This window comes from Salvia hispanica, chromosome 1 (assembly GCF_029641045.1).
Source record: "Salvia hispanica isolate PSC_SH4W2 chromosome 1, Shi_PSC_v1, whole genome shotgun sequence".
Lineage (NCBI taxonomy): Eukaryota > Viridiplantae > Streptophyta > Magnoliopsida > Lamiales > Lamiaceae > Salvia > Salvia hispanica.
This window is the reverse complement of record NC_142692.1, coordinates 34,369,562-34,491,457: the sequence shown is the minus strand read 5'-3', so window position 1 is coordinate 34,491,457 and position 121,896 is coordinate 34,369,562. Positions and strand designations below refer to the sequence as shown.

Genomic DNA, 121,896 nt, shown 5'->3' with positions numbered 1-121,896 from the left:
ATTGACATTCATATATGCCGGCGAGGACACATTCATAGTTCATTTCTCTGATGACAATGGCATTAGGAAGAAGGTTAAAATCCATGAAGGTACGTTTAATTTTAATTATTGTTCAATTTTGTATTTCATTATCAAGTTAATTAAAAAAATTAATTATAATAATATAACATGACTTAACTTTTTGCTGCAGATTGTACACCGGCATCCAAGAAAACAACTAAAAATTTGGCAGATCCAGCAATGCCACCACAACAAAGAAAAAGAAGAACGTTGCTACATCCACAAAATCAAGAATGCCTCGAAAAACTTCACATCCTAAATATCTTGCAGATTACGTATGAATAGTATTGTAATATTCACTCCTTCAGCTTGCATCAAATGATTGTAATTGAATTATGGATTTATATCTAAGTAGTTGCACTGACTATTTTCTTAATTATATTAGTAACACTATATGATCTATTCGTTAATTATATTAGTAACACTATATGATCTATTCAACGAAATATGAAAACAAAGAAACAAAATGTAAAAAACTGAAATTAAAATCTAATATAAATACTAAGTATTAGTTTTCTACAAACTCAATTAAAACTTATAAATACATATCCCTGCAACAACAACATTGAAAACTCAGCATATCTAAACTAAATCCACAAAAATAATGACAACTACTATTCATTGCATCATTACTCTGTAGCAAAAAATTTTTTATAAGAACTCTGCAGCAGACAAACATACAGTACATAATACTGACAAAATCCAAATTTTAATTCATACCTCCAAGGTGCTAACTGCTAACATGGTACTCCAATATCAATAAAAATACAACTTCCGAAACACATACAATATCCAATTTCGGAAATTCTTCAGAAACAATAAATTGATAATAAATTAAAAATGTAAATCTACGAAACAAAATAAATAATGACTCAAATTAAATAATAAAACTAAAATAAAATGATTGCATGTTTTGTTATTTTGGAAATAACTCAAAAATGTCTGAACACCACATAAATTGTTTGCTACTTATAGGACAACACAAAATTTTAGGAAATTTTATTGTGTGTAAATAAAGGAAAAATTAAAACTTCAATTAATGTGAGACACAACTTATTTTTAAAAAAAAATCTAACATCTTATGCGGGACAAATTAAAAGAGAAACTATGTCATCTATTATGAGACAAATGAAATACTCCTACTCAACATAGATACAACAAAGAGCATAAAATATAATAAGTATAGCATCTTTTGTGCATCAAAATTCAAAACCATGAGAAAATATAAAATTAAATTTTCAAAAAAATACAAATTATATAATATACTCAGCCACATTCTTGAATGGCACAGAATTTTAGGAGGAGTTGTTAACCGGAATAAAATAGAGAGAAAAAAAGGTAGTTCAATATTTTATTAAAAGACAGAAGAGATAGAGGTGATTATTTCCAAAATTAGAAAGTGAACATCTTCATTGGGACAAACAAAAAAGAAAAGTAGACATCTTCAATAGACAAGGAGAATACTACTCGTAATAGATATTTTGCACATAATTTCGAATATTTACATGAATATCAATTCATTTCTTTCAAATTGAAACAAAAAAACAATAATTATAGCAACAAACTAATTCAATATGTCAACATAACAACTATATACATATAGTAAACTATAAAATCAATCTTCCCTGTATAAAAAATATACTACTATGTATATATCCTAAAAAAATATAGGGAACATGATTTTTGGACCACGAACTTTGCCAAATGATATTTATGGACTTCAAATAATATTATCACATAATTGATGGACCTCAAATGATATTTTCAAAGTTCACGGACCTAAAATGATACTTTGGCAAAGTTCGTAGACCTCAATATAATTGCTGTCTAACGTTTATACTATTGCAGTCTAACATATATAATATTGCAATATAGCATGTCGTCACAATGTCATTTTGAGAGTGTTATTATTTTAACACACCCCTATATATATATTACAAAAAAATAATCTTTAAAAATATATAAGATATTTACCAATAGTACATGAATCAATGTAAAAAATATAATTATACTCTAATACTACATTAAATAAAATTAGAAACAAATAATCATAAACATCACACTATCCCAATCCAATCACTTGAAAAATATGACTATTCTCATTCCATTCCCTTCCAATCGTTACCAAAACAGCCGCATTCCCATTCCCTTTTTAACTTTTCTTTTACAGAAAACAACTACAATGACAACAACCAAATTAATTAAAAACAACAATAAAGAAAAGTAATCTTGATTATACTTTAACAACGTATTTTATTAACAAACATAAACATATTTTTTATAAGTTAAATAAGATAATTTTCTTTAACAAAATAAATATACATTTTCTTGAAATTCAAGTCGATAAATGACAATATAAAAATTATCTAAATAAATAATTATGTAAAACCATATTCAAAGCTTAAAAACCACTGTACACTACATTATATAATTTTATAGTTATTCTAAGTACTAAAGATAAAAAAATAATACCGTAATAAAAAATAAAAAATCAAAGAAAACAACATATACAAATGACTATGTATTACTAATTCACACTTACTAATCATTCTTAAATACAGTAGTACAAAATAACATTGAAAGTGAATTCTATTAATATACACATACTTGCTAATATATAGGTAAAATATCAAATTTAAATAAACCACTGATAATAATACATCAACTGCCAATATTACATATTACAGCAGCAAAACTAACTACACGCTTGCTCATCTTTCTTGACTCTGAATACAAACAAAGTCGACAACAAAACGAAATTAAAAAGATGAGAAAAGCCACAAACTAACTACTATTAATAATAATTACATAAACGACAAAAGACATCATAATAAATCGCTGATATAATCAACAAAATCATCAATCACAACCAGTTTCAATCTTTCGGTTTCTTAACAGATACCAACTTACTCTTCTTCTTGGAATACTTAACAGAACCATCAAAGTCGTCACCAAACTTCCTCTTCAAACCATGTGTAACATCAACACCTTCATCTTTCAAAACACTACTCTTCTTGCGCTCAACTAATGGAAAAACATCAACTGCAGCATCTATGTCGATAACAAAATCATCCTTCAGCAGTTCAGGAACTTTACAAATACCATCAACACTAGCAACATCATCAACCAACTGTAGATCCACAAAAATTTTCACATCACTCGAACCAGAAGAGAACAACTTATCACCACACACCTAATAATAAGGAACATTACTTAAAGATAATAAAATATAAAAATAATCATTAATTACTATAAAGAATAAATAACAACTAATGAAAAATACCTGGAGAGAATCATTATCATGTCCCAAGTTTACAATTGGAGAAAGCCTATCACATTCTTCCAAGAAGAGATCATCTAACGACTGTGAAGGATTCCCTTTGTCCAAATTAGAAAGAATATTGGCAGAATATTTGCGAATCACAGCATCATCAGAAACAACTTTTTTGACATTATAGGGTTTCAGCCTTAGGAAATCATCCTCTTTACTAAGACTTATCTTAAAGAGGTACACTTTGCCAATAATAAAATTTTCAATTTCCCTCGGCACACAGTTCAGAGAAACAACCTGATATAAATAAAAAAAAAAGCTTTCAAAACTAATTAAGCTAAAATAAAAAAAGCTTTCAAAACCATTTTTTTTACCACATTTCTTGCAAGATATATAATACCAATCACCGTAACAACTCACAGCCTCAACTCTTGCACAAATCCAGTAATTTCCATCCTGTTCATTCAATAACTGCAGAATATTTTAATGAACACAAATAAAACATAACAAAAGGTACACAAATAATTAAAACGTTACATACTACTTGGCAAAATAAACTCTCGATAGACTTCAAATTTCATTCAATATCATCAACCACATAAGGCTTGACAGACTTTAAGCACAAGGGTAAATCAACACAAAAAGATTCATCATCCTTTACCCTATAAAATAATCAAAATTTGTTAATCATTCAATAAAAATAATCTATAAAATACAAAAATCAATTTCACAAAAGAACACCTTTCTTTAAGTCGATTGATCTCATCAATATCCTTATTCAAAGACACTTTCGATGCATTATAAATGGTCCCGCAACTAATTTGACCTAAATGAACAATAAAAATTATAACATTCATAACGCAAACATATACTAAAATAATAATCATAAAAAAACCTACCATTGAAAATAGTAGCCTTACAAAATTGTACCAAAACAATTGGTACAACTTTAATGTCAAACTCACGTTGACTCAAGAAGGAATCAACATATTCTCCCCATAAAGTGCAATGTATAGACACATGGTTGCAAAAAATATACAAATTTCATAAAATTTGTATATACTTTGATAATAAGCAACAAAACAATAATTTATATAATAAATTAAAACAATAAAATTATACTACTCATCCTCCAGAACCAATTCCAGTAATTTAGAGGACCTTTCATCAACCACCCTCACACAATCTCGAACTACTCCTACCACATCTGCAATTTAAAATTAAAATATATATATATATATATATATATATATAGGGGAGCACTAGGGTGCCCCCTTATTTAGAGTCACAACGTACATCCAATCTGGTGCTGCCATGTGACACAAAACATGCAATATTTTAAACACAAAAATGCAATCTAGTTGTATATGCATTTTTGCAGATTGCATTTTTGTTGTATGTAAATTGCATTTTATAGTGTTGAGTTTTGCATTTTCACATAAATTGCATTTTTTATTGTTAAGTTTTGCATTTTCACATATAAAAATGCAATCCATCTATATATAAAATGCAATTTAAACAGTCAATTTCTAAAATGCAAAACTTAACAATAAAAAATGCAATCTACATATAACAAAAATGCAATCTGCCGAAATTCATTTATAGCTTCTACAAATGCGTATTGCATTTTTCTGTATACAATATTGCATTTTTCGTGCCATGTGGCAGCACGTGGTTGGATGTACGTTGTAACTTTAAAATTTGTTGTTATACTAATATACCCCTATATATATATATATATATATATATATATATATATATAGGGGTGTGATCATATCATAACTCATATTTATGTGATAACCTAATAACCCTATCATTTTATGGGTCAAAAGTATCATTTTTACTAAAAATGATATCATTTTTACTAAAATGATATTATACACGATAAAATGATATTTTTTTAAAATGATATTTTTCGCCCATAAAATGAGGGTTATTAGGTTATCACCATAAATATGGGTTATGATATGATCACATCCTTATATATATATATATATATATATAAAATCATAAAATATATGATTGGAAACTAAAAAAAAAAAAAAAATTAAAACATACCAAACAAACCACATTCACCGACATCATTAATGCTGAGAATCTCATCGATTTTCATAGTATTATACATACAAATAAAAAATCCAGGGACTTCAACTTTTATGATAGAAGATTTTTCATAAATCTGAATTTTGAATTCATGCGCAGCAGTTTTGTATTTTTTCGGACGGTCTTTAATGAAAAAATTCTTGATACAATAGATATCTCATTCTTTGATGACACGACCCTTTCTCTCGATCATAGCCTTTGGAAACAACACATGTATTTTAACTCCCTGTAATTAAAGATATTTATAATATAATCTTGACAATAAAATGCTACGCAAGTATATACAAAAAAAATTCATTATAATAATACCTCCTCATCATGCATTATACACTCAAGAGATGAAATAACTTCTTCTCTCCCAGACCAATAAGTATTATATTTATAGACACATCTAACTTTAATAGTATGTGTAACACTTGCCCTCGTTAAATTTGCTAGCAACGTAACACCTTGCGCCATATCAACTACAAAATACAATAATTAAAATAAAAAACAATTAGAATTACATATAACAAATGCAAACTACAATCAAAACAACAAAAAAAAACACAACAATTAAAAAAAATTAAACCTGAGATCAGTGGTAGCGATTAACAAAGTCACAAATGAGTCTATTTATAGAGCAAAATATAAGCAAAATTTTGAATCGAAAAAATGGCTCCAAACTATTACAAACTGGTTATAACCCAAATCTAGCCTAATATACCTAAAACAATTATATAAACTCACCGAATGATATCTCGATTTAGACATGTATTCAGATATTGAGATATATGAATAAAATTACAAAACTCAGAAACACGTGTAACAATAATAAAATATTTACTCCAACGTCAGAATTGAGTTTCCCTTTATTAAATAGTATAACATACATAAAATAACAATTTAAAACACGTGTAACACTATAATATATTATAATCCAAGTTCTGATACTCACTTTATTATATACTCCAACTATACCGCAACAAAACCAAAACACAATCTGTTGAACCATAAATACTAATCATTGCCCATTCTCAGAACTAAAGTTATATCACATTTAATACCTTGTGTGTTAACCCTAACACATGAACTATAAATCAAATAGAAGAATAGAAGAATTAGTATAATAGATGATCTAATACTGAAATATGTAATACGAAATATATTAACATTTAATATTAATAATAACAATATATATCAATAAGTTAATACATTAATTAATCCAATAAATAAATTCTCCAAACTCAACTATATATGCTAATCTCAATATAATACACTAAAAACAATAACAAAAACAAATATATGTTGACAACTAAGTGAAGATGATAATTACCTTAAGTTTAGGATAATTAAACTAAAATATAATAAATCAATATATCAAGTAGTACATTATATATCAACATATACAATAAATACAGCCATCACAAAATTTATTAGGTGACGGTTACGAAAAAAAATGATTGCACTATGAATATATCGATAAAGCAAAATAATAACTACACTACATTCGACAAAACAAAAACCCATTCAAATTAGACAGTAAATTTATTGAAACAAAAACAAAATTTATCTACTCCATCTCCAAAAATAGGAAGACATTTATTTTAGCATTCAATTGAGCCTAACATATCTAAACTAAAAACTCAAACAGGAAATAACTACTTTACTTTTTTAACAATCGCTAGCATTTATAACCAAAAAACATCAAAATAAAATGATTAATATTTATACATCTCGATCTGTTTTTGTACAACCGAAAATTAATTTATTTTAGACAAATCAATTTACCTATACATTAAATTAAACTATGATCGCATATATATAGTACATGGATGGTGTAAGATATTGCAAATAATCACCAACTGAATAAAAAATTAACTTATATATGTATATATTAATATGTACTATACATACAAACATCTCAGTAATCCATAATAAATATAAAATTGATTAAAACTTAAAAGACTTGTCAAACAATAATAACCACAACAATAAAAAAATAATAACACAATCTGATTAAAAATACAATACATACAAATAAACTATCAACTATTAACTCAAGTTCATACATACAAACTCACCATCAACAACTTACTACCACTATTTACTTAAAATAATGACTTCTAAAACTATTACTTAAAACAAACAACAACAAAAAATAGTCACAATTTAACTTTTAAAGCTACGTCAATCGGCAATAAATGCACTACAACTCAATACAAATAATTTCTGTTTTGTCTCAATAGCCAGTAGACAATTTTTACAGAAAGAGAATTTAGGGAGAATGCAATAAACATATCACCCTAAGTTTATGAAAAGAATTATCATCTCGATTTTCACACAAAAAGTACATCATCAGCAACAAACACAAATCGTACATCACAAACACCTAAAACATACATACAAACAACTAAAAATCTCAATATTCCACAACCATAAATTAAATTTAATAAAACATTTAAAAAATGTAAATCAATATAGCTGAATATATAATAAAAATAATCAATACATGCAAACATCTACAAAAAATAATACTACTCTATAACAATATATTTAAGTTGAAGTCGATGCAATTCTCTTTGCAATTTTACACTATATATATACAAACAATGTAAACCTTTGTAACAAAATTTAACCTTTCATTTATGTCAATCAGCAATAAATGCAATACAAAATCATTTCAAATGATTTCTGATTTGTGTCAACTGACAATATCAGATTTCTGCAAAATATAATTATTACAAAGATGTAACTATCTAATCAATTTTCAATTTTCAGAAAAACAATAAGCCATCAACAACCAAAATAAAGATCTAACCAATACTTTTAAACTAATACATGCATACACACATATAAATAATCTATCATAAATAACAACTTTACCGTTCTTAACGATAGATAACATTTATAGCCAAACTGCATTAACATCAAATAATTTTTCCTCTTAAATATCGATCTAATAACACATTCAAAAAATTAAATAAAATTATAAAATATATAGAAAATAAGAATTACAAATATTCATTTCCCACAACAATACAACAATCTTTACTTCCACTATTAACTTAAAACAAAGACTTTTAAACATATAAAAACAAGCAATATAAAATTATAATCACAATTCAACTTTTAAAGCAATGTGAATCAGCAATAAATGCACTACAAATCAATGAAAATCATTTCTGTTTTGTATCAATAGCCAGTTGTCAATATACTGTGCATGTAATTAACACAATACCAATTTATGAAATTGATCAATATATATCATCATTAGATAAGCTTACAAGAATAGACATATATTGAGATATATTCATAAAATAACAATATAGACGTATATTGAGATACAATAATAAAATATTAAAAACACATGTAACAATAATAAAATATTATACACTCCAACTTCTAAATTGGAATTCCCTTTATAAATATACAAACATAAAATTTATAGCATTCCAAAAAAACATATAACACTAATAAAATATTCTTCAGATTTAATCATCTACGTAATCATCTAATACAAAAATAGCATTACAGACATTTATTATTTAAACTATAACAAAGAGAGAAAAGAAGAAAATATCTAAGGATTCATTTTAAACATACATTCATAGTTTAACTTTGAAACTATGTCAACCAGCAATAAATCAACAATGTAAACATACATGCATCATTTAACCCTAACAAATATCGATAACACTTCAAACCGTACATGCATCATTTAACTTTTAAATTATGTCAATCCGCAATAAATGAACTACAACTCACTGCAAAACAATTCTATTTTGTACTCATATCAATTCTCAACAAACATGTCTGCAGAAATGAATTTACAAAGAGTAGATTTACATATAAATATACAATTAGAAATAAATAGATGTTACCAAATTTTGTATAACCAAAAAATAAATTATTTGAGACAAATCGTTTACTTATACATTTTTAAAAAAGTGGGATCAAATATATAGAACATGCAACGTGCATCATATTGTAAATCATCATCAAAATATTATAAAAAGATTAACATATATATACAAATTAATATGTACTATACATGCAAACATCTCAGCAATCAATCATAAACTTTGATCAAAACTTAAAATAATTGTCAAACAACAATAACAAAAACAATAAAAAAATAATAACACAATTTGTTTAAGAATACAACTTAAAATATATACAAATCCACTATCAACAACTATCTCAATAGAAAAAAGAAAAATACACTATCAACACCTTACTCAATAGATACATATATAAATAAAAAAATAAGAACACAATTTGTTTAAAAATAGAACCTAAAATATATACAAATCCACTATCAACAACTAACTCAATGGAAAAAGAAAGAATACACTATCAACAACTAAATCAAAAATTTGCATACACTATCAACAACTAATTCAATAAATATATACAAGTACACTATCAACAACCAACTCAATAGATACATACAAATAAACTATCAACAATTCAACAACATACTAACACTATCTACTTAAAAACATGACTTCTGAACCTATTAAAACAAACAACGAAAATCAATACTCACAATCTAAATAACACAATTTACCCAATACTCACAATTAAACTTTTTAATTTATGTCAATCAGCAATAAATGCAATACCCATTATTGCAAATAATGATATCAGTTTTGCATTAATTAGCAATATCAACTTTCTGCGCAAAGATAATTATTACAAATTTAACATATGCATATAAACTAATGTATACATACACACATATAAACATTCTATCATAAATTTTAAATTAAGCAAAATCTTGAACAACATGTCAATCAACAATAAATGAAACCACCTCAAAAACAGTGATTTAGATTATCTATGCAACCTTCAATACATACAAATACGTAGAAGCACTGCCACAACTACTTTGTCAATTATTTAAATTACATAAATGAAGTTAGACAATCAAAGAAAATATCTGTAAACATATTTAATAATCAATGCAAAAATAAAATACTTACAAAATAATAATTCTACAGCATAACAAATTACTAAAGTTTGAAATAATGTAGCGATCACAACTAACTTCTTGATTGACATAATTATTTAACATAAATAAACTTAAATAACCCTAGAGTTTAACGTGTATTAATTTATGCATAAAATTACATAGCAAAAAGTAATGTACGGAGTACAAAATTGTAAACAACATTTGGTGTTTAGGTACTACACCCTAGCCAATTTGAATTACTAAAGCCTTAGGGTTTTTGGATATAACTTGGATAAATTAGAAAACACTATGCAATATCCGATTTCTGCAAAAATATCATTATTACACAGATGTAACTATATAATCAATTTCCAATTTTCAGAAAAACAATACGCAATCAGCAACCAAAACAAAGATTTAACTTATGCTTATAAACTAGTACATGTATACACGTATCTAAATAATCTATCATAAATAACAACTTTACCATTCTTAACAATAGATAGCATTTATAGCCAAAATGCATTAATATCAAATAATTTTTCCTCTTAAACATCGATCTGATAACATATTAAAAAATTAAAATAAAATACCAAAATATGTAGAAAATTGAAATTACACTACGAATATGCAAATTACTACAAATCAATGCAAATCACTTCTCTTTTGTATCAATAACCAGTTGTCAATTTACTACCCATGTAATTAACACGCTACCAATTTATGAAAAGAATAATTAGATATCTTTATTAGATAAACTTATAAGAATAGACATATATCGAAATACATTCATAAAACAACAATATAGACGTATATCGAGATACAATAACAGAATATTAAAAACACATGTAACAATAATAAAATATTATATACTCCAAACATAAAATTGATTAAATATTAAAAACACATCTTGAAATTCCCTTTATTAAATATACAAACATAAAATTTATAGCATTCCAAAAAAACGTATAACACTAATAAAATATTCTACAGATTTAGTCATTTACGTAATCATCTAATACGAGAATAGCATTATAGACATTTATTATTTAAAAAGTAAACAAAATTATTCAATTTAAACTATGACAAAATCATATTTGTTTTATATCAAAAGCCAGTAGACAATTTCAGCACACAAAGAATTTATGAAGAACAAATTTAACAATTTAACAATTTATGAAGAGAATTATCATATCAAGTTTCACACAAAAACTACGTCAACAACACGTGAACCAAATCGATTTAAAAAAGCAAATAATACATGCATAAAAAAACCTAAAATTCTCAATGTTTTCCAACCATAAATAGATATTTAATTAAAACATCTTCAAAATTATCTATAAACATAACTGAATATATAATAAAATAATCAAAGATATATAAAACCCAAAATTAATACGATATAACAATTATTATAAGTTGAAGACGATGCAAATTGATTGCAATTTCACCCTATATATACAAACAATACAAACCTTTGTAACATATACGCCATCAACAACCAAAACGCCAATTTAACCTGCACATATAAACTAATACATACGTACATAACAACATGTAAATAATCTATCATAAATTTTCAATTAACAAAAACTTCAAACAATTGGAGTTACTCTACATAATTAAAATAGGGTTTTTGGCTGTCACGACCGCATTTTTGCTAAGGATAGCGAAAGCGGGTAAATCGCGACTAATAAAAGGATTTAAAGGAATTAGGAAGAAATGGAAATGGAACTTGCACATTGAAAAGTCAAACAATATCATAAGATAGGATCCAAGTATTCAAATACAAGGATTTAAATGACAATAGCATTTCATCAAAATGAATCAGAGTTACGATGTTGAGAGTTTACTATTCTCTCTTAACAAACTGCAGCGGAAAAAGTCCAGAGAACGACTTCGCGTATGAAGACACGAAGCGTCGAGAGAACCACACTTATTTTCTTAAGTAGCATCGACTCTGATCAGCACGCCTCCGCCCTTTTGCTTAAATCTGCACGTTTATAAATACATGCAGGGCTGAGTACAGGAGTACTCAGTGGACACATGCCGAAAACAAAACGTACAGTATATAGTTGTCATCCATCCACAGTATCACACGGGGGTTTTTCTTAAAAGGCCCGAGCATACTAAATTCTTTTGTGAGCTAAAAGTTCGATTGATCAATCTAAGTTCTCCAAATCACTCGCCAAATCTGAGAATCGTGTACCGTGAAGGTGGCCACCTTCAGCGGATACATCGCCGGCCAACAGCTGATGGCTCACGGCTCTCGTGCACATTATTCCGAACAGGATTTGCGGTCCTATTGGGAACCGAATTCGTTAGACTCGGGCTGGCATCGCCAAAACCCGCGGGTTACAACCCCAACAGATAGGCCTCAAAACAAACATTTTATGGCATGACAACAACTTTAAAATAATCACTGCTTCATTTTGAGAAAATGATTTTTCATAACTTCAAAAGTATTTGCTTTATATCCACACTATAGTGCTGGATATTAAAAGAAAGCCCACCTGATACGCTTATCTCCAAATAACAACTCTTGTGTTGGCCTCACTTTGCCCTCGAGCAAAATATCCTTTGAAAATAAATAGCGTAGCACGCTAATTAGTACTTGAAATATTTCTCATGAGAAAACAATGCATGCATCATATTGGATAACACCTATATCTTAGTCTCGGCTTATAGGATTTTATTAATCCTACCTCGGGCTTCACTACTTCATAAGGTTTGATTATTCACTTCACTAATTTCGGGGAAATCTCTATTTTCTCGAAGATAATCACTTGGGTATTTATTTACTAAAGTATGGATTCATGGAAAATCCCTCTCTAAATCCTTTCTTTGAATTTTCTTAAGGCCGCCCATTCGCTTCTCCGATTTCAATATTTTCCATCCTCGGAAACTTAGTAATTTATTCGGAAATTAATTGATTGAGCTCCAACTCAAGTCCTTAAATTAAATCCGATCCAACATAAATAATTCTTGGCCCAATTACTAATCTTGGTCCATGCTCCATTCCCCTTTAAAATATCTCGGCCCACTTCCAATTAGTTGCAACAGTCCAACAAGCAAAACTCTTGGCCCACTATTACTTAAATTCTCTTGAGTCCATTTTATTCCACTCAACTTGTTAAAGCCCAAACCAACAAATTAAGTGGCCCAACATAATTAGTCCACCAAGGACCACATACACCTCCATCGGTCAACTCCCTCTCTTCCACAATCCATTTTCTCCCAAATTAAATCCAATTTCAGAATCCTTAACTCTTGAAGGAAGGAACGACGTCTCCAGCCGCCCTTCTCCCTCTTCTCCGGCGAAATCGCCTCCACCTCGACTGAATTTCGGAGTCCCGTCGGCGGTTACTTCCTTCTCTATCGCATTCTCTTCTTTCGTCGAGCTCGGAGGAGCTCTCGGCTCTCCGTCGCCGCCTCCGGCGGATTCGCCACCGTCGAGCTCTCTCCAAACGAAGTCGCCGACAGAGAAGGTGTCTCCTTTCACTCTCCGTCTCCCTCTCTGTTTTTTTTTCTTTTCTCCGCCGGGAATCTTCCTCCGGAGACCGCAGCGCCGCCGCCGAACAAGTGCCGGGGAGCTCCTTGCCTTCGGAGTTGCTGCGTCGCTGCCCCGTCTGTCGGATACGCGTGAGGCAGCTCCCTCCTCGGTCTCCGCCGTAATCCCGTTATCACTGGACAGCCTTCCCCCTAAGCTAAGTCTTCTAACTTAGCTATTTTACTTAGGCCTCTCAATGGCAGTAGCTAATACTTGGTGTTGGGAGTCTAATTGAGTTTGATGAAGGGGCCTATCCTTTGAGTCCAAATTCTCATCACTTTACTGGAATTTTCATCTTCAAAGCAATTGTGATTTGCTTAAGTTATTGAGGCTAATGGCTTGGTCCTTGTTCCAAAATCCTTGCTACTTATTTCCAAATTTTGTGCATCTAAGGTTCTAAGTTCTCATTTAGAGCTTGCTATGTGAAATCTATATGAATGCTATTTACGTAAAGGATGTTGGGGAGAATTACCTTGCTTTGGTGATTCCTTAATTGTTGGGCAGCTCAAGAGCTTCCTCCCTCTCCTCTCATTCCTTGCTACTCTTTGCCGAAAAGTTTCTAAGTGGTAAAAAGGTGAAGCAAGAGGTGTGGTATGGCTCTTTATATAGCCAACTCTTTTGGCTTGTTGGGGAAGATACAAAATTCCCTTTTTGAGCTAATTGTTCATCTCTCTTTTTGAATCTTGATAAAGGCTTCCTTGCCTTCTTGGTGAAAGTCTTGGGAGGTGTTATACTTGGTGATCAAGTTTCTTAATTGACCATGTGGTAGAAAAGGACTTTTCACTCTTTAGATTAAGGGGATGACTCATCATTCTTTATCCAATTGTCATTACATCCACTTTGGGAAGATTTGAGATATCTTATTCATTGTCTCCTTGCAAACACTCTTGCAAATCTTTAAATGGCTCCTTACCATTTTCTTGAATACCATTTTTCATTGGTTTTTGTTGAAGAAAGAATCTAACTATTTTGGGAATTTCCTTGGCAGGTTAAGAGACAACGCATGCTATCTCTAGGAGACTACTAATTGACCTCTTGGCATGGAGTGGGGATCAAGAATCGAGATGTGTGTAGAGAGGATCCTCAATGAAGACTTAGCAAATCCCTACTTTTGTTTCTTTACTTCATTTAGCTTTCTTAGGAAATTTCTTTTGTAACGTAGATATATCTTCTCTACTTGTTCCAGCACCAATATCCATGTAATCTTTTTCATGAAAGGTAGTTCTCCTATATTGTATGGTATACCTCCAACCTTTCTTCTTTTGAATAAATTCCAATAACACTTGCACACCTATTTATGTGAAATTCTTGGCATTCTCCTTTCTCTTCCTCCAACCATTGTAGTTTATAAACTTGAAATTCCTTACACTTTAATTCCACATGGTATAAGAACCAAACATAACTTAATTCCTTTACTCATGATAAAATCAACTTAACATAGATTCAATCATCTCTTCGTCCAATTTTTTTTTTATACTCCAAAAATCTATGCAAGAAAACTCGGGGTGTTACATTGGCTTTTTAAACCAAAACCTTTCCCCGAATTCTGATTTTTCCCATGAACTATGAGATTTGTTATTAAAACCACGAACTTTCACTTCGTTAGGATTTTCCTCCGACGGGTCAACAACGAAACCCGGGTTGTCTACATATCAATTTTAATCTTATTTGTCGCTAAATTGATTACTGGGATCTGAAGGGTCGGGTTTTTGCACGTGTGTCGTGTGCACGTGTCCCTCCTTTCAACAAGATTTATAATTTTCCCACTAATGCAACAAATATTACTAAGTATAAGCGGCAAGAGCGGGGTCGAACCACAGGGACCATAGTTCTACTCGAGATCGTTTCTATAACACAAGCGGAAAAGGGGTCGGCTGCTGCCACCCATTCATTGAGTGAGTTAAAAATCTAATCTACTTGACCTGGCGGAATTAAACCGGACTCTATTTACCTGACCTAGGAGACGGGAGAAGTACGGAAGGAAAATAAAACACGAAAATATTTTTCATCATTTTAATAAATCATGAAAGCAACTAAAGAAAACAATTGAAACTTACTAACCAAGCTAAAGGCTTTCCTAAAATAGGCAGACAAAGTGTAAAAGTAAAGTGGGGACCATTTTTCTCAAACTAGTTGGGCTGACAGAAAAGCTGGAAAACCAAAAAGCAAAAGCAAAAAGCAGATCTGATTCTCTAACTAACTCATACTTCATCTTCTCCAAACAACCAAGTAAAAACAGAGCATAGAACAGAGCTTCAACACCATTGACCAAATAAAACAGAGCATGCTTCAAAACGAGATGTAAACACGAAATTCAAGCTAGAACTACCAGATCTACGCTACTGGGTCAAGCAGAAAACGAAATGAACACAGATTACCTTGCATGCATCACCTAAACTATCGGATCTCAGAAATCGAGCACGTGAACAACTAAATCTCAACCTCTAAACTACTGGAAATCATGTAAACAACATGGATCTAAACATCTAAGCTACCAATTGCGAAAAGCATCCAAGAAACATAAGTAAATAGCATCAATAACATGAAAATAAACACCAAATCTTCATAAAACTGGAAATGAGTCGAGATCCAACGGTGAAGTCGTCAATTCCTCCGATGAAACCATTGAACTAAGCTAAGAAAGCAACAAACTATCTAACTAAACTAAGAGAGCGGTGGCGTTAAGCGCCTATGAGAGCTTCCTACCTAAACTACGATAGCGTTAAGCGCTCCCTCTTCATTGTGGAAAACTTCTATTTATAGAGTGGCTTTAACTTCAACCCTAAGGTAACTTCTTGTCGGTATTTGACCATTTTACCCTTGCAATAATTGAGGATCTTCATGTCAGCACGCCATTCTGTCTCCTTGACCAGGTAGATGACTTTTTCTGCGCTTCACCTCCATTACGCCATTATGTCTCCTTGACCAGGTAGATGACTTTTTCTGCGCTTTTGCTCCATTTTTTGCATCTGTCAGGTCAATTAGCACAAACTCCTGGATCCAGCAGATTTCTGCACACTTAAGCTCAAAATTTGTGCATTATCTCCCCCAAAATCATATAATTTTAACCCAAAACCAATGCATGAAACGAGCCTTATCAGGATCCTATTTGGCACAATAATACATACAATCACAATTATTACATAACAAATGACAACTTTTGAATAAACAAAACACAATTTTAAAATTTTGAATTATGCTATTCGGGTTGGGTTGGGAAAATCCTAACGAAATGAAAGTTTGTGGTTTTAAAAACAAATCTCATAGTTCATGGGAAAAACCGGAATTCGGGGAAAGATTTTGGTTTAAAAAGCCAAAAACCCATTAAAATAATAGAACTCTATATGCGATTATTAAAAGTTGAAGACAAAACATATTGGTTGCAATCTAAACTTACATACACAAACAATGTAAACCAATACTCACAATTAAACTTTTTAATTTATGTCAATCAGCAATAAATGCAATACCCATCACAACAACTTTTTTCATCAGTTTTGCATTAATTGACAATATCAACTTTCTGAGCAAAAATAATTATTACAAATTTAACCTATACATATAAACTAATGGATACATACACACATCTAAACATTCTATCATAAATTTTAAATTAAGCAAAATCTTGAAAAACATGTCATTCAACAATAAATGAAACCACCTCAAAAATAGTGATTTAGATTAACTATGCAACCTCCAATATAACAAATATGTAGAACACATTCACAACTAATATCCGAATTATTTAAATTAAATAAATGAAGTTAGACAATAAAAGAATATAACTGTAAACATATTTAATATGCAATGCAAAAATAAAATCCAAAATAATAATTCTACAGCAAAACAAATTATTAAAGTTTGAAATAATGTAGCGATCATAACTAACTTCTTGATTGATTTAATTATTTAACGTAAATAACCTTAAACAACCCTAGAGTTTAACATGTGTTAAACTTTTAATACATACAAACAATGCTCTTAACATATCATCATTAAAAACTATGAACACATCGATGCAGAAACCCTAGAGATTTGTGTGTAATAAACTTTTAATACATACATTAAAACTATGAAAATATCAATGCAAAAAAACTAATAACAACAAATAGATGTAAATATTGAATTAATACTGTATTAAATTATCAAAAATACTGTATTATAAATCTTGACGAAGCAATATAATCATAATCAAAAGAGTACTGTAATAAATTAAAAAAAATACTACTATCTGCTAACCCTATGCATTACTAAACCCTTTGGATATAGATATATCATGATTACTTAATAAACACCATGATATGGTTACAACTATGAAAAATAGGTACTACACCCTAGACCCATGCAATACTAAATCCTAGAGTTTTGCGTGTATTAACAAACACAAATATAATTCGCACATCTCAATGTTCTATGCATACATACAAACTTGAAAAACACATCGATCAACAATAAATGGAACACTTGAAACTAATTTATCAATTATTTAAATTACATAAATGAACTTATAAAAATAAAAAACACACCTGTAAACATATATCTGTAAACATGTTCAGTGGTACATCATAAAAAATTACAAAAATTCGACATAACTTAGTATTCACAAATAACTTGATGACTAATTTCATTACATAAATAAGCTCAAAAAACCATACAGTTTTGTGGGAATTAAACTTTAATACATACAAATACCTCTAACTGATCAACATTAAACACTATAAAAACATCGACGCAAAAACCTAATAACTACAATCAAAATAAATTTTCATAACATTTGAATTATAAGTATTAGTTAATGTAGTATTTTATGCATAAAATTACATACAAAAAAATAATATATAAAACTGTAAACAACATTCGCTAATTAGGTGCTAGACCCTAGCCCTATGGATTACTAAACCCTTAGGGAAAGGATTTAACTTCGATCAATTAGTGAACTGTAACATCCCTAACCCGAAACATAAATCTTTTATCATTATTGCATATTATATTATCAATTGTATTATAGAGATGGAAATAAAAGATGATGTTTGATTTATATTGGGGAATTAATATAGTTCAGTGTGTAAATATATTTTAACTAATGACACATAAATATATAGTTAGTTAGCTATTTAAGTTAGCTTAATTATATGTATTATACGTATAGTTTAGTTGATCAAGTAATTATAAAAATGTGTGCCTAATGTGTGTGTGCATGCATGGGATACATATATATAAGTAGACTACTGTGTGCATGAAATATATACATATGTAGTTAATCTTATAATTGTATCGCACACGCTAATACACACTATCCTATATTATAAAAGAAATAAGGAAAGGGATAGTGTTGTATTAATTTAATATTGCATACTATACTTCTACGTGTCAAACTATAAGATTGCATGCAACACATTTATACGAGTCATGCAACTAATAATAATAATTAAACAAACTGGATCGGTTTTGATGATATAACATATACGTGGCCATATTTGAACTATTATGCTTAAAAATCTAGGAAAAGTTGCTTATATAAATTTAGTTCTTTTATCAAGGGGAAGGGGAAGCAAAAACCGACCCATGTACTAAAATATATACCCACAAATATTGTGTTACGAGGGGAATTTTATTTGGAAAAACGAAAAGGAGGAAGGAGGTTCGGAGAGTAAGATTAAGAATAATGCATTTGGAGGGAAGGTGGAGAACAAAAAAAACAAGGAAAGAAATGGTCAGAGGGTCGTAGATGATTATCTTCACAATGAGGTATGTATAAATCACACTTTTAATTTTACATATTTTATGTGATTGATTACTATGTGTTAAATTGAAGTGAATAATTGAATTATATGATGTGAGATTGAAGTGGTTATGTGTTATTTGATACTGAGGGTGGAATATGATATGGATATGTAATTTGTGTAATAGATATGTTTATATATGATATTGGAGTTAATTGATGGAATACATGGATATGTAATTGATGCAATTGATATGTTTTGCATAAGGCATTTAAATTAACTGAATCATTGGATTAAAGAGGATCTGTGATAGTCTTGTCCTGGATCTGAAATCACAGTGGACATAATGGGACCTTCGTGTCAATCATATTGGGACCTTCGGGTCAATTCACAGTGGGACCTACGGGTCAAATCATAGTGGGACCTTCGGGTCAAATCATACTGGCATATTGGAAATCCCGGGCAGATACCAGTCTTGAACTATCACAGAATAATAAACTGAACAGAGTGGCATATCCATATCTATATGGAATCATTTTTTTATTTTGTTGATTATTAGGTATATATATTGGTTAAAGAATATAATTGATTGTTTGGGTTGTGGAATTAAAGGTAAAATTTATATACACTGAGTTGTGGCTCATATAAACCACTAATATTTTTTCAGGAATAAGATATCAGTGACGTTTTTGATTGACGTGGGTCATAGGAACTCAACATGTTATCAGGGTCGGCGACTGACGCGTTTTGACAACCTTCTCCTCCTCCTCATTTTTTTGCATACAGATAAATATATAGTATATAGAGTGGTGAGAGGGTCCCACTATGGTTTAGAATGTTTTGAAATATGTACTTGACAAAGGTTGAGTTTTGAAATTATTTATAGTAAGTGCATAAGTCATAAGGGTTGGGGTGTGACATGAACACTATCCTAAGGTTATAACTCATACCAATAAGTAGGTGCTACACCCTACCCTCATAGACTACTAAACCCAGAGTTTTGTGTGTATTAACAAATACAAATATGCATAACAAATTCAATGTTATTCGAATATTATTATTTGAACGTCCACTCATTATTCAACATTCCACATATTATACAACTGCTTTATTACACAAAGATACAGATACTAATCACTCAATAATAAAATAAAATAATATGCATGACAAAAACATTGTTATTTTATTATTTGAACTTCAAATCATTATTCAACATTCCAAAAACTGTACAACTGATACTCACTATTCCACTATTTATTTGCCCTATATACACAGGGTAACAACTTTACACAGTTAATCAACTGTCAGAGCCATCTTCCAAACTTAAACTACGTTTTCGCCTGTTCAACCATCTCCACCTTCACTCTTCAAACTGTCTCTCCGTCAAATCGTTATCAGCTCTTCCTGCAAAAACCACACTGGACAATGGCGAACAACTGCCTAAAACTTAAAGACGATTACTGCAAAAGAAACGAAGATATTATTAAAATAATAAAATAATTTTTTTTTAAAAAAACGAAGAGGAAACAATAGTAAAATACAAAGAATGGAACAACAAAGATCTCACCTTTATAATCTGCAAAATAAAATATCATCAGCGTAAAATCAACTAATCAAAATACTAAAACACACACAATGAAACAACAAATATTTCACCTTTACAATCTGCAAAATAAGAAACCATCAGAAATTAATGAACTAATGAAAAAAAACAAAAACAAAACAATACTAAAACAGAAATAATGAAACAACAGAGATTTCACCTTTATAATTTGCAAAACAAAAAATCATCAGCGTTTAACGAAGGATTAAAAGAAAATAAGAAAACACTAAAACAAAAACGTGAAAACACACATATATTACCTTTATTATATGCAAAATAAGAAATGGTTAAATGAACAACGTTATTCGGATTAAAAGAAAATAAGAAGAATAAAAGAGATATAAAAGCAACAATAAGAGAGTAGAGAGAGAAATAAGAACCTGCGGCAAGAGCATTGTTTGCAATGGCAACTGGTATTTATAGAGAAGTTTCTATTATGAAGGTGGGAAAACCGCGCTTTTCTTTGGGGGGGAAAACCCTCCCTTTTTTGGGGGGAAACCCGATTGTAACGCTTAAAAAAATTGGCAGATGACAATATTAACTTTCCCCCGAATCGGAAATTTGAAAACAGGAGGGAATTCCCTTTGATTTTCCTCCAATAAAACCGAGCTTTTAAATATAGTATAGATTGGCGGATGACATTATTAACTTTCCCCCCAAATCAGAAATTTGAAAATAGGGAGGAATTCCTTTTGATTTTCCCCCAAAAAAACCGAGCTTTTAAGTATAGTATAGATGGGGAACGGACGGAGTATTAGTTAGTCGTCTTAAAAACATTACTTATATAAATTATTAACCATGAAAGAAAAAAATAAAGATGGCATGTATATTATATTATATAATTGTGAAAATGGCTGCAATAGTGTGCTTGTGCTTTTCAGTAATAATAAAAAAAAAGGAATATTAACATCTAATATCATAAAATTTCAAGAAGTTGGGTTTTTTCCACGAACTTTGAAATTGCCAAATAATATCACGAACTTTATCCAGGGTTTGTTTTTTTCCACGAATGAAAAAATTCCCCAAATAATATTATGATACAGATTTTTTTTTCGTACTTTCTCGACAACAATTTTGAGAGCTTCAAGTTTTTCAATCTTTGAAGATAGATTTTCTTGAAGCACTCTCTCCAAAATTGTTCTTCAATCTATTAAAATAACATTAATTTTTTCATTCGTGGAAAAAAACAAAACCGAGGTAAAGTTCGTGATATTATTTGCCAATTTTAAGATTCGTGGGAAAAACTCAACTTTTTGAAAGTTTCATAATATTAAATGTCAATATCCCTAAAAAAACATAAGAAAACAAGTAACCCATATGAAATCAATGACATGCGTTTTATATTCAAAATTCTGTGTTTTATACACACCAGCCCCTTTCCCATGAAATAATAGTAGTATAGTTTTTATATGCTATAAAGTCATAGTACTATATTACTCCTACTAGGATATAAGCAGAATTTTTTTTTTTGTTTTGAAATTATTTTGTTGGTGACACACTCGTAATTGTAGTAATTTGGAGCCTATAATATAATCTCAATCAATAAATAATTAATTAAAAAATCATCCCTCCCCAAAAAGACACATTTTTCTTTCGACCATTTTATTTAATTACTTTTAAGGACGAATAGCTTAGTACTAAATAATTTTCACCAAGTTAGACAAGTATGCATTGCTAAGCCATCAAAGCTTGAGCATGAAGTTTAGGTGCATCGACCCCATTTGATTTTAGAAATAAGGTATATTTTGGTATATATTTTATTCTATTCATTTATTTGGTATGACAAAGTGAATAAAATAAAAATACAAAAAAATACTCATAAAAATTGTATTTTCCTTCCTATAATCTTTCTTTTATTCCCTCAATTTATTTCAGCATAACACGATAGTCCTAATAGTTTGGTGACTAATACTAGGATTACTATGTTAGAGCCAAAAGCATCTTGTAAATGCTATGAAAATTAACAAAATATTAGAGACAATTAAATGTAACCCCATTATATTACGTTGAAGTAACGCTATGTAAGGCACGTTTAAGCTTATTTGATTCATGTTTTATTTTAATATATTAATAGAACTCACTTTGTTCTTTTTATTTATAACTTTAAAATAACAAATCCAACTTTTTTTTTGTAAAATTTATAAAATAAAACAAACAACACCAATTATGTCTTACATATAATGCTAAATATATATAGCATATCATTTCTTTTATAAATATATTTATTGAAACCATTATAACTAAAATAGAATTTGATCATTAACAATAATAATAATAATTATAACAATAATAATATTTCCACAAAACGCGTAGCAAATTAGCATTGGACAGGTCTATATCGTAATGACTAATGCCCAATTTTTATTGTGCGACAGTTGAAATAATATTAATGTCAAAATATGTCATAATTACTAATTATGTAAGCGTGTTGGCCCTAAATTACTAATATTGGGGCGGTTTTGATATCTTCTCTTTCAACCACTTTTATAAAAGTGACTTCCATAAATTGGCCACATAAAAAATTTGATTACAATCAACACAATATTTAGCACAACAATACCTTTTTCATATTTCAAAGTCACAAAATCTAACTCGTATAATAATATATTGCACTACTAAACATTTGAAAAGGATTGTCCCTATAATGCAGAAACATGACAAAATTTGAAAAAAAAGATGCCATGTTCAAATTTATATAGTATAAGCTGTGGCAGAGGATATATGCGATCTAGCTGTAACACTAATATTACATGATGAAATATTTTAATAATAGTGATATATATTATTATTATTATTATAATAATAGATTTATAAGCTGTAATGTTGGTTGGATTAGAGCTGTATATGTTTTGTTGTTAGCTAATAAAAACAAAGCAGCGTTTCCAAATAGCAACGGCACTCATTTTTCCCACCCAAACCGTGTTTCCCCCTTTGTATAAATACCCTTGTCCACCTTCTTCATTCCTCACCTCCTCACCAATCTCTCTATTCAATCTCAAAACACAAAGCAGTAAAGCTCAAAATTGAAATGGCGTTTTCCACCATTTTCAAATTGTTTGCTGTTATCTCTCTCTTGAATGTCTGCATTGCATCACGAGCAACCCCCAATTCTCTAGTTGAAGATGTTCAAACTCAGCTGCTGAAATACCACAAAGGCGCTCTTCTACAGGGCAGAATCTCCGTTAACCTAATTTGGTACGGCAAATTCACGCCTTCTCAGCGCGCAATCGTCGCCGATTTCATCACCTCCCTCTCCCCTTCCTCTCCGTCGCAATCGCAGCCCTCCGTCGCGGCGTGGTGGAAAACCACAGAGAAGTACTACCATCTCGCTTCAGCGAGAAAGCCGTCACTCTCTCTCTACCTCAACAAGCAAATCCTCGACGATTCATACTCGATCGGAAAATCTCTCACTCAGAACCAGCTCGTAGATCTGGCGTCCAAAGGCGAGAAGATGAACGCGATCAACGTCGTGCTAACGGCGTCGGACGTCGCCGTCGACGGATTCTGCCAAAACCGGTGCGGTACTCACGGATCGAAATCGGTGGCCGTGAAGGGGAAAAATCAGAAATTCGCCTACATTTGGGTGGGGAACTCGGCGACACAGTGCGCCGGCTACTGCGCGTGGCCGTTCCACCAGCCGATCTACGGTCCACAGACCTCGCCGTTGATTGCTCCGAACAACGACGTCGGCGTGGACGGAATGGTGATCAATTTGGCGTCGCTTTTGGCCGGAACCGCGACGAATCCGTTCGGAAACGGATTCTATCAAGGAACAGCCGATGCGCCGCTGGAAGCCGCGACGGCGTGCCCTGGCGTGTACGCTAAGGGTGCGTATCCTGGCTATGCCGGAGATTTGCTGGTGGAGAAGACGAGTGGTGCGAGCTATAATGCGCATGGTGCTAACGGCAGGAAATATGTGCTTCCTGCGATTTATGATCCTTCCACCTCCAAATGCTCTACTCTCGTTTAATAATTTTGGTATTTAGGAATATACAGTTGAAAAATTTAGTAGTGAAATTCATTTATTCATTTTATTTGTTTCATGTAAAGCAAATGGATTTGGTTTGCTTTATTATTATCATATTATGAGAAAAGAGTTATATATTCATTGGTTGAGGTATATTTTCGACTTTTTAATTATTAGTAGGAGTAGTATATTTTAATTGATTACTCCGTATTGATTTTCGAAATTTGATAAGAACATGGGCCCAATTCGTACTGCAGTATGGGTGTTGGAAGGTATTCATGGGCTTTTGTAACAATATGGGCTTTCGTGTACTAACTTTATCTATTACTATTACTAAGACCATTCTTGATATGTTAAAATGGGATAAGGAATAAATTGAATAAATATGAGAATATAATAAAAATGAAATAGTACTCCTCATTCTATTTCATTCTCTTTTTTAGTTTTCGCAATGAACAATAGTCTCATAATTGTGGACGGATGTAGTAATATTTGACGAGGAATTCAAATGATATCTAAGGAATATATATGAGAATATATAATGAAAATGAATTAGTATAATTCCATTCCATTCTCTTACTTAGTAGTGATTGTAGTCTCTGTAACGTTCGCAAAGTTGCCGACGGATGGAGTAAGATTTTTGAATTCAAGTGATATTAAGGAATAAATATGAGAATATAATGAAATGAATTAGTATCATTCCTAATATTTTCTTGCTTACATTGAACAATCAACTCATAATTCAGATGTCAGGTGCGCAGATGAAATTATATTTATAGAGGAATTAAAAAGATACTAAGGAGTAAACAAATTAATCCAAATGCTTAAAACAATACTTTTATCATGTTCAAATGAAATAAGAATAAAATTCTGAGGTATATACCATTAGACTATTATTTTAAATTTGGATCCCAAATTCATAATAATACTTTTATCAAGTTAATCCAATTGAAATCTAATGCATATACCAATGTAACTAAATCAAATTAGATCTTACAAGATTAAAATTGATCTAATGTGGTATTCAAAATTGATAACTGATCAGTTTTGTCAATTTGTCGAAAAAATTGATCAATAATGTCTAGTTTTGATATTTAAAAAAAAAAATGTCAATCATATCAAACATAATTTATACTCCAGAAATTATACAGTAATAAAATTACACAAGACTTTGTGTGTGTGTGTGTGTCGCCTACAGCTCACGAAAATCCTAAATACCCTCTATTCCTCTCATTTCAAAAATCAAAACCACTTCCCCCTCTTTTCCATTTATTCTTTCCTCTCTCTCTCTCTCTCTCTCTCACACACACACACACACACTCTCTCTCTTTCCCCTCACACAACGCGATCCAGATCGAGAACAAGCACACACCAAATCCGAATCCAAATCCAAATCCAAATCCATCCATGGCGCCGCGCGAGGAGAATGTCTACATGGCCAAGCTGGCCGAGCAGGCCGAGCGCTACGAGGAGATGGTGGAGTACATGGAGACGGTCTCCGCCTCGCTCGAGGACAAGGAGGAGCTCTCCGTCGAGGAGCGCAACCTCCTCTCCGTCGCCTATAAGAACGTCATCGGCGCGCGCCGCGCCTCCTGGCGGATCATCTCCTCCATCGAGCAGAAGGAGGAGTCCCGAGGCAATCAGGACCACGTCGCCACCATCAAGGACTACAGATCTAAGATCGAGGCCGAGCTCTCCAAAGTCTGCGAGGGAATCCTCAAGCTGCTCGACGATCGCCTCATTCCTTCCGCCGGAAACGGCGATTCGAAGGTTTTCTACCTGAAGATGAAAGGCGATTACCATAGGTATCTGGCTGAGTTTAAGACTGCTGCTGAGAGGAAAGACGCTGCTGAGAGCACTCTCAACGCTTATAAGGCTGCTCAGGTTTGGTTCTCTATTTACTCCACTTGTATTATTATACAACTACTCCTACGCTTTTTTCAATTTCTTCACCGCTTTTTTGGTCAATGTTTTGTTGCCTAGATCAGGTGCAGATTTGCTATGTATACCACACTGATTTCTACACCTACGCATATCGTTGATTTTCTTGTTCTTCTATGTTAATCGTGGTATAGTCGTTAATTGCCGCAATTTTGATGTCTAATTGGTATAACTCTTTAGTAAGAACGTAACCACCCACTGAAGATGTATGCTTGGCCATTTCTTGTCATTTTGATTAAAAGAAACTAGCATCTTACTTGTGGATAAGGATGGAATGGGCATAGGAAAATCAAAGAGCTATTAGCATCATAGCAGACTAACCTGTATGTGAAACAAACAAGTGCTTATTAGTGGACATGCCAAACCTGTCATAGTTTGGATTGTAAATTTCAATTCATTAAGTTGGAATTGGAGCAGTATTCTCTAATAATACTCTGTGATTAGAGCTTCCAAGACCTTAACTCCTCATTGAGGTGATGGTTCATTGCCCCTAGGTGAATTTCTAAGGATGAAGTGAAGAACGAGACCCAAACAACCGTGGTCACTCCCACTTAACTAGGCCATCACAAAAAGAGACATCAAGTTTGTCTGGTCTGGTGAACGTTATAGTGCATCCGTTAGGCTGATTGTAAATTACAATGCTGGCTATGCTGTTCTTTTCTCTGGCTAGAAATCTAAGCAAGGCTGATTTCTGACATAGAAGTTAGTGAAGAATGGTTGATCACAGTTGGCTCAAATTTGCAAATACTCTATGAATTTAGATAAAATCTCATGATTATAATCTGCGTGGAACTGTGAGATGTCATATTCATTAAGTAAACATATCAGTGATTGAAATATTGATTGCAAAACATGGTTGCTCTGATATTTTATTTGTGGAAGTTCCCCTCCGTCCCACAAAAGATGTCACACTTGTGGGATGGCACGAGATTTTAGGAGGTTTTGTTTTGTGTGTTAAATGGAGAGAAAATATAATTTTTATATTAATGTGAGAGAAAACTTTTTCCAAAAATGGAAATGTGACATCTTTTGTGGGACAAACTAAAAAGGAAAGTATGACATTTTTTGTGGGACGGATGAAATACTAAATAGTGCATTTCATTTCGTACTTCTCAAATGAGACTGTATAATCCCAAACTTCCTGGTAGCTTATGAACTTTTGGGTGTTTTGTGTTTCAATCAGTAAGCTGAACCTGTGATTTTCATCGATCATCTTAAGGCAGTTTCTGCTCTGTTTTTTCTGTATAAAGAGTTTCTAGTAAAATAAAATAGTCTAGACAGGTACACATTTATCCGTAGTGCTTTGAGATGAAAACATTATGCTTTTTACCTTGTTTTGTCTTGGTGTATGTTATAAACGTTTTGTCAAATGTGATGTGGCATTCAGTTCAACTGGATTGACTGTTCATAATAGTTCAGCAGTAGATTGAAATGGTTATGTCGTCTATATAGTAATAGCAATATTTATTTATCTCTTTCCAATTTCTGCAGAGATCCTAAGTTTATTTCTTATGATATGCTCTTCGCAGGACATTGCTAACACAGAGCTTGCTCCTACACATCCAATTCGGTTAGGATTGGCACTGAACTTCTCTGTTTTCTACTATGAGATCTTGAACTCTCCTGACCGTGCTTGTGACCTTGCCAAACAGGTAAATTTTTTGACAATTGACATATAGTATTTCTTTTGTCGGTGTGATACAAGTCTGTGAGTCTGTAGTTATCTTCTGTGATGATCGTATACTTGCATAAATACATACTGTCTACGCATATTAAGTCCCATTGTATGACTCTCAGGCCTTCGACCAGGCCATTGCTGAGTTGGATACCCTTGGCGAGGAGTCCTACAAAGATAGCACTTTGATCATGCAACTTCTTCGAGACAACCTCACCTTGTGGACCTCTGACATGCAGGTATTGTTTCCTCTAAATTCCTCAATCAACAATCATATTCTTATCTTATTTATAGTTCTGATGAGGTATCACACTTTTTACCAGAAATGGTAAACATTTCCAATTCATGCACAATTACCCACACAATTTGAAACTGGCTAATTATCTTTGGTAATTTGCCAATTACCAAGTTGCAATATACATAAAATTGAGTGCAAATCTGTATAGTGATTATTGGAGTTTGATGCAGGACGAAGGAGCCGATGATATTAAGGAAGATCCTAAACCTGAGGAAGCAGCTCCACAATGAGGATGAGAGTCTTCACTTCTATTTCTTTTTTGCCCATTTAATCCTCTGTTTTAAAAGCCTGGCATTTTTTTCCGGGTCTTATATAGGTCTTCATGTTATTGCTACTGAATAGTGCCATTTGTTCGCCTACTATCTAATTATGCCAATGTCTTTGTTTCGACTTTTAAACAAATACTCCACTTGTTAGACATCATATTTTGCAGGAGGCTATATCAAATTGGCTTATTTCTTGCAAAATTATGTTATGTCCTGCGATGTGAAATAAAACGTGAGATCTTAATTGTTCACGTTAGCCCCAGGAGAGCTGTAGCTTTGCCTGATAAATATGGCCAGATTTCAGTCCAATCAATACTCGCATAATCTAACTCTTTTCCATCCAAAAAAAGCGTAACATTGCAAAATCAGAATGAAATATACATGTACATTACTGTGTAGTGAATGAGTTTTTCAAACTCTGCAAGCTAGAATGGATTTAGAAAACAAAAAATAAACAAAACAGAGGCGAAACTAAAGTTTAAACTAGTAACGCAATCAGATTTCATACACATTTGTTCCATCTGACTATCTAAAACAAAGATATTTGTATATACAGATTTCTCACACTACTACATAGGCCATTGCAGATTCTGCATTTACATGAGTTTCCTAGCAAATAGTATGGGCCTGATGAGTTGAGCCCCCCTTTGCTTTGCAACAATTACCCATCCCACAGCCTCCTCAACCGACCGGTACCAAGCCACTTCTCATACTCCATAATCTAATTTACATCACCACTCTTATGCGAAAAGGTGCAAGCCAGAGCTCCCCTTTGGGGCAGCTATTGCCAATCTGAAGACATCCCAACAACAAATGTGGCAGTCTTATAACTAGCTAGAAGTGATTAATCAAAGATTTATTGTAATGCTAAAGACTCCCATGAAAAGACCACCTAGACATGGTCTCTTCAAAATATACATTATAAGTGGTTCAGATCAAAGAATTACGTCAATATTGTTCATCTAAACTAAGTCCCACAACAAAAATTTACACTAGTATCATACTCCAAACCCTTTATATTTATATTACATCAAGCATATAATCACTGAAGCTTGTAACTGTTCTTCTAACAAAAATGGAAGGTCCACTAAACTCTACGCATATACTACTTGAATTTCCTAATAGTTAGGAAACGAGTGGACATGTAACTCATGTAACCATTGAATGAAAGGCTTCTGACTCTCTAGCCTCTACAAGAAATGGTGTTTCATAATGTTCATCAACAAGCATGACTACAAAAAGTTGCAAACTCTTTGAATTACTTGCAACACTTTGACAGCCAAGTCATGAAATTCAGTAAATTCTACATGTTCATTGAACTCTAGCAATGCATTTACAGATATTTTGCAATGTCTGAAGAAATAATTCTGTAAATCCTATACAAACAATAGATAACCATTACTCAATGAAATCACCCCAACCTTATGTATGTTATGTTCCATTATCTACATTCATGAAGTAGCTCATAGTAAAACTAAAAATTCTAGAAAAGAAATCCATAACAAATGAAATGAAGAGAAAAGGGAAATTTTAAAACTGAATTCAATGGATTCTACAAACATGTAAACTGGGAAAGACAAATACACCTTAACTTCCTTTGCCTTCACAGTTCATGTAAAGAACAAACAATAAATCATTTTTCCACTGTAAATACAACGATTCCTTTCTCTATCATACCTCAAAACCATGTACATAAAGTATAATATTACTACCATCAAAATCTAAACAAGAAGAAGCTGTAGAATCCCTAAATCACTTACCTTTTTTGTTACATTTAGAGAATCCTCTCACATCCCCTTGGAAAGGGGCAGAGTCGGTGACAATGGCAGCTGCTGCAATCCCAATTGGGCAGTCGGCGAAAACAGGGTTCCGTATGGAGACTTCGGCGAAGGAATGCACCCAAATGGCAGCGGCGACAAAGGCAGCGAAGGAAACGGAGGCATGGAAGCAAAAGACGCCGCGAAATTCGGCTGCTGTGGTGGTGGAATCGCCGATTGCTGCGGCGGAGCGGTAGAGGAAATGTATGAGCTCTGCAGAAAACGCATGTATGCAGAGACCGGCGACTCGGATTGGGGAATTAGGGCTTCAGGCCGATGAGCAGAAGGCCAATTAGACGAAGAAGCTGAAGCCGAGCTCTGGAAAAACCGCATGTAGGCGGAAATCGGCGACTCCGCCGCCGGGTGAACGGACGGAAGCGGCGGCAGAGGCGTCAACGGCTGCTGGACGCCGCTAATTTGGGGGCGATTGACGATTTGAGCGAGGGGAGGGGGGCGAATCCTCTGCAGGCGCGAGCTCGGCGGCCTGGGCTGCGGCGGCGCAGCCGGCGCCGGTAACCGCTCGTGCGCCGGCGAGCCGGTGAGCTTCTGAACGACGTCGCGGAAATCGTTTTTGTTGATGTTGTAGACCGGCGGCTGCTGCGATTGGGTCGAATTAGGGTCCAGAATCGAAACTGCGGAGACGGAGGGCGGTGGTAGCGCCGCCGCGGGTGGCGGAGGGAGGGGTTTCCGAATAGGTTTAGCAATTTTGTGGGAATTTCTGCTTACATGCTTGAGATAGGCATCTCTGTTGCTGGCTGAGCTGCTGCTTCCACTGTTACTGTAAGATGCGGAAGAAGATGAATCGTCGCCGAGAAATCCTCCTTTTTCCATCTCCTTCTTCGTAGCAGCATAAACACTCGATTTTTCTCTCTCTATTTGAAGAATTTGGGGGAATCTGTGTCGCTAAATGCGAAATTAATATCGCAGAGAATATTAGGTTTTGGTGTTCTTCGGGAAGGGGCGAGTGTGCAGTGAGTGTTGTACTGTGCGCTGCGTGGGAGGTACGTTGTTTTTATCCTTGATTGGCTTTGGATCCACCGACGTATTGTTTTTTCGGTTTTTGACTGAGGTTGCTTTTAAAGGCATAATCCATAGCTATATTCTTTTCCATTTTCGATATAATGGCCTTTTTCTGAATCTATTAAATTGATTTCACCTTTTAAAATGTTAATTTACAAAAGGCGACAAATTATGTTTATGAGTCCTATTTGCTTGTAAATCCAAAATCAAGACTAAATCTCCACCCTTGAATTTTAAAGTGAGTGTAAATCTCTCCATCCTTGGATTTTAAAATGAGTGGATGAGATTAAAACTCACAAATCTCAATAAATATTAGATAAAATATCAACAAAAGGGTAATATCGTCATTATGTTATCATATGATAATTTTCGTGAGTTTTTTTTATATCAACATTGTGTATTACAAATATCAACAATATGACATTAGAATATCAACAGGACAAGAAAATATCAACACATTTTTATTGAGATTGAACATGCATAATATTGAGATTTTGCCTACAATATATTGAGATTTTTTGTTGCATTTGTTGATAAAAGCTGCTTATCAACATGTACGAATATTGAAATATAATTTATCAAATTTCATCACCCGAACATCGTCGGAACATATGCAATTGAGATCTCGTTGGAATCCTTATTAAATTATCTTTAATTTGATATATTTTTTGTGAAAAAATAATTTAAATTGAGAGAGCTACGTAAATTTAAAGATTTGAGATGATTTTGAGGAGAGAGAGTAGTTAGTTATAATTACTATATATATAATTTGACATTAATACTCTTTTAATTTAATTAATAATTATTTAAATTTAAAATATATTACACTTGACATTATATCAACCATAAAATCTTCTAATCTAATGGTTAAAAATTGGTCTCAATTTTAGATGGATAATTAGTTAACAATTGATCCCGTTCCTTACTCTTACTCTTTAAATTTAAAATTAATGGACTCGAATAAGTATTTGTATTCTATATTAGCGACTTTTATATTAGGCTAGACAAGGTAATTTACAACTTTATCGTCATGAGGATCGATAGTAAATTTACACAATTTAAACACTTTCATAATATGTTGTTAAGAAAATGTTAATTATGAATCTATCTTCATCTTTGGTTATTTTATCAAATTTATCTCAACTTCTAATATTTGCAATTTTATGTCCATTTAATATTGTATCAATTTTTATCTTCGGAATTCATTCCGTCGGTGGAAATTGGAATCATGACATAATTGAGTCAAAAGATAATCTATTATTTCTATCTCAAAAATGATATAAGAATATTATTTTTTCTTTTTATAAATGATTATATGAATTTATTAAATTGATATAATTTGTCGGGAGTCACGTAAAAAAATATCCATAAAAATGAGAAGTTTCTAGAAAGCATAGATGAATAGTAAATATACTAAATATCTTTAGTAGGTAACAAAATTAGAGCATACTAGACTTTTTGATATAATGAAATGGAACGGTGGAATGAAATGAACCTACTACTTGCTTAGGGTTTTCATGTTTCTAGAAAGCATAGATTTCTGAGGAATATCACTTAAAAGCAATAGAGTATGATTACAAAATAAGAGTTCTGCCAAACTTATTACAGTTCACATGTTGGGCCAAAATTCATTAGAGGAGCCCAATGAGCCTATATTTTATGAAGGATATAAAACATGATCCGAATCTATGATTTAAAATCTATGCTTTCGGTTTAAAACATGGATTCAAATTAAAACATGGACCCAAATTAATTACAGAAGCTCAATGGGCTGATATTTTACACAAAATATAATCATTCTAAATTTCGGTTTAAAGTTCATATTGTGGATTCAAATATATTTTACACAAAATATAATCATTTTAAATTTCGGTTTAAAGTTCATATTGTGGATTCAAATAATTTGCTTTATTTACATAGGATGAGATCGAAATCCTGACCTTATTTTTTAAAATTATATTTATCAGTAACCATTCAATCTAACTCAATCATCTATTCTTTTAATATTTAATTCATTTTTATCTCTTTCACATCATCTTCCACGTCATCAATATCCATCCAAACCAATCATATTCTTTTATATAGTTTATCAATGATCACCCAACCATACCATTATATATTTATTTTTATATATTTTTTAAAAATATTATTATTATTATTATATAAAATATAAAATATTTATTATTGCGTAGTAAAATTAAAAAAAAAACACAATAAATGGAAAACTAAAAATTATAAAAATAAATAAATAGAAAACATAAGTTACAATATTGGTAGATGAGAAAAGGAGATTTTTTATTTCACCAAAGAAGAAGGATTATATGAGGAGAAAAGATGAGATTTTTTTTGTGTGCAAACTATGGCATATGCGATCTCTATTCGTAAAGGATGAAAAATTATGAATTTTGATAGTATAATTTTTTATAAATTTGTAATACTACTCCCTCTGTCCCGCTTAAGATGACACGTTTTCCTTTTTAGTTTGTCCCAACTAAGATGACACCTTTCCTTTTTGGTAACTTTCTCTCTCCAATTAATACACTCAACCACTTTTTCTCACTCCTATTAAAATATCCATATTTCTTTATCTCTCTACTTTAATACTTACACTCACCTTTTCTCTCTCCAATTAAACACTTTAACCAATAATTCCTAAAACCCCGTGCCGGTTAAGCAATGTGTCATCTTAGCCGGGATGGAGGGAGTAATATATTTAAGATATATAAATTTTAGTTAAAAAAATTTATCAACCAATGAGAATGTGTCATTTGGCATAATCTCATTGGTTGAGTCATTGAATAAGTTGACTAACCAAGCGGTTGATGGTTGCCTTTGAACCGAGCTCAATTAGAGAGATAGACCGTTTAAATCAATTTTTTAATTTTTGTTAAATGCACTTTTTAAAATGCAATGTGAGGTGGCAATTGAACCCCACGACCGATGAGCATGGCCTAAGAACGAGAAGCCGAATCATCATGCCAGCCCTATTGATTCATATGCGAGTATGATTTAGTTCAACGTTAAATTTGAATTAGGCATTTGCTTTTAATCTAAAGAAAAAGTATAGGAAATGTAAAAAATAATATAAAAAACAAAAACTTTCTGAAAATATTCATATCTTTGGCCAGAATCGGAATTAGATAAAAATATAAGGGCATCATTGCAAACCCTCTACCTTGTTTCCAAAGAAAAGCATATTTATTTCAAAACTCTCTTCTCCAGCAAAATTATTTGCAATCGGAAAAGAGGTATTTTCCTCTGAATTGAAAAATGGCGGGCATGGAGAGACTTCACCGAATGTTCGCCGGCGCCGGAGGAGCCCTCGGCCACCCTCCGCCGGACTCCCCGACTCTCGACTCATCCGAACAAGTCTACATTTCGTCTCTAGCCCTTCTCAAAATGCTCAAACACGGTAAATCTAGGGTTTCTATTGGGATCGTAAATTGATTCAATTATCATGCGCTTTCTCTTCCTTCGATGATTTAGTTAAGTTAGGGTTTATGATGTTTGTTGTCAATTGTTGCAGGTAGAGCGGGGGTGCCGATGGAGGTGATGGGGCTGATGCTGGGGGAGTTTGTGGACGAGTACACGGTGCGTGTGGTGGACGTCTTCGCGATGCCGCAGAGTGGAACCGGTGTCAGTGTCGAGGCCGTCGATCACGTTTTCCAGACTAATATGCTTGATATGCTGAAGCAGACCGGCAGGTACCCGAATTACTATTAAATTATTCGTGATCTAGATTCAATGTTAGAAAATAGTTGCAGTTGTGGTTAGTTATTTAGCTGTTGTATGATCTACAGCTTTCTCATTAGTCTTTCTTGAGCTGTGCTTGGATTTACTATGTTTCTGCAATAAGCGTCTCGGTTGTTTATTGCTAAAATTACAGAATATGCAGAATTTTCAGAATATGTGCTGTGAAAACAGGATAATATGGCTGAGATTGAATACTTTTGAAATAGGGTTTCAGATATTAAAGCAATCATTTGCATAGACATTTAGTAGGGAAAAGAAGCTTTATCTTTTCTAATTTGTTCCGAATATAAATTTGACTGCTATGTGCTATCTGTTGAAGTGCTGGGTATTAGTTTATTAATTAATATTCATCAAGAGTAGTATCATTTTGATACTATGTTTCTTTGTGTTGGTTCTGTTGATACTGGAATATCCTTTTTCTGAACTTTACATTGTTGAAAGAAATTTCCTTTTACTTCATAGCTTAGTTTAATGTAATTTGTTGTCCCTTGATAATGAAGCATGTACTGTTTCCTATATTGCAGACCTGAGATGGTGGTTGGTTGGTACCACTCACATCCTGGCTTTGGATGTTGGCTTTCTGGTGTTGACATTAACACTCAGCAGGTTGTCATTTTTCCACATTAGTCTCTGTTGGTCTAAAATATTATTGATTAATTTAAATATGCTATGTATATCTTAGGACTTGGGGGATGGTTATTGCTTACAAATTGTTGTGCTTATGATCTTTATTTTTGCATTTTGATGTATGCAATATTTAACCCTTGATGCACCTTATGTTCTATTTCTGGAAAGTGGAAAGGGGATCATGCATTTAACCATTAGCACAAACATTCTGTATCCTAATTCTCATGTATCATGAGTTGTTTCTACCTCTAGGGTATCATGACTCATTCGGTCAAGTTTTTTTAACTACAAGTGTGCGTTCTCAATCTGACTAACTGATGTAATTATGATGCAGAGCTTTGAAGCTCTGAACCAGAGGGCAGTAGCTGTGGTGGTAGATCCAATTCAGAGTGTTAAAGGAAAGGTGGTCATTGATGCCTTCCGCCTCATTAACCCTCAAACAATGATGCTGGGTCAAGAACCACGACAAACCACATCTAATGTGGGTCACCTCAATAAACCATCTATCCAGGTAAATTTTGAAGCTCAGTGACTTCCATTAAAATTGTCTTACAATCAGTGTCTAATTTTGATTTGATCCCTCGCCAGGCTTTGATTCATGGGTTGAACAGGCATTATTACTCCATAGCCATAAATTACCGGAAGAATGAACTTGAGGAGAAGATGCTCCTTAATCTTCACAAAAAGAAATGGACTGATGGACTGACCCTCCAGCGGTTTGACACCCACTCCAAAACAAATGAGCAGACAGTCCAGGTATACTATTCAATTTCTTCGATTTGGATTATATGTTGTTTGAAGGGATCAATATTACAAGAAATAGAAAATCACACTAATTCCTGCACATCTAAATTGCCATGCATTTTCGCTTTCTTGTTCTAATGTAATTTATGTATCATTTGTCTACAAAAACAGGAGATGCTAAATCTAGCGATCAAGTACAATAAAGCAGTGCAGGAGGAGGATGAGCTGCCACCTGAGAAACTAGCAATTGCTAATGTGGGAAAGCAAGATGCGAAGAAGCATCTCGAGGAGCATGTCTCAAACTTGATGTCTTCAAACATAGTTCAAACTTTGGGTACTATGCTGGACACGGTTGTTTTCTAGATTTTGGAGTTGAGAGCCATACGAAACAGTCGTTTCTTCAGAGAATGTACGCATTTGTTTCTATTCTCCTCGACCTTATATAGACTCTGGTTTCATGCAAGAGAGTAATTACTTCTAAAATAGTTTCTACTTTTACTTTGTTTGTACCTTCGCTCATTTTGTATTCATATCAAATTTCTGGTATTTGTTTCTGCAATTTATTGAATTCAAAGCTCATAACTCAAAAATCAAAGTACAATTTCACTGCTATTTTTTATCATTGAAAAGCCATAGGAGGCAAGTCCATCTTGAAGAACTCAGCAATTTTTTTCAATCTTTGTTTGGCCTTTTCACCTTCCAACTCATCCAGATGAAAGCAATGATCCTCGCCTTGTGTTTCGTGGATCTCGACTGCACCCAACCACCCGCTCCGAGCCAACGCTTGAAAGTAAAGCCACCCTCTATCCTTCAAAAGATCCTTCTCAGCCACAGTAACCAGCACCCTCCAGCATCCAAGCCCAGCCAAGCTCATCCCTCCCGTTGCCATCGGGTTGATCCATGGGTCGTCTAGCGGGCATGATGGGCAAACCACATTCCACAGCCGGTCCACGTATGCCTTCTTTTCCATGTCCAACCCCTCCGACCCGATAGGATCCGAACCCCAAAAATACGGGTCAATCAGCACAGCCCCCCGGATTCCCACATTAAGCCCTCCATTTGGGTGACCTGCAGCCATAGCCAGGTTATGAACTATGTTCCCTCCGGCGCTGTCACCGGCCAGAAAGACGCTCTGGAAGTCGGCATGGTGGTTCAGCATGGGCTCGGGGCCATCACCATTGCAGTGGGAAGCCACCCAGTGTAGTGTGGCCCATGAATCTTCGTATGCGACCGGGAGATGATGCTCGGGAGCCCTTCTGTAGTGCACGGAGACTGTGATGACTCGGGATTCGTGCACAAGGGCGTTTAGGAAATTGTGGTAGAGTGGACTGGACGGGGTGTGCACAAGAAATGCACCACCGTGGTAGTACACTAGAAGAGGGAGTTTCTCATTGGTGCTGCTGAGTTTTGGGAGATAGATTCTTGCATAGACTTCTGTTTCTGGGATAATGTTTGTGACATCTTTTGATAAAACGCCGGTGTCTGGATCAGTGCCTGCCGGAACGACATCTGTTCCCTTCAGCCTCTCGACACGGCCGTTTTTGTAGGCTCTGATATATGGGAGAAACTCGAATTCGAGCTCGGTCTCCATGTCAGCCAAGAGAGAGAGAGAGAGAAACTAGTTGTGGTTTTTTGTAGTGTATTGATAGATAGATAGATAGATAGATATAGTTGATGGAGTGGATATGAATTCTTCCTTGTGTTTTCTCCACACCTTATTTTGTGGGTAAGTGTTGATAGATGTTGTGTGTTTTTGTCCACATTTTACAACTATTGTAGGATAAAACAAAATAAAATAGAAAATTTCAAATTATATTCAAACATACCACTGCTATCAATATATCATCACTGTACTGTGGCTAGGGCTGCTAAACGGGTTCGTGTATCGGTTATTTCACCAATCCGCCCCGATACTGGTGACTCTAGCGCCCTTCCTCCATGACCAAGGATCTGATGGTGACTTCAGCGGAGGAGGCAGCAAAAAGGCTTTCTTCGAGAGGCCAAACGGCCGCCCTTCATTCTGCATGAGCTCTAGAATAACAGCGGATTGCTTTCTCAAATCTCGATAACCCGTCTCGTTCCAGCTCAAGGATCGCGAGAAACGCTTCTTGACTGAGAAAAACGCGTTGTAGCTTGTAGCACTCGAACATCTACAAAGCCGAGTAGCTGCACCAGAAGACGACCTGCGCTTGCATCTGGACTCCATGTATTTGGTCATGACCGCTGACACGAATACCTGCAATGAGTTTCCGAAGAAAATCAAGCTACTTAGAAACACACAGAAACGGAGTAGCAATGGAGGTGATGATGCCGAGTTACTTCGTCTTCTTCATCAAAATCGCAGGCTGAATCTTCTGCTTCGGAGATGAGCTTCCCTGGAAAAAGAGGGCAATTGGAGAACCTATCTTTCAGAGCAGAGGAGAGAAATTTGCAGATGATGCAAGGATACCGATAAAACATAGTCGCAACGAGGAAGAAATGTGTACAAGAATGAATGGATGTGTTGATAGTTTGTAGATGAAGATTTACAGACATATATGTGTGCATTTTTGTGAATTCATTTCTGATTATGAGTATTTTCAACGACCTATAGAAAGGTTGAGTCTTTGGGGTGAAGCCAAAGTTAAAAAAGCAGATAGAATACTTTACCAGAAACCAAATTTTCACTCAAATTCTAAACAAAGACTGTTCAAGCACTTTTTTATTTTCATTTTCAGTATGTGAAATGCTGAATATGTCTATTTACCATAATGACAGAGATCATAATTTGGACAAAATTGAAATCTTGCCATATATGAGCATAAATGTCAAAATTGGGTTATCTTAAAATCAAACTAATAAATTAATTAATGTAAAGAGGATGTATTGACCTCATAATTCAATATGAATAGAGTACTTTTTATGAATGCCAACTAAGTATCGTCAGTTGAGACACGTGGCTCAGCTCGACTCGATCGTTTCAATTCATTTACAGCTCGGCTCGGCTCGTTACAGCCTTAACGTGTCAAGCCGAGCAGTAAATGCATGTAAATGACAAGCAGGGAGAATCTTGTGCCAAAATCAAACCCCTTTTTCAATCCAGCTAGCAATATGTTTCAACTATAAATAAATCGTAACAAATAGAGTAAAAATTACTTTTTTAACTCAAAACTGTGCTTATATGAATGGGTATTGAAAACAAAATCTATCATCCAACTCATTGATAATAATACAATCAACATTGGCCCTCAATCAATAACTAGACGCAGTTTCAGAGAGCACGATCCACACGGAAGAACAATCGATGCTGGCAAAGACGAAGACGAAGGGGAATGCAGCGAAACCTCACCTCCAACTCTTTGAATCCGATATCCCATTTCATCCAATTCACAAGACATAATAGAGAAGAAATCACCACACCTGCATTGATAGGATAATTCGAAGCTGTCTCCATCTTCTTCTTCTTCGTCTTCGACAACCGCCATATCTCCTAAGCGCACGTCTTCTGCAGCTAGAGCTTCCTGCCTCAACGTCCTCAATTCTTGGTCGTAGAGGGCCCGTAACCCTGGATCACAGAGCACTCTCCACGCCCTCTGCAACTCAATAAACTCATTCCCTAGGGAATCCCCGAGTTTGTCTGGATGGAAAGCGATAATGGCAGATCGATAAGTTTTACGGATTTCTTCTTGGCTTGCATCTTCCTTCACACCAATGGTCTCATAGTGGGTTCTGATGCACAAGTTGTGGCTCCTTGTCATGATCTATCAATGTCCAAAAACATCCAAGATTGATCATTGGCAATGAAGATCAACATCAGAATCAAATAAATACCATAAACCTCTAAACCCTAAACTTAACATGTGTATAATTAACCAAGAATTACACCAGATTTTTTTAGCACAGGTTGATCTCTAATGATTAAGTCAATAAAAAGCATCACTGAATCTATAAACGTTTTGATAAGAACATTACCCCAGGTTTTACAAATTAATTTGATCAAACATGAGGAAATGCAAATGTATTTAGTTTCCTTCATTTTAGCAAGCAGAGTGAGCCAATTTTTCTAACCTAAACCCCTCACAAAAAAAGATCATGTTTTACACCCAATTATCATTTGAAAGCATCTGAAACAGCCATATTGTGCAAAAACGAAAAAAAAAAATCGACTATTCGAGCCTAATTTGGAAATTTTGAGCAAAAAAACGGATAATTCTTATTTCAAGGATGCATTAATCACAATTCCTTCAAGTATTTCATCAATCAAGTATCAAATATCAAGCTGTGCGACTTACCTAACGTGATTGTGCCGGCGGCGCAGAGCGGTGCGGCGAATAGAGAGAAATAGCAGAGCCAGAGATGTGGATATTTTCCTCTCCTTTGCTTTTAATTTATTTTATTTAAGTAAATTTACAGGTCAGCACTTAAATTTGTCCTACTAATATAGGAGTAGTAATTTGAAGCTGGTATTGAAATATACTCCAAACTTTTTGAAATTGAAATATACTACCTCTTTTATTTGAGTTATTCCTTTTCATGTGTCTCCTTCAGTATCAGAAAACAATAGAAGTAACTTTCAATTGTATAATTAATTAGTATAATTTTTAATTGTCTCTCAATAGATGGGGTGAAAGTTGCTTCAGCCCTTATTTGAAATATTTGGGATATAGTCTATGTTACAAGTTGATTCGTAGAGGTGAGATATGTGTATCGTTAGACTAATTCGACTACAGATTATTTGAAATATTAGGGCACAAAACTTATTATTGAGCGACAGCTTGGAAACTACACATGTCTGAGCCGGATATGAGACGCAAAGATGCGGATAGAGTAACATTTACACCATAAGTTACACCACTTAAGTTGTCATATTTAACAACTTTAAAATATCCAATAATGGCACATTCAATACTATGATTTAATTGCTTTTTTTTGTCAAATACATTACTCCTATCTTAATACCTATGTGCTGTGTTGAAATGGGTCATACGTTTGATCAGTGCCAACTTCTGGTCTGAATGATAACAGAGCATCACCATCCCTACACCTACCAATTCTCGTGCTTCCACGGTCCGAAAAACGAGAGGCGACCGCGACCGCCACTCGTCATAATAACCCCCACCATTAACCATCAGCCGACCACTCCCGACGCCCACGGCACAACCAGCGGTGCTCGTGGGTGTGCATCTCGATAAGCTTCAGAATACCGGTCCTTGAAGTTCGACTGTGGTGTCTCTGACTGCAGAGAACGATCACGATTAGGATTTCAACTGCGAGATGTGAATTTGATTTCATGATCCAACTTACATATTTGAGCCAGCATTCTCGATATTTGTGGTTGTAGACATCGGGAGAGAAGCATCCGGTCTCGGACGGGCAATAAACCCATATGTTGCATTTCCTCTGCCCAGGTTTGGCTCGTTTTGCTTGATCCAAACACGCCATACAACAGTCATAGGCGGACTCCTTATGGTGGGTGAGGCCCCATCTCACAGCGGCACCACCATAGTCGGTGTGAAGTTCAGTGTGGCATTCGGGTGGTAGCTGTCTCCCTGGCAACATCTCTTTATCTGAAACAAAGGGAATATTTCTCAGTTATAACCGAATCGGAACAGAAAAACCACACTGAAACGGTTTTTTTTGGGTCCGAAAGGGGTGGTTCGGTCCGAAGAAATGAAACCGGTCAGGAATTTGACCAGAAAACCTTCAGATATAGAACTACTCCCTCTGTCCCCGAATAAGAGATACTAATTTCCATTTTGGTCCGTTAGCACTTCATTTTTACCATAAATGGTAAGTTGGTCCCAGATTCCACCATCTCATTTCCCTCACATTTTATTATAAAACTAATATAAAAAAGTGGGTCCCACATTCCACTAACTTTTTCAACCAACTTTTCTTTACATTTCTTTAAACCCGTGCCCGGTCAAAGTGTTACTCCTAATGGGGGACGGAGGGAGTATCTAATAGGTAAAAATCTTAACTATAGAAAGAAAAGTTCTAAATTCATACCAAATTCGTCTTCCCCGTCAGGTTTGTCGTCATGTTCCATGTTCGTTACTGAAATCGGGATCCAGAGACCAATCCCCTCCGTAAACTCAACCCAACCAGAACCCAATGCTCTTACAAGAATATCTGCTAAAGATATCAGAGGATGATGGATGCAATGATGAGAATTGACATTGAAATAATAGTGTTTCGATCTTACTAGCTTCCTCTTGCAAGATTGTCGAATTTATTGTTTCCCCACCACTAATTCTCTGCGCTTCTTCTAGCTTTTCGCGATGCCAGGTTCTAACTGCTTCTGATCACGAGCATCGATATTAAAGCGCGTGTTAGAGAGGCTGACTAACTATATACGAAAAAATGGAATAGTAAAATATAAGATACTATATGAAGAAGTGACAGCTATAGAGAGAACTATATAGCAAACTGACAAGTTATATGAAGAAGTGACAGCTATAGAGAGAACTATATAGCAAACTGACAAGTTATAGCTTCCTATAAAGCCTCTCCAGATCACATATTAGTACGAAAAAAGGATTAAACTTTATACTAAAGAGGGCGAGCGATTGGGGTGTGACATAAGTGTCCTTATAATAAAGTTGACAAGACTATATATTAAGGGGAAAGCCATACTAATATGTAGTCCACACTATTTAATTTTTTGCTAACATGGCTATAAAACTCTGCAAGCATTTAGAGTTTGTTCGAAATCCCATACCTAAGTTAGCGATTGAGGTAAAAAAACAAATGAATATCTGCCTCCAACCAAGAAAAGAAAAAAGGAAGAAACGAAAGCAAATTGCAGCTCATATTGTCCTCTTTGATCATGCCTCAGCTAGTACACTGGACACCCTCACGAAACCACTAGTACTGATCATCCATTCCTCAACAATACGATACAACAAAAAAGACCAAAAATGAAAAAACATGTACTAAATGATCTTCTAAGCCACAAATTGATAGCAATTGTCAAGAGCAAGTGACTAAAAACACCACATCAAGATCAATTTTTAACCCACCATTTTGGCGTGTCGCATTACCAGCAGCATCCGAGCTTCTTAACCTACTATGGATCTCATCTACTAGCCGTTGCCTCAAATGCTTTGGCAGCTCTACCCTTTCTTCCCTCATAATCTTTTCTTCGAGCTGCATCACCTTCAAACACAAACGCCGTTCAAATTCACAGCAAACAAACCAAATTATCTCCAAACCAACATAGGGATGAGCCATCTCACCAGCTCAATAAGCTCAGTAGGTCGTGCTGCTCTTTGTATTCGATTCGACTCTTCCATTCTCCTAATCTGATCTAAGGTGTACTTAGCCGCTACAAGAACACAACACAGTGCCCATTCCAAACCCCAATTCAGCTAATAAACTCAAAAATCAACCAATTGAAGCATAAATAAGCATATAAAACTCCAAAATTTGGGATAAAAATCCAAACTTTTATCTGAAAAACACACATTATAGGATAAACAATCTCAAGCAATTGACCTGCAAAAACAGAACACAGTGTTCATTCCAAACCTCTATTCAGCTAATAAACTCAGAAATCAACCAATTGAAGCATAAGAAGCCTCATACCAACACACCCCCAATTTGGGTTTAAAAACATAAAATACTGTTTAAAATGGCAAGAACACACATTTCAAGAAGCTATCCTAAAATTGATGGAGATTCACAAAAGGGCAAGCGAAATTCTTACTGGTGTGAGAGTCAGCAAGAGGGTAAGTGTAGAGAGAAGCATAGAGAGAGCGAATGACATGGAAAGCAACTACAACGTTGATGCAACACACTATGAGAGTGGCCCTTTTGTAAGAACACCTCCCACTCACACCCCACTCTCCTCTCACCATTTTGCTCTGTACATGGAATTCAGCAGTTTTCTTGGAGGGAGAGAGAGTTTAGGGGAATGTTGTCTGTGTAAGTTTTGTTTATTAATTACTCCTAATGAGTTTTTAAATGAATTTGTGCACTATTTTTTTTTTCTTCTTTTGAAAATTTATCCAAACATTAAAGCTTACTACTTTTACGTTAATCTTGATTGCCAAAATAATGCGTTTATTGTCCAATGTGCTCACGTGCGCCGTTAATGAGTTTTTTTCTTTTTTCATAGTTTATTTATTTGTATTATTTCTATTCAAGTTTTTATTCTTTAAAATAGTTTATTTATTTGTACTATTTCTATTCAAGTTTTTATTCTCTAAAAGATAATGACCAAGTTCAAAGGTGATCTATAAAGTTTTTCAGTCTAGACCATTTCATTCGAATCCTAATACATTTCCTACTTCATCCCCCACAAACATGATAGTGGACTCCACCATTATATTTTATGTTTGTAAGAAATGAAGTAGGAAATGTATCAGGATCCGGATTAGGTGATCCTTTCTGAAAACTTTTGATTGATAAAACACAATCCAAACAAAAATAAAAACAATGATTTATAACCGTATTATGAATTTAATTGAATTTTGAGTGCCAATACTATTATCTTATACCCCTATATTAGTTCTAGTATTTTACATTATCACAAACAAAATTTCTTGTTTTAAATCATCCATATAATATGAAAAATATGTATGTGTAATAAAAAGTAGAAAAAAAAAGGAAATTATAAAATAGGAAGTTGAGTGACTGATCTGCCACGAAGCACAGCGTTCCGTGTAGTACTTAATCCAATATTAATCTAACATTTATAGTTGATAATTAAAATTTGACGAATAAGCACCGCATTTTATATGCTTTATCTTTAAGCATAAAAATTTCCTTAAATAGTTAAAAAAAACAGCTTTATATACGTATAAATAAAGACCTCGATAACAGCAACCCCATCAAATTATCTTAGCCCAGCAAAAACCTCTGCAATTTGCAAAATTCCACTCCCAATTTCCGAGGAAATCTGATCCTGAGTAGTTCAGAGGATGTGGGGATTAGGTGGAAGTCATTATTGGGGAAGAAAGGAGAGGGGAAAAGTGGAAGGAATAGTTGTGGTATTTGCATGGATGTCCAGTCAGGAGAAGCATTTGAAGAATTATGTTGATATGTACTCCTCTCGTGGATGGAATTCCATTGTTTGCCAAGCTCAGTTCCTCAATTTGTAAGTTTCTGTTTCATCCCCTTTGTTGGTGCTTCGCAATTTGGATTTTTTTTTATGATCATGTTTGCTGAATTTTTAGGTTTGATACTTGATTGAAGTTAGAATTTGTGTATTTTTAGGTTTAATTGCTGTTTTAGCTCTGTGTGTGAATTGTTAGCTTCTGTGACTTATCTTTAGCTGGTTGAATTAGGAGAATTAGGATAATTAATTTTACCGTTTTTGGAGTTTGAAGAAGGTGCTTGAGGTTTGGGGACCTTGTTAATCGAATAAATCTGGTTAATTATTTAACTGCTGAGGTTTATCCCTTTGGGTTTGATATTGGTGATCGATTAACATAATTCCTCGATAAAGTTGGAAATTCTAATGGTTGACCAGGTGGAAGCTATTGTCTAAATCGGTTTTCTAATTGAAACCGAACAAAGTTTCTTCGTGTGAAAAATGGGGGACCGTTAAAACTCTGCTGTTAGGTTCAGGTCATTTTATACTCCATCAGAATACTTGTAAAGTTACTTGTCACCGACTCATTATTGAATACTCCATTTGAAATGGAAATGCCTGGTGGAAGCTAGGTTGACTGTTTGATGTTAGGTTGAGCAAGCTTGATCCTTGCATAACTGATACGGAAGCTATTTTTTGAGCCTATGCCCTTTACTCTCTTATTTGATGGACATGTGTGCGCGCGTGCATCTCTTGTTAATTGTAACTTGTCAAAACAATTGCTGATATTCTCTTCGTTAGCAGATTCTTTCCGGATAAGGCTGCATCGTTGGCTCAGGAAATAGTTAATGAGCTCATTCAGGTCAGTTTTTATGAAATTCAGTGCCTGTTAAAGTTTTGTCTTCTGAAATTTCTAACACTCTGATAAGAGATAATAGAGCTTTCTCGTGCAATCTGTTCTAAGTTTGTAAGAATGTCTCGTACAGGAAAACCTTAAAGGAACCGATCTGGACTTATCTGAAAATGCAAAATTGCTTTCATGATAAATTGATAATATAAGAATAAGATAACAATTTAGTTAATACTAATACGCATAAGATAACAATTTAGTTGATGTTGCGTAGTTCATTATCGCTGTTTAACTTGCTTTTGGAGGCCTCTCTCAAGTATGATAGCCAACCTTCCTAATAAGAAGAGAAGTTGACTTTTACTATATTTTATCAATTTATCAATTGCAGACAAGCAATGATAAAACATAGCTTAATTAGGCTTTCCTGTTACTTGAATTTTTGAAAGCATGGTTGTCATAACAGACTCCTTCCTAAGAATAAGTGATGAAATTGACATGTTTGCCAAAACTTAGTACTCCTACTTTGTTTTGTATCAGTACTTGATTTTGGTTTCCATTCCATTTCACCTGCAGGAATTAAAACTAAAGCCATGCCCCATCATATTTGCATCTTTTTCTGGTGGTCCAAAAGCTTGTATGTACAAGGTTCTTCAGGTAAATACTATTTGTGTTGTCTGATGAAAGCCTATATATAGAACGGAGTATTTCTTATATCTAATGACTTAATTTTATCATAGACACTGTGGATAACGAGTTCTTTGTTTAAGCTTGGCAAAATAAAACTACTAGTAAATAATAATCCTCTTCCATTTGGGTGCAGATAATTGAAGGGAAGTGTGAAGAGCAAATCAATCTGGTAACTTCATTGAATACCCTTTTTATATTATGGTATATATAATGTGATGTTTTTTTTATCCTTATACTATGGTCCATATGTCTAAATATAGGGGTAGTTCACACTAAACGAAACATTATGCAGAGTTTCTGCTTGTTTATAATGACAGGACAATCCTTTGCCTTCTTTCGATGTATGTTGCTGAAAATGTAAATTGGTGATTAGGAACCAAATAGATTAAACATATATACCCCTTCAATTTCTGCATCGTACAATAACCTTGTTAAAGAGATTTACTCATATTCTGGTCTATTTTACCATGAAGGATGAATGTCGGCTTGTTAGAGACTCAATTTCTGGTTACATATTCGATTCTTGTCCGGTGGATTTCGTAAGTGACCTAGGGAATCGTTTTTTTCTCCATCAAGCTGGTCTTACAATTTCACGCCCTCCACTCATAGCGTCATGGATAACAAGTGGCATTTCCTCCACCCTGGACGCACTCTTTCTTAGCAGATTCGAATCACAGCGTGCTGAATATTGGCAGACTCTGTACTCAACAGTCGTAAGCATCTGCAGAACTTTATTGAAATTACTTGTCTTACTCTTTGGCTCATAGTGATCAGTTGTTACTTTGATGCTACCAGAGTTTTCGGGCTCCATATCTCATATTATGCTCCGAGGATGACGAGCTTGCTCCGTTTCAAATAATCTTCAATTTCGCTACTAGGCTGATAAACCTTGGAGCTGATGTTAAATTGGTTAAATGGAATAAATCATCACACGTTGGTAAGCTTTTAAACATATCTGCTCTTTTCACTCGTTATCCTCTTGGTCCGTTCTAATCTGACATACGTCTTGTGATTTATTTTTTTAGTCGTGCTGACAAATCTAAATGATGTCTGTAGATTCTATAACAAATTTCACAAAAATCTTGTGTAACACTGTCTTCTGTTAAAGTTAAACTCACAACTTACTGATGAAAACTAAACCCCGTCGGTTTTGTACTTTTCTCTGATCATGATTTCTCTCACACTGTTTGGGCTCGTGGATATGAAATATTATAAACCATGATATAACATTTTCCTATTTGCACAATTCCATAGGTCATTTTCGACATCATCCAGAAGAATACAGCGCAGCCATAACTGAGCTACTGAGCAAAGCTGCAATAACCTATTCCCAACGAATACGACAACTTGAAGGCGAGAAGATGGGAATGGAAGGTGGACATGACGAAATTTCTTATCCATTTAACGGCCTAAGGAAAGCAGCTGCAATGTCAAGAGACAGCCTCCACAGAGTTAACCTCGACTTGAACGATTATTTTCACGTGCCAAGCTCTGTAGAGTATCACGAGGACAGGGATGTCGGGTCTATCCCGGATGAATCCAAAGGACGTTACATACCTCTGTCGAGCCCTCCAAAGATCAGCGCCCATGGCGTTTTAGGTCAGTTCCTCTTCGACGCTTGTGTTCCAAAGAATGTTGAGGACTGGGATCTGAGGTTTTCGCCCTCCATGAGAAGTCCTGCATTTGCTTCGGGGCGGAGGTCTTCTCCTTTCAATCCTATAAAGTGCATCCTTCGATCTAGATTATGATGGCTGTCGGCTTTATTCTCCCGTGCAAAGATGGCATTCGGGGGCAAGAATACGAAGAAATGCCAGATTATAGAGAGTTCTCCACCCGAAAATACTTGGACTGTAAGTGGAATTTTTTAACTTTTGATACATGATGTATAGTAATATCGTTCTCTAACATAAGTTTTAACTGTGTATCACTGTTTTGGAGGGGAATAATGAATTAAATTCTTGAATAATTTGCATATCACTTCTTGTTACCTTCTCTTTTTATGAATGGATCAAAAGCTTCTAATGAGGTATTGTGAAGTACAGGTATAAATGATCTGGATTTGAATCTTAATCCCCTCTTCTTTCTCAGTCACACCAATAAACTAGTGATGCCTCCATCAGGAAACTGCCAGTAACTGGTCCGGCAAGGGTAGTGGTGGTTCTGGGTTTCGGTTCAAAACTGGCATGTCGGAATGTCTAACTAGGTGGCATGCCGGAATGTCCAAAACAAAGTCGTCTTGGTCTTAAGTGGCATGTCGAAATGTCTAACTACATTGTATACATAAAAATCAAATTACATAGTACTACTATATAAAATAATCACTTATTTATTCTTCAAAATGACACTGATGTGTTGGTTTGTCATTCAAAACTAATTTTGTCTTGTTATCTTCACGTCATTTGAAATTGTCACTAATAAAATTTAATTTTGCGAGAATACTCATGGAAGATTGACTACACGTTAAAGTTTATTTATTTTTCGTTACATTCAAAGTTGATAATAAGAGTCTGAAGTAGTATATAATTAACTTTATGTCCTCTTGTTTATGTATGGCTATTAAATCTTGTTGGCGTTATTTATTGTCCTAGAAAAATAGCATGTGTACAACTATAATACCCCTAATTATGACAATTTCTGCCTAATTAATAATTACTTGTATCTCAAAAATCTATAACATTTAATATATAAAGCGAAAACAGTTTTTTGACCAAATACAAAGAACTAATTTTAGATTTTAGTCTAAAATGAAATCGCACAAAATATAATTTTTTAAAATATGCAGTCACGTGTTATGAAATCGTAATAAATCGAGGACCGAGACATAATTTTATAAATAGATACCGAAACATATTGAATTAAAATTGCAAATAAAAATGAAGAAAGTAGCATTGGTTACCGGCGCTTCCGGTTACCTTGGCGGGAGGCTTTGCCACGCGCTTCTCCACCAAGGCTACTCCGTTAAGGCCTTCGTCCGCAAAACCAGCGACGTCTCCTCCTTGCCGCCGCCCTCCGATGGATCCCTCCAACTTGTCTACGGCGACGTCACCGACTATCCATCGCTCCTCAAAGCTTTCTCCGGCTGCCACTTCGTCTTCCACACTGCCGCACTTGTCGAACCCTGGCTTCCTGATCCCGCCAGATTCACTTCGGTGAGCTCAGCTTCATTTATTGATTTATTGAACTGAAATTAATATTCTGTTGAATGTTAATTGATGATTAGTTGACTAATCAGTTGCTTCTCTGATGCTATTGGTTTCTGATTAGATGCGAAGAGGATTAATTGCTAGTCGTTAATCGGAAATTAACATGCTGTGGAATGTAAGTTGATGATTAGTTGACTGAGCAGTAGGTTCTCTGATGTTATTGGTTTCTGATCAGATGCGAAGAGGATTAATTGCTAGTCGTTAAATTGATAGCTGGATTTTTTATGTGGTGATTGGTTTGTAGTGGAAATGAAACATAGATTTTGTATTGACTTAGAGTTTATTAGGTTAATGTTGGAGGATTGAGGAATGTGCTGAAGGCTTATAAGGAGACGGAGACGATCGAGAAGATCATTTATACGTCGTCGTTTTTCGCGTTGGGGTCAACGGATGGGTACATTGCTGATGAGACTCAAGTACTAAAAACTCTGTAGTCTATTATACACTGTTCAATTCATTTCAGTTTAATGTTTTTAGGAGAAATATGGCTTCTTATTTCTGTTGATAATTGTTGGAGAAATGTGTGTTTGTAGGTGCATCCTGCTAGGCATTTCTGTACTGAGTATGAGAAGTCGAAAGCTTTATCGGATAAGATTGCGTTGGATGCTGCTGCTGAGGGGGTGCCTATTGTGCCAGTGTATCCTGGAGTTATTTATGGTCCAGGAAAAGTCACAACTGGGAATATGGTGGCTCAGTTGGTAAGTTGCTCATTTGCTTGTTCTACGAAAGCTTGATTTTGGTAGTTGATTTGTGATATTTTCATGTTGTGGTAAAGGATGAACCTCTGCTAAGATTACAATGTCAGTGATTAAGTTGAAACATGTTTGATTATGTGTGAAGCTTGAACTGGAAAATTAGGGATTTGTTACCCCTTTGGAACTGAAACGATTTCCTGTTGATGCTGTCTGTTTACTTGATTATGTCTTGATCTATAGGTGTTTTCACACTTTTTGCTTGTTCTTTTGGTGTGAATTTGATAAAACTGTTCCATGTTCATGATGATGTGTGCTTGTTCTAATAAAGTTTGATCATGGAGTTTTTGCTTGGTGTACAATTTAGGTAGTTGATTGTATGATAATTTCGTGCTGGTGAAATAGGATGAATTAGCAGTTGAGATTAAACAGTGGTTAAGGTGAAACAGGTTTGATTATGTGTGAAGCTTGAACTGGAAAATGGTTTCTTGTTGATATTGTCTTTTCACTTGATGCTATATTGATCTTTAGGTGCTTTTTCATACTTTTTTTGCGTGTTCTTTTTGGTTCGACATTGATACAACTGTTTGATGTTCATGATGATGTAAGAGGAGTTCATGTTTATCCTCGACATCCACTCATGCAAATGTGTTTACTCTTAAAATGATTGCACTCTGTGTCAGCTTGTGGAACGCTTTAATGGCCGGATGCCAGGCTATGTTGGCGAAGAGCAAGGGTTCTCGTTCTGTCATGTTGATGATGTAGCACAGGGGCATATAGCTGCACTAGCTAAAGGTCAGAAAGGTGAAAGATATCTTCTTACAGGGGAAAATGCATCCTTCAAAGATGTTTTTGATATAGCAGCAGAGATCACTCAGACATCGAAGCCCCGGTTCAAGATCCCACTTTTTCTTGTTGATGTATATGGATGGATATGCGTCCTCGTCTCCAGAATAACTGGGAAGCTTCCCCTAATCAGCCCACCGGTGAGGAACTATTATTTTATTTACTCTGTAATTTTGCTCATTGTACGTCACTTACTTGTCCTGCATAAATTGTTTCATTTGTATCGTTCCAACTATGCCATAGTTACTTTGTTAAAAAAAATCATTTTTGCAATGTCGTATAACATAGAGTTGGTTTTAAGACTACCTATGATCTATACTGGTGGGCTTTTCGACTCACAGTCTACATACGTTTTGTATTGAACAGACCGTTGATGTTCTAAGGCATCAATGGGCGTACAGTTGCGAGAAGGCGAAGAAAGAGCTGGATTACAACCCTAGAAGTCTGAGAGAAGGTCTCTCAGAGATGGTCCCCTGGTTAAAGAGCTTGGGCTTGATCAAATATCAGGATATGCCGTGATAGCAGGTAAGTCGAATAAAGTTGTTGGCGACACTTTATTACTTGTATTTCCCGAATGATCATCATCAACACATCACTGTACCAGTATCTGCTGTCCACATTCATGATAACTTCAGTCTCAGTTACATTCTCTATCTCCGAGAGCCATTTAGTAGCAGAGCAATGTGCCTTCTGGTTTAGATTGAGTGAGTGGGCATGATTGCAATGTTCATAGACTGTAAACTATGTGTTGGATGATTGGATCTATTGACTGAGAACATAGTGACATTATATTCAACATTGGTGGAGATTCAGTCAAGAAAGTTGGGAAGATGTAAACGATAAGGCTATTTGTCCAAAAAACCATGGTAAAATTTCGGTTTGTCCCGCAACTTTATAAATCAGCCAAAAATAGTATGATGTTTGGATTTGTTCACAATGATTCCACGCTGACATTTTTTGTTGAAATTGTATCTAATATATAGTTATGAAATTATACGTGAACATCACCGCGGGTGAATGTTGTCTATTCATAAAGAAAATGATGTCGTTTGATTGATGAATATCATCGATAATATCACACGTGATTGGTCAATTTTTTTATTGTATGATAATTGTGAAGAAATCCAAAGTGGATAGTTTTTCCGTGCTATTTTTATGTTTCGGAATAGACCCAAATATGACCTTACCATATGATAATTTTTCTGACAATTTTTTTAAAATAAAATAGGAGTAATTATATTACCCTTAATCCTCGTGAGATTTTAATAATTCTTCTCGATTTCACAATTGATACAATTGCAAATGTATCCTAATCTAAAGTGACAATTTGGTGAAAAGATATTTTTACTCTTTTTGAAGGAAAAATGTAAAGCTATTTTGTTTATTTTTTTGGTCATTTTGAGAAATGACAACCATTGGACAAAATAAAGGCAGCTCCTATTGAGCAACAGTGGCTTCTCAAATAAGATTAAACAGTTATATATACCCACACAATTAATTGAATCTGCATTTTAGTGGACTTAATTATCTGATTTTTTTTATTTTTTGATAGCAGTCACAGCTCAAAGCTTCCACCGATGGATGACGAGGGTAGCAGGCTGAGGTTGTTGGGCGGTGACGGTCCGATCGGGCGGCGTGAAGCAGACGGCGTAAAGCTGGCGAGTGAACTGTGAGGCACGGCGGTGGGGCAGCAGGACACAGCTGAAGAAGCGGCGAGGCGGGCGTGGTCGTGGCCGTGGCGGCTCCGAGTTGAGAGAGAAGAAGAGAGAGCAGTAGGCGGCGGCGGGCGGGCGTGGTGGCGTGGAAATGCTAATTCTGCCGATTGAGAGGGGGGGGGGAGAGTGAGGCGCCGAGTTAGAGAGAGGGAGGCGGCTTTTTGTCACGTAGGGTTTGGAGGGAGTATTACTATATTATACTTCCTCCGTCTACAAAAAATAGATCACTTTTGCCATTTTGGGACGTCCATAAAAAATAGCACCATTTCTGAAAATGGAAAGTTTATCTCTCATACTTTTCCTACTTTTTTTCCCTCTCTCATACTTTACTCACTTTTTCTCCCTATCTCTCTTACTTTATGTACTTTTTCTCCTCCTCTCTCTTACTTTACCAATTCTACATTAAAACCCGTGCCATATACAAAGTGATCTATTTTTTTTTTGACGGAGGGAGTATTTTGAAAAGAGTTCTAAATTGGGGGTCACTTAGGATTTGGGAATTTACAAATTTATGTAGTCCATATTTGGGCTTATTTAGGGTTTTAAAGATTTATTTATGTATTTACGTATGATACTAGATACTATTAAAATTGATATTTTTTTAAGGGATATTGGCATCTTATATCACGAAACTTTCAAAAAGTTGGGTTTTTCCACGAACTTTAAAATTGGCAAATAATATCACGAACTTTACCTTGAGTCTGTTTTTTCCCACGAATGAGAAAATTCATTTTATTTTAATAGATTGAAGAACAATTTTTGAGGGTGTGCTTCAAGAAAAACTATATTCAAATATTGAAAAACTTGAAATTTTCGAAATTGTTGTCGAGAAATTACGAAAAATAATCGGTATCATAGTATTATTTGTGGGAATTTTTTCATTCGCGGGAAAAAACAAACACGTGGTAAAGTTCGTGATATTATTTGTCAATTTTAAAGTTCGTGGGAAAAACTCAACTTTTTGAAAGTTTCGTGATATTAGATGCCAATATCCATTTTTTTAATTAATCAATTTAATTTCATGGATAATACTCCCTCCGTTCCATAGTAATAGAGGCGTTTTTCCATTTCCGTCCGTTCCATAGTAATAGAGTCATTTCCCTTTTTAATAAAAGTCAACACATTTTTCCACACCTACTTTACTCTCTCTTACTTTTTTCTATCTTCATCTCTCTACCTTTTTCATTTTTCACTTTATATCTCTTTACTTAACTCACCTAACACAAGACAGTGAGAGTCTCCATTGAGTACTGTTCTTTTCACTGTTAAACTGCTATACTTTCTGAAGTTTGTCCTAGAAACTTGAGTATATTATTGGTAGCAATAACAACAAAAGTATGTATTTTACCCATAAATAGAGTTATAAAATATTAACAAGATTGGAGAAAAATATTAACAAGATTGGAGTATAATTTAGATTTCAAATAGTAGTATTATAAAACTATGTAATCAATGTAGTACATCTTTCTTGATTAAATATAGTTTTTAATTTGATTTTTTTGTTTTTTGGACTTTGTATAATATATCCTCCCTCCGTCCCATAGAAATTGGTCCTTTAGGTTTGGTACGAGTTTTAATTCGTTATTTGATAAAGTAAGAGAGAATGAGAAAAAATAGTTGAAATTATGTAGTGGATGGTGGGGGCCCATAAATGAAAAAGTAAAAAAGAAAGAGAAAAAAGTTACCATAAATGGATATGTGACTATTTCTATGAGACGAATGAAAAAGGAAATATGACCAATTTTTATGGGACGGAGGGATTATATTTTTTAAAATTATTTTTTCAATAAGTAATGAAGTCTATATATAGTTAGAATTGAGTTAACATTGATTTACTATGTATTAATTTCTCTATGTTAGATCGTACACTTGGTGTTACTTCTAATTCTCTTGAATTATTTTTTATTTACTCATATTTTATTCTTTTTACTTCTCAAAATTTTGAGAAGTAAATTATATTGAATTCAAAATGTAGCTAAACCAAGTAATTATGAAACATCAATAAATAATGATATAAAGTGAAACTAAATTAATATCATTATCAATAATTGTACAAATATTCTTTTGTTTTGTTGTTTATAATATTACAAATACTTATTTTAATTAGTTCTTATTAATAAATATATTTATATACTTATTTACTCTATATTCTTTATTTTAAATTAATCTATCTTCATTATTTAAAAATCTTTTGTCCTGTGTATAGCACAGGATTAGATAAATCATGCATGTACTCATATCATTTGGATTACCTAAATGATATTTTTTGATTTGAGTCTAAATTATGTTGTACTACTATTTTACTATACTTGAATGCAAAAGAAAATACGCAAGTTTAATTTTACTATGATAATCGTCACCACTCACCATATATAACACTGTTATCCAGTTCAACATTAAGGCCATCCGCATCCATGTCTCTTATCCGTCTCATCTCTTCACTATTTATGGGCCTCACTGTACTTTTCACCCCATCTCTTAACTAAAAGACAACACCTGCATCCATCCATCTCTTAACCATCTCTACCTTAACTATTCATTCAATTTCATTTTTTATTTTTAATTCCAACAAATTCAATTAATAATGAAGAATTGAGAGAAGAGTTTATTGTATTCACTTGTCTATTTTTACATTGAACTACACGCCTTCATATAAGCTCCAATATTACAAATATGGTAAACCTAATTACAATGATCTCTATCTTCTAATTTTGGTAAAGTATCAATCTAGGATCAATTATAATTAATCCCTTGATTCTTGATTTCTTTCCAACACTCCCCCTCAAGTTAAGTAACGGGATTTCCGATACTTAACTTGCTCAATACTTCCCTGAATGATTTTGAATTCACCGCCTTGGTCAAGATATCAGCCAACTGATCTACAGACTTGACATAGGGCAACTCGACAATCTTCCCTTCAAGTTTCTCTTTGATGAAGTGTCTATCAACCTCCACATGTTTGGTCCGATCATGTTGCACTGGATTTTCAGAAATACTAATGGCAGCCTTGTTGTCACAAAACATCCTACATGGTTGTGACGATTGAAGACCCAATTCGGTCATAAGTCTCTTCAACCATAGTATCTCAGTCAAACCACTCTTAATCCCCCGGAATTCTGCTTCTGCACTAGACAATGCAACTACCTTTTGCTTCTTGCTTCTCCATGTTACAAGATTCCCTCCAACAAATGTGAAATACCCGGCAGTCGATTTTCTATCATTAGGATTTTCTGCCCAATCAGCATCAGTGAACCCATGTATCTCCAAGTGCCCATGTTTTTCAAATAGCAATCCATGTTTGGCTGTTCCTTTCAAGTAGCGCACAATTCTCATCACTGCCTCTCAGTGGTCCTCTTGCGGTGCATGCATGAATTGACTGACAACTCCCACTGCATAGGCAATATCTGGCCGTGTGTGTGAGAGATAGATTAGTTTGCCAACCAATCATTGATATCTCCCCCTGTCAGTAAGTTTTGCTCCTTTAAGTATCTGCAGCCCATGGTTTTGTACCATTGGAGTGTCAGCAGGTTTGCAGTCTATCATCCCCACTTCCGTTAGGAGATCGAGTGTGTACTTCCTTTGGTTGATGAAGATTCCTCGATCCGATCTAAGCACTTCAATTCCCAAGAAATATTTCAAGAGTCCTAGGTCCTTCATCTCGAATTCGTTAAACAAATTCTTCCGCAATTCACTAATCTCTACATCATCATCTCCTGTGATAATCATGTCGTCAACATATATGATAAGGCATGTGATTTTTCCATTCTTCTTCTTGAGGAACAAGGTGTGATCCGAGTTGCTCTGCTGGTACCCATATTTCTTCATCACTTCGGTGAATCTGCCAAACCATGCTCTTGGAGACTGCTTCAACCCATAAAGTGTCTTCCTCAGTTGGCATACTTCTCCATCTTGAAACTCATTGGTAAAACCCGGGGGTGGAAGCATAAACACGGGCTTTGGGAGCTCTCCATGCAGGAAGGCATTCGTTACATCGAACTGATGCAGAGGCCACTCCTTGTTTGCAACAACTGGGAATAAAACTCTCACTTTATTAATCTTTGCTACCGGTGAGAAGGTCTCAGCATAATCTACTCCATAGGTCTGGGTATATCCCTTAGCCACGAGTCGGGCTTTGTACCGCTCAATCGAGCCATCTGGTCTCCTCTTGATTGTAAAGACCCATCTGCAACCCACTGCCTTGACTCCTTCGGGCAGCTTTCCTTTTACCCACGTGTTGTTTTTCATGAGTGCTTTCATCTCTATAAACATTGCTTCCCTCCAGTGTTTATGCCTCATAGCTTCCTCGGCTGTTTGTGGGATTTCTCCTTCCTCGTAAAGTGCTGCCTCAAAGGCTCGAGCCATCTTGGTTAAGTTTCCTTGCACAAAGTTTGCTACTCCGTATCTGCTTTTCTTCCCAACTTTCTCGGGGGAATATCTTTTCGGGGGAATTCCCCGCGTATCTCTTTGAGGAAGTATGTACCGGCCAGTGTCACTATCGACAGTATTGTCCTCCTCCAGTGTTTTTGTATCACAAGGCTTAGTGGGAACAACCATATTTTCAGAGCTAGGTTCAGAGTGTACCTCGGATATTGGTTGAGGAAGATCAGAAGGGAGCGGATGAGAGATCTCTTGTGGAGAGATGTGCTCGGCGACAGTGACCCCTGTCTCGGTTTGGTCCTCGATTGAATGACTTGGTAATGACACAAACCAACTTAGGTAGCCCTCTTGATTGTTGGACTCACTCCCCCCCTGACTACTAAGGTGGGTTTGATATGGAAATTCTGTTTCCAAAAAATCACAGTGCATGGATGTAACAATTTTTTTGGTATTCGGGTCATAACATCTATACCCTTTCTAGTTTATCCCATAGCCCACGAAGATACATTTAGTAGCACAAGGAGAAAATTTGGTTCTTTCGTGTTTGGGGATATGGACATATACTGTACATCCAAAGACTTTGGGTGATAGGCTAAGGGGTTCGGGTATTTTGGCTAGGGTGGCTAGGATATCAAGTGGAGTTTTCATATGGAGGATTTTGGTGGGTAGTCGGTTTATAAGGTAAACGGATGTGGCAATCGCTTCTGGCCAAAGGGTTTTTGGTACTTTAGATTCGATCATAAGTGCACAGGTTACCTCGAGAATCGTTCTATTTCATCGCTCGGTGACCCCATTTTGTTCAGGTGTATAAGCACAAGAAGTTTGATGAATAAGACCCTTTTCCCTAAAAAATTCGGTCATGCTACTATTAGCAAATTCCCTCCCATTGTCAGACCTAAGTGTTTGAATGGTGGTGCGAAACTGGGTTTGAACCATTTGGAAGAAGAGGGTGAACTTTTCAAAAACTTCGGATTTGTGTTTCAAGAAATAGATCCATGTCATTCTAGTACAATCATCAACAAAGATAACAAAATATTTAAGGCCTTTTCCCCCAATAATAGGTGCAGGACCCCACACATCAACATGTACTAAAGCAAACATAGATTTCATACGAGTGTTTGTTGGTTTAAAAGTCTGTCAGTGGCTCTTGGCCAAAACACAAGATTCACAAGAAAAATCTCTAGGAACAGAAAAATTCGGAAACAAAAGTTTGAAGTAACCAGGGGAGGGGTGTCCCAGTCTGTTGTGCCATAACCAAGCCTCTCTCTCTGTGGACCCGTGAGCCAACATTGCACTGCCAGTTTGAGCTTTCCCGTCCACATAGTAGAGACCTTGATTCTCAGTGCCACGCCCAACGATCCTCCTCGTCCGAATATCCTGCAAGATAAAAAAAACTCGGGTACATTAGCAGTGTACAATTCAGTTCCCTTGTCACATGACTTACAGACATCAATCTTTGTGAAAGAGACGGGACAAAAAGACAATTTGAGAGTCTAAGATTTGGGGAGATTTCTATTGTCCCAGCCCCTGCCACGGTAATTAGTTCCCCATTAGCAGTTTTGATATAAGTTCTAGTTACTTCACAAAAATCAATAAAATCATTCATGTCGGGGGTCATAGTATCGGTTGCTCCACAATCAAAAATCCAACCCTTCCTACCCGTGTTTTCAACATTTTGCACATTAAACGCAGCGGAAATGTTTTCAAGAAGTGCAAAACGATTTTGGGTTGATATAGGTGTAGAATCATGGGGTTTTGTGCAATTAACTAAATATTGGGGCTCAATTCCATAAAACCTAGAGTCTGGGGGCTTCTTTTGCAAACAATGGGGTATATCACATAATATATGAGAATTATGGGGACTGAATCGCAGTATATTAAAATCAATAGGGTTTGGTGTAACACCAAACCCTTTACCTCCACAATTCGCGCCGCCCAGCCATTTCTCACTTCCCGATGTCTCCCTCTTCTCCACAAAATTTCCAACACGGATGTTGTCGCTGGTGCCGGTTGAAGCTTCCGGAGGAGTCGTCGCCGATTGAATCGCCCCTTCTCGGTTAGGGGTGACGGCTCGTCGCCCTCCTTCATTCACCCCCACGGCGAATTTCGCCTGAGCCCTAGCTTTCTGCTTCTCGTCCCACCACTCCGAGTAACCTACTCTCTGGAAGCAGGTTTCACGGGTATGCCTCTGCATCCCGCAGTGTGAACACCAGAGTTTACTTTTGTCCGGCTTGCTTCCCGGCCGGTGAGCAGCTCCAGTTGTCGGTCGCGGTGGTCCACTGTGATTCATTGATCGATTGCTTAGTGCCCCAAATCCGTAGCCGATCTCCCCCGATGATGTATCGGCACTTCCAATGCCGGCGTCTACTGTGGTGGGTTTTGGGGATGCCGGTGGCATGATCTTTAATCGAGCCGCCTCCCTCTGGACCCATCCGTAGGCTTCTTCAACTGAGGGGTAGGCATCCTCATCCTTGAGGATTTCCCTCTTAACTGAATCGTACTCCGGATTTAGCCCGGTGAGAAATTTGAACATCCTCCTCGTGTTTGAGTACTCTCGGAATTGCTTGACTCCCTTGTCGCAGCAAGTGACTGGCTGCTTCTGGCATCGATCCTCATTAATCCACAGTCCGTGGATTCAACGGTAATATGTTTCAAGATCCATGTCTCCTTGTCTAATTGCGATCGCTTTGTCCTCCAGGTCGTATATGAGATACGGATCCCTCTTCCCCTCGAAAGTCACCGCCAGATTGTCCCATATGGCTTTCGAGGTTTGATGATGAGCGAAGTCGGCAATTATATCGTTCTCGATGTTGTCGATGATCCACGAAAACACCACGAGATCGGCCTCCTCCCAACTGGAATATCCTTTACTCCCTGGTTCTGGCGGTTCATCTTTGATATGTGAATATCCACCTCTGCTTCCTATCGCGACCTTCATCAATCGCACTCGCAACGGGTAATTTTTGCCATTCAACTTGAATGCCACGGTTACATTCTTACTTGTCCTCAATTTTGAGGATTCAATTTTGGGTTTCTCCTCTGAATCTGAGTCTGACATATTTTGTGTGGGGGGAGATGTTTTTGCTTTCTGTTTTCTAGTAGGAACTGGTTTTTTGATTTGGTTTAAGCTTTTGGCCGAGACTTGGTATGAACGGCTATGATGAAACTTTTCTGAGCCGGATCTTTCTCTGCTCTGACGCCATGAAGAATTGAGAGAAGAGTTTATTGTATTCACTTGTCTATTTTTACAATGAACTACACGCCTTCATATAGGCTCCAATATTACAAATATGATAAACCTAATTACAATGATCTCTATCTTCTAATTTTGGTAAAGTATCAATCTAGGATCAATTATAATTAATCCTTTGATTCTTGATTTCTTTCCAACAAATAAAAACACACTTCATTAAATAAAATAAAAATTATAATTTAAAGGCCTAAAAAATTAAAAAATACATAATTAAAATCCTAAAAAAAATTAAAAATACATAATTAAAAAAAAACACACACACACACCATTAAAAAAATTTGAGTGAGAATAGAGAGTTTTTTTTATGGTGGATAATTTGTGGGGATGATTTGGTATTTATAGAAGTGATTGGAAGCTTTAAAAAAATTGAAGAAAATTACAAATTTGAAAAAAACGGCTATAAACAATTAGTATAATTTTTAGAATATTTTTATATATATTTTTTTAATTTTTGAATTTTTTCTGATTTTTAAAAAAAAATAAAAAAAAATCAATTTTAACGGATATAAACGACGCCCACTTGCCGGCGAGTGGGCGTCACGCACGAACCACAGCTCGCCACATCGCCAAGGCGCGTGGCGAGACGTCTCGAGGCCGGCCTCTTCGGAAGGAGACACGGGACGAGATGTCCCGTCTCGTCGAGACGAGATGGAGGCTGCATCGCCGTCTCGATGCGGTCTCGTCTCTTCGAGACGAGATAGAGCCCGCATCGAGATGCAATGCGGATGCCCTAATGTATTTCGAAATAAATCAAATAAATAATCTAAACACATTGGTAAATTGGTAAAATCGATAAATTTATTACCGCAACAACTGTGCAGCTATAACTCATAAGTGGGACTCCAACGGTCATTTTTGCCACCAATATTTGAACCAGATTCTGAGCATTTCTTCCAAGTTCAACTCTCTCTCTCTCTCTCTCTAGTAGGAAAGGGAAAATGGTGATGGCAAAGACGAAGTATGAGGCCGTACGGCAGCAGAGATTGGAAGAGAACAAGAAAAGAATGGAGGAGCTCCATCTCCCTCTTCTCACTCAAGCCTTCAAAGATGCCTCCTCTCCTAAGCCCTCTCCGGTCCTCTCTCTCTCTCTCTCTCACACACACACACACGGCTACTGTATATATTATATAAGTGTATCTCTCTCTAAAATAGGCCATTTTGATTCAGATGAAGAAGACTAAACCTCGGATTGCAAGGACAGAGCTTGTTCCTGTTAGAAGATCGCTTCGATTTTCCAACAAATCAGCTCCCGAATACAAAGAGGTATAGTAATAACAATGCCTTTTTTCACATTTTGTTTCACTTCATTCATCTTTCCCTTCTCTCAATCTTCACAAACCTTCCACAGATTACTGTCTACGAGCGTGTGCAGATTCCTAGAAGGTTGAATCACTAACCTCATTTCCATTTTTACATAAAAAGCAACCCTTTTTTATTTTAGCTAACTTCGTTTCCAAAAACCACAGAACAACTCACAGAACGAGGGACTTCTCTAACCGCGTCTACGCCTCTGATGAAGCTCGTGACATCGCAATGAAGAAGGCCGAGGAGATCGAATCGTCCCTAGGCTCCGATCACCCCTCATTCGTGAGGTCAATGCTCCCCTCCCACGTCAGCGGAGGCTTTTGGCTGGTCAGCATTGTGAAGTTAATACTACCCTTTTTCGCGATTATTGATTAACCGGAAAATTGCAGGGGCTGTACACGGATTTCTGCAGGCGGAGGCTGCCAAGAAGCGATAGCGTGGTTCAGCTGGTGGACGAGCAGGGAGAGGAGTGGCCGGTGGTGTACCTGTGTCGGAAAACCGGGCTAAGTGGCGGGTGGAAGAAGTTTGCGGTTGATCATAGCTTGGTGGATGGTGATGCTCTTGTTTTTCAGCTCATCAAACCAACTGTTTTTAAGGTATTGTTTTCTGTTGACGTCACAAATGCTTATTTGCTTTCAGTCTTTTTGAAATGTGGGGCTTTTTTTTGTAGGTGTTTATAACAAGAGTTGATGGTGAATGTGATGATAAGGTTGGAGGAGAATAGTGTATATGAAGCTATTGGTTTGCAAACTCAAGTATTTTGGTAGTTGGAATTTGGTATTCAACTCAAGAAGTATTTTGAGTCTATTTAGGTTGGAGTAGATTTTTAATTTAGTGGCGTATGTGTCATTAGTCCCCTCTATATTTGTCGTGCCATATGCAAAACTTAATGGAAGTGTATTAAGGTGGTCTATTTATTAACAACTTATTTACGATTTCACACACAACACTCCCTCCGTTTCACAAAGTTTGTTTATAAAACGAACTATTTATCTATTACGGAACATTTGCTATTGAGTTTCGATAGAATATAAAAGTATAATACGATAAAAAATCAGTAACAAAATTCAATTTTCTAAGTAGTGATATAACCCCCCTAGGATTAAAATCCTAGAATAAACAACTATGAATCAGTAGAAACTTTAGAAACGTCCCATAATCATGAATCACTTTTCACCTTTAATCATGCTTCCTCGATAAGCACAATCTCGCCCCCTCTCTAGTGAAACATCTGTATTTAACTTCAAAATATGAAACGATGTAGGTAGCCAAACCCAACCATGAACCATAATGGGCAGTCGAACCTCCTACACTATCATGTCTTGGGCTATCCAACCAAGCAAGGGAAACGAGCCCAAGTATGAACGAGTATTTTTTAGGAGTAATTGATATAAGTCAATTAAAAAAGAAGACTTGAGCCGTGAGATCACGCTCCGGTGAGGCGATTGAAGGGTTTTAGAAAGGGAATACGCCGCGGATTTCGGGAATCCAGTTTGAGTCGTCGTCCACTGGAGTCAAACCCCAGCTGTCACCCAACCAACTAAATTATCTATATATATATTCAAATTATTTTACTCACCATTTATACATTTCAAACTACTCCACTTTTATAAAAAGTTTAAATTGCTCATACACAGCATATATAGAATGAGATTCGGTATGATTAAATTCTTCATAGTATTAAAATGTTAATGTAATGATGTGGTTCAAAATTTATGAATCAATTCAAATAAGCCCTCGATGGTTATCGTTTATGTATATGAATTACTCATTCAACGTAAATATAACACTTAAACCAATATTGTAGGCCTAAAAAATTGTAGTACAAAAAAAACTTTTGTTGAAATCTGAAGAACCTAAAGAAAAAGACAAAAAGACCCATACCTACATAGATCTCTCTAATATCTCAACGTTATTATAAAATAATATACACAAATACTATTAACAATTTTCAAAACTTCAGCAGCGGCTTATTAAACGTTCTGGTTCCGTCCTTGTAACAATCATGAAAAACATAATAAAAAGACATAAAATTATTTACATAGTTAATCAATAAATTTATCATTAATGTATTTTCTTCAACTATCATTAAAAAAGTTTGGTAATATATGATCAGCAAACACGTTATTGTGAAGATTTTCATGCAAGTCATCCATGTAGTTGCTTTATTTCAATTTATTTATAATTAATGAGTCTACATCTTCATACCATATATTTCAAATTGACTTGATCAAAAATCTCTATATGACTATGCGTTTTCTTATGTGTTATAGTAGCATAAAGTATAATGTACTCGTATAAAATAATATAGACGAGACTGAAACCAAGACGTTTTGTTCAGAAGTGTCTTATGATGTCTAAACTTTGACGATTAACCCATGCTCAGTGGCGTTTTTTTTTTATAATAAATTACTAATTATATGGCTATAAAAAGATATATAGCCATGCATATAAATTGTATGTATGACTATGTTAATTATATGCATATGAAAAAAAATGTAGTAATTATTATTATGTGGCATTGTCGCCTCATAGATAGCTTAATTGTTTATGTGTTTAATACTACTATGGAGTATATAATTATGTATAGTTAATTATTTTACGTAAATGATGTTAAAGTCTTGGAAAACAATAATGGTTAATCTTATCTTCTTTGTTTTTATTAATTTATTCCGATTAATGTACAGCTTGTTGATTTGACTAATTCTAATTGAGAAAAAGTTGTAACTTTTGTTACGTGATTGCGACACAATTTCTGATTTGATAATATTTTTTTATTCATTATCGGATAATCTTATTATCATGACTTATATATATGTATTAACTCCGCTCACATTATTTATAGCCGGCGCGATTTTTGTGAACAAATTATCCACCAAAATATTACTAATAAATACACGAGATAATACCTAATTATAGTTGTTATATCTAATGACCCACATTAATTAATCTTTCTAGGACATTTATCACTTTAGGTTTCGAAATTGAATTAAAAACCTTTATGTAATAACATAAGAGCCTAATTTTCTTTGAAACCGTCAATAAAAAGTCTAGAAATCTCATATCCAGCTATTTTATTACTTATTACTTGGTATTTTCTTTTATAAACTTCCATTTGGTAAATATCACTATTAGTTAGCCTTTTTTATTACTATTTTATTTATCTAAATATACATAACAATGGAAGTTAGCAATAATTTATGATGCATGAGGAAAAAAATAAAAAAATTTAATTAAATCCATCGTATATCGTTCACATTTAAATAAACATCACATCTTTATTAAACAATTTAAATTAAATCCAACGAACACTAATGCAAGGAAAAGTTTATATTAATAAAAAAAATACTCCACAGGGAAATGCATTGTCTACGTGGAGTGAAATAGTTTGAACGACACGCGCCGGCGAGGCGCGTAGTAAAAGCTGGAGAAAAAAATAAACAAACAAATAAATACATTATATTGACAGCTCAGATTCCAGCTTTCTAATTTGCCGAACAAAAGAATTTCCATTTCAGACATTGTCAATTGTCATTCGTCAAAAATTAAATAAAATTAACAAAACTTTCCCTGAATTCATTCGCAAACCGATTGAATCCAATTTAATCAATTAAATCACACACATTTGATGCAACTCTGTCCCTCTAAAAATAGCAGCAATTTGCCGGACACCTCCTTCAATTCACTCCTCCCCACCATTAACTCTCTCTCTTTCTCTCTCTGAGATACACTGGAATGCACAAGAATCGATTTTTTTCGAACCCAACTACGCCGGGATCTGCGTTTCCTGATGATTGCAACCCGACAACGGTATTTTCATCGATCATTTGTGCCTTCAATTTTTTTTCTGGGTGTTTTTTTGTTTTTGTATTTTTGTCTTCATATGTTTAGCAATAAATGGGGGAGACCAATTTATCTGTTTTAAATCCGCATCGTGCTGTCTTTTCATCAAAATCTCTAGCTGTGGGTGATTCTTATGCTGTCTGTGTTGGGTTTGCCGGAATGCAAGAGGATCTTGTTTGTAACGTTTGGCATTTTTTCGATATGAATTCGATTTATCCCCCTTTTAGTTTGATCACTGCAATTGTGGGTTTCTCTTATTGTAGATTTGTTTGTTGATTGGAATTTTCAATTTTGTATGTGTAGGATTTATTTGGATTTGTGTTGATTGAATCCGGTGGAATTGGCACTGATTAAGAGAAAGGGGAGGTTTTGTTTTTCTGTGAAAAGGGATTTCATTTTTGGGATTTGGTGAAGGTAAAAAGGAAGGGACGAAAAGGGGGAATTTATTGGTTTTAGGAAGGGAGAGCAGAGCAATGTTGTCTAAGAGTGGTGACCATCAGACTGTCCCTTTATCGGTGTTGTTGAAACGGGAGCTTGCGAATGAGAAGATCGAGAGGCCGGAGATTACACACGGCCAGGCCAGTCAGAGCAAGAAAGGCGAGGACTTGACCTTCATTAAGACCGAATGCCAACGAGTCTTAGGCGATGGAGTCACCACGTACTCTGTTTTTGCGGTATACTGCCATTACCCTTTGCCTCTATTTATTGCATAAATATAGTTGTTGGTTGGTTCTTGTTACGGAGAATTGGAGTTATCATTTCATGTGGAATTTGTAAAAAGACTGTCCAAAATGTTAGTTGCTGCATTTTTAATTCTTTATTTTAAGGATTTTTATGCGGGAAAATGGACGATATGGATGAAAGATAGTGTTCTTTTGAGATTGAAACAAAATGGATCACACTAGTCTGAGTTCATTGTTATGGAAGAAATTGCTGATTATCGAGCTTTTTTGCTTTCGATAGCCATCATTTCACTTCATATCATAAAGTCGTGATCTTTTCACGAGTGACTTTTCTCATAAAAGGTAGTAGTGTTCAGAGATTCGAATGTGAAAATTGTGCTTTTAGTTTTCGGAATTAAATAACAGGATTAACTTACTGCCACGTCATATTTGCTAAGTGAGCATATGGTGGAAACTTTTCTCTCATGCTCTGTAGTGATTATCAAAATCTATTACATATGCCAAAATTGGTAGTTATAGTCTTTTTTTCAAATTCTCACCAGTATTAATATTTTTTCCAAATTCTTGTTTGTAGTTATTTGATGGTCATAATGGATCTGCAGCTGCAATCTATTCAAAGGAGAATCTCTTGAATAATGTTTTGAATGCTATTCCACAAGATCTTAACAGTGAAGAGTGGGTGGCGGCTTTACCCAGGGCTTTAGTTGCAGGGTTTGTCAAAACGGACAAAGATTTCCAGGAAAGAGGTATAAATGTTTTTCTAGCACGCAATCCGACAGAGTAAGATTTAGTTGTAGAATTGATTGGCGGAACATTAATTTGCATCGGACACATTAGAAGTTGAGCTGGATCCATTAAAAATGGAAAAGGTTTTGGATTTTGAAATTCAGTAATTGGAAGCTTTTGAAGAACTGTTATAAATATTAACTATGTGTATCCATATATTAATGTGAAATAGTAAAAGATCCAGCTTTAAATGGAGAATCTTTATAGTTCAAGTGCGAATCGAGAATCTTTATCGTTCAAGTGCAAGTCGAGAATCTTTATTGTTCAATCGCAAATCTGCATTTCTTTCAGCTTTCATATGGAAAAATCTGCTACATATATTATAGTCTTTCAGTTTGCATATGGAAAAAATATGCTTCATAGATTATATAGTAAATGACTTGGGTCATTAGGACTTCGAAAAACTTGTCTGCTTTGAATATTATCGTATGCATATGGCATAATGTTTTGATACATTCTCGCTCTCCCTTTTTCTGCAAATGGATGCTAATTCGTGCCTTTTGTTTCTCAGCCCAAACTTCAGGAACAACGGTAACCTTTGTAATAATTGAGGGATGGGTCTTAACTGTTGCTTCAGTTGGTGATTCTCGTGGTGTGCTTGAATCAGCTGAAGGGGCGATATATTATCTCTCGGCAGATCATAGACTTGAATGCAGTGAAGAAGAGTATGCACTTTACCATTATTAGCCAATTTGCAATTTCCTTGGTGTTTTTACTATAAAATCCAGTTCTCTGATTATTTATGGAACAGGAGGGATCGGATAACTGCAAGTGGCGGTGAAGTTGGACGCCTCAATACTGGAGGCGGCACAGAGGTACCTACACTTTAGGCTTACTTTTCTATTAAGTCGAGATATAGATTTTTAATGGATGCTTTGGTGCTATGCAGATTGGTCCGTTGAGATGTTGGCCCGGTGGCTTGTGTCTTTCACGATCCATTGGCGATATGGATGTTGGGGAGTACATTGTTCCTGTACCTCATGTGAAGCAAGTCAAGGTCTGTTTGCTTCATAATATATATTTCCTGTGACAACCTTATTACACGAGAAAAAACTATGTTACGGAAACACTACATGTTACCTAATCGAATGGAATATCCTAGATACTACTTATTTCTCTATGTTCTTGTTGGTCATTTGATCTCATTTCATTTGTGACGTGCAGCTATCATCAACTGGTGGAAGGCTTATTGTCTCGAGCGATGGTGTTTGGGATGCAATATCCGCAGAAACAGCTTTTGAGTGTTGCAGAGGAATGCCGCCAGACGCTGCAGCTTCACAGATTGTCAAAGTAATTATAACTTTTTTTGTTTTTCTTACATATTTCATATACAACCTTTATTTGGTTATCTCAGTGTTCAATTTTCGTGGGTGAAGGAAGCCGTACAGGTGAAAGGGCTTCGAGATGATACAACATGTATCGTTGTAGACATACTGCCTCCTGAGAAGCACGACCCACCAAAAGTACCCCCTAAGAAGCAAGGGAAAAGAGGCATCAAGTCTATGTTTCGGAAGAAGTCCTCGGAGTCGACTTCTCTCCCCGAAAAGGAAGAACACGTTGAAATAGATACGGTGGAGGAAATGTTTGAGGAAGGATCGGCCTTCCTATCGGAAAGGTATATAGTATAGTATCTATACATGGATTTAAACACAACCAAAATTACAAATCGACCACTCGCTAGGACTTGGATCCGTATACGGGTTCTGTTTAGTGGATCTTGATTCGTTCATTGTGTGGTGCACAGGTTGGACTCGAAGTACCCGGTGTGCAACATGTTCAAGCTGTTCGTATGTGCCGTTTGCCAAGCGGAGATAAAACCTGGAGAGGGCATTTCAATACACTCAGGAACAACCGATTTGAAAAATTTACGGCCTTGGGACGGCCCTTTCCTCTGCACAAGCTGCCAAGTGAAGAAAGACGCCATGGAAGGGAAAAGAGCTTCCAGAGGTACACCTTCACTCTATTTCTCAACTCCACGAAAAACAATTTTCGCGTTCTTGCAACGTATTCATTTCTTTCGTATTTCCCCTTTTCACCAGGTTCTAGGTATAGTAGTGGAAGTGACTAGTTGTTATCGTTCACCCTCATAATACCGAGTGTTCAAACGGACTATAACAATGAAGCCCGTTGCATGACAAGAACAACTCTACTATCTGTGTTGCTATAAGCTAGTAAGGGTAATTGGAACCCCTGTTGTGAATAGCTAAGATGACGACCTGTTTTTTACTTTTTTTTCGGGTTTGGAATTGAAGATGAAGAAGTTCTACCAGCGCTTGATGAGCAACGGATAACTTCTCTTCGACCCTGCCTGAAACGAGTAAGTCTCCTTGTGTACAATCGCCGTAGACTAGACCAGAGATAACTTATTTGTTGATCCAGTTCATTAATTACTCAAACACACTCTTTCCCCTCGGAGCTAACAAGTGAAAAAACTATCACCATTGTAATATTTCACTAGAGTTTGTTAGGTTTTTTACTTGTCTTGGACAACATTATTTCTTGATGTAACATTGTTTGATATTCTTTCTTCCTTCAAAATAAGGGTTATTGTGGGCCAAGATACGAGTTCGGGTCCGGATTTTGACCCGTTAGACAGTCCGACACAAGTTTTTTGTGTGCTTTACGCATCTTTCTTTCGACATCTGGCTTTTCTCGTCGCGGTGCAGAAGACGTTGTTGTCAAGATTGGCATTAAATGTAAAGGCATAGTCACTTGCCACTTTTTGACTTGATATTGAAAGTGACAAATGAAGAATAAAACATATTCTTTTTCAAAACACTTTGTTACAAAATGGTTCATGCATATTGCCATTTTGCCTCAATGAAAGATCAAATGGTCCTCACTAACATCCCCAACTCATGGTTGCCGAACCCCATCGCCTCTAACGGTCCAAATAGTGTTTCGTCTTCCATGGCCGGCTCGGGGAAAAGTTTGGCTCCGGTGCCGGAATCTTGAAAATGAATGGTAGAGAAGAGCAAACATGAGATATCACAATCATGCCAAGTCAATAGCCACTAGAAATAGTTGTGAACTCTCTTCGGACAGAAGGGAAAGAGTTATAGGAAGACAAGGCAGCAAGCAACGTGAAATAAGACAAGAAACCTTTGCTCTTATCTTTTTTGATTGGTACCAAATGGTTGTTTGAGTGAGTCTGCCCACCCAAAACAAATAATTCCTCCATGATTGAGATGTCGACGTTAACTACGCCAACAAAGTTTCTGGACGACAAGATGGTCTTATGGACCATAGTTCACACGTGTGCCCGAACCCCAAATCAAACTGAGCTTTGCATCATAGGTTTGTACGTGCGCTCTTTAACTTGTCAGACGGGTGGAACCATGAAAATGAAGCCATGCCTAACTAGGTTTGAATTTTTTGAGTGATTGTTGTCGAAATTATGATAAGTTTTATTTGGACCATTGATGATTGAAGCCTTTTCTTTAATTATTTTCATGATTTTGGGCACACATTAATTCAATGGAGTAGTGTTATCTTGAAACAAACTCTTGGAAACAAACTGCTTGATGGGATGCCTCCTAAACCAACGTTTTCGGTGGGCACATGGTCCATTTCTTCGATGTGCCGTCTTACATCTATTTTCCTTTAAAACTCGACAAACTCGCCAACTATCTAACTTAACGAGAATTAAACCTAAACAACTTGAAAATTGCACAAGATACATCAAGTTTTAACCCCGAAATGCATGTAAAACTCGAGTTTATCGTATTAGAGGTGTGAAATGACCATTTTGCCCTCAACGCATGGTCATGACTCATCAACCATTTTAGCTTTTGGATTAATTGAAGAGTGAGAGGCATGGAGATTTGGAGATTCATAGTTGAAACTTGAAAGTTGTTCATGCATGTTTATGGTGGGGACAAAGTGGTCTTTTCGGGACAAGGAATCATTTGGACATTAGTTGGTACAATATCCAATCGAATCTAAGTATATAGAGACTTGAAATTCAGGCACCAAACACCTTTATCTCCCATGATTTCTTCACGAGACTATAATAAATATGCAACGTTTGCTTTTGCGCACTTATTTTGGAAAATTTATAATAAATAACTAAAGTAGTGAAAAAATAAAGTAAGAGAGAGAATAATGTAGAGGAGAGTCCCCTTTCTATTATTCTCTTTTTCACTTTATTTTTTCTCCACTTTAACTATTTATTATTATTTTTTTTAAAACATGTGTGAAAAAGCAAACGTTTCATTTCTAATGGGACAGAGGGAGTACCTTTTTGCATTTGTTTCGTTCAATTTCAAATTAAATACCTACCATTTTTCTAGTATTAAAATAATTTCAGAAGAATCACATAATCAAATATATAATGACCATAATCAACTTTCAGTCTTTCATTATGTATTTTTATGTATGAAAGACCAATGAATTAGATCGGTCCGTAGCTTTAATTAAGAGTAGAAAGTTTTTATTTAAAATAGTTAAATAATTAAGAAAAGAAACATGTGTTACTTGGTCCGTTTCCTACTAGCACAATAGATGAAAAAAATCTTTTGAAGTAGGGGGAATGTATAAGCTACTAAGCTAGCAAGTAGGAATGTCAATTTAGCCCGAAACCCGCGGGTCGACCCAAATAACCTGGTAAAATCATAGGATTAGAACCGAAAAATTGTAACCCAAATTCATAACCGGGCTACATGGGCTGACCCATTTGGGTCGGTGGGTTATGCGGGCTGACCCAGGTGGGTTGCGGGTTAGCCCATGGGTTGAGCATTTAAAAAATATTATCAAATTTTGGGTTTATATACTTATATATAAGAAATATATTATGGCATATGAACTATATATGGTAATAATGTCTTCTTTTTCAAATTAAAAGTTAGGGTTATATGAAATATAGAGTATATTAATATCATAATATGTACTCATGTAATCACATTAAACACTATAGAATTTATTTTTTGACGTACTATTATCCATACTATCTTTTTTAACTTCTTAGAATTTATTTTTTGGTATACAATTAAGAACGTTATTTAACTCCTTTTGAAATGCATGATTTCCATTTAATTGCCATTTAATTGTATTCAGATCACACGTGCTACTAATTGAGCGATATGTTTATGTATTTTGTTTCAATTTTCAATAGCTATTATTTTCCTTCTCTTGATCACTTTGATAATACTTCACTTTATGACAATCTATTTTTTTTATAAGTTAAAATATTGAATTGGATAGAAAGAAACAAATAAGATCACTTGTGATCCGAATAGCCCGTGGGTTAGCTCGAAACCCGAAGAGTTAGGGTTAGAGCCAAAAATTTATAACCCGAAAAATCCATAGCCCGAATAACCCGCATCCAAATAGCCTGATCTGAACCCGAGCGGGTTAGCCCAATTGACATCCCTACTAGCAAGTAAGAAACTTCCTTTTTGCATTATTTAGGAAGATTTTGATGACATAATTATTAGTGTATGATTTGTAATCATCAGAGAGTTGTTAATTCACCGTCTTCTCCGCAAACTAGTGACAACTTGATCCACAAGATTAGTAAGTATTTTATTATACGGTGGATAAATCAGGAAGTTTGGTTAAATTTTGGCATGTCTCAAAATTTTAAAAATCAGATAGAAAAATCTTGAATTTTGAATTTATTTTCAAACATTTGATGATAAAAAAATCTGATAATTATATGCAATAGATTAATGTTGAAGCTTTTTAACCTAACTGCCGTTTTCTGTATGAATAGATGACATCGCTTAACTCATTGGTTGTGCACTTGTGCTGTTTGCGTATGATATCCCGACTCCAATATAAGATATAATTTCATAAAAAATAGTTCATTATAGTATAATCAGAAACAAATTAAAACTTCATAAATTTTTTCGACTAATTTTTGGAATTATAGAACAAGAATATGACTAAACTTCCGTGTTTATCAGCAATTTGGTACTCCATCTCCATCACAAGATGTTATGGTAATCAAACTCAATTCATCAATAGAAGTATATCATGTGGCTAGTCTTGTTTCCTCTAATGAATAAAATATCTAGATTCTCGTAGGGACTTAGCGCAATTGGTTCCGGGGAACAGATATTGCTACAATAAAATATCTAGATTCGATTGATAGGAATTCCATACACTCTTTATCCAAATTGTACTCCTTTGTTCGTTGCAATTAAATGACAGGTGAAAAAAAGAGGATATATAGTTACATGGTTGTCAGTAATCAGACAATGATGTGTCGTAACACCAAATGGGAAGAAAAATGTAATCATTGTTGTATTGATGTAGCCTAAACCCTATTTCAGTAATTTTGCTCATCTCATGAAATGACCTTAATTACCAACATATATTTCATAAAAAAGTATTTTTATAGTCATGATTCCAAAGTTATAACTATTTCTTTTATAATTTTTCCTGAAAATTATGAACTTTCTAAATTTGTAAATCTAACTACACTACTATTAATATGATCACACTCTTCACTATGACTACTATTTTCACTATTCTCTTTTTACCTCTCTTTTACTTTATCAATTATGCATTAAAATCGGTACCCAATTAAATATTTAAACTTTTCAGGAACGAAGGGAGTATAAGTTATGATAAAATATGATACGAGAAAGTACCAATTTCAAGTAGAAGATTCGAAATTGCCAATAAATTATCCCAACAATAGATGCGCAAGAATGGAATAGAGATTAATGCTAAAAAGATAAGATATATGAATATTTCATGAATTTAATCGCAATATAGACATTGACTAATCTTGACCTGTCAAAACTATTATACTCTCTTCATTCACTACAAATAGTTTTAAATTAACCACAAAATTTCTTCACAGCTAGTTTTCTATAGATGTTGCAGCAATGCAATACATTATGCTCAATTTCCAAAGTAATTTGTCATCTAGCAAAAATAAGTAAAAGTGTAACCCACATCAAAGTTGAAATCAAATCAATGATTTCTTCCTAAGTTTTCAAATTCACCATCAACACATCTCCACAACTCTAGGTTGATTTACTGTACTTTACAGTAAATCATGATTACCCTATATATTTAATCAAATTTTATGTCAAATGTATGATACTTTTGGAAAATTGTTCGCATGCAGTGAATCTCACACGTCAAGAAAGTAAGCAATTTATGTGTCATACAAAATCTCCACTGACGACAAGAGTAAAATGAGAAGTTTGACACTATTTCACTATAGAGTTCTACAATACATTTCAATTAATCCACCTCCAAATAAAGCATCTATTGATAGTATTACATAGGACATACTCCATATATATATATATATATATATATATATATATATATATATATATATATATATATATATATATATATATATATAGGGGAGCACTAGGGTGCCCCCTTATTTAGAGTCACAACGTACATCCAATCTGGTGCTGCCATGTGGCACAAAACATGCAATATTTTAAACACAAAAATGCAATCTATTTGTATATGCATTTTCGCAGATTGCATTTTTGTTGTATGTAAATTGCATTTTATAGTGTTGAGTTTTGCATTTTCACATAAATTGCATTTTTTATTGTTAAGTTTTGCATTTTCACATATAAAAATGCAATTCGTCTATATATAAAATGCAATTTAAACAGTCAATATCTAAAATGCAAAACTTAACAATAAAAAATGCAATCTGCATATAACAAAAATGCAATCTGCCGAAATTCATTTATAGCCTCTACAAATGCGTATTGCATTTTTCTGTATACAATATTGCATTTTTCGTGCCATGTGGCAGCACGTGGTTGGATGTACGTTGTAACTTTAAATTTAGTTGTTATACTAGTACACCCCTATATATATATATATATATATATATATATATATATATATATTTATTACAGGAACATGTGATCCAATTCTGATATGCCTTGTAACTTTAATAATCAATCTAAAAAACATATAATTTTGATTTGATCACAATTATCCAATAGTGAAATTTAATCGCACACATGTGATACATTGTTGATAATTTTCACCTAAACAACATTATTTTCTATATGAATGGATGACATCGTTTAATCTAATGGCATTACTCTCTGTATATGATTTCCTAGATGTATATAAGATACAATTTCATTAAAATTACCATGAGAAAATAAATACTACAAACAAATTTAATTTTCAGTCAATTTTTAATGTTGTCAACGGAACCAGAATTTGATCAAATTTTATTAATTTTGATAAAAACTCCGGATTAATTAATATAAAAAAGAATATGAATATGCAATAGACTACTCTACCTCAAAATCAGAAAGTAGTAGGTTTTTTAGGTTCCAAAATGAGTCCCCACTACCAATTGTTTCCACTCTACATCCACCACATGCCCCCTTGCCAAAATATGCCAAAACTCATATATATAATTGGTAACACTTCATGCATAACACAATTTTAGATATAGAGAAGACACCCCACCCCCACCCCACTCCTAAAAAGAACTCCATTTCTTGCAAATTATCCTTATCTTTCTCAAATAATTTGGCAACCTCGAATTTTTGTTGGCCTTAAAATCAACAAAAAAAAAGAAAGAAATCCATCATGGAAGCACAATATCAAATGCCGATGCTTAATGAAGCAAACAAGATCGACGTACAACCCCCAAAGCACCACGTACACTCGCCGCCGCCGTCGTCTTCCTCGTCTCCTTCTCACGAATTCTCCTTCACCATCTCCCTCCACCCTCCCTCCGCCGCCGCGAAATCGCTCGACAGCAGGGCGAAATCCTCCCCTCCGCCGTTCGCCGCCGCGATCGATTTATCCCCCGCCGACGAGATCTTCTTCCACGGCCACCTCCTCCCCCTCCACCTCCTCCACCACCTCCCCGTCTCGCCGCGCTCCTCCACCAACTCCCTCGACAGCTTCACTCTCCCAATCAAGGAGCTGCTAAACGACGGCAGCAGAAGCAATCACGACAACAACAACAGCAACAACGACGACGAAGACGGAATTGTGATCAACGGTGATGAGAGCCGCCACGTGGCGGAAGGGAAGGAAAGGGGGAAATCGAAATCGTTTTCCCTCTTCGGAATCCCTAATCGGAAAAAGGAGAGGGAAGAGGAGGATCACATTAATCAGAAGCGGAAATCGAGATTCGAGCTGATTAAGAGGCTGATGAAGCCGTTTCTGGCGCTGAGGGGGCGGCGGCAGAGCTCCGACGACTTTCTCCGGCAGCAGGCGTATTCGTATTCGGGGAATCTTAGGGTTAGGAAGAAGGCGGGGCTTGTGAGGGGGCGGAGGGGGGAATTCTCGGCGCCGGCGACGATGAAACACTCGCCGGCGAATAGTGGGAGGCTGGTGGCCAGCGGCGCCGCCACTCCGACGGCGGGGAAGAGCGATGGGACGATGGAGGAGCTGCAGGCGGCGATTCAGGCGGCGATCGCTCATTGCAAAAACTCTATCGCTGAAGATAGTAAAATCAAGCTGCAGCCATAATTTTATTTTTACTTTTATTTTTATTTATAGTAGAGATTAATTAAATTGATTTTTGCTGAGTTTAAAATTTTGGTGGGTTTTTACGTTTGTGTAAAATTGTTACGTAAGAAAAATAAAAATACGTATGTTGAGGTTAAGATACGACGACGTTTTAGGACTTCAAATTATTGCGTAAAATTCACCAAATTCAAGTTGGCATTTCTTGATTTTTCAGTTAATAATGTTTCAAGATATTGGAGTTTTTTTTTTTATTTGTATTTGAAAAGTGTACGTGCGTTCGTGTTTGGTGGATTTTGTGTTACTCCATTTAGAAGTGAATTTAATTTGTGGGTTTCATCAATTTGGGTTTGGCGTTATTATGTTGGGGTGGCATTTATTGTGGCTTTTGCTATTTTAGAGGAAATGACGAAATTATTATATGATTAGTCGATGAAATCCGGTTTATTATAGTGGAACAATCAAATTTATATGCGGACTTATGTACTTTTATCAATTTATTATAATTAACTATAAAATTTACTAACCAAATAGGACTAAAATGAAGCATATATATAGGAGTAATAAATAACCATCGATCATTTGTATTCATATACTATTATTGATTGATTTCATATATTATAGTAAATCGATACATATACTAGTATGTCTCTATTTTGGTTGTTTTATTGTTGTTTTTAACTCAAAATTTTACTATTAGTAGTACGGAGATTATTTTATTTTGGTAAGGGGGTTCAATAAATGGATCTATCTAAAAATTAAATCAAGAAAATTGTGGAGTTCAATTTTGACGGATATCTACCTTGCATGTTCATATCTATTATCTCTGTCGGTTTATTGAATACAGATTTTTATGTTAATTTCGCCATCCCACATCAATTAATTGGGGTCCATTGCAATTTAGTAATCATTTTCTCGTACTCCTACAAGTTATATTTATCACATAAGGACTTATTCAAAGTTTTGATCATATACAAAATGATTATCCATATATGTTTCAATAGTTGCAAAATTAATGCTCTTTAATAAGTCTAGTGTGGCTTATTTATATCTAGTAACCTACTAATAGAAAACTTTTGATATACAAAATGATTATCCATATGCATGTTTCAATAGTTACAAAATTAATGCTCTTTAATTAATACTATTTGGAGAAGTTGTCAGTGAATGTAGCCAAGCATAACTCAATTAAAAGACTCATGCAAACAGTTAAGAGTTCGAATAATGCAATGTAAATATACAAAGCGTGTATACATACAATCATTGCAATGAGAGCTAATGAAAGGTGTTGATTTAAAATTTAATTTTCTTATATACATAACATTGTCGAATTTTAGATATTTTATATAATTTATTAAAATAATAAATAAGAGAAAATTATTATCTTAAAATTTAAAATATATAGTACTCCTAGTACCTAATAGAAACAAATTCGTGTCTCTAGTCTACCCCTATATATGACGCATAAGATTATATATTAAAACAAATAATTTTGTTTATAATATTAAATTTCCATGAAGCATAGAAAGAAATATTCCGAAAGACCGCACACGTGAACTTATATTCAACCTAGTTATTCATAGGGACCATTAATTTATTAAAAAAATTCACCGTGCAAATTGTAACATTATGTAGGCCACATTCGCAGTGCTACTTTCAAACAAAACGTGCGATGCCATTAATTTAGTTACGTGTGTGACGTTCATTTATACTACTAAATAGGTTCACAAATTGACACACATCAGAAATATTTAAAATAAAAAAGATAAAACTCAAAACTAGCTAGAACAATCTGTGAACTGTGAGCTGCATATATATACAACAATATATAAGTTGTATTTAATGAATTAATTTATTGACATGTAATTTGCCTTTAAACTTTCACAAATTATGATGTTGAATATCAATATCTAGCTGTAAATTTATCGTACTATATATAGATTTATTTTGATTTTATAATTAATTAAGATTTTGACATCGAAAATACCTGATGATTTACTTACGTGATATTACTAAATGTCAATCAAACAATGTCATATTGTTGTATTATATTATTAAATTAATAATCTCGATTGATGAATTATGGTTTCTATCAAGAAAAATGTGATAGAATGGAAAAAATGAGAAATGACGAAGAGTTGTACAACAAATGAAATTATATAATTTATTACTATTATAAATCGCCATTTCGCTGTCTATAATGTGTATATTATTTGGTTGACATGTGGCAGTGCCATGCAAGTCTCCGAGCCATACCGCAGCTAAGATCTTGTGATACTGCTTTATTATAGTACTACTCCATAATCTTTAACTCAAGAAAGGAAAGATTCCGAAATATCTAGAGTGAAAATTCTTTTAATAATAGAAATGTGACGTATAGATAATTAATTAAGGGTAGTGTGTGAGGAGCAAGTTTGTTAGCCAACAACAAATTAATCAATGCTAGCAATAATGCAATTTGGTACTTTTGTCTCCTTTCTTGACAAAGCCACAAATCATTTTTAGGGTTGTTTTCATTTGTCTAATCATATCATTAATCAACATCCAATTAAAATTATTGGCAGAATGTATGTTTGTATGTATGTTTCCCCTAACGTAATATGCTCAATTTCATAAAAAATTGCATTCCACTTGTTTGTGGACCAAAATTCCAAATATAAACGAGTGGATATTAGTATGTTAAAGAGCTCTTAAGGAATGATTTGGTTTTCTTTTATACACACAATAAATGCTCGGTTGGAAATAAACATTAAATAAACCATAGCTCTAAACTGTGTTACTCGCTAGTTTTTTCGAGAATTATTGATATCATCTGTACATATATAGGAGTATTACTTTTATATTGACTAGACACGAATATTTATTTTATAACGCAGTATACTATACATTTATTTTTTAAATTAAGTGTCCCTTGTCATAAACTATTGAAGTGGATTGGTTTATTGAATTTTAAATCTATTGTATGACAAATCAAATAAATTAAATTATTGCTTTTTGGAAAGATTGAAATAAAAAGTTTTATCATTACAGCTGAATAATTCTCAAATACAGCACTTATCATGGGGCAAGTTTTATTTCAATGTTTCTAGTCGAGACCATGGTTCTTAATACAAATATTTTACATTATCATTTTTTTTGCCCTTTATAGTGGTGACTTTATTTTTAACTGCATTTTTGGAAAGAGCAAAAGGAAAGAAATCGCTACAAGGAAAATAGTAATATTAATGGGCTCGAGAAAGGGAAATTTCAAAAAGATGGATCCAAGATTTGACGTCTTGAATTGAATATTTGAAATTTAAACCAGAGATATTTGTATTGTACCAAGAATTCACTGAGTAATGTGCTTATTAGAGATGCTATATTTGTTTTAAGGTAAACAGGAAGCGCTTATTAAATTACATGAAACGGTAAAACTAAATAACATTTTGTTACGATAGTGAAAATACAATACTATATCGATATTAAAATGTTTCATACTAAAAGTCCAGTATATTAAAAAAAAATGATATGATAACAATATGATATGTAATCATGCAAATATAAGCATTGAATAGACAGATTTTAAGAATTTGGAATTAAATTCACGTTTCCAGTTTTGAGATTAAATTTGCACACATTTTAGAATTAGAGAATGAGGCATGCGAACTTTTCATTTTAGGAAAATTTTACATTTTTCTCTTGTTTTTTCTTCTTTTTTTAATAATTTTCCCTCACAAAATACAAGAGTTGACCATACCACCCAACAAGGGAGTTTTAGTTTTCGAAAAAATGAAATTCCGCATTGGATAGTTTGGTCAATTTTATATTTTGTGTGGGAGAAGAACTAAAACACTTAAATTTTCGTTGGTTGATTTGGTCAATATTTTTGTGGGAGAAAAGAATAAGAAAAGTAGAGAAAATAGGAGAAAAATGTAAAAAATCCTTAAAATGAGCATGTCTCGAGAAATCTCTCAAGGGGTATTTAGTCTATTCTTTTATTTTTGCAAGGGAAAAGAATAAAAATAGAGAGAAAAATAAAAAAAATCCCTAAAATAAAAGGTTCATACACCTATCTCCTGAAAGACGTGTGAATTAATCCCAAAAACTGAAAGGTGTGCCAATTTTATACCATATTCTGAAATCTCTCGCATTGGTTATGACCTATATGCATGATAATAGAAAGAAGATGACCATGATCGTATTTGAATTTTTATAACTTGTGGGAAAAAAATTTAGTGAGAAAAAGAAAGAGATGCCAAAAGTTTCTTTGGTTTTGAAATAGATTGCCACTTGCAAATTATATTTATCCCATTGAATATACTTGAATTCGTCAAACATTTAGCTTTTAGAGTTGAGATGAACACTCTTTTATTCGTCCAATTTTAGCCAAATTAATAGTATTAAAATTAGTGATTAGTTTCAATAAAATTAAACGTTGTGAAGGCTTTCTATATGGGCCGGCCTATTCCTATGTTTACGTTACGTCCAGCCCATAATATGTGGTTTACTTTAAATAAAATTTGTAGTCCAACCAAAGCAAGTGATATATAGTTTTAATATTTTTATTCTGAAAAACATGCTATAACAAAAAGTAAAGGAGAAACTCTATTCCTCAAAATATGTTTCACATTTTATCCTAGTTATTGGGCTATCTCTCCATATATTGTTCAAAAAAATTTCAATGAGTTATGGGGCTTTCAAGATTAACTTGTGTACTCATTGATACTCCCCCAGTTCCATAGTAATAAAGGCATTTCATTTTGCGCACTCATTTTAAAAAAAAATTACAAATAGTTAAAGTGAAAAAAAAGTAAAGTAAGAGGGAGAATATTGTAGATAAGACTATCTATATTATTCTCTCTCTTACTTTACTCTCTCTCCACATTAACTATTTAATATCATTTTTTTAAAATGAGTGCAGAAAATTAAATATCTCTATTACTCTAGAACAGATGGAGTATATATCAATGACTAAATAATTGGAGATACTATTTTAATATTCTCACTAATAAAAAGGAGATAGTACTATTTTCAACTTTTTACTATATCAAATTAAGATATTAAATCGTGAACGAAAGACTAACCTGTTAGACTTGAATTACAATTGTTTGCTTAGGACTAAAATATAAATAAAGTACTTTGTAGGCTTGTTGTAATCAAAGAAGGCCAAAATCTTTAAATAAAATAATACGAATATTTAATTAAAGATTCTCAATTCTTTTTTATATTCAGTTTTGAGAAAGGGTAGAGGGAAAGCCGAATCATTTTATTTTTTATTCCTTTTCACTGTCAAGAATCTATTGAGTTGTCCACACTCCATTTTTTTGGAGTACTAAGATGTGATCTTAAGCTTAAGTCAATTGTCTAAATACGAACACCATGAATAAAAAATAGATTTAACAAAAATATGTTAGTTTGTTAATCCACTACCAAATTTTACAACTCCCATGTCCCAATAATCTAAATTATCCAATACCAATATATATTTACGTGATCAATTGCTAACTCATTCCTTAGTTGCTAACTATAACTAATTTAAAATTATAGAAATTAAGAGATCTAATGGTCTATAATTTGTCATGTATAATTTTATTTTTCCGTATTTTAACATTAAAAAGATAAGATTAACTACCATATTTAAGGTTTTGAATCGCAATGTCAATATAGTGTATTAAAGATATCAACACAATATATTGAATATGTCAAAATAATATAATATTGATATTGTACACATATTATGTTGACATATTATGTTATATATGTTGATATTAAGTTGTTTGTCGATAAATATGAAAATCTACGATTTTTTTAAAAATTTTGACGTCGGAACATATGCATGTAAGATCTCGTTGGAATCCTTATAAAATTATCTTTAATTTGATATATGTTGCGTGCAAAACAATCTAAATTGATATAGATATAATAATTTAAAGTTTTGAGATATTTTTTAAAAGTTAGTTATAACTAATTTTTTGTTAATTGTCATAAATATCTTTAATTAACATTACTTTTACATTGATACTCGAATTGATACTCGTGGTTGTATGATTTTGTGTCTTGATTTAATGATCCAAAACCTACTATTATTTAATTATAGTTAGCAATTTAACTGAGCTAGCAATATAACGCACCCCTTTTGCATACATGTTCTTCTACTTATAAAATTCTAAAAAAATAATGAAAATAGTGAAAAAAATTATGTGAATCTTTGATCTCATTAATTAAACATAATAAATATTTAATCATAAGATATAATATAACCAAAAAAGTAATCAAAAAAGTTAAAACTCATTTTGAATTTTTTGGCAATATTTTATTTTGATGTCAAATACTTCTTTTATTATTTATCTACTCTAATTAACTAATTTTTATTTAATCTAATTTAAAATTTTATTTTATGGTTAATTTCACTTTATTTGTAAAATATTTATCAGTTATATCATCATTAATAAGAGGGAGTGTAATTCTTAATTGAAATATTTATTGGAGAAGTAGTAAACGTATAGAAATTTGATGACGTGGCTAATGTTATTTTAGCAAAATCTAATTCTCATCAATAGTTAATTATGATGAAATAAATACAAAATTTGATCAATCATCGTTTTCTGTGAGTTGCAAATCATGGAAACCTCCAGCACATCCTCCTTCGTTCTGGAAACATTTCATGGCATGCAATCTTAATCCATTCTCATACGTAACCGTCGTTTTCAATTCTCAAAATTTCCCAATTTTCAAATGGTTTTATGAGGCAGTGGGGTCGGTTATTAGGGTCTTTGTATTTGTATTACTAATAAATTCGAATAATCTACAAAGGAATATGCTTTGGACGCCAACTGTTGTTCAACGCCCACTCTTTGGCGGTTTATTGTTCGTATTGAGTGATCTTCGCATGTGGGTATGTCCTTCTATTTCCATTTCCTCAATCGCCAACTTTTTTCAGCTGGATTCCTTTTGATCGCTCTCGTTTTGTCGATTGCGACTGGCGTATTCAATTAGATGACTTGATGATTCCTCTTCCTCTTTTGGTATGGGGAAGCTCTTATTTTTACCGATCATTATAGTGGTTTGTGAAATATTTGATCTTTATTCAATTTATTGATCTGGGGTATTTGAAAGAGGTGGGGGTTTTTTTGGGTTGTTTGATGGATCAGTGTAGGGAGTTTTGAGGTTTTTGGAGTATTGAATTTGTGAATTTCATGTGATTTGGAGATTGTGTTAGTTAATGGTGTTTGTTGGTTTTTGTATTTGGTTCTTTGGAGATTCAGTTTTCTTGGTCTTTAGTGGTTGTTGAAATTTGAATTGGTGGGTTGGAAGAGGTGGGGATTTTCTTGGGAGCATTTGGCTTGTTTGATGGATCAGTGAAGTTAGCTTTTTGGAGTATCGAATTTTTGAATTTGGTGTGTATGAAGATTGTGTTAGTTAGAGGTGTTTGATTCCTATCAAGATGCAAGCTGTGGGGAGGATAGGTAGCTACATTAGCAAGAGTGTGTATACGGTTTCCGGGACTTTCCATCCGTTTGGTGGCGCTGTAGACATAATCGTGGTGGAGCAACCGGATGGGAGCTACAAGTCTTCGCCATGGTATGTTCGATTTGGGAAGTTTCAGGGGGTGTTGAAGTCCAAAGAGAAGGTGGTTGGCATCACTGTGAATGATGCTGAGGCGGATTTTCATATGTACTTGGATAGTAAAGGAGAGGCATTCTTTATGCAGGAGGTTGATGTAGAGGAAGGTGAGTCTGCAGCCTCGCCTCCATACACATCTGGTGAGGAGACTGAAGGGCAACCTAGGAGGCCGCTGAAATCAAAAAGTTGCAACTATGACTCCAGTTTGTTTGAGCCTGTTGTTACGGAAAGGAAGGCTTTGACTAGGGCAAACACTCGCCAATCTCAATTTTTTGGCTTTTTTGGAAGGAGATCTCCGACAGAGGAGGAAGAAAATGCACATGATGTTAACAAAGATGATCCATTAGAGGTTGCTGAGATGGCGGCTGATCTCTTGGACTTGAGGTGGTCTACTAATCTTGGTTCCCCCAAATGCAAGAGAGACAATTGCGCGCCATTATCTGATGCGGATAAATTGGCAAAAGCAGTCAAGAAAAGTCCTCTGTTTGATGGTTCTAGTCATGATGAAATAAATCTTAATTCTCAAACAAGCTACCGTGAGGCAAATGGTGTTGAAATGGAATGTGTTACCTCAGAGTATCTTGTTTCCCCTTCAGTCGAAAGTGTTAGAGAACATACCCCTGCAACAAAGTTAGACCCAGTGATATCAGCATTAGGCTTGGATAAATCAGATTTGGAGATGAGTTCTGTTAGCGTTGTTTCTGAGGCTACGAAATCTGATTTGGATATTGATGACTCTATTGTGAGACTTAATAGTTTGTCTGATGCTAATTCCTCTTTGAAGGAGAATGAAAGAGACAATGACCACTCTTTTTACTCTGAGATTTCAGGGAGCTCCGCAGGTGAATTGGAGGGATCGTCTGAAGAGAAAAGTCGGCTGTTTTGTCATAAAGAATGCAGAGATGTATGCATTCATTCTGGGAATCATTTCACCATCATCCATGAAGAAAAGATTTCTTTGAGTAGAGGAACTAGTTTTGGTGCTTCAGAAAGTACTTTGACTGAATGCTATTCGAATTTAGTGAGCCGTCAGTCATCTAGTGATTCTCTTAAGGACATCGACTCACAGAGTATTGCAGCTGCTTCTCAATCGAGCATGGTTGAACATTCTATTTTGGGAGATAAAGACAAGCTTGGTTCCTCTGAAGGGCCTCTCTATGATCCTCATATCGAAAGGTGTACTGTTCCACCTTCAATTGGGGTGTCAACAATTTCAGAAGAAGAGCAGCTACTCTTCGGTGACCTGGATGGTGTTCGTCCTGCTGCCAGACACTCGGAACTCAGTGCATCTGATCATGAGGGCAAAAAAGCTGATTCGTTACCTATGATAAGAGTTGCTGATCAAGGCATCGAGTCTTGTGATGCAAAATGTTCCCTCATTTCTTCACTAGACCAATCTGAAATAAATGACTCTACAAATGCTTTGTGTTTGGACGCTAGAACAAAGAGTCCTATGTCTAATGATGTCTCCATTACAGAGATTGGCAATGTTCAGTCAGAGGTAACCATTAGAAGCGCGAGATCTTTGCCCAGCATGGTTTCCCTTAGTAATAATCTAAAAGCAACTGATCCCAGCGACTTTTCGAATGACTCACTATATCCAGCCGGAGAACCTCCTAAGCCGGGTAAGAAAATGATATGATGAGTTAATGTTACTATATTTTTCTCCTTGAGTGAGAACAACCAATGGTTTTCTACATGTTCATTATTCTACATTTCTCCATAACTGGTTCCATATTTACTACACTCTTTTATATGTGCTTTGTTTTAGAAAGTGGATCGAATGTTATAGGTATTGTAGCATGTAGACGTTTTATTGCATTAAGTGAGTCAAATCTCAAGCGCACAATCCTCTTCATCCAGATTGCTCGACCAGGAATAGGCAATTCCATGTTTTTATTTTTCAGTTTGTTTTGCTTTAGAAAGTTAACATTTTAGTTTAGAATCGCATAAATACCTATTGCATATTACCCTATACCTTGCGCTCTTATTTGGTGAATAAATTCCGATATACTGTTTCTGACAGGAGGTGCTATTTTTTTGTTGAGAAAAATCTTATTCTTAGTTCCTTTGTAGTTAGAAATTTGAATTGGAATAGATAATTCCAATTACTACAATTCCTGCATATTTGTACCAAATTACTAGAGGTTGACTTTTAGTTCTTCAGGGTACCCTCCAAGGTCCGTGGATACTTTAGGAGGAACTGGTAGAGATGGACACTTTAGAAGCTCAACAGAGACTAAAATTCCTGATGTGACGATTGACAGTGAAGAGGTGAATGGCGTAGACATTTCAAATGAACCTGGTGACGTGGAGAGTGGGACAAATGTGACCAAAGTGAAGGTAAACAAGAAGATAGTACAGACACTTACTCCAACATCTGAACAGCTGGCATCCTTACAGTTAAAAGAAGGGAAGAATGTTGTGATATTCACCTTCTCGACTGCCATGCTGGGCAAGCAACAGGTTTGTTTTATTTCATTGATTTATGATCTCTAAATTTTAAGTTTCTTTATATGCCTCTTGTGTAATAGTATGTTGGATGTTTGATGCATGTCTCTGCACTGACTGAATTTGACACGTCCAGGTTGATGCTCGGATTTTTCTGTGGAGATGGGACACTAAAATTGTGATATCTGATGTTGATGGGACAATTACACGGTAAAGAATTTTCGTCCTCTGCCCACAGTTCTCCTCGCGTATCATTATGTGAATTGAACAGCCACCTGTCTTTATTTGCTCACATCCTGTTTATATGGACAAGTTAGTTTCCATATCGTTAATCCATCAGTTCACTCAGTGATCCATGAAAGGCTTGCTGCAGGTCTGATCTTCTAGGTCAGGTTATGCCCTTGGTTGGCGTGGATTGGTCACAGATAGGTGTCGCACATCTCTTCACGGCAATAAAGGTTCTTGTTATTGCTGTGCTATGATTGTTGAGAACAAATTTCTGATTGTTCTTACATGTTTGCATTGTTGATTTAACATTTACTGTTGTGGTCAACACTATTCACATTAATTGTTTTGTCATGATTTTGAGATCGTTTCCGGATCGTGAGGGATTTCATATCGTGTATGACAGGAGAATGGATATCAATTACTGTTCCTGAGTGCACGTTCAATTTCTCAGTCTTACATTACTCGACAATTCCTTCTCAATATCAAACAGGTATCATGAAGTTATACTTTGTCATGGTTTGTATTTTGTAGTTTATCCTTTCCGGCGTTTTTTAAATTTGAACAAATTTGTAGCAGAAAAAAGTTTAGTTTGCTCAAGAAGAACACAAAAATTTGTTTTTCATAATCATATATTCTTTCAGGATGGAATAGCCTTACCGGATGGGCCTGTCGTCATTTCCCCCGATGGATTGTTTCCTTCACTATTTCGAGAAGGTAGAGATAGATGGCTATCTTTTGCTTCTATTACTACTTATTTGCACATGAAGTGTCGTCTCTTTTAAGCATCCAGTTTTTTGTGAATCTGGAAGTTATCTTTAATTGTGCATTGTATGATGCTTTTGCAGTTGTTAGAAGAGCCCCTCACGAGTTCAAAATTGCATGTTTGGAGGTTTGTTTTTGTATGATCCTAAATTATTGATATTCTTGCAACACTCTTTACAATGTTTACATATATTTGTAGGTGTGTTTGATAAAATTCTACTGTATTTACCATCCAACCTAATAAATAGGATATTTTTAATTCAAAGTCACAAAATATTGATGTACTATAGCAAAGTTTGTGTCATGAAACAATGTCCTTTTTTAGATGTATGCATATACGCCATAACATCGAAGACAGATAGGAAACTGAAAGAATTGTGATTTTCTTCCTCAGTTTATACTCAGATGGTAACAAATCTGATTACTTGTCAATATCCCAGGATATTAGGGCGTTATTTCCTCCTGATAGCAATCCGTATCCATTTTATGCTGGATTTGGTAACAGAGACACCGATGAGGTCAGCTATCTTAGGGTCGGAATTCCGTTGGGGAAAATATTTATCATAAACCCAAAGGTATATAAAGGTGTTATTTAATATTGTGCAACTGCTCCTGCCGACTTGGTGATGTCTTCTCAATTCCCCTGGCAATTTCTACAGGGAGAGATTGTTGTGAACCGTCACGTTGACACCAAGTCTTACCTGACTCTTCATTCGCTTGTTAACGGGATGTTTCCCAACATGTTTACCACTGAGCAGGTTTGCTCCCTAATCTTAATATTGCCAACATTAGTTTAATGCATCATTCATCTCTGCCGTACATTTGCGAGGAAGAGAAAAAATAATTACTATAACTAATTGTTAATTTGCTTCTGTTTTTCGTCTTATATTCTCATGAACCCGAAATCTTAAACCTGAGTTGCCAATGTATTAACAATGTCTTAGAACGGTAGTATATTCAACACCCGGAGTATTTGTCGTCAGGTCCTGGTTGGATCGATAGATAACTTGTTTTTTTGGGCCTTAGAGAAATTCTATGATTTGGAAACTAAATAATTCCAATACTCAATAAATACTCCTTTTCCATTTTGGTTCCAGGAAGATTTTAATACATGGAATTTCTGGAAACTTCCACCACCTTCGATCGACAATTAAAGGTTGAGTAGTTTGAATCAAATGCAGGCAGGGAGGCGGCGTGTACAAGGACTGGAGTATTGAGGTAATCATCAGTTCCTTGTCATCGCCAGAGAAAAAAAATATTAAGGTGTAGTATTATGCTAATAAAGAAAATTAGATCTACACCCTGAAAACACAATTAGGTGTTCATCGCGTGTATTGTGCTCTTATGCGTAGGGCATAGAATGGACGACTTCTTTGTGTAACATATCCAGCCATGGTCAAATATCCTGTATCGTACAAAGCTTACCACGAAAGGAGATTTGGTGTTAGTCTCTTGCTGACAATTTCCTTGGTTAAATGCTGGAGCTGCTGGTATATTGCTCGAGAAAGTCGATTATGGATTGATATTGCTAGGCTAGTTGAATAGTCTGTTCAACGTATTCTTTCAATACTATACCACACAATGTTGTTACTAGGAGGTGACCAGCAAAGCTCTGTAAATCGTAAAATTTAGGGCACATTGCTTATCGATGTCGATGTTTCACCATGTAAATGTTGAGAACTTGAGATACAGATGCTCTAGATTGAATCCATTAGTGTTTTTAGGTGAAGGTCAGTTTATTCCTTATTTATTCATTCATTGACAATGGCTTCTCTTGCATTCCCCTCTTCACCTTTGGGATTTCATAAGATTCAAGAGTGGATTGTTACCGCGGGTTAAAATTTCTAACGACTCCCCAAGCGATGCAGGTCGAGGAATCTTGCATGAGAAAAATTCCTCAGATCCAGTTTTGTTCTCTGCAGATGCAACAAAGAAACCACCTTCATCCTCATCACAGTCGATGAGATCAATGGAAGCTCGTCTCCATCAGCTTTAATTTACCGGATATTTGTCATTTCTGGCAATCTGCATCGCGGGCATTACAAGTTTACTCACTATTTCGAGGTTTGTTTTCAATGGAAACCTAGTATTGAGTGCCTCTCGTCGCTATAATGCCTTTTCGTTGTTGGAATGGTGCTGCATGTGCAGTAGCTGTAGGACTTGAAAAAGGGGAAAGAGGAGCATAAATGGAAATAGTTGCAGTCTGTTTAAGCTATATACTTAGATTGGTATTGTTGCTTTATTGATTTATGCTATAATCTTAAATCTTATAATTCTTATATAATGATATTTTATTACATTGTCTCCCAACCCATTGTCTCCCGTCACAATTCTCGCCAAGTTATCATTTCCCTCATTTTCTGCGTCAGACCACAACTCTGACAGTGAGACGCCTCCCGCCATACCCCTTCTCACGACTCATAAATTAATTTACACTATTCATTCCAAATGCATAGTAATAATAAGAAGAATGATTATTGCTAAATTTAATAAATTTATTAATTGTACTCCGAATCAATTGTATTTCCAGTCACTAGTCTCATTGAATGATTTACACAATTATTTCCATTAATTATTAGTCAATTCCAACAATAATCCATTTTGCATGAAATATTCATTAATTAAAAAATTAGTTAATACATGAAAATATGGAAAATTGAAAATATAGAAATACATTGAAAATTCATTTCCCCATCATTCAATTTCATGCATGGAAATATGGAAAAATATGTAAAATTCGAATTAATAAATTTTCATGCATGGAAATATTCAAATATATGTAAAATTTCCATTAAAGAATTCTACATCTTGGAGGTTGAATCGGATCTGGGGTTCCAAAATATTTTGTAATCATAAAACCTAGAGAAAGCGTGAAAAAATTAGTGTAAAATCAAGAAAAAATAGGTTATTGGTGAAAATCAAATCGCCCAGTTTTCAACCAGAATCGAAACCATTGATTCTGCTTAAAAAATTTGAATTTTCAGTTCATTTATTGGTGAAAAAATATGAATTGAATGATGGGAAAATAACTTTTCAATATATTTCTATATTTTGAATTTTCCATATTTTCATACATTAACTAATTTTTTAATTCGTGAATATTTCATGCACGAAAATGGATTATTGTTGGAATTGACTAATAATTAATGGACATAATTGTGTTAATCATTCAATGAGACTAGTGACAAAATAGGTTATTGGTGAAAAAATTTGAATTGATTCTGCTTAAAAAATTTATAACCCTTGCCTATAATAAACACTAACAATTGAAAAGAAGCATTTGCAACATCCATTCACATATATTCAACATTTATAACTTGTATTGCTTGTTTGGTAGCATAAATAAGACCAAGATATATGAGCTATATAGATTATTTGGTTGTTTTGTAGATAAAATAAGGCCATGTTAGGCCATCAAAGTCTATCTTGGCCCGTTGAGGCCCGGAGTGAATTTATTCAAAATGGTAGATTATTTAACAGTCTAAAAGAATGAGATATCATATCTTTATCTTAAAGTCCATCTTAATTAATTATGTTGTGCTAATTTAACATGCCTACCAAACATGCACTATAGTATAATACATATGACATCCATTCACATACTTTCAACATTTATAACTTTACTCTTACATAATAACTAGAGTAATTATTTATCTCACATAATTTCCATGAGAGGTGTTCATACCCACCTTTCTCATGCACTCAATGGAGTACTAATTTCCAATGACCGTCAAACCTATTTGTTTTAGTGCAAATGCCACAAGCATGCTAATCTCGTTCTCATCGATGAATCCATCATAGTTTTTATCGGCCGACTTCATCATGCGCTTCGCCTTCGCCTTGCTGAACTACGCACCACTAGCGCGAATGGCTTCCCGGAGCTCCTCCACGCTTATACGACCATCTAAATCGGCATCGAATTTCATCAACCATTTCTTGAAGTCCGCCATACATATGACGCTGATACGTTCGTGGCGAGGAGGGAACATTTTTATGTGTGGATATAATTTACTTAAAACTCTTGTGTGTACGCTCAAAACATGCTTAATTATGCCCTAAATTTATAGTGCAATTTGGGTGAGAAAACATTTTAAATTTAATTAATTATATATCATGTTGGAATCAGAACAAAATTGATGAGGGTAATTAATTAATAAGAAGCTTTGGTTTATTTAATTTGTATAGATGGTGCACTTTGGTTTATTTAATTTGTATAGATGGTACACTGTTACTAGTGTTTTGTGATTTATGGAGTAGTAAATTTTGAAGAGTTGCCGCCATGACTAACTAACTCTATTAGAATTACTTAATGTAATCAAGGATAATTTTTAAAAATTTTTATTCTTACATGTAGATTAGGACATGCATAAGTGCATAACATAATGTCTCAAGCTAGGTGTCTAATCATCACGTGCATTCCACATTAATAGGTAGTATAATTAATATATGTTCAAGAATCAAACACAAATGGCAAGTTATCTTAGAAGGGATAAGATCGAATATAGTAAAGAAATTGTTGGGCATACTGACATGACAAAAATAAATATTATAATAGTATATTCTTTGTTTTGCCCTTACTAACACATTTCTCTGTTATAATATAAATGAATCTTTTTACTAGCAGAATTGGAATAAGATTCTTTTTTAATTATTAATATGAAGATATACTAATAAGTAGCTCGTGCATATGAATAATATTAGTCCAGAAGATATAGAATCTAAATGATAAAGTAGTATTAGTACTTATTAAAGACACAAAGATATGTTCAGATATTTATACAGAGTCTTGTTAGGTTGTTAACTATTTTAAATTGCTAACACCTAATTATGTCAATAATATATGTAATAAATGTTAAAACTAATATAATTGTATGTCAATGTAGGCTGTTGATATAGTTAGCAGTTAACAATTAGTACTAAATACTCTCTCTGTATGTGAATATGAGTCCCATTTATTTTTGGCACTGGTTTTAAGAAATGGTAAGAAAAGTGGGAGAAATGGTAAAAAAAAGTGGGTGAAAGAAAGTTAGTGGAATATGGATCTCACATGTATATAATAGTTTTAAATGATATGGGGTGGAATGAGTTGATGGAATGTGAGGCCTTTTTTACTACTTATGAACCGAGACTCCTATTCGCGGACGAACCAAAATGAAAAAACGAGACTCTTATCCGCGGACAGAGGGAGTACTTAGCAAATGATCACATCCTTATCTATACAAGTATATATATTCCAGCATGGGATGCATGGATCAATATAGTACTCCAATACTCCCTCCCGTCCCACAATAAGTTTACTCACTGTTTCCAGGTTTGTTTTCGATGAAAACCTAATATTGAGTGCCTCTCGTCGTGATAATGCCTTTGTTGTTATGGTTTTCGTTGTTGGAATGGTGTTGGAATCGTTGCAGTCTGTTTAAGCTATACACTTAGATTGGTATTGATGCTTTATGCTATAATCTTAAATCTTATTCTTATGTAATTATATTATTATTACATTGTTTCCCAACTCATATGTCCCGTCACAATTCTGGCCAAATTTCATATCCCTCATTTTCTGCGTCAGACCACGATTCTCACAGTGAGACGCCTCCCGTCATACCCCTACTCACGACTCTTAAATTAATTTAGACTATTCATTCCAAATCCATAGTAATAATAAGAAGATTGTTTATTGCTAAATTTAATAAATTTATTAATTATACTCCGAATCAATTTTATTTCCAGTCACTAGTCTCATTAAACGATTAACACAATAATTATGAGTCAATTCCAACAATAATCCATTTTCATGCATGTAATATTCATTAATTAAAAAATTAGTTAAAGAATATATGAAAATATGGAAAATTCAAAATATAGAAATATATTGAAAATTCATTTTCCCATCATTCAATTTCATGCATGGAAATATATGTACAAATTCCATTAAAGAATTCTACCTCGTGGGGGTTGAATAGGAAATGGGGTTCCAAAATATTTTGTAATCATAAAACTTGGAGAAAACGTGGAAAAATTAGTGAAAATTCAAGAAAAAACAGGTTATTGGTGAAAATCAAATCGCCCAGTTTTGAACCAGAATTGAAACCATTGATTCTGCTTAAAAAAATTGAATTGTCATTTCCTTTAATTTATCGGGCCATTTACTGTTCAAATTTATAACCCTTGCCTATAGTAACAATTGAAAAGAAGCATTTGCAACATCCATTCACATACATTCAACATTCATAACTTGTAGTACTACTATTTTATAATACACATGACATATCCATTCTCAACATTTATAACTTTAGAGTAATTAATTATTTATCACACATAATTTCCATGAGAGGTGCTCATACCCACCTTTCTCATGTACTCAACGGAGTACTAATTTCCAAAGACCTTGAAACCCATTTGTTTTAGTGCAAATGACACAAGCATGCTAATCTCTTTCTCATCGAGGAATCCATCAGAGTTTTTATCGGCCGCCTTCATCATGCGCTTCGCCTTTGCAGTGCTGAACCACGCACCGCTAGCGCGGATGGCTTCTCGGAGCTCCTCCACGCTTATACGGCCATCTAAATCGGCATCGTATCTCATCAACCATTTGTTGAAGTCCTCCATGGATAGGTTACCTTTAGGGCGAGAAGTGAGCATTTTTATGTGTGGATATAATTTACTTAAACTCTTGTGTGTATGCTCAAAACAAGCTTAATTATGCCCTAAATTTATAGTGCAATTTAAAACAGTGTAAATTTAATTAATTATATATCATGTTGGAATCAGAATAAAGTTGATGAGGGTAATTAATTAATAAGAACCTTTGGTTTATTTAATTTGTATAGCTAGATGGTACACTGTTACCAGTATTTTGTGATTAATGGAGTAGCTAGTAATTTTTGAAGAGTTGCCGCCATGATTAACTATGTCTATTAGAATTACTTAATGTAATCAAGGATAATTCTTGTTAATTTTTATTCTTACATGTAGATTAGGACATGCATAACATAATGTCTCAAGCTAGTTAGCTAGGTGTCTAATGATCATGTGCATTCCACATTAATAATAGGTAGTATAACTAATATGTTTTCAAGAATCAAACCCAAATGGCAAGTTATCTTAAAAGGGATAAGATCGAATATAGTAAAAAAAGTGTTGGTCATAATGACATGACAAAAATGAATGAATCTTTTTACTAGCAGAATTAGAATAAGATTCTTGTTTAATTATTGATATAAGGATATACTAATAAGTAGTTCATATGAATAATATTAGTCCAAAGAAGATATTAGAATCTAAACAACAAAGTAGTACTAGTACTTAATTAAAGACACAAAAGATATACAAAATGCATTTCAATATAAAATGTAGACCAAATTCTGACCATGAGATTTGTCAAACTGATGGTCAATAATTATCCGAAAACACGGAGGGTCATTATTAAGCAGTTTTAAGTTATATTAAAAATTTCAGATTTAAGGTAATTTTAAGAACATTTTAGGTCATCCTTACTATAATGATCTACAAAAACACTAACAATGACCTAAAAATGACCTCCGTATGATTGGTTCTGCGTTTTTATATCAAGATTGATTTTTGCATAAATCAAAATCCTTTGTTAGGTTACTAACTATCTTAAATTGCTAACTGCTAACTATGTCAACAATCTATGTTATAATGTCAAAACGAATACATTTGTATGTCAACATATCTTGTTGATGTAGTTAGCAGTTAACACTTAGTACTAAATACTTATCAAATAGCAACTGATCACATCCTTATCTATATAAGTATATATATTCCAGCATGAGATGCATGGAGCAATATAGTACTCCCTCTGACTTAGTTAAGATGACTCATTCTTTTTTCTCACGTGTTTTGGAAAAATGATAGTAATAAATACTCCATCTATCCTACTTTAGGAGTCCCAGTTTACCATTTATGGGTGTCCCACTTTAGGAGTCTCGGTTAGCATATTCCATAAATAGTAATATGTCCCTCATTCCACTAACATGTTTCCACTCACATTTTATTACAAAACTACTTCCTTCGTTCCAGCTAAGATGACACATTGCTTAGCCGGCACGGGATTTTATGAGTTATTGGTTAAAGTGTTTAATTGGAGAGAGAAGGTGGGTGTAAGTATTAAAGTAGAGAGATAAAGAAAGATAGATATTTTAATAAAAGTGAGGAAAAGTAGTTGAGTGTATTAATTGGAGAGTGAAAGTTACAAAAAAAGGAAGTGTGTCATCTTAGCTGGGACAAACTAAAAAGAAAAACGTGTCATCTTAAACGGGACGGAGACAGTAATATATAAAAGTAGGACCCACTTTCCATTATATTTTTTCACCATCTTTCGTTTACATTTCTTAAAACCCGTGCTAAACCCTGTTCAACGTATTCTTTCAATAGAATCAATACTATGCCATGCAACGTTGGTACTAGGAGATCTGGAGATGACCAACAAAGCTCTGTAAATCGTAAAATTTATAGCACGTTGCTTATCGATATCGAAGTTTCATCATGTAAATGTTGAGAAACAGATGCACTAGATTGGATTCATTAGTGTTTTTAGGTGAAGGTCAGTTTTTTTCCCTATTTATTCATGAAGAAAAAGCTAAGACAATTGAATTGAAAACAAGAGAAGCAATATTAAGCTCGAGATGTTTTTGTGTGAAAATATCTTATTATTGAAGTATTTCCACATATATATAGCAATACATAGAAGAGTCCGGAATATCTTTCTGACTCTCCAAATGCATGTAACTGAATGAAGAATTAATAACTTAGAATATGAAACATGCTCTGTTTAAGGATCCAGACTTTCCAGCTTTCCAATGAGGACATCTTTCCATGTTCGATTCATTGAATTAGGTGTTGATGACGTGGCATCAATTCCTCCAGCATTATCAACATTTGTCATTTTGCTGACATGACAAAAACCAGCTTCAATCTTTTCTTCTTCAAGCTCAGGGATGTCGAGTATGCATTCCGAGAGAGATGCCAAGTTGACACTTCCCCTTAATTTGAGGGAGGACAACAGAAAAATTCCAAGTTTGTTACGGAGCATCGTGAAGAATTGCCTGCTTAATGGTTTTGTAAGGATGTCAGCAATTTGATCGGTGGTTGGCACATGTCTGAGATCGATCTGCTTTGCTGCAACCTTATCCCTTACAAAATGTAAATCTAGCTCGATGTGTTTTGCTCGTGCATGCAACACAGGATTGGATGCAAGAACGATTGTACTCAAGTTGTCAACCCATACAACAAGTGTTTTTCTTGATTTGATTCCGAGCTCATCCAGCAAGGAGCTCACCGATGTAATTTCAGCAACAACGTGGGCAAGACTTCTATATTCAGCCTCTGTGCTGGAGCGTGAAACCACCTTTTGTTTTTTTGAGCTCCATGAAATCAAATTCTGTCCGAAGTAGACGCAATACCCAGTAGTTGATCGACGATCATCTGCGTCAGATGCCCAGTCAGAGTCCGAGAATCCAGTGAGCATGAAGTGTTGGAACATATATACTAAAAAGCATTTTTCGAGTTTATTTTGAATTTGATAAATTGCTTGTATATTGTAAACATTCTTCATTTAATGAGAATAATAAATATTTTCTTCATACTGAGTATTTTACTTTAATGGGTATTGACCATATTTAATTATATATTAAATTATATACTTAAAGCGCCGGAAAGTAAAATCAATCTAAGTCTTCTACATTGAAGGTTGGGTCGTGGAACAGGTCATCACAGTAGGTGGCCCAACCGGTACCTCGTAGAAGTAAAACTTTTTCACAACCTAGATAGGCTTTGGCTACCTATCGTGAAAGGTTGCAGTGTCCATCCGAAAGTCATCTTTTACCTTGAGAATGACTAGTGACACTGGTGTGGTATAACATTGAATGGATCTAAAGTATAGACACGTCTTTGTTGCTATCTACTGTAAGACGATGTCTTGGAGATTTAATATTTCCTAATCTTTGTAATAATATAGGACACACGTTATTTAATCATACGCTGCTTTGACTTATCAATAGGTGCGGGTTTTTCGTAACCCAATATTCCTGATATCTTGGGTAGTAGTAATTAATAACTAGTATGGTGTCAGTTTTATTGTTACATTGAATCGTGTGCCTGCGTGGTTTGACTATATCCCCAAGAGGTGTTCGAGAGAAGTTCTATTATTCGGAAACCCGGCCGGTTTGGATTTAATCCAAGAATAAATAGAAAAGGAAAAGTATATTTTGATATACATCTCGTACTAGACAAACTCTTGGAAATAAAAAGATATTAATTAATTTAAAGTCTATAGCAGACTACAAATTAATTAATGGATATAGAAAGTCTTAGACACGAGAAATAATATATTAAAGAGGTTAACCCGGATTGCTTGTAATCACGGATTGGATGGGCGGTCAGTATTTCTTCGATAGTGGCACAAGAAATATTCCATTGGCCTTATATTGAATTATGGGTTATAATTTAATTAGTAAAGAAGGTCCAATTGGGGAGTCCCAATCCAAGCCTCATAGATCCCTAACCTAACCCATCATAAACTCTATAAATAAGGATGTAAGGAGAGGAGACAAACACATTACACAAAACCTAAACCTAGCCTCCAAGCTTGCAATTTTCGAGCTCCTCACTAATAGGAGATTTCGAAATTTGCATAGTGTGTGCAATTGGTTTTTCTTGTCTTCTCCTTCAAGATCCTTATAATTTTCTAAGAGATTCCTCCCACAAGGAATTTAGATCTATAGAGTTAAGGGTCATAGGTTAGAAGATCTTTGGTCTTGCACTCACAATCAAAGCTTCAAGATCTACACGTGGAGAAGTAGCAAGCCACTTCTATTCTTTGGAGAATCATTGTTGTAAGTATTCAACATCATAATTTAATTTAAATTATGTGATTAATTGCGCAATAATACGTGTCTACATGTTCAAGCATGAAATTGAATCGATCCACATAATCTCCTAAATAGATTCTTTTGTGGATTTATTTAATTTGCAATTTCCGCTGCGATTTCCCCAACATGAAGTTGCTTGAGCGAATGTGTAACCCATGGTCCATAGAATTCACGAGATAACGAAGGATTCTTCTCACAACCTTCCAATGAGTATCAAGGGGACAAGCCATAAATTAGCTAAACTTGTTAACTGCAAAGTTGATTTCCATCCACTGTTGGATTTTCAACATCTTTGCTCAATTTGTAGTCCGACACCATAGGAGTAGGAAAGGACTTGTCATCCAGCATTTTGACCTTAGTCAATAATTCTTTTATGTAGGTACCCTGACTTAGATGCAGTCCTTGTGCAGTTCGTGATACTTTGATTCCCAAGAAGTGAGCCACTTCCCCTAAATCCTTGAGTGAGAAGTGAGAGTTGAGCTGTTGGATCAACATGACGAATAACAGTAGATGAAGTGCCGGTGATGAGCATGTCATCGACATAGAGGTGAAGATATGTAGTATCCGACTTGGTACGCCGATGGAATAGAGAGGGGTCCGCGCGAGATTGAATGAAACCAAGGCGGAGGAGAACATAAGTGATGGTGGAAAACCAGGCACGGGAGGCCTGTTTTAGACCATACAATGCCTTGTTCAATTTGCAAACAAGGCTGGGAGGACCTTGTTCAAACCCAGGTGGTTGTCGCATATAGAGATCCTCCTTAAGATCACCATTGAGGAAAGCATTATTGACAACCAAGTGTGATATAGACTAACCCATGGTGACGACAATAGTCAGGATGAGGCGAATAGTAGTGGGTTTGACGACTGGGCTGAAGGTCTCGGTAAAGTCAAAGCCGGGCTCTTGGGAGAAACCCTGGGCAACAAGACGAGCTTTGTGCCGAGCAATGGCACCAGAGGAAAGTTTCTTGAGATTAAAAATCCAAGTGCAACCGATGAGATTTTTTCCTGGTGGAAGGAATGCGAGAATCCATGTTTTGTTACAGATGAGAGCTTCAAACTCTGCAGTCATAGCATGTCTCCAAACAGGAATAGATAAGGCAATGGCTATAGACTTAGGAATAATGAGATGAGAATTAGCATCAGAAGCGATGAAGACCTTGGGTTTAAAAATGCCAGCTTTGGAACGAGTAGTCATGTGATGTGTGGGTTGAGGAAGAGGGTCTGGAGATTGAGAAGATGAATCAGAAGATGCAGAGGTAGGTGGTGTATCAAGAGGTGTGGCAGCAGAAGATTGCTCTAGAGGAGCAGAAGTGGAAGAGTGTGATGATGAGGAAGCATCAGGTGAGTTATGAGGAGTATTATTGTAACAGCCCACCCTCCTAGGGTACAGTTAGGGATGTCAATCGGGTCGGTCCATCGGGTTTCGGGCCAACCCTATTCGGGTTGCGAGTTAATCGGGTGCGGGCTTGCCGGGTTGTGATTTCTTTCGGGTTGTAAAAGTTCGGCCCTAACCCTAAAAGCTCGGGTTTCGGGCTAGCCCGACGGGTTAATCAGGTTGCTACCGATAAGGTTAAGGCTCGAATAATCCAATAAATCATGATGAAAATTAGTTATATTTATAAAATATAAAATATTTTATTATGATAAATTTGATATATATGCTTAAACTCAATCATAAAATACTATTATTTGTGATATTTCGTGAAATTTTAATACATGTTAAAAATTTAAATATTCTTTTAGTGAGATTAATTTATTCAACAATTATTATATTAATAAAAATTCAATATAATTTATATATTTACCATAAAATTGAAAGTTATCTTTTTTTAGTTATCTATGTCATAAAATTAATCAACGACGTGTCGAATTAGGAGTAAAAAATTGAAAAATATAAATTTTTCTGGGTTATCGGGCCAGCCCATTGGGTTTTCGGGTCTGGCCTTAACGGGTTGCGGGTTAATCGGGTGCGGGCTTATCGGGTTTTATTTTTATCGGGCTAGAAATTTCCGACCCTAACCCTATAAATTTAGTGGGCTATTCGGGCCAGCCCATGGGTTGCGGGCTACATTGACATCCCTAGGTACAGTAAATGCGGCGGCTGCTACCCAAACAGACTCCAAAGAAGTAAACATAGGCTAGGGTTTCATTCAAGAGTGTTGACCAAAAGATTAGAAAGAAGTATCAGAGTATTTAAAGCAATAACTTAACCTAGGGATATGAAAGAAGAAGGAAGGTGTCATAAATAACGATCAAAACATTTGAAGTGTACGACGAAATATCCAAGAAAAAATTACAAGAAAAGGCTAAGGGCTCAAACCGAAGGCAAGATGCAATTATTCCAAAAACAAATTCATAAGTGTATCAAAATTCAGCGGAAGACGACCAAGAGAAAGAATAGCTATGTATGAAGACACAACTATGCTTGAAGTTCATAACCACCATCTTAATTAATTAACAAGCTCAACACCCGCCACCACTCGCCATCGTTCAACCTGCACATAAGGAAAACACATGCAGGACTGAGTATTTTGAAATACTCAGTGAGCTCGTTGCCAAAACGTTTTATAAGTTATGTCACCCTTACCAAGTGAACTCGAGTTTTAAGCAGTTATAAAAGAAATATCACGAGTATCACAAAATATATTTTCATAGACTGGCCAGTCAAAATAATCCCCCATTTTCTCATCAAAATAACAATCACAATATTCCATGGTACGACGAAAGTGTGGCCACACTTTTCGCCCACGAGACCGGCCGACTAGCAAGGACGGCTCCCGATCCCATCGTGTACACAGCCTGGTAGGGCTTGCGGCCCATACTCAGACCCGAATTCGTATAAGCATATCCAACATCACATTAAAACAAACATAGGCATGACATAACAGTTATACCACCCTTATAACACCAAACAACATTTTGATAAAATAAAAGAGAGTTTTTTGAGTAAAGCCCACCTCGACTGCTTAGTTTTCAAGTGGTTTCGCTTTTCCGTTATCCGGCTTCGCAACCAAAGTTTCACCTTTTAATCACATAGGCACATATCACAAATTAGGTTCAATACTACTCTTACTCATGCATGTCTCATTGCTTTTCCCTCTTCCCATCGATTTATCTTATCATTACTAATTAATCAAGATCATGTTTATCTCACAAGATTATTTAGCCATCAAACACACACCACACAAACACTACACACACACACGTCGCACACACACACACACACGCCACACACACATACACGACACACACACATACATATTCCCACATCCCTTTTTATCCCTCTTTCACTCAACTAAGATGCATGAGGGTTCAAGAAGACCGATTAATCGGTTAGAAGAAGAAAAGAAGGAGAAGAAGAATAATAAGGAGAACTCATAAACAAAATACCTTTTTAGAGAAAAACAATCGGTAGAAACAAAGTAGAGACTTGGTTCTTCAAGAATCTTGGCGTTCAAACTCTAAATTCTTCTCAAAGGATGACAAAATATTGGTGTGTGGAAGAAGAAAATTTGAGAGAGTGAGGAATGGTGGGGGCCGAAAATTTGGGGTCTAGGGTTGGGGTCTTCTCTTATTTATAGTGCTCAACAAGATATTTAGGTAATTAGAATAGAATATTTGGTAAGATTTTATTCTACACAATAAATAAAATAATATTATGAAGTAGGGAAGAAGAATTAACAAAAATAGATCCTAGGGCAAAATCTCATGATTTTCGAAAATTAGGCTCCCAAAATAGCCAAGGCTTTGTTTTGATATATTTTACGGAGTAGAATAAAATATCACGGAACAAAATAAAAATAAGGATTCTCCCAACTTGGGATGGAAATAGGCGTCCCCATGCCTATTTAAATAAGGCATGGATTTTTAATATTGCCTAGAATAAGGTAAGGCAAGATCTCTTGAAGTATGGAAAGATTTGGTAGAATAATTAAATTTTAGGTATGGAAGGAAATCAAGTAAGGGATTAACTAAAATAAAATAATTCCTTCCTTCCCACAATAGGTGATTTTCAAAAATCACCAAGAAACAAAGGGGCTCGATTTTTTTCTCTCTTCAAAAGGAAATATTTGGGTCTTGGATTTAATTTGGATAAATATCCCAAGAATTAAATTAAATCTGGAAAAATAGAATTTCTTCTTCAAAAATTCAAGGGGGTCGAAAATCTCAAGAATTAGGATGACAAGTATTTATGGAAATTTTCTCTAATATTCTCACTCACCCTTAGACAATTAATTTACCACATAATCTCATAATTCAATAAATCACATGCCACATCATAAAATCAATAAGTTTGACTTTTCAAACTTTCAACGCAAACCCTAGACTCAATTTGGCCATAGCATCACATGCAATAAATGCATTCACGACTCCACGTCATCAACAATTAATTCTAGGGCTCTAAAATTAGGGTTCTAAATTCCGAGATGTTACAATTATGAGGGGCAACAGGTGAGTTATGAGGAGTATTATGAGGGATGTTATGTGGAGTATTATTAGGAGTGTTGAGAGGATTTTGAGGTGTGATCCGAGGAGTATTATGAGGCTGGAGAAGCACTGGAGCGGAAGAAAAATTATAGGGGATGGGAGGTGCTGGAGTCTTGAGGATTTTAAAGGGGAACGTACTCTCATCAAATACAACATCACGGGTAACAATGACTTTGCCGCTAGACAAAAGAGCCTTGTAGCCTTTATGGGACGGGCTGTAGCCGATAAAGGTAGCTGCATCAGACTTGTACTGAAGCTTGTTTTGATTGTAGGGTTGGGTGTGCGGATAACAAAGACATCCGAAGACTCTTAGATCAAGATAATTTGGTCGAGCTTTGAAGAGTTTCTCATGTGGGGAGCAGGATTGAAGCAGAGGAGTTGGCATCCGATTAATAAGATATACTCCAGTGGTGAAAGCATCATCCCAGAATGATGTAGGGAGGCCAGCTTGAGCTAAAAGGGCAAGACCTGTCTGAACCACATGACGATGTTTGCGTTCGGCCAATCCATTTTGCTGGGGTGTATACGGATATGAAACCCGATGATGTATTCCTTCATTCTGGAGGAATGAGGTGAGAGCACGATATTCACCACCCCAATCAGATTGGAGAGACAAAATCTTGGAGTTGAACTGAGTTTCCACGTGAGATTTAAAATGTTTGAAAACATTGCATACTTCACTTTTGGACTTGAGCAAATAAAGCCAAGTGTACCTGCTATATTGATCAATGTAATTGACAAAGTAGATAAATCCATTCCTAGAAGGAAGAGGTGCAGGCCCCAGAGGTCACTGTGGACTAGTTGAAAAGGTTTGGTGTATTGTGTTTGTGAAGGAGAGTAAGGAAGTCGATGACTTTTCGATACACAACAAGAGTGACATAAAGAGCTTGATTTTATTGAATGGAAAGGGATATTACAACTGTTAAGAATCTTTTTAACGACATTGAAGGCACAATGCCCAAACCTTCTATGCCAAAGATCTAAAGAAGTAATATCACAAGTTGATAAAGCAGTAGGTCCTAAAGTTGAGGAACAAGCAACATGAGCAAAAATACTCTTGGAAGGACTTGATAACTTGGGAGACACAAAGGTGGTTTTTTGGAGAATAAATTTGTAGAGGTCGTTGTCAAGCTGACCTTTGAGGAGGATTTCCTTGGAGATTTGATCCTTCACAAGACAATAGGATGGATAAAATTCAAAAAATACATTATTATCACGAGCAAAATGTGAAACACTAATGAGATTTTTAATGACTTTAGGAACGTGCAGTAGATTAGTGAGTATGAAGGAATTAGGAGGGGTGGAGGAGGAAGATTTAAGAATGGATTGACCTACATTTGCAGTAGGCTGTTGTGGCTGGTGAAAATTTGAAAAGTTTGACTGTGGACGCGGCGGTTGAGGAGCAAAGTTTTGTTCGAATCTGTACCAGCACCTATCGGCTGTATGGCCTGGTTTTTGGCACAATTGGCAAACCACTTTATTACTAGAAGAGCGACCTTTAAAGCCTTCCCGTCCACTGCGGCCACCATGAAATCCTCCTCTCTTGCTATCACCCCCATGATAGTCATGTTGTCCAGATCGATTGAAATTGTGGGGACCTCTTTGTTGTCCCGAGGTTTGAGCTAGATGAGCAGCAGGTTGAGATCCATCAATATTTATACTAGAGGGTTTGGCCACCTCCAGTCTCGATTCAAAGCTCATGAGAAGAGCACTCATATCTTGAAATTTCCATGAATCACCTTTTGAGGTTATGGCTACCATAACAGGATCGTACTCAGTCCCTAGTCCGCCAAGAATGTGTAGGATTTGGTCATCTTCAGAGACCTTGCATCCAGCCGCTCCAAGTAGGTCGTAAAGCGCCTTCACCTTGCTTAAATATTCTGTCATGGTAAGGGAATCCTTCTTAATTGTTTGCAGCTGAAGTTTGTGCTGCATAATCTTAGCTCTAGATTGGCTGGAGCATCTAGACTCCAATGCTTCCCAAATCTCATGGGCTGAGTTTAGTCCAACAATCATAACCATAGTGCTTTCACTTAATGAGGATTGGATCCAGGAGGCCAAGAGTAGATCCTGACGCTGCCAACGGACAAATTCTGGATTGAGTGTAGATGTTTCTGCTTCTCCTTTTGAGAGCATTTTTTGAGGCACATCTTGATCTCCAGTGAGAAAGGCTTCTAGCCCATATCCTCTCACAGTGGCGATAATTTGTTGTCGCCAGACAAGGTAGTTTGTTTAAGAAAGTTTCACGGAGATGGAATGAGTTTGGGGGTAAATAGGAATGAGAGGGAGTTGCTGGTCTGCGCTTTCTGTCATATTTTAGGGAGATAACAAGCAGAGAAAAAAGAAAAAGAAAATCAAGCCTAGGCGAACCTAGGCTCTGATACCATGAAGAAAAAGCTAAGACAATCCATTGAATTGAAAACAAGAGAATCAATATTAAGCTCGAGATGTTTTTGTGTGAAAATATCTTATTATTGAAGTATTTCCACATATTTATAGCAATACATAGAAGAGTCCGGAAGATCTTTCTGACTCTCCAAATGCATGTAACTGAATGAAGAATTAATAACTTAGAATATGAAACATGCTCTGTTTAAGTATCCAGACTTTCCAGCTTTCCAATGAGGACATCTTTCCATGTTCGATTCATTCAATCAGGTGTTGATGATGTGGCATCAATTCCTCCAGCATTATCAACATTTGTCATTTTGCTGACATGACAAAAATCAGCTTCAATCTTTTCTTCTTCAAGCTCGGGGATGTCAAGTATGCATTCCGAGAGAGATGCCAAGTTGACAATTCATTCATTTAATTGAGAATGGCTTTTCTTGCATTCATTGTACTCACTCTATTTGTGTACTCTTTTCTCACACACACTTAAGCTACACACTAATTGCCTATTTATAGACTAACTAAGTCGGTTAGTTTGCCGACATAACCAATCTAGAGGATTCTAATTAACTAAACTCTAGCATATTCTAAGGCTGCGTTTGGTAGCTATGTTTCGCCTAGATAAGAGAGTAATTTAAGTTTATTTGTGTGTTTGGTAGTTATGTTACCAAACATAGTAGCCCGTGTTTTGTATCCGGCCCGCACAAAGCCCAACCAAAGTCCTATGTTTTAACCATATATGTAACTACCCAAAATCCTATGTTATTTATCATGGAAGCCTAGTTAATTTTAGCAAAATACATATTTACCCATAACTTAAAAATTTTCAAACCCTAATCAAAACATAAACGCCTTACAAAAATTGCCAAAAGAAGTTCTTCCACAATTCTCTCATTCTGTCTCCCTCCATTTCTTCCGATGAATCCATTTCTCCCGACGACTCCATTTCTTCCGGCGAATCTGTTTCACCCGGCGACTCTATTTCTGAATCAAGCTCAACAGAGACTGAAATCTCTCCCCATGCGTCGGCAAGTTCCCCACCACACTTCCTCAGCCTATTACCTCATCCTTAATCACTGCTTTTGGAAAATCCAATAAAAATATCCAATTAAATAAAATGTAAGCAAGTAGTAAAATGAAAAACAGTCTCCGTTTCTCTCTTCAAAATTAATTCAAAACCCAATCGTCCGAAGAGTACAAATGATTGATTTCCAGAAATAAACAAAAAAAAAAGAGTTCGTTTCCCTTTTGATCCTGTAACTGTAAGGTTTGACTCAAATTTCGCTGTTAAGCTCTAATCTTAACATGGTTTGTATTGATAATATGTTTCTGCTGATTCAAATTCCAGTTATTTTGGAATTGCGTGATGCAATTCAATACGCTTGAAAATGGAAATTTTCAATTTGTTGAAGTTTGGTACTCCACGATTTAGAAGAGCAGTAGCGTAATTTCAAAATTTAAAGAATTCTTGAAAATTTAAAGAAATGAAAAAGATTTTGTCAGCTACTGGTAGACATAAAGCTTAGAGCATCCACATCGGTATGAAAAAAGCTGTCCGTCTGTCCTTGCCAGCAGCAAGGACGAGCTCGTCCGCCAATGCAACTTGTCCGTCCTTGCCAGCGGCAGGGCGGTGCTCTTAAATAAGAGCACGTCCGTGCCGCTGAGCAGGCTGACGTGGCGGCACGCGATTGGCCAACGACAATTTCGTTTTTTTTTAATTTTTTTTTAAAAATTCGATTTTAATTTAAAATAAATCATTTTTTAATAAAAAAAATTATTTTCACACTTCTCAATAAATTATATCCGTTTCCTACACACTTTTAATTTATTTTTCAATTTTTTTCCCAAAAAATTCACATTTTAATTATTTATTTTTATTTTTTACGATTTTAATTATGTAATTTTATTTTTTAGGATTTAATTATGTAATTTTTATATTGTAGAAATATTTTTAGTAATTGAAGTATTAAATTGAATAATAGAATAGTGGGACCCTTGAGCTTGTCCTTGCGGAAGAGCACGGATGTGAGTGTTGTGCTCTTGCCTAAGGACAAAGAGTAAAAGTGGGTCTGGGCCCAGATGGGGATGCTCTTAATGTGGCAATACCAGTGCTCCGGGTCTCTAAGTTAAATTAATAAGGATAATTTAGACAATTCTAATTTTTATCCTCATTGTGATTTGTTGTACCATACAATTAAATAGGATAACTCACAACTATCTTTAGCTACCAAACACCCAATCAAGATAAATTAACTAATCGAAACTATAATTACTATCATAATGGTATCATGTCTAGTCAAAACTTGACATAGCTACCAAAAGAGCCCTAATAATATTATAATACATAACTCATTGCAACTTATAAACTAATGATCTTTCTCGATTTCTCTCGAGCTCTTAAGTCGGTGGAGAATTTTATATTCAATATACGTCTGATTCAAGAGCCATAGAAATTTCTAATGAAAAATTCCTTGGACTCAGTATTGTTCTCTGCAAATGCAACAAAGATGCTGCCTCCATCCTGATCACGGTCGATGGAAGCTCGTCTCCACCAGCTTCACCGGACATTTGTCATTTCTGGCAATCTGCATCGCGGGCATTACAAGTTTACTCACTATTTCCAGGTTTGTTTTCGATGGAAAGCTAGTCCTCTCGTCGCGATAATGCCTTTGTTGTTATGGTTTTCGTCGTTGGAATGGTGCTGTGCTGTAGTTGTAGAGCTTGGGAAAAAGGGAAAAGAGGAGCATAAATGGAAATAATTGCAGTCTGGTTCCTCTATTAATTTGTGCTATAATCTTAAATCTTATTCCAAATGCATATAATAGTAGTAATAATAATATTAATAAATGTTTATTGCTAAATTTTAGTACTAATTTTATTTACTATACTCCCAATCAATTTTATATCCAGTCACTAATCTAATTAAATTATTAACACAAATGTTTTCATTAATTATGAGCCAATTCCAACAATAATCAATTTTCATGCATGGAATATTCATTAATTAGAATATTAATTAAAGAAATGGAAAATTCAAAATATAGAAAATATAAAAAATTCGTGCATGGAAATATATATTAATCATTTTTCATGCATAAAAATATATGAAAATTATGAAAATATACGAAAAATTCCCATTAATCAATTCTCATGCATGGAAATATATGTAAAATTTCCATTAAAGAATTCTACCTCTTGTGGGTTGAATCGGAAATGGGTTCCAAATTTTTTTGTAATCATAAAACCCGGAGAAAATGTGGAAAAATTAGTGAAAATTCAAGAAAAAACAGTTTCGCCTAGTTTTGAACCGAAACCGAAATCATTGATTCTGCTTAAAAAGTTGTGAAGTATCCCTTTATCGGGCCATTTACGGTTCAAATTTATAACCCTTGCCTATAATAAACACTAACAATTGAAAAGAAGCATTTGCAACACCCATTCCCATACATTCAACATTAATTATATATAACTTGTACTCTTATAGTACAATACATACTCCATGACATATCCAGTCACATACATTCGACATTTATAACTTTAGTACTCTTACACAATAACTAGATTAATTGTTTATCTCACATAATGTCTATGATAGGTGCTCATACCCACCTTTTGTTATGCACTCGACGGAGTACTACTAATTTCCAAAGACCTTGAAACCAATTTGTTTTAGTGCAAATGCCACAAGCATGCTAATCTCGTTCTCATCGATGAACCCATCGGAGTTTTCATCGGCCGCCTTCATCATGCGCTTTGCCTTCGCCGTGCTGAACCATGCACCGCTAGCGCGGATGGCTTCCCGGAGCTCCTGCACGCTTATACGACCATCTAAATCGGCATCGTATCTCATCAACCATTTCTTGAAGTCCTCCATGGATAGGTTACCTTTAGTGCGATTGGGCAACATTTTTAGTGTGGATATAATTTACTTAACTCTTGTGTGTATGCTCAAAACGAGCTTAATTATGCCGTAAATTTATAGTGCAAATTGGGTGAGAGCAGTGTAAATTTAATTAATTATCATGTTGGAATCAGAATAAAAATTGATGAGGGTAATTAATTAATAAGAAGCTTTGGTTTATTTAATTTGTATAGATGATGCACTGTTAATTACCAGTATTTGTGATTTATGGAGTAGTAATTTTTGAAGAGTTGCCACCATGATTAACTAACTCTATTAGAATTACTTAATGTAATCAAGGATAATTCTTGTTGATTTTATTCTTACACGTAGATTGGGACATGCATAACATAATGTCTCAAGCTAGGTGTCTAATCATCATGTGCATTACACATTAATAATAGGTATAGTTAATATATTTTCAAGAATCAAACACAAATGGCAAGTTATTTTAGAAGGGATAAGATCGAATATAGAAAAGAAATTGTTGTGCATACTGCAATTGGATGATATGCTTTACTTCTTCTTTTTTTTTTTAATCACATATACAAATAAAATATTTTTTTAATAGCAGAATGAGAATAGTTCTTTTAATTAATATAAAGATATCAAAAGTAGCTAATGGATAAATATTAGACATCAAAAGAAGATATTAAGTATCTAACCAAAGATTTTATAGTATGTTATATTAAATATGCACATGCATATTGATATATGTTATAATGTATATTAGGGTATGCTAGTATATGCATTCTACATGAACTCTTTTTTTTTCATGTTTATTTAGTAATTTTATTTTTATGTATGTGGGCGCACACTATAGAAATGTACATAGCCTATGAGGGTGTATTAGGGTCCTTGTACATTCTTGGTGTAAAACACAACACAAATCACAGTTCTTGGATACTTGGATCTGATTGTGATAATAATAGCCGAGCTACATTATTAGACTAAAAATCTACATTATTAATCGAGCTACATTATTAGACTAAAAATCTACATTATTAGCCGAGCTGCACTATTAGACTAAAAATCTACATTATTAGATTACACATAACATTAATCTAACCTTATATCACAATCTCCATTGGACTAACTGGTGTTTTGAGTTTAGTGTATATTTAGAGTTATGATATGAATACGTCAATAGGAAGTGATGTTAGTTATATGGACTATATATGGAAACAATTTAGTTTTAGTGAAAATAATCGAGCAGTACATCAACTATATATCCACATTTCATAGAAATATTTGTCATTTTTCCACTCACAATAAACATCGATATTCATTTTTCACTAACATATATATGCGCACCAAAGATAGCATCTACGAATTAACGAGCGATGATCTTAAAACCTAGTTGTTTGACTGCAAAAACTACACGATTGACAATCTCATTCTCATCGATGAATCCATTCTAATTCGTGTCGGCCAAAGACAGGGCGCATCGTGCCTTGGCTTTGCTGAACCAGACGCGGTCAGCACGGATGGCCTCCCGAAGCTCCTCCTCGCTTATCCGGCCATGCCATCTGCGTCGAACCCCTTCAGCCATTTCTTGAACTGCCCTAGGGTTATACCATGGTCAAATGGCATCATATATATATATATATATAGGATTGTGTTAAAATGACAACATCTCTTAAAGTAACACCATACCACCATTCCTAGCCAATCATTTGTACATGTGGACGAATAATAAGCTGCCATGTGGTAATCATAAAAATTGTTCAAGGGTAAATTTTCACGGACTGCAATATCCAATACACTAGACTGCAATTTTTTCCGACTGCAAGATCCAATACGCTAGACTGCAATCTATAGATTGCAGTGTAGCGTTTATACTATTGCAGTCTAGCATATATAATATTGCAGTCTAGCGTGGTGTCACAGTGTCATTTTAAGAGTGTTGTCATTTTAACGCACCCTTATATATATATATATATATATATATATATATGGGTGCGATCATATCATAACTCATATTTATGTGATAACCTAATAACTCTATCATTTTATGGGTCAAAAGTATCATTTTTACTAAAAATGATATTTATAACGATAAAATGATATTTTTTCAGCATGCATAAAATGATACTTTTAATCCATAAAATGATATTCTGTTCCATAAAATGATACTTTTCGTCCATAAAATGAGGGTTATTAAGTTATCACCATAATTATGGGTTATGATATGATCACATCCCTATATATATATATAGGGACGTGATCAAATGCAAACTCTAAATATTGTACAAACTCCAAACTATGATCTGGACCGTTAGAAAATATCAACAGATCATGAAATAATAGCAACAAAAAATGTCAACACAATGTCAACGGTTGATGTTGTGTTGAAATTATGTTGACATTGTATTGATATTGTATTGATATCAGAATCTTGAAATTTTATACTGTGTTGACATTATGTTGATATTGTGTTGAAAAAGTTTGGAGTTTGTACAATATATGAGTTTGCATTTTATCACTACCCTATATATATATATATATATATATATATATATATATATATATATATATTAGTTTGATCTAATTAAGCACTGATTTAAGTTATTTGTGATAAAATTGAACCCTAATTTATAGGGGTTTTTGAGTGAGAAAGTCGTGTGGTGCCCGAATTTAAATAGCACGTTGTCAAACTTCAAGGAGTTTACATTTTATTTTGCTCAATCTGGATGTGTTTTATGCTTGGACTTAGAGAATCGCCACGTTGGCACGTAACCAAATTTTGATAAAAGTATTTTATATTACCACGAGAATTTGTATTGTTGAGTGTAGATTAGGATATACTATAAATTATAATTATAATGTTTGGGGATAGGTAAGGTGTCTAATGATCATTTGCATTTATAATATATTTTTTCAAATAACAATCCATGCAAGTATCACCATATATAGAGATAAGATCGAATCCAATACGATTATAATATCTAGGCATGCTTGCTGCATGCAACTGGACAATTAATATATATACACAAATGTTTTCAAATATAAGAATTTTTATTATTATATATAATAGTCCAAATAACAATAATTAAATTATTAAATTTGAAAATTTAACAAATTCTTTTTTACGCATGATAATGTATTACTACTATGAAATTTAATAGACAAGGGTAAATGAGTCATTTTCCATTGTTTGCAGTTATCATTTACGTAAATAAAATTCATTTATTATATTGTTACCTTAATTTCGTTAATTTTGCTGTTTCCATAACTCAAGCTAATTTTGTGGTTTGGTTGTGTCAAAATAATAATAATTGATGTTAATCTCATGTCATGAAAAACCCTAAAAGTGCATGGTTGTCTAGTCTGTTAAACAAAATAATTATGAGACGTAGTTAAGGATTGAGTTGTGATATTATTTTATTTATAATTAGATGATTATGAATGATTATCACATGATCATTTATTTATAATTGAGTCAATCTATACATATTTAATCTCTAGATATAATTTTTCAAATTGAACAATCCATAATAGATCAATTAGTATTGTAGCTATGATTACATGACGGACACTACAAAAAAAACACTGTTTCCCGACCAACACTTGCCAAGCACCTTACTTGTGCTCGGAAACTACCGAGCACTTTTACCATTGCTCGGAAAATACCGAGCACTTTTACCTTTGCTCGCCAAACTACCGAGCATATTTGTTTGTGCTCGGCAACCCAGCGAGCACTTTTAACTGTGCTCGGAAAATTCCGACCACTTCTACTTGTGCTCGGCAAAAAGCAAGCACATTTAAGTGTGCTCGGAAATGTGTAATATAGAATAAAATGACAACACTATTTCCAAAACTACAAGTATAGAAGAGAATGAAGATACTTAAAGATAGAAAAATGTATTTAAATTATTTTTAAAAAAATAGCCAAGCTAAAACTGCGTGCAATGGCGCAACGAAACCGCCCGCTCGTGGCCGGTCAGAACGTTGATACGGATTATAAACCAATTATTTGATTCAAATTTTCATGAGAACGATTAGTTTCATTAAAAAAATATTGTTCGTGGTATCGGACGCAATCGCATCACCTATTAAATCATCTATGAAACTAGCGAGCACCTTTATTTGTGCTCGGAAAATACCGACCACCTCTACGTGTACTCGCAATTTACCAAGCACTTCTACTTGTACTCGGTATTTTCCAAGCACAAGTATCGTGGTCGGAATTGATACTTAAAAATGTTAATATTATATGTTTAGAATCAATGTTAGTAATATGTATGGTGAATCATCCACAATTTTTTATGTATGCAAATTTTTTGAAATATTTTTATTTACTAATATAAAATATTGACACGTTTTAAAGTATTATTGTTGTTGAATAATTATTAAGTGTTTTTTATAATTTCCGAGCACATATATTGTGCTTGGCGTTTTCCTAGCACATGTATGGTGCTCGGATTTATGGAGCACATATTAACATTTATTCTAAACATATAATATTAACATTTTTATGCATCAATTCCGACCACGATACTTGTGCTTGGAAATTATAAAAAAAATTAATTTTTAATGATAACAATAATAAATTAAAACATGTCAATATTTTTTATTAGTACATAGAATAGAAATATCTCGGAAAATTTGCATACATGAAAATTTGTGGATCATTCACCATAAATATTAAAATTTATTTTAAACATAGAATATAAACATTTTTAAGCAATAATTCCGACCACCGTACTTGTGCTTGGAAAATGCCGAGCACTATATAAGTGCTCGGAAGTATAAAAAAATGTACTATAATTTTTAATTATTTAACAACAATAATAAATTAAACACATGTCAATATTTCTTATTAGTACATAGAAATATCTCAGAATATTTGCATACATAAAAATTTGTGGATCATTCACCGTAAACATTAAAATTTATTTTGAACATAAAATATCAATATTTTTAAGTAATAAAGCCGAGCACCATATATGTGCTTGGAAAATTCCGAGCACAACGTAAGTGCTCGGAAGTTACTAAAATACTTAACTAATAATTATTTCACAACAACAATAATTTAAAACATGTTAATAGTATTTTTTACTAGTACATAGAAATATCTCAATAAAATTGTATGTATAAAAATTTGCAAATTATTTATCAAATATTAAAATTTATTTTGAATATAAAATATCTATACTTTTTAACATTAGTTCCGAGCACCATACATGTGCTTGGGGAATTCCGAGTACCGTATAAGTGCTCTTGAACCAGCATTTGCATATGCCAAGATCTCTTCTAGAAGCTAGCTTTCCCTTTCCATTTCTCAAACCATTGTGCCCTGATCCCTCTTCCCTTGCTTGTTCAGGTTGCCAAGTGTGTCAAAATCAGGTTGCCCGAGCTAGTTCTTCTGGCTGTTGTCAGGTATAGTCTACACCGATTTTCAGTTTAATTTTCTTTTCGTTTTTCTTTCTCCTGGTGGAAATTTTCTTGATTTTGATGATAAGTTTGTGTCAAATCATATGTTTCTCCAAGTTGATGATGCATGGAGATAATAGGTGATTGTTGCCTTCATCTGTTTAGTATGTCATCTTTGTTTGCATTCAATTCCAGCAAGAATATAAACCTTTTTTCATATCTATGTTAATGTTTTGTCTATTGTGTAGATTTCTTAAGGAGCATCGACATGACGCTCTATGGAGGATGAACGGGGCCGCAAACTCATACAACTTGCAGATTGGAGAAGTGCAAGCGGATTTAGATTAGCTTAACATAAGTGTAGATGGATCCGGGTAAACAAATTGTAATGTTGTAGGAGGAATAGTATAACAAAACAATTGTAAAACTATTTTATTTAATTTAATGTTATTTGAATTTTGTTTTCTTTATTTATTCATTAAATAATTTTGATTTTTTATTAATTTAAAAATATTAATAATAAAATATATATTAAAAAAACAAAAATAACCTGTTCCGAGCACTTATATGTGCTTGGAAAATGGAAATATTTCAGTACCAGCTCAAAAATTCTGAGCATATGTATGTTGCTCGCCACGTTCCAAAATCTGAAAATTATGAAAGTGCTCGGAATATTACGAGCACCTGGGTATGTGCTCGGCATTTTCCGAGCATAATCGGGTGCTCGAATGTCCGAGCACTCTAAGGTGCTCGTATAAAAATTCCAACGAAGCGAATGCCGAGCACTCTCGGTGCTAGGAAAGTGCTCGGTATATCTCGATTTTCCGACCATTTTGCCTTATATTTCCGACTACTTGGTGCTGGGAAAAGCCTCCTTTTCTTGTAATGAGATAGAGTTTGCTATTGACATGACAATTGAAAATGAATACTATTATAATAGTATATTCAATGTTTTACAGTATACTAGTACCCCACACATTTTTCTGTTATATAATATGAGTGAATCTTTTTACTAGCAGAATTGGAATGAGATTCTTTTTAATTATTAATATAAAGATATAATAAGTAGCTCGTGCATATGAATAATATTCGTTCAAAGAAGATATTAGAATCTAGACAATAAAGTATGTTATTAAAGGGACAAAGACGTAAAGATATGGAGTACTATAATATTACTCCGTATATTCGAGCATGAGATGCGTGGAGCAATATATATAGTAAATTTAGCTTCAAGATAACATCAATATTGAGAAAGTTATAATTATATAAGCTTCAATAAATTATATGCATTATTTATAAATTGGAATTTTTTTTCACCAAGTTCTGTACAGATTAATTACATATTAAGATTTGTGGAACTGACAATATAATTATCATAAAAAAATAAAAAAAATAGAGGGCCATTATTGCAATTGTCCAATTGGTACGTCATTGGTAAAGATGTCAACACAACCCATAAACTTGCGGATTCGAATGGACCAACAATTTTATAGGACTAGGCTGACAATTTATAGTTCGAAAAAATCATAACCTGAAAATTCCTAAATTGAATAGCCGAAACCTGATATGGTTGCCTGGAAATTAACACAAACGTCATAGAGTTGACCTGAAATTGATGATACTCATTATTTAAAAGTTAGTAGAGTTCTTATTATTTTATTTTTCTTTTACACTTATCATACCAAAATTATATAAATGAAAATTAAATGATTATTTAGACAGATGAAAAAAAAAGTATAGTAAGAGAGAATAATGTAGAGAATAAAAAAGAAACATCTGGCTTATAGTGGGATGGATGGAGTATTAATTTTGAGTAAAAATAACATTCATTTGTATATGCATTAATTTATTATATATATGAAATTGTTTATAGAAATATAATTGGCTCAATGACCGCAGCTCGAAAGTTTGGGTCAAGGTTAAAATTTATAATTTGAAAAAATTATAACCTGATTGGCCCGACAATCCGAACATATTGGCCTGAATCTGATTAGGTTGGTCTGATTGACAACCCTAGTTGTCGGTATCGATTGAAGTGCTTCGATATTTTAATTCCAGAAATATACTTAATGATTCGTTTGTTTCTACTTATTTTTGTTCTCCAAAATAAAGTTAAACCTTTTGTATATTTCTCTCTCCAGTTTAAAAAGTATTGTGTTGATCACAATCTTTATTCCCACTTGTAAAATTGCTAATTCCTTTATGATCCAATGATTAGGGCCTTAGGCATAACTGAGTCGAACTGATCAAACATACAATATTAATAATAGTATATATTAATTTATTTAAATTGAGGTAGAAATTTGAAATATCTTATTAAATCAAGAAACATATGTCAATCCACCCTTTTATTCATACATATCAACAATACTTCCCATAGACATTTCACAAATCTCCACATTACAATCCTTCTCCTTTTTCTTGAAATTACTTACACATGTACACTCACAATCTAGATAGGCTCTTTAAATTAACTTCCGACATATATACTAGTAAATTGAGAAACATCTTACCAACTAAACATTCATCTCGGAATCTAACTAGAGATGATCTTAAAACCTAGTTGTTTGGCTGCAAAAACTACGAGCATGTGGATCTCATTCTCATCGATGAGTCCATTTGAATTCTGGTCGACGGCGCCCAAAACCCGCTTCGCCTTGGCTTTGCTGAACCAGGCGCCTCTGGCACGGATGGCTGCCCGGAGCTCCTCTGTGCTTATCCGGCCATCTCCGTCTACGTCGAATTTCTTCAGCCATCTCTTGAACTCCTCCGGAGTTATTCCGTCGTCGACACCGCGTTGTACGGGATAGAATGCCATTTTTTTTATGTGTTTTATTGTATATGTGAGTGTGCAATTTTGTTTTGCAAAAACCCTCAACTTATAGGGTTCTTTTGAGTGGGAAAGTTGTGTTAAATAATCATCACGATACCAAGCTTTTGTTGTAGAATCCGAATAATGTGAATGGGGTTTATAGCAACCCTAGCTCTAATGATTAATATTATCAGGATGTACAATCATAGACATTTAAATATGGCATGATATGAGAGAGAGATATCTGAACCTATTAGATTGTGATGTTGGATTCTCTTATTAACCATATACTCCTACTTCATATAATTTCACTTCAATCATTGTAAAAACAATGTTAAACTTTATATCTTTTCAATTTCAATTAAAGCTGCAGCTTTGGCGCTGATTGAATATGTTAATAGTAGTATGAAAATATCTCTTACTCTTTGGTTTATAATGGTGTGTGTGGTGAAAATGATTTAATCGATGTTGGCCCAAATTATTTCTGCTTTATGGTTGATCCATGCATTTTAAAACTCATGATCCGTAAATTAATCATCATTTTATACTAGTACTATATATAGCGTGTTTGTGAAACTACCAAGCTTTCTCGTAGAATCGGAATCGGAATTGGAATTTGAAATTTGGAATCGATTAAAGGAGTCAAGAAACGTGATGTTCAAAACAATTTTTCAGTTATTGGTGGAGGCAAGTTTAATTATTACTATTATTATACCCATAAAAGAAAGAAAGGGAGACAGGATAATATTAATTTGCCGATAGGGTGGTTAATTAAATATCTTTCCATATCTCGTGGAAAGAATTAATTTAGATTTTTATCTAATAGTACCACTATATGAACTTTAGGGTTCGTGCTCCCATGTATCTTTTGGAATGGCAATTTTAATAAAATACTTCTTCCGTGTTGGAATAAATAATTAAACTTGATTTTGTAGTAGAATTGTCTAGATATTAGTATGTATTAAAATATCTAGATATTTTAAGAGAATTCTCTAGATTATAGATATTTTGTAGAATTCTCTAGAATTAGGATGTATTAAAATATTTAGATATTTTAGTAGAATTTCCTAGAATGTTAGGAAAATATCTAGATTTTTATGGAGAAAAAATCTAGATATAAAATATTATAGATTCTAGTAGAGAATTCTAGAATATGAAGTGAAGCCCTATAAACAGGGGAGAGTTGTAACATTTTGGAATAAGTGGAAGAAGTTGAGAAGTTAGTGAGTTGAGAAAGTTTGAGAAATTGAGTGTTCCTTTCTTCCCCACATCAAAACATCTCCTAAATCATTTCCCACATATTCCACCCATTCTCCTCTCAAATATTTCCTCCAAACTAAATTACTCCTCCAACATATATCCTATATTTTTCCAACAAAGTGGTACCAGAGCCATAAGTTCCTACCTGTAGTATGGCTAACTTGCCGTCGTTCCAAGTCCCCATGCTCAATAAGAGCAGTTTCAATAATTGGAGTATCAAGATGAAAGCGTTATTAGGAGCCCACGACGTTTGGGAGATCGTGGAGAATGGCTACGAGGAGCCGCAAGATGAGACCAATCTATCCCAACAACAAAGGGATAGATTGCGAGATGCGAGAAAGAGAGACAAGAAGGCTCTCTATCTCATCTACCAAGCTCTAGGGGACGACGATTTCGAGAAGATCTCGAGTGCAAGCACCGCCAAAGAAGCGTGGAAGAAGCTCCAAATCTCATGTGTTGGTGCGGAGCGAGTAAAGAAGGTACGCCTCCAAACTTTAAGAGGGGAATTTGAATCTTTACATATGAAAGAGTCCGAATCAATTTCGGATTTTTTTCAAGAGTCTTGTCGGTGTCAAATCAAATGAAAAGAAATGGTGAAAAATTGGAGGATGTTAGAATCATGGAGAAAATATTGCGCTCTCTAACCCCTAATTTTGAGCACATAGTAGTTACAATAGAAGAAACAAAAGATTTGGAGGAAATGACCATCGATCACTTATTGGGTTCGCTACAAGCATATGAGGAGAAATAAAAGAAGAAACAAGAAATTGTGGAGCAACTTTTGAAGTTGCAAGTAAGCCCAAAGGAGAATGAAGAAAGCTCGAGCAATGGTGGTGGCCCACAAGGAAGAGGTCGCGGACAAAGACAAGATCGTGGTCGTGGTCGTGGTCGAGGATATGCTCATGGACGTGGACGTGGACGAGGATATTTTTCTAACAATGAAGAAAGAAAGGAGTTCCCAAATATAGGACGAGGAAGGAGCAATCCACAATCGAGGTACGATAAATCTTCAATAGAGTGTTATAATTGTCATAGATATGGGCACTATGCTTCCGAGTGCAGAGAGAAAAAATCAAAAGTTGAAGAGAAGGCCAATTACGTGGAGAATACGAATGAAGAAAATGGATGTGTTCTTCTAGCTTATAAAGGAGAAGCTGGAAGAAAAGATGATATGTGGTACCTCGACACGGGAGCAAGCAATCATATGTGCGGGAACAGGAGCATGTTCGTGGAGCTTGATGAATCAGTAAGTGGTAACGTCTCCTTTGGTGATGAATCTAAAATTCCAGTTAAAGGAAAAGGCAAGATTCTAATTCGTTTGAAGAATGGAGCTCATGATTTTATTTCTAACGTATATTACGTGCCCAACATGAGAAACAATATATTGAGTCTTGGACAACTCTTAGAGAAAGGTTATAACATTCACATGAAAGATTATAGCCTTTCAATAAGAGATGGCAAAAATGAATTAATTGCCAAAGTGCCTATGTCCAAGAATAGGATGTTTTTATTAAATGTTCAAAATGATGTGGTGAAGTGCCTTCAAGCATGTTATAAAGATAAGTCTTGTCTATGGCATCTTCGATTTGGGCACCTGAATTTTGGTAGCTTGAAATTGCTATCAAATAAAGAAATGGTACGAGGATTACCACCCATCGAGCACCCCGATCAACTCTGTGAAGGATGCTTAA

At 34.6% G+C, this 121,896-nt stretch overlaps 13 protein-coding genes, 1 long non-coding RNA gene and 1 pseudogene across 26 annotated transcripts; 10 read left to right on the top strand and 5 right to left on the bottom strand.

Annotated features, from left to right (window-relative positions):
- Window positions 1-19,430: 19,430 nt before the first annotated feature.
- On the top strand, window positions 19,431-20,709 carry LOC148933672 (uncharacterized). The gene is made up of 2 exons (XR_016130137.1): window positions 19,431-19,668; window positions 20,311-20,709. It is a non-coding gene; the product is annotated as an uncharacterized LOC148933672 (long non-coding RNA).
- Window positions 20,710-24,200: 3,491 nt separating this feature from the next.
- On the top strand, window positions 24,201-25,366 carry LOC125222782 (protein PHOSPHATE-INDUCED 1-like). The gene has a single exon (XM_048125589.2). It carries the CDS (start codon window positions 24,275-24,277, stop codon window positions 25,214-25,216), a length of 942 nt encoding a protein of 313 aa, XP_047981546.1. The 5' UTR covers window positions 24,201-24,274; the 3' UTR covers window positions 25,217-25,366.
- Window positions 25,367-26,463: 1,097 nt separating this feature from the next.
- On the top strand, window positions 26,464-29,642 carry LOC125222784 (14-3-3-like protein C). The gene is made up of 4 exons (XM_048125591.2): window positions 26,464-27,097; window positions 28,684-28,806; window positions 28,952-29,068; window positions 29,298-29,642. The coding sequence occupies exons 1-4, from the start codon at window positions 26,621-26,623 to the stop codon at window positions 29,355-29,357; spliced, it is 777 nt and encodes a 258-aa protein (XP_047981548.1). The 5' UTR covers window positions 26,464-26,620; the 3' UTR covers window positions 29,358-29,642.
- A 215-nt stretch (window positions 29,643-29,857) lies between these two features.
- Window positions 29,858-32,256, bottom strand: LOC125222783 (VQ motif-containing protein 9-like). Its single transcript, XM_048125590.2, has 2 exons — window positions 31,154-32,256; window positions 29,858-30,185 (listed from the first exon to the last, which is right to left on the bottom strand). Exon 1 carries the CDS (start codon window positions 32,039-32,041, stop codon window positions 31,181-31,183), a length of 861 nt encoding a protein of 286 aa, XP_047981547.2. The 5' UTR covers window positions 32,042-32,256; the 3' UTR covers window positions 29,858-30,185; window positions 31,154-31,180.
- A 3,189-nt stretch (window positions 32,257-35,445) lies between these two features.
- Window positions 35,446-37,900, top strand: LOC125219183 (26S proteasome non-ATPase regulatory subunit 14 homolog). Its single transcript, XM_048121090.2, has 6 exons — window positions 35,446-35,642; window positions 35,757-35,934; window positions 36,508-36,589; window positions 36,945-37,121; window positions 37,199-37,366; window positions 37,526-37,900. Exons 1-6 carry the CDS (start codon window positions 35,501-35,503, stop codon window positions 37,715-37,717), a joined length of 939 nt encoding a protein of 312 aa, XP_047977047.1. The 5' UTR covers window positions 35,446-35,500; the 3' UTR covers window positions 37,718-37,900.
- Window positions 37,892-38,999, bottom strand: LOC125219182 (putative carboxylesterase 2 pseudogene; annotated as a pseudogene).
- A 151-nt stretch (window positions 39,000-39,150) lies between these two features.
- LOC148933671 (uncharacterized) lies at window positions 39,151-40,342 on the bottom strand. The gene is made up of 2 exons (XM_089062866.1): window positions 39,674-40,342; window positions 39,151-39,590 (listed from the first exon to the last, which is right to left on the bottom strand). The coding sequence occupies exons 1-2, from the start codon at window positions 39,899-39,901 to the stop codon at window positions 39,249-39,251; spliced, it is 570 nt and encodes a 189-aa protein (XP_088918992.1). The 5' UTR covers window positions 39,902-40,342; the 3' UTR covers window positions 39,151-39,248.
- A 132-nt stretch (window positions 40,343-40,474) lies between these two features.
- On the bottom strand, window positions 40,475-41,771 carry LOC125219184 (uncharacterized). Its single transcript, XM_048121091.2, has 2 exons — window positions 41,626-41,771; window positions 40,475-41,094 (listed from the first exon to the last, which is right to left on the bottom strand). The coding sequence occupies exon 2, from the start codon at window positions 41,089-41,091 to the stop codon at window positions 40,582-40,584; it is 510 nt and encodes a 169-aa protein (XP_047977048.2). The 5' UTR covers window positions 41,092-41,094; window positions 41,626-41,771; the 3' UTR covers window positions 40,475-40,581.
- A 337-nt stretch (window positions 41,772-42,108) lies between these two features.
- LOC125219072 (dimethylallyl, adenosine tRNA methylthiotransferase) lies at window positions 42,109-45,277 on the bottom strand. 3 transcript variants are annotated; one of them, XM_048120936.2, is made up of 7 exons: window positions 45,042-45,277; window positions 44,572-44,660; window positions 44,356-44,482; window positions 43,539-43,634; window positions 43,343-43,468; window positions 42,638-42,900; window positions 42,109-42,569 (listed from the first exon to the last, which is right to left on the bottom strand). In XM_048120936.2, the coding sequence occupies exons 1-7, from the start codon at window positions 45,190-45,192 to the stop codon at window positions 42,462-42,464; spliced, it is 960 nt and encodes a 319-aa protein (XP_047976893.2). In that variant the 5' UTR covers window positions 45,193-45,277; the 3' UTR covers window positions 42,109-42,461. The 3 variants fall into 3 exon arrangements, with proteins under 3 accessions (XP_047976893.2, XP_047976891.2, XP_047976892.2); XM_048120934.2 differs by having other exon boundaries at window positions 44,356-44,491; window positions 45,042-45,276; XM_048120935.2 differs by having other exon boundaries at window positions 43,343-43,465; window positions 44,356-44,491; window positions 45,042-45,276.
- Window positions 45,278-46,151: 874 nt separating this feature from the next.
- Window positions 46,152-50,253, top strand: LOC125221815 (uncharacterized). 3 transcript variants are annotated; one of them, XR_007176434.2, is made up of 8 exons: window positions 46,152-46,433; window positions 47,175-47,232; window positions 47,794-47,874; window positions 48,041-48,076; window positions 48,381-48,620; window positions 48,703-48,844; window positions 49,162-49,757; window positions 49,950-50,253. XR_007176434.2 is itself a non-coding variant. In XM_048124079.2 (7 exons), the coding sequence occupies exons 1-7, from the start codon at window positions 46,258-46,260 to the stop codon at window positions 49,653-49,655; spliced, it is 1,227 nt and encodes a 408-aa protein (XP_047980036.1). In that variant the 5' UTR covers window positions 46,152-46,257; the 3' UTR covers window positions 49,656-49,881. The 3 variants fall into 3 exon arrangements, 1 of the variants encoding a protein (XP_047980036.1); XR_007176433.2 differs by having other exon boundaries at window positions 49,996-50,249; XM_048124079.2 differs by lacking the exon at window positions 49,950-50,253 and having other exon boundaries at window positions 49,162-49,881.
- Window positions 50,254-50,606: 353 nt separating this feature from the next.
- Window positions 50,607-53,588, top strand: FLDH (NAD(P)-binding Rossmann-fold superfamily protein). Of its 3 annotated transcripts, XM_089062865.1 has the most exons (6): window positions 50,915-51,056; window positions 51,172-51,225; window positions 51,398-51,526; window positions 51,644-51,808; window positions 52,486-52,788; window positions 53,015-53,588. In XM_089062865.1, exons 2-6 carry the CDS (start codon window positions 51,214-51,216, stop codon window positions 53,165-53,167), a joined length of 762 nt encoding a protein of 253 aa, XP_088918991.1. In that variant the 5' UTR covers window positions 50,915-51,056; window positions 51,172-51,213; the 3' UTR covers window positions 53,168-53,588. The 3 variants fall into 3 exon arrangements, with proteins under 3 accessions (XP_088918990.1, XP_047980038.1, XP_088918991.1); XM_048124081.2 differs by lacking the exon at window positions 51,172-51,225 and having other exon boundaries at window positions 50,621-51,056; XM_089062864.1 differs by lacking the exons at window positions 51,172-51,225; window positions 51,398-51,526 and having other exon boundaries at window positions 50,607-51,056.
- Window positions 53,589-62,879: 9,291 nt separating this feature from the next.
- Window positions 62,880-64,213, top strand: LOC125224394 (B3 domain-containing protein At5g42700-like). Its single transcript, XM_048127791.2, has 6 exons — window positions 62,880-63,066; window positions 63,161-63,256; window positions 63,342-63,376; window positions 63,460-63,625; window positions 63,688-63,894; window positions 63,969-64,213. The coding sequence occupies exons 1-6, from the start codon at window positions 62,932-62,934 to the stop codon at window positions 64,020-64,022; spliced, it is 693 nt and encodes a 230-aa protein (XP_047983748.1). The 5' UTR covers window positions 62,880-62,931; the 3' UTR covers window positions 64,023-64,213.
- A 2,595-nt stretch (window positions 64,214-66,808) lies between these two features.
- LOC125223488 (putative protein phosphatase 2C 12) lies at window positions 66,809-71,168 on the top strand. Of its 2 annotated transcripts, none has more exons than XM_048126661.2 (10): window positions 66,809-67,108; window positions 67,445-67,815; window positions 68,399-68,570; window positions 69,122-69,275; window positions 69,362-69,425; window positions 69,500-69,607; window positions 69,775-69,900; window positions 69,987-70,225; window positions 70,355-70,557; window positions 70,863-71,168. In XM_048126661.2, the coding sequence occupies exons 2-10, from the start codon at window positions 67,615-67,617 to the stop codon at window positions 70,970-70,972; spliced, it is 1,377 nt and encodes a 458-aa protein (XP_047982618.1). In that variant the 5' UTR covers window positions 66,809-67,108; window positions 67,445-67,614; the 3' UTR covers window positions 70,973-71,168. The 2 variants fall into 2 exon arrangements, with proteins under 2 accessions (XP_047982618.1, XP_047982620.1); XM_048126663.2 differs by having other exon boundaries at window positions 70,650-71,168.
- A 5,839-nt stretch (window positions 71,169-77,007) lies between these two features.
- BKI1 (BRI1 kinase inhibitor 1) lies at window positions 77,008-78,182 on the top strand. The gene has a single exon (XM_048121679.2). The coding sequence runs from the start codon at window positions 77,152-77,154 to the stop codon at window positions 78,043-78,045; it is 894 nt and encodes a 297-aa protein (XP_047977636.1). The 5' UTR covers window positions 77,008-77,151; the 3' UTR covers window positions 78,046-78,182.
- A 6,452-nt stretch (window positions 78,183-84,634) lies between these two features.
- LOC125222089 (phosphatidate phosphatase PAH2-like) lies at window positions 84,635-91,384 on the top strand. Of its 6 annotated transcripts, XM_089062862.1 has the most exons (12): window positions 84,636-87,269; window positions 87,812-88,110; window positions 88,232-88,305; window positions 88,469-88,553; window positions 88,727-88,813; window positions 88,965-89,037; window positions 89,169-89,212; window positions 89,526-89,660; window positions 89,745-89,843; window positions 90,183-90,303; window positions 90,954-91,149; window positions 91,234-91,384. In XM_089062862.1, exons 1-10 carry the CDS (start codon window positions 85,466-85,468, stop codon window positions 90,237-90,239), a joined length of 2,757 nt encoding a protein of 918 aa, XP_088918988.1. In that variant the 5' UTR covers window positions 84,636-85,465; the 3' UTR covers window positions 90,240-90,303; window positions 90,954-91,149; window positions 91,234-91,384. The 6 variants fall into 6 exon arrangements, with proteins under 6 accessions (XP_088918989.1, XP_088918988.1, XP_047980484.2 ...); XM_048124527.2 differs by having other exon boundaries at window positions 91,008-91,384; XM_048124525.2 differs by having other exon boundaries at window positions 90,954-91,384.
- Window positions 91,385-121,896: the final 30,512 nt, after the last annotated feature.

Coding starts and splice junctions, on each gene's coding strand:
- FLDH (XM_048124081.2), top strand. CDS start 50,781: ATGAAGAAAGTAGCATTGGTTACCGGCGCTTCCGGTTACCTTGGCGGG. Junction 51,809..52,485: donor GGAATATGGTGGCTCAGTTG/GTAAGTTGCTCA, acceptor ACTCTGTGTCAG/CTTGTGGAACGCTTTAATGG. Junction 52,789..53,014: donor TTCCCCTAATCAGCCCACCG/GTGAGGAACTAT, acceptor TGTATTGAACAG/ACCGTTGATGTTCTAAGGCA.
- LOC125222089 (XM_048124527.2), top strand. CDS start 85,466: ATGCAAGCTGTGGGGAGGATAGGTAGCTACATTAGCAAGAGTGTGTAT. Junction 88,111..88,231: donor CCATGCTGGGCAAGCAACAG/GTTTGTTTTATT, acceptor TGACACGTCCAG/GTTGATGCTCGGATTTTTCT. Junction 89,213..89,525: donor TCAAAATTGCATGTTTGGAG/GTTTGTTTTTGT, acceptor TCAATATCCCAG/GATATTAGGGCGTTATTTCC.
- LOC125224394 (XM_048127791.2), top strand. CDS start 62,932: ATGGTGATGGCAAAGACGAAGTATGAGGCCGTACGGCAGCAGAGATTG. Junction 63,067..63,160: donor CCTCTCCTAAGCCCTCTCCG/GTCCTCTCTCTC, acceptor ATTTTGATTCAG/ATGAAGAAGACTAAACCTCG. Junction 63,257..63,341: donor CAGCTCCCGAATACAAAGAG/GTATAGTAATAA, acceptor AACCTTCCACAG/ATTACTGTCTACGAGCGTGT.
- LOC125222782 (XM_048125589.2), top strand. CDS start 24,275: ATGGCGTTTTCCACCATTTTCAAATTGTTTGCTGTTATCTCTCTCTTG.
- BKI1 (XM_048121679.2), top strand. CDS start 77,152: ATGGAAGCACAATATCAAATGCCGATGCTTAATGAAGCAAACAAGATC.
- LOC125219072 (XM_048120934.2), bottom strand. CDS start 45,192: ATGGTGAGAGGAGAGTGGGGTGTGAGTGGGAGGTGTTCTTACAAAAGG. Junction 44,661..45,041: donor TCTTGCTGACTCTCACACCA/GTAAGAATTTCG, acceptor GTGTTCTTGTAG/CGGCTAAGTACACCTTAGAT. Junction 44,492..44,571: donor CTACTGAGCTTATTGAGCTG/GTGAGATGGCTC, acceptor TTGTGTTTGAAG/GTGATGCAGCTCGAAGAAAA.
- LOC125223488 (XM_048126661.2), top strand. CDS start 67,615: ATGTTGTCTAAGAGTGGTGACCATCAGACTGTCCCTTTATCGGTGTTG. Junction 69,276..69,361: donor CTTGAATGCAGTGAAGAAGA/GTATGCACTTTA, acceptor TTTATGGAACAG/GAGGGATCGGATAACTGCAA. Junction 69,901..69,986: donor CAGCTTCACAGATTGTCAAA/GTAATTATAACT, acceptor TCGTGGGTGAAG/GAAGCCGTACAGGTGAAAGG.
- LOC125221815 (XM_048124079.2), top strand. CDS start 46,258: ATGTGGGGATTAGGTGGAAGTCATTATTGGGGAAGAAAGGAGAGGGGA. Junction 46,434..47,174: donor CAAGCTCAGTTCCTCAATTT/GTAAGTTTCTGT, acceptor CTTCGTTAGCAG/ATTCTTTCCGGATAAGGCTG. Junction 48,621..48,702: donor AGACTCTGTACTCAACAGTC/GTAAGCATCTGC, acceptor TGATGCTACCAG/AGTTTTCGGGCTCCATATCT.
- LOC125219183 (XM_048121090.2), top strand. CDS start 35,501: ATGGCGGGCATGGAGAGACTTCACCGAATGTTCGCCGGCGCCGGAGGA. Junction 35,935..36,507: donor ATGCTGAAGCAGACCGGCAG/GTACCCGAATTA, acceptor CCTATATTGCAG/ACCTGAGATGGTGGTTGGTT. Junction 36,590..36,944: donor TTGACATTAACACTCAGCAG/GTTGTCATTTTT, acceptor ATTATGATGCAG/AGCTTTGAAGCTCTGAACCA.
- LOC125222784 (XM_048125591.2), top strand. CDS start 26,621: ATGGCGCCGCGCGAGGAGAATGTCTACATGGCCAAGCTGGCCGAGCAG. Junction 27,098..28,683: donor ACGCTTATAAGGCTGCTCAG/GTTTGGTTCTCT, acceptor TGCTCTTCGCAG/GACATTGCTAACACAGAGCT. Junction 28,807..28,951: donor CTTGTGACCTTGCCAAACAG/GTAAATTTTTTG, acceptor TATGACTCTCAG/GCCTTCGACCAGGCCATTGC.
- LOC125222783 (XM_048125590.2), bottom strand. CDS start 32,041: ATGGAAAAAGGAGGATTTCTCGGCGACGATTCATCTTCTTCCGCATCT.
- LOC125219184 (XM_048121091.2), bottom strand. CDS start 41,091: ATGACAAGGAGCCACAACTTGTGCATCAGAACCCACTATGAGACCATT.
- LOC148933671 (XM_089062866.1), bottom strand. CDS start 39,901: ATGCACACATATATGTCTGTAAATCTTCATCTACAAACTATCAACACA. Junction 39,591..39,673: donor ATTTTGATGAAGAAGACGAA/GTAACTCGGCAT, acceptor AACTCATTGCAG/GTATTCGTGTCAGCGGTCAT.